Source organism: Hippopotamus amphibius, chromosome 8, assembly GCF_030028045.1.
Source record: "Hippopotamus amphibius kiboko isolate mHipAmp2 chromosome 8, mHipAmp2.hap2, whole genome shotgun sequence".
Taxonomy (NCBI): Eukaryota; Metazoa; Chordata; class Mammalia; order Artiodactyla; family Hippopotamidae; genus Hippopotamus; species Hippopotamus amphibius.
Genome location: NC_080193.1, coordinates 72,161,672 through 72,305,850, shown reverse-complemented (window position 1 = coordinate 72,305,850; position 144,179 = coordinate 72,161,672). Strand labels below are relative to the sequence as shown.

The window sequence follows — 144,179 nt, the reverse complement described above, 5'->3', positions numbered from 1 at the left end:
ATATGACAGAATAGGTACTGTTAACCCTATTTTGCAGATTTGGAAACTGAGGCCCAGAAAATATGTGTGTTGCCCATACATTGAGTGAAGAGACACCAGACAGTCTGGCACCAGAACTACACACTTAGGTAGCTGATTCAACTGCTTCTTAGTTTCTTCAACTGTAAAAGTATCCCCATTTCACAAATGGGGAAACTGAGGCACAGAGAAGTTAAGTAAATGAAGCCATTATAGCTATTTTCAAATTTTTCTACACGTTGTCGCTTTTCTCTGTACTTTTGATATATTTCAGTGCTGCACTGTCTGCGTTTAGAGTAAATTTCCAAGAAATCTTTTAATTCTTCTCTGTAGAATTAAAGTTTAAAAAATGAGTTCCATTTTTATATTTTTCATAGAAACATGTGATACATAGATTTCTCTTAACTAACATCTCATAAGGAAAATAAAATGAATGTCAGAATATTTTTACCTAAAAATTGACCAAGTCAATCAGATGTTTTTCCTACAGTTGTAATGATTCCAGAGGAATCTAAATTAAAAAATGCAAATGTGAATCAAGGCAAAGGGCAGTGAGTTCTGCTCTTGTTTCTGGTTGGAAAGGCATTGGCCATATGTCCACACGTAACTTTAAGGGTCATTGGGAAGCAGAGTTTTGGTGTGTGTCCAAAGAAGAGGAGACTGGGATTTGCTGAACAGCTTACAAGCTCTATTGAATGTTCTTCCACTAAAATGTAAGCTACTTGGAAATGGCAACTTTGTTTTGTTCACGGTTATGTTCACAAAGGCTAGAACAACGCCTAGAACATAGCAGACATTCAATAAATTCATTTTAAATGTAGGAAAAATATGAACATAAGCGAATGTGATTTGAATGTAACCTGAGAAGGCCTGGGCTACAGTCCAGGGCGTATTCAAGAACAAACTCCCCAAGACTTACACCCCTGTTTATTTTCCCACGTGTACTTCCCACAGATAATTAAATTCAGAGCTAAGGAGATTTGAAAGCCCCAAAGTTGCCCAAGTTGGGCAATTTCCTTTAGTGGGCCTGGTGAATAAAAATCACGATTACCGAAAATTTCTGGCATTAAAGATTTACAAATGTATACCCCAAAAATAAAAGAGAAAGGAACCTTAGCAATATTTTAAGTACAGAGGTCACTAGAAAACTCTCCAGCTTAGCTAAGAGTGTCTTAAGATTTTTCCATCAATTTCCAGCATTCACCCCCATTTTTCCTGATCTTCCATGCACTCTGGGAATGAATTCAACTGATGAGTAGTTACACACACACACACACACACACACACACACAGACCCCATAGGAAATATGCCTTTTTCAGTCCACATCCAGGGCAATGTGTCAACAGAGACTCGTGTTACTATTTCTGACCAGAAGAAAACAACATCATGTTGAAGCGTTGACCAATGGATGGTTCTTCCCAATTTCCACCTTGTTTTGTCTCCCCCATTTCACATCAGACGTGCAGAAATTTAATGCCCATGTTGCCGGCTGTGAGGACTAGTAGCTGCACCACGTCAGGTTGTGCATGGGAAGAAATGATTCTGACCAGCGATCCTATACTCAGAGAGCAACGGCAGCTCTGTGATATTACCTCTGGATGCAATGGCTCTGTGTGTGCGTGTATATGTGCGTGTATGTACATGCATGTATACTAGGCAACCAAGCAGTGGACTCTAGCCTAGACTGGACAACTAGCTTAGCCTCACTTTTCTAGAAATTTCCATCTCCTGTTATCCACCCAGTCAATCATATTAGGAATGGATAAGTCGGTAGGTCCTCAACCCAAACTGGACAGCTAAGCCAATTACTCTTTCCCTAGAAGCTGAAATGGCAAAGTCGGGTAGCTGAGTAGTGATGTTTTCTGATGCAGGAAAAGCAAGTGGTGTGTTAGGAGGTCCCAGAAAGTGGAGAGGAAGAAATCGATTAGTTATATGGTCTTGTGGGAGTTAAATGATGTTGGGGGAAAACTCACACATAAAGAGTCTTTCATCATAATGATGACTATCTTTTTTACTGAAAATACACAAGAATTCTGGGAAGTAGATATTATTAATATCTCTAGTTTGCACATTAAAAAAAAACTGGCTCTGAGAAGTCAAACTAACCCAAATGTGCTAGTTTTCTGTTGCTGCTATAACAAGTACCTAAATGTGGTAGCTTAAACCAACATAACTTTATCATTTCAGTTTTGGAAGTCAGAAGTCAGAAATGGATCTCACTATGTGATAATCAACGTGTGGGCAGGGCTGGGTTCCTTCCTGGGATCTTGAGGAGAGAGCCTGTCTCCTTGCCCTTTCCTTCTTTAGAGGATGCTAGCATTCCCTGGCTCATGGCCTCTTCTCCCCATTCAAAGACAGCCACACAGTATCTCTCTGACCTTGTCTCCATTATCACATCTCACTCTCTGACTCTGATCTCCAGTCTCCCTCTTCCACTTTTAAGGACAGTTGTGATTATATTGGGCCCACCTGGATAATCCAAAATAATCTCCCTATCTGCTGTTTAGCAAACTTAGTTCCATCTACAACCTCAATTCCCCTTTGCCACATAGTGGAACATATTCATGGTTTCCAGGAATTAGCACATGGACATCTTTGGGGGTCCATCATTCCATCTGCATCAAAGTTGCATAGCTAACAAGTAGCAGAGTTTGCATTCAAACACAAGTCCAGTTACAAAACTCATATAGTCATAACCATTACAATCTCCAGCCTCTCTTCTGATTACTATGCAGCTCTTTTTGCCCAGTGAATGACTTCTTCGGACACTTCAAGCCTGCATCCAAAATGTCTTCATTCTTCAAAGCTCAGCTTGACTTTCATCTCTGCCGTGGAGCATTTCCTGAGTAAACTCTCCCAGTGAGCATCAAAGCCATGGTCAAACCCCTATCTGTAATCTTCTCTTCCAAGTGTTTGCAGAGTCTGGAATAACTGGAACCCAGCCTTATGCAGCCCACTTCATCTTCTACCATCTACCCATCTGGTTTTAAACCTTAGGAGTGAAAAGGACGAGAATAATCTTTCTTCTATAGGAAAGCTTTTCACATATTTGCAGGAAATAGCCAATGACCTCTCACTCCACATTTTCCCTTTGCCACATAGAAGAGCTCTGTTTTCTTCAAGGCCAGGAACTGGTACCACCTCAACACTGTGGGCATTCTCTCCTGCACACACAAGTTTACCAATGGGCTCCTTATGGAGTAGCAATTACTTTGGTGTGGTCTAACCAGATCTCCACCTAGATACCATACATAGTTCTATAAACTCGTGTGAGATCAAACCAGCTCTTCAGTGGGTATTTCACAGTGCTTACTCAGATTTAACTGATATTAACACTGATTAAAGTCGTTCAGATATTTGCAACATGCTGCTACTAAAATATTATTCCTTCATCTTGTGTTGAATGTAGTTTATTTGTGGGACTTGGGTGAACAGACCCAAATAGATGTATTCACATTTATGCCTATTAAAGTGGATTTTTGCAGATTCAGCCCACTTCAATCAAGGTCTCCCTCCCAGTTTCACACTTTCTATAAATGTGAAAATAGTGACTTCTGTGTTTCCATCCAGGGCACTGATAAAAATGCTGAGCAGTCTAGAATTGGAGACAGAGTTCTACAACACAAAGACCAAAAACCTTTGGGTGACTCAGTCAGCAGTTCCTTTGGGCACCATTAGCCAGCTAGTCTCTCACCTCATTATCCCAGGCTCCACCCCGTATTTCTCCAGCGTGTCCACAAGGAGATCATAAAAATCTGGTCAAATGTCTTGATGAGGAAGAGATGAGTCACTATGCTGACCACATTTACCAGCTAAACTCTTATGAAAGAAAGAAATGAGATCTGGGTAGTGGCCACTGCACATGAAGTAGTTATTTTCCCCAGATCTTCCAGTGAATGAAATGCTAGTGGTAGGAATATTTTCAAACCAGTCACCTTACACAAAATTACAAGTATCTTCCTTAATACTGTGGACTGTAGAATCGAAGAGCAGAGGCATATAACCAGGTCTCCCTTCGATGCCTTTGGACGTGTCAGTGTTCTGTCCATGAAACAAATGTAGTATCTGCTCTGCCTGTCTCCCTGGGCTATGGTATCAATTTTGCCAAGATGACGAACTTGCACTGGGAAAGCCACAGCACTATGCATTTAAGGTGAGCTTGACATCATCCAAGAACACCTTTCATGGCCCTGCCTCAATATCCTCGACCAGCTCAGGAATGCCATACATGTGGGTGCAAACCTCAGGGGAGTTGGAATAGCAAAAAGTTCCTTAAAAATGCACCTACTATGTATGGACAGTTAAAGACAATTTCTGTATTTTATTTTTTATTATATGAATTTCTCTTAACTTCCAAACTGTTCATACATAGTGGGTGCATTTTTCAGGAATTTATTGAAACTAGAACTACTGTATATAAAATTGATAAGCAACATGGATCTACTGTATAGCACAGGGAACTATATTCAAAATCTTGTAATAACCTAAATGGAAAAGAATTTGAAAAAGTATATATGTATATGTATGTGTGTATATATATATATATATATATATATATATATATATATATAACTAAATCCCTTTGCTGTACACTTGAAACTAACACAACATTGAAAATCAACTATACTTCAATTAAAAAATATTCATATAGCTGAGAACTTTCATAGTACTAATTCCAAGAGAAAGGTAACCCTTTTAATAGAACAATTTCATACTCTACAACCTAATAACCTAATTTGTATTTATGAAAATGCTTAAGCCATAGTTGTGGCATCCTTGGGATGGTTTGCCCAAAGAAAAGAATTAGCCAATCACATTGAACGGATACCTTTCATGCATGTGTGGTCACACCTGCTAGTTAGTGCCATTCAATAACCAGAGAGATGACCAACACAGAGGATGAGTGTGTGTTTTCTCCAGCTCCCATCTGAACACACAGAGTAGTGACCTGGAGGTGTGTTAAATGTGGTGAAACAAACATAATAGGCAAAAGAACAGCACTCTTCATTCACCAAGTTTGTAACCTTGACCCAGCCACTCCAAGTCTCAGAACTTAATTTCCTCATCTGTAAAATGGGTTCATTGTATGCTCTCCACAATTGCACCCTGTTTATAGAGTTGTGAGGGTTAGATGAAATAATGTATATGAAATTGCCAACTCCAAAGCCAGGCTAGACCACAGGATTTTCCATGACTAATATGGCAACAAATGCTTTCCTTGAGATGAATCATAGCTAATTCCTACAAGACCAGCTTCCACAGACGACTGAACATTGCCTTTGATCTCAAGCTTAACGTTCATTGTAGTGTCAGAACTTTCAGTCAATATACTACAATCCCAGCAGATCCACTTTGGGCTAAAATAAAACCTTATATAATGTACAAGCACTTCCAGAAAAGCTGACCTTGTCTGCATTTGCAGTAACAAAATCCCAAACTTAAGAAGTGACTTAAAAGTAGGGGCACTGAGACCATTCACTCTAAACTAAGATATGAAATAACAGAAATGCAAAGTAGCTTCCAACTTTAATGGTAATATTTACAATATATTTTTTAGTTTTATTAATTTATTTACTTATTTGTTTTTTTAAAATTTTTTATTGGGGTAGAGTTGATCTACAATGTTGTGTTAGTTTCAGGAGTATAGCAAAGTGAATCAGTTATACATATACATGTTTCCACTCTTTTTTGGATTCTCTTTCCATATAGGTCATTACAGAGTATATTGAGTAGAATTCCCTGTGCTATACAGCAGGTTCTTATTAGTTATCTATTTCATATATAGTACTGTGTATAATACCTTTTGATAACAAAGAAAAATAGTGCTTTGTAGTAGAATAGTAAATACTAAAGATTTGAAACAAAAAATATATATTGACCTGTGCAGTTTACTAAGAATCTTCCACACACATTAGCTCAGTGAACCCCTTCTGCAGATGAGAAAACTGAAAATTAGAGAGGTTAAGCAGCTTCCTCGGTGCTACACAGATGTTCAGTGCCCAAGCCAAGATTCAAATCCAACCTGTTCCACTGCAAAGTGCCTTTCCTCTCTGACCGCAGACTCTTTCCAGTACAATAGGCTGCCTCCAAGCTCTTAACTCACCTCTTGCCACTTTCTTCCCTATTACCTGATAAAAGAAATGTTCACATATTGAGGTCTGGGGAAATTGTTCTGGCTTATACATAAGTTAACTAGGGTTTCATGCTAACTAAAGCAGCCTATCAAACATACATTGTACGTCTGCTTTAATCATTAAAGACAAGGGCACACTGACCAGAAGTAAAGCATGTCCATGATAAAAATAAAGATTAAATTCCTCCCTTCCTGGGATGCTGATGCTGATCCCCCTTTGATGATAAGACTCCCTTCTCAGGTGCCAAGACCATGTTGACTCACTGTGTACGTGCTGGTCTGTTTTTTTTTTTTTTTTTTGAAACCTTGAAGAATGTATCCCTGATTTTTTTTTCTCTCTCTCTTTTTTTTTCATGTTCTTTTCCATTGTGGTTTATTACAGGATATTGGATATAGTTCCCTGTGCTGTACAGTAGGACCTTGTTGTTTATCCATCCTATATACTAGTTTGCATCTGCTAATCCCAAACTCCCAGTCCATCCTTCCCCTAACCCCTTTCCCTTGGCAACCACAAATCTGTTCTCTATGTCTGTGACTCTGTTTCATATATAAGTTCATTTGTGTCATATTTTAGATTCCACATACAAGTGATATCATATGGTATTTGTTTTTCTCTTTCTGGCTTAGTATGATAATCTCTAGGTCTATCCGTGAGCTGCAAATGACATTATTTCATTTCTTTTTATGGCTAAATGGTATTCCATTGTGTGTGTATATATATATATACACACATATATATGTATATATATCATGTCTTCTTTATCCATTCATCTGTCGATGGACATTTAGGTGGTTCCCTGACTTGTTTGATGTTCTTTGTTCTGACAAGATATAAGACTGTGCTGGAAACCCTGCTTCTCCAGAGCAGTTCCCCAGAATTACCTGAAGGCTGGCTTTTGGGCTGTGGGCTTCAGCTTGGCTCAAATAAAACACAGTCTTATTTTTATTATAGATGGTTTCTTGATTATTTTCACTACTGAAAATGCCTCCCTGAGCTCACACCACTGATGTTTCCCTTTCGTTATGATCAGGAGGACTTGGGCACAAGACATGCTGTAGATGAGGATACAAGTCTCATAGGCTGTGGAGTTGGGGGTGGGGTGGGGAATTGGATGTGGCTGGGGGAAGTCATGAAGCCCCATGGTTTGTGTCCAAATGGGAAAAATGCATTCAGACGTATCTGAGCAGATGAGGCTACCAAGGAAGAGCCACCAGGTTGGTCCCCACGTGGATCAGCTCATATCCCAAACAGGAGGATCTCAAGCTCCTTGGACACCTGGCTCAGGTCAACACCTAGTACTCCTGGAGGAAGCAGGAGTTGGACAGGAATCAAGACCTCAGCCAAGGCTGGGGCTGAGGCTGAACTCCAGACCCAGGGTGAATGGTGACATCATGCAGAGAAGCAAGGGGCTGGGGAAGTAGGCACTGGATTCCAGGCAGAAGAATAAGTCAGAATCCTGCCAGATTATGAGCCAAGGATGCTGACACAGCCCCTGCCCTGCCAGAACTCGCCCAGGAAGGATGAGAACTGATACACCCAAGGGTGGATGTCAAAGTGAGCCCAGCTGGGAAGGGACAAGAAAGAAGGAACTCAGAGCTCATCCAGCCCCCATCACCCTCTTCACCTCTGCCCCGTGACCATGATGTCTTATTGCTCTTGTTGTTATATAAATAATATTACTATTATTAAAGAATTATATGCCCATTGATTAATAAAGATTCATTGAGTTCCTACAACAAGCTAAGGGATGTACCAGGTAGTGTTTATACAACAGTAAAGGAAGTAGTCTGGTCTCTGCCACCCCAGAGATGTACAGCCCATGAAAGGACATTGGTGATGGGTAAAGGGATATGTCAGCATCCTTGGCTGACATAGGGAGGGTGGGATCAGGGTGGGGCAAGTAAGTCACTCACTTTGGTCACAAAATTTAAGGGGGCACCAAAAACCTCAGCAATCAAGATAAATAATATTGTAATGAAATATTTTTAAAACAAAATAAATACAAAATCCATAATGAACAATACATAAAAATATTAAATAAAACAGAATCTTCCTGTCACTTATATGTGGAATCTAAAATACAACACAAATCAACATATCTACAAAACAAAAACATACTCACAGACACAGAGAACAAACTTGTGGTTGCCAAGGGGGAGGAAAGGGACAGGGTGGGGGAGGATTGGGAGTTGTGGATTAGCAGAGACAAACTATTATGTATAGGATGGATAAACAAGGTCCTACCATATAGCACGGGGAACTATATTCAACTTCCTGTAACAAACCGTAATGGAAAAGAGTATGAGAAAGAATATATGTATACATTAATGTATAACTGAGTCACCTTGCTGTACAGAATAAATTAACACAACCCGAAAAATCAACTGTACTTGGTTTAATGCATATATGTGGAATTTAGAAAAATGGTGCAGATGAATCTATTTGCAAAGCAGAAACAGAGACACAGATGTAGACTACAAATGTATGGATACCAACATGGGGAGGGGTGGGTGGGATGGATTTGGAGATTGGGATTGATGTATGTGCACTGTTATGTATGAAGTAGATGGCTGGTGAGTGCCTACTGTATAACACAGGGGGAGAAAAGGTACAATCTGTTTGCAGAACATATATTAAGTTAACCTTAAAAATGTCTTCCTGGGGCGGGGAGGGTGGGGGGGACTCGAGGGGGGGGGAGTCAAGGAAGGGAGGGAATACAGGGATATGTGTATAAAAACAGATGATTGAACTTGGTGTACCCCCCCCCAAAAAAAAAATGTCTTCCTATAGGAGAATGGTTCAAGATGGCAGAGTAGGAGGACGTGTGCTCATTCCCTCTTCCAAAAGCACCAGAATTACAACTAACTGCTGAACAATCATTGACAGAAAGATACTGGAACTCACCAAAAAAGACACCCCACATCCAGAGACAAAGGAGAAGCCACAAATGAGATGGTAGGAGGGGCACAATCGCATTAAAATCAAATCCTATAAATGCTGGGTGGGTGACTCACAAACTGGAGAACGGTTATACCACAGAAGTCTACCCATTAAAGTGAGGGTTCTGAGCCCCATGGCAGGCTTCCCAACCTGGGGATCCAGCAACAGGAGGAGGAATTCCCAGAGAATCAGACTTTGAAAGCCAGTGGGATTTGATTGCAGGACCTCTACAGGACTGGGGGGAAACAAGACTCCACTCTTGGAGGGCACACAAAAAATAGTGTGTGCACCAAGACCCAGGGGGAAGGAGCAGTGACCCCATAGGAGACTGAACCAGACCTACCTGCTGATGTTGGAGGGTTGCCTGCAGAAGTGGGGGGCAGCTGTGGCTCACCGAGGGGACAGGGACACTGGTTGCAGGGGTTCTGGGAAGTGCTCATTGGAGTGAGCCCTCCCAGAGTCCACCATTAGCCCTACCAAAGAGCCTGTAAGTGCCATTGCTAGGTAGCCTCAGGCCAAACAACCAACAAGGTGGGAACACAGCCCCACCCATTGGCAGACAAGCATATTAAAGTGTCACTGAGCTCCACCCATCCAGCCCAACCCACCATCAGTCTTTCCCATCAAGAAGCACCCACAAGCCTCCTAGACAGCTTCCTCCACAGGAGGACAGACAGCAGTACCAAGCAGTATCAGCAGTATTTCATTCTGTGGAACTGAAAACCACAGCCACAGAAAGACAGAGAAAATGAAAAGGCAGAGGACTTTGTACCAGAGGAAGGGACAAGATAAAACCCCAGAAAAACAACTAAATGAAGAGGAGATAGGCACCCTTCCAGAAAAAGAATTCAGAATAATGATGGGGAAGATGATCCAGGACTTTGAAAAAAGACTGAACGCAAAGATCGAAAAGTTGCAAGAAAAGTTTACCAAAGACCTAAAAGAACTAAAGAACAAACAGAGATATGCAACACAAATAACTGAAACGAAAAATACACTAGAAGGAACCAATAGCAGATTAACTGAGGCAGAAGGGCGACTAAGTGACCTGGAAGACAGAATGGTGATAATCACCGATACAGAAAAGAATAAAGAAGAAAGAATGAAAAGAACTGAAGACAGCCTAAGAGACCTCTGGGACAATGTTAAATGCACCAACATTCGCATTATAGGGGTCGCAGAAGGAGAAGAGAGAGATAAAGGACCCGAGAAAGTATTGGAAGAGATTACAGTTGAAAACTTCCCTAACATGGGAAAGAAAATAGCCACCCAAGTTCAGGAAGCGCAGAGAGTCCCAGGCAGGATAAATCCAAGGAGAAACACGCCAAGACACATATTAGTCAAATTGACAAAAATTAAAGACAGAGAAAAATTATTAAAAGCAACAAGAGAAAAATGACAAATAACATACAAGGGAACTCTCATAAGGTTAACAGCTGATTTCTCAGCAGAAATTCTGCAAGCCAGAAGGGAGTGGCATGATATATTTAAAGTGATGAAAGGGAAGAACCTACAACCAAGAATACTCTACCCAGCAAGGATCTCATTCAAATTCGATGGAGATATCAAAAGCTTTCCAGACAAGCAACAGCTAAGAGAATTCAGCACCACCAAACCCTACAGCAAATGCTAAAGGAACTTTTCTAAGCAGGAACATAAGAAAAGAAAAGGACCTACAAAAACAAAAATGTCTTCCTATATACATTAGGTGCAGAAAAATACTGTTTGATTCCACTTATATGAGGTACCTAGAATAGTCAGATTCATAGAGTCAGAAAGTACATTGGTAGATGCCAGGGGCTGGGGCAGGGTGGGGGAGTGGGGAGGGGGAATGGGGAGTTAGTGTTTAATGGGGACAGAGTTTCAGTTTAGGAAGGTGAAAAATTTGGGAGATGGATGATGGTGAGAGTTGCACAACAATGTGAATGTACTTAGGGCCACTGAACTGTACAGTTAAATATGGTGAAAATAGTATGTTTTATATTGTGTGACTTTTATGACCACCACAACAACAACAACAAAAATTTAAAAAAAAGAAAATCAACTATACTTCAATAAAATTTTTTAAAAATTAAAAAAAAACAAAACAAAAAAACAAAAACAAAAATCTTCCAAGAGAAACACAGAGGGAAGAAGTGAAAATCCCCTACTTGCCTGTAACACAAAGCTCTTCCTTCATGCTTTTAAGTATGTATATTTGCATTTTCTGAATGTACAACAGGAGTGACCACTCTACCCTTAATTTGATCCTTCAAGGATGCATTTTAATCAGCATTTGCCACTGGAAAATGTTCTCAGTTTCATAATTTTATAGTTGGGCTTAAGTAACAATTGATAATTCCAATGCTGCAAATTTACTACTACCACCGTACTTCCTACTCAAGCAATGTGTCCACCCACAGAGCACTACTTACCCTAGCCCTTGGGGTCTAGGCTGATGGAGGCCCATGTTGTATTTACTTTCTCAATTGTGGAGGCAGGAAAAAGGAGTTGGGCCATCGTGCCATCTTCCAACTTCTGCCTCAAAGTGAGCTTGCCAATTCCACCCACATTATCGTTGGCCAAAGCCAATGACCTGGCCACACCTACAGGGGTTAAAGAAGGGCAACTCTATCACAGCTTGTGATGCGCCTTGGTGACATCACAGCGACCCTCTGGCCAACCAGGAGAGTGAGAAGTTCTTGCCCCTTTGGCCACTGTGGAGGAAGGTGGGTACAAGATTTGTTGTTCCAACAACAAAGAAAGAGATGACTGTCTGGAGAGCAGAGAATGCTGGGCAGTCAACAAACAACACCATGCACTGTAGTAAGCTGTTCAGCTACCCAATGCCCATGCACCCCTGACATGGGCCTTCTCCAAAGAACACACCCCCAGTTAATGTTTTCCTATTAGGACGTCATTTGGTTTGGGGTTTGGGGTTTTCTGTTTGTTTTTTTTTTAATTAGTAGACTTTCTTTTTTGGAGCAGTTTTAGGTTTATGAAAAAATTGAGCAGAAAATTTTGGGGAGAATTCCCATATATCCCTTCCCCAACACAAACATACACACACACACACACACACACACACACACACACTTCCCCTATTATTAACATGTTGTGTTAGTATGGTGCATTTGTTATAATCAATTAACTCAGTTGATTAAGGTTCTTAGCCGGGAAGGAGCCTTAATTTTCTTGCCTAAGGAGTCTGCGTCCTTGGTGGTCCTGCCTCCATGGAACTGCAATCATTTTCAATTGACCTTAATCACTGTGCTTGGTGGTTCAGGGAGGCATAGCAGAGCATCCTGCGGGCTACATGCATACTCCTCTCCACCCAATTTTTAGCAAACAGCTTTTTAGCCTTGAGGGTCAGGATTAATCACGCAGGCACTATAACCCTTCTTTGCTTTAATCCAGTAACATGAGGAGCCCTGAATGGCCACATAGCAGCACTATTTCCTACTCAGTGGATGTACCATTGTTGTAAGACTAGAAATCTTACTCAGTCCTTCCTAGTGTACTAAAATCTCTAACCCAGAGTATCCCAGAGTCATGGTAACATAAAGGAAAAAAATACAGTCAGGTCATCGAGGATGCTTGTGGGAAATTGCACATCCCTTTTCACATCATCGTTCTTAGACTCATGTTTAATAACTGCAAAAAATCACAAGCCAGCACAGATCTGATTTTCAGTAAGCCATTTGTTTTAATCATTAGGATAATCGCATATATTCTGGTTCTCCTTTCCTTCCAGAAACCTAGTAGAAAGGTCCTTCCTCATGCCCTGGAACCCAAGTTTTGCCATGTAACTTCATTTGACCAATGACATATAAGGGAAAGTGATAACTCATGCCAGGGTGTGAGTTGCCATATCCTTTTTTTTTTTTCCCTACCTCAGTAACTATACAATCATTTGTCAAGGTGAAGCCTCTATCAGCCTAAGTCCAGGCTGCATTGAACCTGAAATGTGAGAAATGAACCATTGTTGTGTTTGGGCTTGTTGATTATGTCACCATAACCCATCCTAACTGACTCACCATTTCTTCTCTAAGAGCCAGTTGTTATGGGCCATGGGGTACATGATGAAAGTAGTGAAACTTCATTTGCTATCAGAGATTCTCTTCATTTTATTATTATTATTATTATTATTATTATTACTATCATTTTGGCCATGCTGCGTGGCTTGTGGCATCTTAGTTCCCCAACCAGGGATCAAACCCATGCCCCTGCAGTGGAAGCAAGAGGCCCTAACCACAGGACCACCAGGGAATTCCCAAAAGATTCCCTTTAGAAGCAAGGTTGTGTGGCATCCTGTGACAGTGAATAAGGCATCTGACAAGCCCATGGATGGTGGTGCTGGAAGAGAACGGTAACCAAGAAAAGCAAACTCAAATTCAGAATAAGTGTCTGTTCCTAGTAGGACAAATCACTGTTCCCTCATGGTGCAGTGAGACCAGCACTATCAACCCTCCATGGAGTTGTCGCTTGGTCCCTTGAGATTCCACTTGGGGAGATCAGGGTCAGTCTTCATTTGCTAGCAAGTAGACCACACAATGGCAGCAACGGCCAGGCTTGATGAAGTGGAGCCCACACCATGGGTTCCACACATAGGCTTTATCCCAAGCTCCAGGGCCACTTGGTTTTCTCAGCCATTGATCATTAGAGGAAAGAAGCTAAAGAAGATCCCCAGGTGAGTCATCCCATCGCCTGATGACAAAGAGAACCCCTGTAGCGGAGGTCTGGGTGGGCTTTCAGACAGGATGTGAATATTCTCAGCTTCCAGGCTCATCTCAAAAACCTCGCTGTCTCTACCCCCCCAAGGCTGGCTCGTTTTGAGTCCCTGACTCACACCATGGTCCATGAGCCAGTGTAGAGCCTCATCTCTTGCCATTTCTTCCCCAGGTTACCACAAAAGAAGTACATGTGAGGAGGACATGGCACCCAGCACACAACAGCTGGTTGTTATCTTCCTCCCTGTTAGGGTGACTTCACGCTAAGTGGGTAAGGTAACAGAACAGGGAAGAGCCAGATCCGACTCTGTTACCAAGTCCAAGCTCGCTCTGCTTGCCACACAACAGGCCAATGAATCAGAGACAAGGTGTTGAGGCAAGAAATACGACTTTATTCAGAAAGCCAGCAAACTGAGAAGATGGCAGCCTAATGTCTCCTAAAAAACCATCTTATTGGGGTCTGGATGCCAGTTTGTTTTATAGAATCAGAGAGGGAGAGGCTATGAGGAAGTAAAGATAAAGGGCCATCAGTCTTACAAAAGATCTCCGGAAATAACCAGGCTCCGGTGAGGGGATATGTTAATTTCAGCCAATCACACAGGTGGGCAGGGCAGATTGTCTGCCTGTGAGCTGAACAGAGGCACTTTAGTTCAGCATTCAGGCAGAGGGGCAGTGTTCCCTGAGGCAGGCCGTCATGTATGATTACAGTAACAAAAGCAACAAAAAGCAAAGGTTGAAGTCAAAGAAACAGATCTATCATGGAGTCAGATTTAGCTCTATACAGCAACAGCTCCACCTTGGATCTGTTTCTTTCACTTTAACCTTTGCTTCTGGTTGCTTTTGTTCACTGAAAGGATACTGTCTATACATAATGGTCTGCCTCAGGGAACCCTGCCCCTCTGCCTGAATGTTAACAAAGTGCCTTTGTTCAGGGAAGCCTCCTGACCCTGTGCACCTGTGGATGGCTGCAAGAAAGAAGAAATGAACACATTCCCTGCCTGAGGCTGGCCATTCCAGAGGACATTTGCAAAACTTATGGCCTTTTTACTTTACTTCCTCATCTCCTCCCCCTCTCTGTGCTATAAAAGAAACTGGCATCCAAACCTCTATAAGATGGTTACTTTGAGACACTAGTCTGCCATCTTCTGGGTCTGCCAGCTTTCCAAATAAAGTTGTATTCCTTGCCTCAACACCTTGTCTCCGATGTATTGGCCTGTTGTGCAGCAAGCAGAGTGAGCTCAGACTCGGTAACAGTAATGGCTCGGAGTTCTGCCTTCAGGAAGCTTTCCCTTCTCGGCTGAGGACCCCAAATAAGAGCTTAACACAGCATCCCTCCACTGTCACATGGCATAGATATATCTTGCAGAAACATCTATACATCGTGTTCCATTTTTCTTCCCTGTAAACTGTTAGTGTGGGTTGAAGAGGTGGTAGCATTGCGACACAAGTAGGAATGTGAGCTACTTGCTCATGCCAAGGTCCAGTGTCTGCAGACCCTGCTCACGCTGACCCGAATCTTCCACTGAATGATGGAGTGATGCTGAGCACATCTGACTAGGTGTGTGGCTGGGTGGGCTGGGAAACATCTGGTTCACGGCTGGGAACCTAGGTGGCAATGTCATCTTGCACTTACCACTATGACAGGAGCTGTTTCCAAAGGAGAGTCTTTACATTGTCAGGGCATGTGGACAGCTCCAAACTCCATGGGAACTCTGCGGTAACTCCACCCACTGGGGGCTTGTTGCTGGTCCTCACAGCTCCCTCATGTCCATGGAGAGTTTGGGGAGGACTGGCTGTGTTGGATCAAAGACACACCATAAGGGCCTCACAGCTGGTCCTGACATGCTGGTTCCATGCATGTCGGGACCAGCTGTCTGTCTTATGATAAACTCAAAAGGCTTTAAAGAAAATAAGTGAATATCAGTAAAAATAAATTTAAAAGATCCAGTACCTGAAGTTTACAAAGTTAATTTTGGAAGAAACAAAAAGAGTAAAAATGGCACTGATGAACCTAGTGGCAGGGCAAGAATAGAGGTGTGGACATAGAGAACAGACAGAGGATACCGGGTGGGGGGGAGGATGGGAAGGGGAAGCTGGGATGTAACGAGAGAGTAGCATTGGCATATACACACTATCGAATACAAAACAGATAGCGAATGGGAAGCTGCTACAGAGCTCAGGGAGATCAGCTTGATGTTTTGTGAAGACCTAACGGGTGGGACAGGGAGGTTGGGAGGAAAGCTCAAGAGCTCAAGAGGGAAGGGATATGGGGATCTATGTATACATATAGCTGATTCACTTTGTTGTACAGCAGAAACTAACACAATACTGTAAAGCAATTATACTCCAAAAAAGATAAAAAAATTAAAAAATAAAAAGAGTAAATAAACAACCTAAAAAGTTTTTACATTTGAAAAGGAAAAATGAAATAGCATAAGCTGAGATGATGAACAACCAAGGTGATGTTAAAAAGGATTAAAAGATGACACAACGTTTTAAAATGATTCAAGAGGAATAAAATAAAAATAATTGAAAGATGAATGATTAGGGAATAAAGCTGAAAAGAGCAGAAAGACAGGAATGAAATAAGATGGCAGCTGGAACTCCAATGCTTTACTTGACAAAGATGAACCCATTGAAGGACCCTTCAAATGGTCTATATGGACCCACCGACATCCAGTTTAGAGCGGAGAACGGGAAATGTCCCCAAGTCGACATCCAGTCAAACACTTGGCTCCCTGCCTTTGAATAAGCAAGGGTTTGGAAGCTGGAAGCCTTGGTGGTTGAGGCAATTTTGCCCTCAGTGGGACATTGGCACATGGCCACATGTGTCCCAAGAGATGTCCTAACAGCATTCACTGCCAAGCAGGCAAAATCCATTCTCCATTCCAGGCATGTGTGTTGAGTAAGAGGTCCCATGGGTCATGAGGGACACACACACATGATCTAATCCAAATCCTCACTCCTGAAGACTCATGGAATAACGAGGGATAAAAGCTAAACACAAAAATTACTGAAGCCCAAATGTCTGTTTTATTCACCCCACTCACCTCCGACCTTAATATTTTCCCATCTGCATGGTATGACTTTGCTTTGGGTCCATGCCAACTTTGAACTGATGTCCTTGTTTTATAGTTTTACTCAAATTTGGGGGCTCACAGGAGGCAATGTATTACATATAGAGCATTTCACTGAAAAAGTCCTCACCAGACATCTACGCACCCGACCTCTTTCCTGGTACCTGGCCACGGGGTGCTTCCTAACTGCCACAGGTCAGGAGCACCAAACCAGTATCTGAGATGGAGATTTGCATGCAAAAATGTTATTTATCGGGACATGCTTTGGGGGTCAACTCTGCCATCTCTGAGAATGGTCACAGCTATTGGGATGGAGGAGACTGCAGTGAAGACAGTGAAAAAGAGGTAGGCAGATGACAGCAGTCAGGTGGAAGGGAGGAGTTCTTGTGAGGTTGGGGTAGGGGCAGGGCAGTAACAGCTCTGGGAGGTGGTGATGGGGAGCAGATGGCAAACCCATCCTCCAGCACCGGCACTGATGGGATTCGAAGAAAAACCCTTGAGAAGATGGAGGCAGACAGCATTCCCCAGAGTAGAAAACCAGTTTTCAAGTAAGCCAAATAGGAGAAAAAAAATCACTCTGAAAAATGTATTGACGATGCAAGAGGAGTTTGCTGATGATGGAGGTGATTCAGAAGGCTCAGGGGAAAGGTTTGGGAAGCAGGGAAGAAGTGGAGGATAAAGAGGCTAATTGGACGATGTGAAGAGCATGTGGGAGGAGACTGCAGGCAGTGATGAAAGGGAAAACCTCTCAAGAACAAGCCAGCAGATAGGCCCACACTAGCCAGTCCAGAGCTTCTGCAGAAGGGCTTCTGGACTGCTTGTGAAACTTACAAGCAGCCTAATCCAGTGCTCCTCACCCTGCATGTTTCAACCAAATAAGTCATTCTTTCAGACCCTACCAGAAGGAAAAGGAACTGAAACTCTGGAGTGTTAGAATCAAGAAACAGAAGATGGAAGAGGCACCAATGGCCACTTCTGCCATGCCCTGCATTAAGGAAAGAGGAAGATGTGCCTCCGGTCTGGGCATCCTGCCAGGAGAGGGGCGAGGCTAGGGACAGGTGCCACATGATGCCATGGTGTTACTGCTACTGTGCCCCCGTTTTCAGAGGCCACTTTTTCTCCACGTGTAGGCCACTTAAAGCTGGGGTCAGCCACTTGCTTCTTGGGCCCAAGGATGACCTGAGATGCTGAGCAACTTGAGGCCTCCATTCACTACCCCTGGGGTTTCCCTGGCTACAGAACTTGGTAAGCTGCCTCTCCGTTTCAGTTTGTGATACCCATGATGTCTATGCCATGGCCTGACATCTCTGATCCAGCCCCTCTTAGGCCCTGACTGTCTCATGTGACAATCAAAACTCACTTTGCTTCTACTGATTAACAGTTGATCTGGGGATTTTGCCCTTTGCTGTGGATCCTTGAGTGAGACATGGCTTCTGACCCTGGGTTGGGGGGATCAGGTCATGGAGCACTTGTCATAGAGGGGCCCAGGGCCTGCGCAGAAGGCCAAGCAGCATTTAACACATGTTTCTTTAACCTGGAAATGGAGATAGCATTTAGAAGAATGATAGCAGAGATGAAGTTTATAAAGGGAAAAAAAATCAACAGATATGAGTTCAGAAAAATATAAAGTCTCATAAATAAAAGGAAAATATTAAGTACTTTAAAAATGTGCAGTATTTGTGAAAGTCATTTCATAAGTAAAGAAATCTTTCAAATAGAACAATAAATAGGCCAAAAGAAAAACTGACAATAAGGAAAAGCTGTCCAGACAGCCTTTCAGACCATGTTGAATTCAGAAGCCAACAGCTGTGTGGCTCGGGGTGATCACAAAAACTCTCTGAGCCTCCATTGTCCTGCCTACCAAATGAAGAGCTGTTAATAGGCTGTTTTCCTACCGCCCTGCTCCCCTGGATATACACCTAACAGTTCACAACAATAGGACATGGGAGGAGATTGTCCAGTTGTACTGAGATACAACCATGTCATTTCCCTGCTTCCATCTGAGTCAATGCCCCTTTGCCTTCACTGTATTAAACACACACTCTTTTGAGTGATAAACAGGGCCCTTGAAGACCTACTCTTTGGCTCTCAAACCAGCCTCATCTCTACCACCTCAGGAAGGTCCAGTAATAATAAAGGTCATGTCCCCAAACACTTGCTCCTCTCCAAAACCATCAAGTGCTTGCACCTGCTCAGAAACACACAGCACTCTTACCTCCATTCTAACAACTGTCTTGTATTTCCTTGTATGTACATTGGTCTCTAAATTCTACTTAAGAGCCAGGGCCAAGATGGTTCATTTTCTCGTCCCACTGGGCCCGGATGGCAGCAGTGTCTCCACTGTGTGTGTGACTTTATCAAAGCTCTTGCCATATTGCACTGCAATTATTTTTTTTAATTTTTATTGAAGTATAGTTGATTGACAATGTTGTGTTAGTTTCAGGTATATAGCAAAGTGAATCAGTTATATATATATGCTCTTTTTTAGGTTGTTTTCCCATATAGGCCATTATACAAAGTATTGAGTAGAGTTCCCTGTGCTATATGGTAGGTCCTTATTTGCTATCTATTTTATATACAGTAGTGTATGTATGTCATTCCCAATCTTCCAATTTTTCGCTCCCCTCCCTTAGCCCCTGATAACCATAAGTTTATTTTCTACATCTGTGACTCTTCTTCTGTTTTGTAGATAAGTTGATTTGCACTGCAGTTATCACGGGCACGTCTGTCTCCCCTGCTGGACCAGACAGAGGGTGACTCCAGCATTTTCACTGCTATCAGCACAGAGTCCAGATGAGAGACGCACACACAGCCCCAGCCCCGGCGCCTGGCACCACACACCAAAAGAGTAGCTAGACTCACACATACGCCCACTTGCACCAGCATGACTCTTCTTAGAGCTGTTTGGATTTTGTAATCACCAGATATGATGATGGCCAGAAGGGGCCAAATTCCCAAAGCTGGAGTGAGAAGGAGGAGCTGGTCTGAGCTTCCCTTCCTGAAGCTTCTTCCTCCAGGCTCTTTGTTTATGATAACGCCTTGAGCGTTTGGCTCACATGACAGGCCGACCTCCTCTTTCCTTGCAACCCTGAATGCCCAGCACATCCAGGACTCTCTCTGCACTGTCTCACGTACTCTGTTTACTCTCTGTGAAAACAGCCCTGCTGAACATAACCAATCTGCAGGCAACTCTGGCAACCCTCACAGCCAGGCACACATTTACCTTTAGACCTGCACAACTTGTCACCTGCTCTGTGCTTCTGCTGGGGTCACATCCACAAGCTGGGGTGTACTTCCAGGCCACAGCTCAAAGTTTTGCACAGTCGTATACAGCACACCAGACACAGCAACAATGAATTTTAACTCAGCGCCTCTAAACCAGAGATTGCAAACTGGAAGCCCGAGGGCCAGGTTTGCCTGGAGAACGTTGGCCTGGTAGCAGCGTATTCAACCTTTAAACCTAAATGCCCATCAGATGGACATTCCCCCCTCTACACCTCAAGCCCTAGCAGTCCCTCCCCTGGCCTTGCTCATCTATGAAAGCTGTCAGGCCCTTGAAGGATTTGGGCCTTGAGGCCACCCACCCCACATACTGAATGAGCTCCAAACAGGCATGGCGGCTAAGACTGGGGGTGGGTCTCGGGTGCAGCCGCCTTGTCTGCTCAGGCTGCTCACACCTTTCCTCCGCACTGTCCCATTCTGTCTGCTTTGAAGGGTGGGGACCCCAGGGTCCAGGAGCCTAGGCAGGCATGAGCCTCACCATCAGGGCAATTGCAAGAGGGCATGGCCTGAGAGCCCCATGCTGGTGGAGCTCCTCTCTGAAAACCAAAAATTAATTTGGGGTGGGGTTGGGGTAGCAACTTCTGCCAAACAAGGGAATCACAGAGTCCCAGCAAAACCCAGCAGCGGTTCCTATATTTTCACAGCAGATGAGAGCAGCTGTCGCATCAGAGCCTGCTGCACCCTGCCGACTATTTTTAGCCTCCTCTCCGCCACGCTGGCGAGGCTGTGCCGCCACATAGCAGGCAATGGGATCCGTGTGTGCAGACTGGACTGCTTCCAGGGGCTGAGTGTTCCCTTACAAGGCATGAGAATGTCAAATCCGATGGCTACAGGGACAGGAGCATGGACCCCAAGCGGACAGCGAATTTCCATCCTAGAGAGCTCTTTGGGGACAAGGAAACTGACAAGAGTCTGCGTGTGAGCTTCCTTTCAGTGGAAATGGTTTTTATTTTGAAACTCAAACAAGGACGAGGGTTTGAGTTGGTATACATTGCATTCTGGTCGTCTGAGGAAAGACTATCCCTGTGTGATTCATTTGTGGCAGGGACTTGAGAGCCGCTCATATAAATTCCCTTCAGACGTTTACTTTACAAATCAAAGCTGTTTGGCCATTTGGTTAGAGTTTGATGCTAAACAGACCCAGTCTCAGCTTAAGCCTTTCCCAGGGCAATCCCACAGAAGCAAACAGTTTTCTGAATATATTCTAAAATGAATGGAATAAAATGAACAGAATAAAATAGAATAGAATGGAATGGAATGGAATGGAATAGAATAGAACAGAACAGAACAGAACAGAACAGAATAGAATAGAATAGAATAGAATAGAATAGAATAGAATAGAATAGAATTAGAATACATTCTAATTTGGGACCTTTATTCTGAATAGTATAAAGCATGTATAAGTTCTTATTTCTGGAAATGATTAATCCTTATTTTTATTATCCTGAAGTTGTGTCTTATCATGAGTAGTATAAATTCCCTAGATAGGTAGGAAATTTAACAAACTATTTATTGTATATAAATAAGGGCCAAGCACTCTAACAATGAATCCCTCTTTTACCCACTAAAGTACAGAGAAACAAAGATGCAGAAATTTTTGAAGTCTTTTTTCACCTACTGTTTTCTAAGCATTGCCATGGGTCCCAAGCATTAGGTCCGGCCCAGGGATGCGTGAAGGCCACCAGGAAAATCAAGAAGCTGGGGAGTAGGGTGAGGGCTGGAGTGTCAGGCATGGACCACCGACATTCAAGTTGAGAGATGCCACAGAGCAGCTGCCTCACTGGTGCAGTTAAGCTCACAGTCATGACTTTCCCTGGACCACAGTGAGGGAAACATAATAGACAGGAAATGTCAGTAAGCCCCATTAGTTCAAGCGTTTTCTTTAAGAAAAACTATATAGCTTTGCTTCTGTTGCTCTGTTTTGCTTCGGAAGATATGGAGAGTTAATTTAGAAGAATAAAGGTTACAGCAGTGGGAGAAGTACACATGGTTTGTTAAACGGAACATGTCACATGCACACACACAACCCTCTGCACCCACAGCAATGGATACAGTCAGCCCTCATCCCCCTGACTAGAACCCCACTGACCTTCACATCCTCGACCTGAAGGGAGGTGGGCTTGTTTGTCTGAGAGTCATGTCAGTCATCTTGCAAGTGCTTGGCTCAGGAAAGGCCACCTGAGCCAATTCTAAACACTGGAATTCCGGGGGGGTCTGCCAAGAAGCTGTTGTGAAACATGCTGACACTCCCAAGAGAGTTGCAGAAATCCATGGTCTTCCTTTTCTGTTAAATATTGCTGTGTCCGAGTGAGACCATCTTGTTACCCATCTGAGGATGGAGCCCACACTGAAAATAGCACAGAGAGATGAAAAGAACTTGGTCTTTGATGACATCATTCAACCATCTAATTGACTGACCCTGCAGCCCGTGCTCTGGATTTCCTGTGAGGTGGGGAGAAAAAAATATCTTCACAGGCAAAGCTAATATGAGATGGGGTTTCTGTTCCTGGCTGCTGAGGGCACCTAATACACCTGTCAACATCCTCAGGAATCTTCTTGAGATTTCCCTGCTCTCATTTCAGCAGCACTGAACACAGCTGAACATGCTTATTTTCTTGAAATAATTTCTTTTCTTACTTTCCAAGATACCATTCTCTCCTGGTTCTCTCCTAATTGCTCCAGCTGCTCCTTCTCAGACTCTTTGGCTGGACCCATCTCCTCTGCTCAACCTCTCACCATCAGTGTGCTGAGAGGTCTATAACTTCCCTTCCCTTCTCTATCTACACTCACAAACTGGCTTATCTTATTTGGACTCTTGGCTTAAAATATCATATGTTCTCCCCAAGTGCCAGACCTATACCCCTAGCCCCAGACACTGCCCTGAACTTCAGCTGCCTTCCTGACATTGGTGACTAGAAGGTTCAACAGGCATCCCAAATTACAACGCACATGAGGGAACTCTTGATTTTACCACCCATGTCTAAAAAGAAGCAAACGGCACACCAAGAACAAAATTTCTCCCTCATTTTTCCTCATCGCAGGAAAAGGCATCGAATCAACCATTTAACTCCTTTTTCTTCCCCATGTGTCTAATTCATAAGCAAGTCTTATTGACTCTGCTCCCAAAATAAGTTCACACCCACCCTCTCTTCTCCATGTCCTCCATCTTCCCCAACCAGGGCTGTAATCCCTAACCACCCCCACCCATGTGCTCCAGCCCCAGCAGCCACCTCGCTCTTTCTCCAACTTGCCAGACTCAGCGTGTCAGACTCAGAAGACCCAGCTCTACTCCAAACCTGGAATCCTCCTCCCTCAGGTCTCCCCATGCCTGGCTCCCACTTGCCTTTGGGGTTTTAACTTATACATCAACTCCTCAGAAAGACTTGCCTTAACCACCAAGCAGCTCATCAGGTCCTCTCCCTCTGCTGGTGCTTCCTCATTTATTGTGAGGTCTGCCCACACCCCCTGCCACATAAGGTCCACATGGGCGGGGCACGTGTACTGTTCACCCCTGTATCCCAATGCCTTGTACAATAGCTGGCACATTAGGTGCTCAACAAACATTTGCTGAATAAGTGACTGAATGAAGGAATGTGTACCAGTCCAGTTCTAGGTGGCAAGCAACAGAAACTTAGTCTGGTTAACATACCCAGAAGACTATGCTATTGGGAGGATGCTGAGTAGATTTATCACAACAACTGGAAGACTGGAAAACCAGATTTGGTTTCAAAAGTGGACAGGACCCCAGGAGCTGAGTAGTCAGAGGCACAGCCAAAATTTACATCACAGACAGGTCATAGGCACCATGCCTCTCTCTGGAGCCCCGGACCGCTGGACACCGGGTGGTCCTTTACCAAAGCAGGTTGCCAACCCCCATCTGCTGGGCATACAGCGGACTTATGGTAAGAGCTCACAATATCTGTTCAGTCCGTGAACTTTCCCCTTTCTCTGCACTAGAGTAACCAGATGTGCAGTGCCTGTTATAGTCCTCTCTAGATAACCCTCCCTCCTCAGCTTGACTTTATGTCTGCACCTCAGTGCCTATGGGTTCATGTCCAAACGGGCAGGTAGCCAGGGCTGTTTATGCCACACTCTGCAGCCCACCTCTGAGTTCACAGGCAGCCACATGGTAGGTTGCAGTTGTGCTGACAGCTCTCCGCCTCAAGGGCCAACTTCTCCCAGTCCCTTGGATTGAGGATGTTCTCTAAGGAGAGTGTGGAAAGGCAGCCTGGAAGTGCTGGAACCTCACACCCCTACATAGGAGAGCCAGGAGGTAAGCACCAGCCTCGTCTTCTCCGTCACATTCTCCCTGGTTGCTGCCTGGCCCCAGCGGAATGCAACCCCATCATTCCCCACCAATGCAACTAGAGCCGTAACCTGCTCACAATTAACGCACCTTGTGATGACTTTTCCCTATCTTGCTTCTCAAGTGCCTCATCTGTGTTTCCCACCTACCTTCCCAAACAAAGTACCTTCAACCAAAACCTAGTCAGGTCTGTGTTTAGAGGAACCCAAACCAGGACTGGCACACAAATGATCCAGCATGTCCTTGAACCAGAACTCCCATCCAATGCAACTTCTCTAATTTGAGTCTTTAAAAACAGAAAACTTTTTTTTCTTGAATATATAGAGGCTCCACCAATTTTTCGGCATTGTCTCACTATTTCTGTTTCTAACATCTCCTGGAAAATTCGTGCGGAGCCTGGAATTTCAGCATTCCTCCTGAATTCAAACATGCTTGGCTGGTTCACTCTGCAGCTGCCCGAATCCCTTCCACTAGATGACTTCTTGTACCAGTGGCCTGAAGGTTTTCACAGACACCTCTGACTTAAGTCAGGAAAATCTTAACTACTTTCCAGGTTGAGTCTTACTTGGAAGATGTCCCCCTATGCACAGAGGCCCTTTCTTCTTTGTTTGTTTCCCATTACCCGCTACCAAGTGTCTTTGGGCTGGAAAAACTGGATTTTTAGATACTCCTTCTTCAGTGTTTCACTCTAGGGCAATTTTATGCCCACCATGTGGGTCGCAGAATCAGGAATGGTGTGGAAAGGCATCTCGGGACTGCTCCCATGTTGGGCCTCAGAATCTCTGAAGGACTCTTCAACTCTGAAGTCCTGGCTCCAAACAAAGAGGAAGACCCCCTGGGAATCCAATGGCACTAAGAACAACACTTCAGCTCCAATGGGAGTCAGGAGGCACATGCAGCATCAAAGGTCAGACCCCTGAACTAAAATCGGAGAAGGAGCAGACCCCTGGGCAGTCCCTGGACTGGGGCCCAGTGGCTCAGCACCATCAGCAGACCCCAGCTTCTCCGGAAGCCACGCCTAATGGCTGGACTCAGAGATCCTCACTCCTGACGAATGGCCAGGTCCAGCTGGAAATCTGACAATGAGGGAAATTTGGCAGTGAAATCTGAACCATTCCCTAAAAATGAATCACCATTGGGGGAGAAATTTCAAATTGATCTTGAGGGTTCAGGATATTGGCTTCCTACAGAAAGACTGGTGCCCATTCATACTCCATGTGATCTTTTTTTTTTAATTATGTAGAAAGTTGTAAAGGGGGTCGGGGTGTGGCGGAGGAGTAGAAGGCACTTATATTAACAAATCCAGCAAAGTTGATGAAGGGGTCGAAATGTGCTAATAGTACAGTCCAAACAGATGTCTCAATGACCCGGCCTCAGAGAACCAGGCACAAGTCCAGAGTAGCCAGCTTCTCTGAGTCCTCCCCTGAGCCAGAGCAGCTCCTGATAATGGAAAAGAGATGGGAAAACTGTTGTTAAAGGAAAAGGAAAGTATAGAGAGACTTTCTGTCTGCTGAGAGTTACAGAAGGTCTTGGAAAGAGCTCTAGGTAGGGCATGCTTTATGCTAGAAGAAAATATGGAACCTACCTAAGGAGGTAAAAGACCTGTACTCAGAAAACTATAAGACACTGATGAAATAAATCAAAGATGACACAAACAGATGGAGAGATACACCATGTTCTTGGATTGGAAGAATAAATATTGTGAAAATGGATATACTACCCAAAGCAATCTACAGATTCAATGCAATCCCTATCAAATTACCAATGGCATTTTTTACAGAACTAGAACAAAAAATCTTAAAATTTGTATGGAGACACAAAAGACCCTGAAGAGCCAAAGCAATCTTGAGGGGGAAAAAAATGGAGCTGAAGGAATCAGATTCCCTGATTTCACACTATACTACAAAGCTACAGTAATCAAGGCAATATGGTACTGGCACAAAAACAGAAATATAGGTCAATGGAACAGGATAGAAAGTTCAGAGATAAACCCAGGCACCTGTGGGTTTATCTCTGGGCAACTAATCTATGACAAAGGAGGCAAGAATACACAAGGGAGAAAAAGGCAATCTCTTCAATAAGTGGTGCTTGAAAAACTGGACAGCTACATGTAAACAAATGAAATTAGAACACTCCCTAACACCATACACAAAAATAGACTCAAAATGGATTAAAGATCTAAATTTGAGACTGGACACTATAAAACACTTAAAGGAAAACATAGGAAGAACACTCTTTGACATAAATCACAGCAAGATCTTTTCTGACCCCCCCTTAGAGTAATGGAAATAAAAACAAAAATAAACAAATGGGACCTAATGAAACTTAAAAGCTTTTTCACAGCAAAGGAAACTACAAATAAAATGAAAAGACAACCCTCAGAATGGGAGAAAATATTTGCAAACAGATCAATGGACAAAGGATTAATCTCCAAAATATAAAAGCAGTTCGTGCAGCTCAATATCAAAACAACAAACAACCCAATTTAAAAATGGGTGGAAGACCTGAATAGACATTTCTCCAAAGAAGACATACAGATGGCCAAGAGGCACATGAAAATGTGCTCAGCATCACTAATTTTTAGAGAAATGCAAATCAAAACTACAATGAGGTGTCACCTCACACTGGTTACAATGAGCATCTCTAGAAAGGAAAGGGTGTGGAGGAAAGGGAACCCTCTTGCACTGTTGGTGGGAATGTAAATTGATACAGCCACTATGGAGAACAGTATGGGGGTTCCTTAAAAATCTAAAAATAGAATTACCATATGACCCAGCAATCCTACTACTGCACATATACTCTGAGAAAACCATAATTCAAAAAGATACATGCACTCCAATGTTCACTGCAGCACTGTTTACAATAGCCAAGATATGGAAGCAACCTAAATATCCATTGACAGAGGAATGGATAAAGAAGATGTGGTACACAACTAGGAGGGGGGTGGCTACTGACATCTAGTGGGTAAAGCCCACCCCCCCCTCAAGAAAGAATTTTCCAGCCCCAAATATCAAAAATTTCCTGGTTGAGAATGCCTGATGTGGACTGTAACATTCCTGAGGGCAGACACTTACTCAGCATCGTATTCCCACACCTAACATGTCATGTAGCCTGTAGTATTTGCTCACTTGATGGTCATTGAATGGAATCACTTGAAAAAAAAAAAGATGTGGTACATATACACAATGGAATATTACTCAGCCATAAAAAGGAACTAAAGGGTCATTTGTGGAGACGTGGATGGACCTAGAGACTGTCATACAGAGTAAAGTAAGTCAGAAAGAGAAAAACAAATATCGTATATTAACGCATATATGTGGAACCTAGAAAAATGGTGAGGATGAACCGGTTTGCCAGGAAGAAGTGGAGACACAGATGTAGGGAACAAATATGTGGACACCAGGAGGGGAAAGCAGGAAGGGGGAAGAATTGGAAGATTGGGATTGACATATATATACTTATATGTATAAAATAGATGACTAGTAAGAAGAAATATCAAATTGTACACTTTAAATATATGCAGTTTATTGTATGTCAATTATATCTCAATAAAGTTCTTTTTAAAAGAAAAAAAAAGGATATGGAGCCACAGCTTAGATACGTCTTCCAGGGAAATAGTCCAGAGAACAACATCGAGGGTACCACAGGAGCCAGTACATCTTTGGGAGAGCTTCTGGGTCATGATGACTTTCTCAGATACAGCCTCCTTTAGGTCATAGCTGGGTGAACTGGACCACTCTGACCCTCTGTTTCATCATGTAGAGAACTAGTATAATGACCACTACCAGGCAGCACTGCCTGAGATAATGTGTGTGAAGCAGCTAGTACATGCATGACACACAACCACTACTGGATAGAGGTAAATTGTGTTCATTGATTACACTTTCTTCTAGAATGGCCCAAAACCTCAATGCATTTCCTCGGTGGAAGTTTAGTTCTTGCTCACAAAATTCAAAACAGGTGTTCTATTCTGGCAAGCCACCTCCAACCACACAGCCAGGCTGGAAGTTGTCCGAGGCAGCCCCAGAAAGCACTGGGTGGACACTCAGGTCAGGGGCATGCTATGTCTCGGGCAAGGATGTGGAGACTGTGGCACAGTCTGGCAAAGAACGGGTCTCGGAAGGAGGTCCACAGCTGTCTTGGGTCAGGAGTCTTGCAGCTCAGACCACACTTTGCTGAATGCAAAGTCAGGACAGATGATCTAACATGGAGTTTGGTTTTAGTTCCTTTGTGGAAATAATGTGTGAAAAACTGTACACAGACATTACATCAGTTCTTGCATATTTTAGATCAAAAATACCCAGAATCCACACTTCATTTCCTCTGCTGTTGCTCTGGTCTTGATCACCATGGCCTCTCACCTGAATTTCTGCCACAGCCTCATCATGGATGTTACCACTCCATCACTGGTGTCACCACCTCTTTGTTCTGATGTCTTGTTCGCACAGAGTAGCCAGTGGATCCTGTAGAGTTCAAGGGTGTTCCTGTCGGTGCCTTGATGGAGCTGTTGAACGATGGCTCTGTGTTACTGAGCAAAAGCCAGCAGGCTTATCTGGGCCACTGGTGGGCCCCTTCCCTTCACTCAACACAGCCCAGCCCACGGCCTTCTCCTCCATCTGATGAGCACGCCTTGCTCTAGGGGCCCTGTCTGCCCTGAATTCTCTTCTCAGTTATCCCCTTGGCTCCTTCCTCACCACCTTCAGGTGTTTTTCAAAGTCTCCTTCTCAGTGAGGCCCATGGTGTTCACCCTGCTGAAACGTGGTGGCCATCCCAGCATAGCACTGCCTGCCGCTGACCCACAGCCTGGTCACCTCCTCCAAAAGCACGTCCACCATTTGCTTCTTTTTTAAAAAATTTTTATTGGAGTATAGTTGATTTACAATGTTGTGTCAGTTTCAGGTGTGCAGCAAAGTTATACATATACATGTATCCACTCTTTATTAGATTCTTTTCACATATAGGTAATTACAGAGTAGGTCCTTATTAGTTATCTATTTTATATAAAGTAGTGTATATATGTCAATCCCAATCTCCCAATTTATCCCTCCCCCACATTTTCCCCCTGGTAACCAGATGTTTTTTACATCTGTGACTCTATTTCTGTTTTTTAGATAATTTCACTTATCATTTTTTTTTAGATTCCACATATACTTCTTCGTCATGGTCCTTGCATTTTGTCTGTCTCCCACCAGGAGAATGTAAACCTCTTGGGGTCAGGGATCCTGTCTTGTATGTTCACTACTTTATCTTAAAAGCCCAGAGGAACACATAGGATGTGCTCAGATGTCAAATGAATTAGTATAACCAATTGTCTCTATTGAACAAGGCTGAATTACATGGAAATGGGATCTTCGTGTGAGATTGAAAATTTGGGGTGGCTGAACCCATTAACGACTCTTCCACTCTATTCTATAACTATCATTGGGGTAAAATGCAACTTCAAGATTAGGGTCTAGACATTGGGGAGGGAAAGTGCTGTAGCTGGGTAGGGAATGCATCTGATGGCCGAATGGGGTTTCTAGGACCACAGCCCTCTCTCCAGTGGTGTCTGACTCTACAGGTCTGAGCATCCCTGGGTGTGGATGTAAGGTGTGACCACAGGTGACGTGAGTGCCCTCAAGCTCTCCTAAATCCAGGTTTTCTGTTTCTGGGGACCACTACATGCTAACTGCATAAGAGCAGGATAAGAAACTGAGGGAACTGGAAAGGCGGCCGTGGTTATTTTTCTCCTCAGCTCTTTTTACCTTCTCACATTTTATAAATGCATTTGTGTTATCTGGTCCCCCCAATAGGTCAGTTCCAGCAGAAATGCATTTCCAGTGCCTAGACCTGGATCTAACACTTGTTAAATATTCAATAAATATTTGTGGAACAAAGGAATGAATGAATAAAGGATGAGTGGTTAAGTACATCCACGCAACACAGATTATAAAACAAGTAAAATTTACAAATAGTGCAATTCATATATAAAAATATCTTCAAATTTAAAATAACTGTTTGATAAAGGTAATACACATTTATTTTAGAAAACAAATTTAAGTGTAGAAACATTTAAAGAACATTTAAATCACCACAACAAAAAAAACTACTCTTAAATTGTGTTGTATTTGCTTTTACTACTTTTTCTTTGCAAAAGAGAAATATATGTGTGCATGTACACCTGTACCTGAAACTATCATATTAAATACACAGATTTGTATTTTTTTTAACATTGTATCATATGCATCAACTGATTAATTGCAGGGACCATTTACCAGCATTGTGACATATTTAATGGCTATCTTTTTCATTTGTTGGTGAAACGGGATATATTTAAGCATCCTTTTCTTGTTGGCCATTTTGAGGATTGCTAATTCATTCTTGTCGTTACAAATAAAGCCATATCCTTGAACATAAATTTTTGTGCATCTCCAATTGTTTCCTTAGGATAAATTTCTACATGTGAATTTACTGGCAGAAAAGTCACGGTAACCTTAAACATTGTTTATTTACACACACTGCCGGATGGGATTCTGGGAATGATGACCATCGTGAGTGTGGTGAGGGTTATATGAGTATATTCATTTGTTAAAACTAATCAAAAAACACACAGAAGTGGATGCATTTTATTGTATGTAAAGTTGACTTTTTTTTTAATGCAATGGGTTGAACCGACCCCATGTAACAGTGCAGGAAGCAAGATGTCCACCATTCTGCCATCTCTTGGGCTTTGGTTTTCCGAAAGTGCCCCTGCCAAGGGGAAGACCTGGAAACTGCTGCGAGGAGGGAGGGTATTTTAAGCAGCAGGGGCAGGGAAGAGGAGGGTTGCTTTTGGGGGAGAGGGCATTTGGGGCTGAGATGGCTTATTAAAGGGCCTGTGTATGAAGTCAAACCATGGATGTGTGACAAGCCTTCTCCCCCACCCCCTCAAGGAGGCTTCAGTCACTAACATGCTGTGAGGCAGACTCACACACCAGTGGGGTCCTTGGGGTGCCGAGGCTTCCTTCTAGGAAACCGAGGGGCAGGAGGGAAAGCAGTGATCAGCCTGTCAGTAGAGCGCTGGGGCTCAGAGCTCTCCACTCATCACATCCCTGCAAGAGGCTGGTGTTGGGCGCCTGGTGGGTCCTGTTTTCCCAAAGATGATGGCCAAGGGCCCCAGCGCAGAGCACACTGCAGAGTAACCAGAGTCATGCTGAGGTAGAAGAGGGCCAGGGGAGAGGTCACGGGGGCCTTTTGAGGGCAACAAAGTGCTTATGAAGATGCCACGCTCTTCCCTCACCTCCTGACAGGTAGAGGGGAAGGGACTTACTCCCTGCAGTAGCAGGAAGGGGCGTCCACCGGACCCCGTCCCCGAAGACAAAGCCATAAGAGAAACACTTGGAGCTGGAGATGATGGTATGAATCGTTCCTTCCCATCACCCGCCAAGTCAGGAGCTGGGGACCAGTTTTCAACTGACCATGTTCCTGACCCCTGGGCCCACAGGACCCCTGACCCCTGGTTGAGTGGAAAGAGGGATGTGGCTACTTTTGGTGTGGCTAGGTCATGAGTGTTTCCTATGGATTAAATGATCCAAGAAGATGTCCAGACTTGAGCTGACTGGCTTACACTGCTCTCCAAGAGGATGCTCTCCTGGACAAAGACACCAGCACCAAGGGTCTGTGAGGAGGATGACACCCAGTAGGGCACTGGGAGGGGAGGAAGAGGTTCACAGAACTGACAGGCTAGGGTCCCCAGATTCCTTCAGAGAACCAACATGTGCCTCAAGAGAGAGTCAGCATGGGACCCTGCCACAGAAGGCAGCCCAGGGAGGGGCTGGTGAGAGAGAACAGAAGCCAACACAAAGTCAGCTCCAAGTTCACCTCCGGAGCACAGGAAGGAGCTCCAGCCCAGAACTCCACAGGCCTGGGGAGTAAAAAGGAAGGTGGGAGGGAACAAGCCATGGGCTTCTCCACTGTAATCCATCCAGTACCAGGAGACCAGCCTGCACTGGGTCCACAGGGAAAAGACTCTGAACAGCATCTGGGATGTAAGTTTTGAAATGAATGGGACCCAGCCTGAAGATCCAGTAGTGACGGTTTCAATAACCAACACTGACATGGAAGTGACAGAATTCAGCTGAAATCTCTTGACTACAGCTGTACCTTGCTTTTAGCAGTGGATCGACAGAGCAGAGTTGGGAGCAGATATTGGAAACGCTAAACTGTGTTATGGTTTGAACTGTGTCCTCCACAAAAAAGATATGCTGAAGTCTTAACCCGCAGGACCTCAGGATGTGACATTATTCAGAAATAGTGTCATTGTAGATATAATTGGTTAAGATGAGATTACACTAGAGTAGGGTGGGCCCCTAATCCAGTGTGACTGGTATCCTTATAATAAGAGGACCATGTGAAGACAGAGACAGAGATTGTACTCACATGCCTACAAGGCAAGGAATCACCAGAAAGAAGGAAGAAGGAAGGAAGGGTTGCCCTACGGGCTTCTGAGGCAGCACAGCCCTGCCAACACCTTGATTTTGGACTTCCAGCCTCCCGTGCTATGAGACAATCAATGTCTGTTGTTTCAAGCCCCCTGCTTTGTAGCACTTGGTTACGGCAGCCCCAGGAAGTGCGCACAGACGGTCCCATCCACTACACCAGTGAGGCCCCCTCTCCCAATCCCCACTATAAATGTTTCTTTGCTCCAGTGGGATGGGATGCACCTGGCCTGACCACACGCAGGCCTGTTTCTGTGGAAGGGGGCTGTTCTGGTGGGGCTGGAGAGAAAATCAATGAGAAAGTCACAGAAGGCACATTTCCCACCCAGGGTGAAGATCCATTTGAAAGGAATTCGTGGCCATCACGGAGCTCTTGGTAGTTCTATTGGTTTGGCCTTGTGCTAAAAAGGGGGCCCTTCGAAGATGGGGAGGTGGTCAGCAGGACATAGAGGGCAGAGATGGTCCAGAGGCCCCCTGACTGTGAGAGCTTCTCAGGAGTCCTCAAAGCTTTGCAACCTCCCCCCCGAGCTGCCCTGATGTTCAGCCAGGCTCTCTCCATCCCGACAACGTGCAGGTAAACTAAAACCCCCAATGTCATGGGTTGGAAAGTGCTGAGTCCTCCCCCAGATTCCTGAAGATTCCAGCAGAGGTCTCCCCTGCCCTCATCACCCTTCCTTCCATCTCTGCCTTTTGTCTACATTCTCTGTCACATTGACTCTAGTACAAAGCTCAGTTCTTCCTCCAGTTGCTATGCAGATGTGCTCACTTTGAGTGCATTTGTGAATTTAGATATTCCACCCAAAGATCTGGTGGAAATCACAGGTAGTGGTCTTTGTGACCACCCAGCCTCTCACCACCCATCTCCATGGCTCTACACACATTCTCTCTCCTCCTCTCTCCCCCCAATCAATAGATTAACTGACAGATCCATCCCCAATCTTACATGAAACAGTTCTGTTCACACCCAAGGTTCCTAGAGCTCAGCGAGAAGCACTTGTCAGAGTAGATGTGTTTTATCAACCAAATTCATTTTCCTTCCCAAGTGGAATTCGGGTACCGCCTAAGTATGTATTTATATGTTTTTCATGTTATTTCTGAAGACAGGAGGAAAGAAAAGGTCTTTAAAGAAAAAAGAAACTTTATGCTTCGTCTTTGAGACTCCAGAAACGGCACTGGAGAGTCCTAGGCCAATGTCATCCCACCTCGCAGCCACAACAGCTGAGAGCAAAGGGAGCTCCTTGGAAACAATTATCTTAAAGAGTCAGGGAAACAGGCCACATCTCTGGGCCCCAACTAGAAGTCAAAGGAAAGCATGATAGCCAGCCTGGTTCTTAAGACCAGAAAGCCCCAGGGGCCCTAAGCAAGGAATATGACCCACCTGACCATGGAGAGCTGGATCTACTGGTCTCGCACTGTCTGATAGAGCACCCTTGCCCCATCACTGGAAATCAAAGGGTGGTACCCAAGACCACGGGCCTGAGCAGGGCCCAATTCCCCTGACCTAGAGGTGATTCTGACAACAGGTGCTATGGAAACAACACAGCCAAGAACACCAAACCCACAACACTTTCAATATACTTTATTAAAAAGTTTCTTTGTATAAATTTCCTAAAAATTTTAAAATTAAAATTAACCCCCCCCCCAAAAAAATAAAACACACACATGACATTAGAGGAATGCCAAAAAAATCTTCTCTACTATGATTTTCTTTTCATTCTTTAATTAAGGCATTTGTCCCACAACAGTGCACAAAGATTAAGGGATTTTGTTTCCTTCTAACTAGATTGTTTGTTAGAAGCTTTAGAAAAAAAGAAATTAGCTCGAAACTGAATCCAGGAAATTGGGGGGAAAATGAAAAAGTTGGATTCTTGTTTTTTCTCCATGCACAGGCTTTCCATCTAAAGTCATGCTTAATTAAGAGGGAAAAAAATGAACGAAGCAGAAGTATACAGAGTAGCTGTGAAATTGGGGGTTATTTTCTAGACCTTACACGTGCCTGAAACAGGCATAATGTGAAACTCCAGAGGGAATTTGAATTTATAGGAATGTTCACATAAACACCAGCAGTGGATAACTATTACACAATGTTCAAAATATACGATGTAATTGCCCGGAGACAAAGAGGGTTGGGTCCACAGACACATTTAGCACCATATTGATAGGTCATGCGGCAGACATTTCCTCCCAAGTTCGAGGGTAAATCAAAGCATGAAATGGTACAGTGCAAGGGAATCTATACCCAGAGCTTCTACAAAGATGACTGGCGATGGCTGACTCCTTCTTCTTCAAGAGGTATGTGTCACTGGTCAGCCATGCTTAGGTCCCAATCGCAGCGATAACTCCGGGCTTGATGAGCACTGAGCATGGATGGAGGGGCGGGGGGTGAGGGTGGAAGGGAAGAGGAGGGGAAAAGGCACATTACTGACCCAAAAGGACACCGTATTGCTCATGAAGATGATCCACGGCCTCTGGGTTTTATCACCAGTCTCACTTTCCAGTTCATTTCCTTCAACGGCTGCCCTGAAGCTTCTCAGCCTAGGGTCTGGGGCTCTCTGTGCCATCTGAGCCCTTTCTCTCTCCTGGCATCACCCGCCTGACCTTTAAGCAAACCCAGTGTCCCATTCGGCACTGGCCCCAGGCTCTCTGTGTAGCTGTTCTGATTTTATTCCCAATCACGTTGCCCAATGTAATGGAGAGATGCCGTTGGCACGATCGTTTAGAGGAAGCAAGATTATTTAAAGACAACTAGACTATACAGGGGTTATTATTCATTCTTCATTATATTATTTTCTGTTTCAGTATTTTATGAGTAACAGAAACTTAGTAGCATTTCTTAAGGGTGAGGAGCAGTTCGTCGTATGTTTCCTCGTTGGCAAAAATACAAGTATACAAGTATGTTTTTAGGAAATAATACTAACTCAGAAAATTAATTCCATGTGTTTTATCTGTATACCTTCCTCATCCGAAAATCTAATTTATCTTCTTTTTCAAATCTATCACCATCATTATCATTCAAACATCTTTAAAAGGTGACATTGGCCTGGATCTCTAATCTGCAAAAACCACCAACACAAAAGAAAAATCACTTACCAGGAGGGCAAACCTTTTCACATTCATCCTGCGAATCAAATCTGTTTTCGTTTCCACCGCAACCTCCATACCAGAATCTGGCACAGCTTTCAGTCACCAAATCGTAGTACCATTTTAATTTAAAGTCCCTGCAAGTTCCTCCTTCTTTTGGCAACTTACATATATCTTGAAGAACGAGATGGGGAAAGAGGATTAATGAGAATAGGTAAGTTTCTGTGCTCCCAGCACGAGGGACTGGAGGTCTAATCACAGTGTTGTCAGAGAGAGAAAAGAGAAGAGTTTCCAGGAAGAAAACTTCCTTTACCTCCCAAAGCCTCCGTTTCCTTACTGTCAAGTGGACGTAGTAATCACTTACAGCCCTGAGACCAATAAATGCAATCCCATCGATGAAAGGACTTCATAAACTACACTTGGAATCCCAAATGTTGGCAATTATTATTGGATAATTTCAGATGAAATGAACTGGGTTTTCCCCTTTCCAATCACTGGGTCAGTTCGTCTCCAATTCTATCAACACGCAACCCTCAGAGAAGAAACCTAATTTTAAAACCTTGGAGTTTTCAACTTCTTGGCAAAATAGCAATTAAGTTCTGACATGTTGTTCAAAAACAAGACTCTCCATTTCACTACAAGCCAAGTAGATTAAAACAAAAGTTAAAGTGGAAAGAGAAAATCCTTTATGAATGTGTGTATATGCATACGTGGTGTGTGTGTGTGTGTGTGTGTGTGTAGCTACTACTTTTGTGACCAGCCAAATTTAACAAGCCAAAAGAAGTGCTAACACTGATGTGAAATTCACGGCGGCAAAAACGTCACATTGCAAAGCTATTTTGAAGACAGAGAAGCATTCTTTTTCCAGTTAAGGAAGTTTATGTTTTAAATGCATGCTTCTGATGCAGCCCAGCTGCAGAGTAAAAGCTACATTCTCCACCATGCCTGGAAAGAAACGTTTACAGTTCACACACAGTAAAACTTCTATTTACAGAGTTTCTGGCAAACTCTAGATCGGGCTAGAAAAGAGAAACATTAATCTGAACTGTTATCTGAAAAGTCTGAAAAACGTAAAACAAACCCCCTGGAGTGGAAAACGCTCCATGTTTACATGAATAACTATAACACACGTGAATCACGGGTCCTCCCCACGCAGGGCTGGCATCTCCGGGGGCCTTTCCCCCAGCCTCTCGGGTGGCAGGAGTGTTGAACATCTGCAGTGCTGGTGAGGACCAAGAAGTGAAAAGAATATCTAGGGCTTCAGGTAGAAAACCAAAGCTCAGGTCAACCATAATGGACCAGACTTACAGGCACAGGATTGAGGCTCAGAATTGGTCTAAGATGCTGCCTGGTGACTTTGAGGAGGCTGTCACCCCTGCAGAAGGAAGGTGGCCCCACAACTACAGCATCTCTGAGCTGCAGACCCTTTCAGAGACCCAGGAGGCCAGCAGCACTACCAAGAGCTTTTGAAGACCCAGTGAGGCCAGGATAAAATGATATCAACTTATAAAAACAATTTTCCTCCTCTCAGATGTGCCAACGCTGGAGGCAAAGGCCTGGTTTTAAGGAATGAGGGGACTGAGCAAGGCAAGATCATTGAACCACCAACACACATCCCTTGTTTACCGGCGGGTCCCCTGTTAGCATGGGAACCTGGCCAAATGGTCGCCTCTTGCCCTCCCCTTTCTTCTCCAGAGCAGCCCCCAGTGGCCCAGTTTGGTTCCACTTTACTTGTTCCAAATGCACCCAGTCCTGGCCATCTATGTTTAGCTCTTTGGGTCCTACTCCCCTGTGCTCTCCTGAAGCAGACAGAAGTCTTCCCAGACTCAAGGATGCCCAGCCTGGAGGCAGTGCTGCAGCAGGACACTGCTACCTGACCTATTGGCTTTTCCAATTTCCTTTGATTTTCACCTTCACTCTCTAGTACGAAACTACGGCTCTTGCATTCTATTGTACATCCTTTATTCCAGCAGCAGTCACTGCCAAGACCTGTAAAGTTTACCAATGAAATATCAGGACACTCTTACTCTGGACACGTAGATACTTGGAGAACCAAGAGAAATATATTAGTGCGGGCCTCAACACTAGTCAAAGACAAAAACCTGGGATTCCCCATTTTTAAGGCATCAAAATCAGAGGTTTTATGTTCTTAAGAAGACTCAGAGTTTTAAACTCCCATCGTTTTGATTTGTGAAACCCACGTAGGCTGGACTCGCCTAAGCTATGTCTACATATGCTAAAACAATTGTTTCAAAGTCCCCAAAATTAAAATGTCCTGTAGTTCAAAGAGGGATGGTTAGACCTCACTGAGTTTTTCTCTAGAACAAGTCTTTGGACATGACAACTATTTATGTTTCCCTCCAGAATGAGTTTTCCCCTTGGCGCCCCACCCTGGGGGAGCCTGGGGTCCTTGATGCAAGAGAAGTGTCTGGCTACACATTCATTGAATTTCTCCTCCTGATACTGAGAATCCAACCGGAGCCTCAGAGACCCTGGGGAGTGACAATTATCAACAACATTTCCTGATTCTCTTTTCCCTAGAATAACAATGTAAATAAGTTTCATTTTAAAAGAAAGACTTGAAGGGCTGCCAGATTCAGATCCCCATCTGGTGAAACTTCCTGGTGAAATAGTGACCAGTCACTGGGCTTCAGTGAGCACCCAAATACGAGAGGAAACTGATGTATGCCTGATGTCTGGAAAACCCTGTCCAGGGAATCCCATGTTCGCGGAAGCCACAGGAGCCAACTTACAATGTCCTACAACAACAGCCATGGGACGGAAGGCACACAAAGAAACACAGCCCATTTCTATGATAAACAGGTGTGTGCATGAATGCGTGTGCCCACATGGAATATCCATGGGAAAATACAAGGAGGATATTAATGGTGGGTCATCAATGGTGGTCATCGATGGCCATCAAAGCTGTGACTATGGGAATCATATTTTACTTATATTTTCTGTATGTTCTGAATTCTACACAATGCACATCTGTTATTTTACTACTAGAAAAAGTATTTGAAACCAAAAACATGTTGAATTGGAAAATCTTCCCATTTTTATCAGTTCAGATTTGTACAGTGTCTAAAAACAGCATTTTTAAAGGCATCAACTTTGACATTCTACAAACCAGCAAGCTATCAGTATTTAAGTGCTTTCTTAAGCAAAATGGTGGGGGCTGAGAGAAGGGGAAAGTGTTTACACTGTAGTTGTAAATATGTGTAAATATGTTCCTCATTAGTTTAATGGTTTCAAGACAAGAAGAAGGTTTAATTGCCTTCAGATCAGACATTGTTGACATGATATAAAGTGCTTCCAAAGCTCCAAAGCAGATACAATTGGCAGGAATAAATAAAATTTTCCTGTGTCTACATTTTGAGTGTTGATTGGCTCAAAAGTTACCAAGGAAACTTTCTTTTTACTTTTAACTTTAAGTGTAGTTGTAGTTGTATTTTAAATGTAGTTTCAGGTCTTGACCAATAGAGTTTTATTTCATAAGACTTTTATACTTCATAATAAAAAAAGCCAAATGCCTTTGGAGACCCATTAACCCAAACATGGTAGCTAACTTAGCTACATTCTCACCCAGCAACAAACACACAGCCGTGAAGATGGCTATGTCTCCTCCACAAAGTAGAGAAAATATCTGTTGCCATTTAATGAACCTCAACTCATGGGGTTAAGTTACTTTTTTAAATTATTATCAACATAAAGTCATATATTTTCCCCATCACATCATCTTTACAGCAGCCACACGCTATAGATTCATAGTGGACACAGCCAAGCAAATACTGGATTTCATCAAATCTAAGATAGCTTAATGTTATGATGCGCTATTGCTTTATAATCTACTAAGTAAGAGAAAATGTTGTCAGTAAGCCATGACATGTCATCAACTTCAAGTCACATTTCAGTTGCAGAAGTATGCAATGGGAAAAATTGTACATCTTAGAAGCAATAAAGTAAGCAAAACTTTGATGAACTTATTTCCTTCAGAGCTGTGTCATTGACCCAGGAATGCCTGCTCAGACAAAAATGTGGTCATTTCTACAGATTGCTAATTTCCAGAGTAAGTAAAAAAGAATGTTACACATTGTGTTAGTTATTTTGATTCTCTTATGCATTGAAACATTTCTTCACACATGGGTGAGCCAATAATTTAGGATTCATTCTGTAACGCTGTACTCGTAAAAAGCACATTTTCTGAGTTAGAAATTTTTTGCTGTTTAAAAACTTCAGAGTCTTAGCTCTACTAATCATATGCATATAAAATAGTCATCCAAGCCTTCTTTAGCCAAAAATGAGAAGCAGGAGGAAAGAGATGGTGACAAACACCTAAAACCAACATCAGCAACAATACTGCAGCCTCAAAACCAGCAGCAACAAAGCATGCTGCAAAAATGCCTAGCACAGTCAGTGCTTTTTCAAGACTGTGATAATCACTGAAAGATTTAATTGCTGCTAACTGCCATTTTCAGGCAGTAAATGTATCCCAGAAAAGTGGGTGTGATTCTTTTAGGTGTTGAGGAAAGCAAAAAGTAGGGTGGGATTTTTCTTTCTGCAGCGCTTGTTTTATTGAGGAAAACACAAGTATGAACCATTTAAAATGGAATCATATAGTATTGCGAAATCTGGAATCCTGAATGGTTAGTGATGATGCTACTGGTCTGCTGTTGTAATCAACCTTCATCTCAAGCTGAGGCCTTACTGCCACACCTCACACTTCATGCCACACAGGGCCAGGCCTCATGTGGGGCACAAAGGATCCCCTCACTAGGCTGTCCTCCCATTTTGTGCCTGTGTCAAATTCCTGACAAAGAAGGATCTGTTAAATGTGAAATTCAAAAGGGTCGAGCATTAACATATGAAAACTCAAGTATGAGGACTGCTCAGTCTTCTCCCCAACTAGATGCCATGGACCAGAGACATTTTCATTTCACAGAGCTTTTGTCCACAGATTCCTGCATAGATTCAAACACTGGTCACCATGTTTCCTAAATCCCAAGTGGTAAACTATGACAAAATTCAGTTCCTAAAGATAGACTCAAGGGCTCCCCAGGCAGAGCAACTAAGCCTGTGCACCAAAACTACTGAGCCTGAGTGCCGCAACTACTGAAGCCCGCACACCTAGAGCCCGTGCTCCGCAACAAGAGAAGCCACCACAATGAGAAGCCCACTGCAATGAAGGGTAGCCCCCGACCGCCACAACTAGAGAAAGCCCGTGAGCAGCAACGAAGACCCAATGCAGCCAAAAATAAAATTAATTAATAATAAAATAAATCTTAAAAAAATGTTTAAAAATATAGACTCAAAACCTGGTAAATCTTTTATTCATAGAGGTAAAAAAGCAAAGTGCCTAGCATTTAATATTAAGAGAGGAACACATCTCTGCAGGCACAAACCGTATTTCTAATGAACTGGTGCTGAAGAAAATAAGAGGAATCAAACCATGTTCATGTCCACATATAAAAGCTACTTTCAAAACTTATTTTTGCCTGGGACTTCTGTGGTGGTGCAGTGGTTAAGAATCCGCCTGCCAATGCAGGGAACATGGGTTCAATCCCTGGTCCGGGAGGATCCCACATGCCTTGGAGTAACTACTGAGCCTGCGCTCTAGAGCCCTCGAGCCACAACTACTGAGCCCTCGTGCCGCAACCACTGAAGCCTGAGAGCCTCGAGCCCATGCTCTGCAACAAGAGAAGCCACTGCACTGAGAAGAGTAGCCCCTGCAATGAAGAGTAGCTCCTGCTCGCCAAACTAGAGAAAGCCCAAGACAGCAACGAAGACCCAAAACAGCCATAAATAAATAAATAAATTTATAAAAAATTAAAAAATTAAAAAATAGAACTTATTTTTGCCTGAATTGTCTAGAAAATTCGTCTTTGGAGAAATAATGCATATTGTGGCAATTGATATTTAGATGTGAAATATACATGCAACTACTGAGGAAGAATACAGTTAGTATATTTTTTAAAAGTTATTTATAAACAATGATTGGTTGTCACTCCTTTTTCTAGCTGCAAAAAAAATATGAATATTATTAAAATGTTTTACCCCCTGAGGAAAATTTCTAAAATGCCTTAATTATAGCGGGGAGGGGGAGGGAGGAAAACAAGTTTCCATCTCCTAATCTGTTTACCCATTTTGAATGTATACATTTCAAAGTAAATATTCAATTAATTTAATTCAAGAAGAGCTTTCAAAATGGGGTGTGTGTGTGTGTGTGTGTGTGTGTGAACCTACATATGTTCATTGAGCAAATGTTTATTAAGTGACTTCTCCAGGGAAAGGGCTGTTTTGTTACTTGCAGGCTAGAGATCAATTATGCAGAAACGTGTTCTTAAGAAGAACAAGTAATTTATATTTTCAGACTGACTTGAATCAGTAGGGGGAAAATACACACACATGTGAAAGGGTGAAAGAACATTCAAGGCCTGGGTTTGAGGCTTCTGTAACAACCAAAAGGAAGGAGAAAGGTTTGGATTCATCTGTACCTAATGACCACTTGGCACCTTGAGAGACACACAAGCCCCAGTTTCAAAATCTCTTTTCTCTCTGTCACATGAAGAGGAGAGACTTAAGTGTTGGAGGTCTGGATTGAAAACACCTTCCTACGTCTGAATCTGTGACTCAGTCTTAAAAAACAAGACAGCCCAGCCAGATTCTTGTTTAAGATTGTATTGTTTATGTTAACTCAACACTGTTTATATATTCTTACCCCTTCTGGACCACACATAAGAGAACCAAAAGCATCCCCAAATCTCACTGAGTAATTTATTGCTAATCATTTTCTCTCAATGAAGCACTGAATTTGCTAGAAGTTTTACATTTCCCATACTCTCCAAGGGGTGAAGTTAGCAACGAGTGGCAAACACCATGCACAGATTTCAGGGACTCTGAAGCCAGAATGGCATCTGGCCGGATCCATATCTTTAGTGAAACCCTAGTGGGTCTGTTGCGGCTTCCCTGAGCTCAAGCATCGTGTCGGGAGGGGACTCAGGAAGGGAACTGGGGTGGGCTCGGGCCTGCTGGGGACCCCCAGAGCAGGGGACAAAGGCTGACCCATTGTCCCTTGATTATGAGCGGAAATCAAAGAGCTTGAGAAAACTCTAATTCAAAAATATACGGGCACCCTAATTTTCACAGCAGTGCTATTCACAATAGCCGAGACATGGAAGCAACCCAAGTGCCTGTCAACAGAGGAATGGATAAAGAAGATGTGGTATATATAGACAATGGAATACTACTCAACCATAAAAAAGAATGAAATAATGTGATTTGCAGCAACATGGAAGAACCTAGAGATTATCATACTAAGTGAAGTAAGTCAGAGAAATACAAATACCGTATGACATCACTTACATGTGAAATCTAAAATATGACACAAACGAACTTATTTACAAAACTGAAACAGACTCACAGACAGACATAGAAAACAAACCTATGGGTACCAAAGGGGAAAACAGGCAGGGGAGGGATAAATTAGGAGCTTGGGATTAGCAGATACAAACTACTATATATAAAGTCGATAAACAACAAAGTCCTTCTGTATAGTGCAGGGAACTATATTCAATATCCTGTAATAACCCATAATGGAAAAGAATATGAAAAAGAACATATATGTATGTATAATTGAGTCACTTTGTTTTACACCAGAAGCTAGCACAACATTGTAAACCAACTATACTTTAATTTAAAAAATAAGAAAAAAAGAAATCAAAAGGGCTGAGATTTCAGTTTTTTTCTCCATCCCAAACCATCACGCCACATCCTTACTGCCATTTTTTTAGTTAGAGATAAAAATCACAGCATTAAAGGTTTTTATAAAACCTTTTTATACAACTCTTAAGAAGTTGAAGCTTAATTATCCAATCTACCGTGAATTCCTGAATTGTTCCCATAAATTTATATCAAGAGGAGAGAATTTCTTTTTTTTCCATCAATCTTTCCATTGGAAAGGCCAAAAGAGTCTGAAAAACACATGGCTGTCTCTAACATAGACCAATCCCTAAACTTGTTTCCAAAAGTAAACTATTTTAAAACATTTTGCAGCTCTATAAGTAGTTGGTTTATTGACACATCTGTGTATGTGATAGTTTCATAATTCCTGCAGTGACTTCATCACCTTCTGTCTAGTAACTCCTGATGTCACCTGTCAGTATGGGTTATGGCTGAACTAAGGGATGATAGATAGATGATAGATAGATAGATGATAGATAGATAGATAGGTAGATAGATAGATAGATAGATATAGATAGATAGATAAATGATAGGTAGATAGATAGGTAGATGATAGATGATAGATAGATTATAGTAGATGATAGATAAATGATAGATGATAGATGATAGATAGATAGATAGATGATAGATAGATAGATAGATAGATAGATAGATAGATAGATAGATAGATAGATAGATAGAGGTAGATGATAGGTAGGTAGGTAGGTAGATAGATAGATGATAGATAGATAGATAGATAGATAGATAGATAGATAGATAGATAGATAGATAGATGATAGATAGATAGATAGATAGATAGATAGATAGATGATAGTAGATGATAGATAAATGTAGATGTACAGATGTAGATATACACACATATACATGGACACAGGGAAAGTCCATCAATGGAATAAAACAGTATTCTAATAACAGAGAAGATTCCCTCTAGCAACAACTAAAAGAATCAAAAGCCCTCTACTTCCAAGTGGCCCCAAAGAGATGGATGTCTGGAGTCAAAAACCACCAAATTTCACGTAAACACAGATGAGTTACAATGCAGACTCTACAAAAAGGATGAGGTGGAGAAACAAGGATCATTTGAAAACTTAAACTGGAGAGAGTAAAGTGGGAAATCCTTGCTGACAGCTCAAAAAAATAACATGTTGCTGCTTCTGGCAATGCAGGGCATATTGAGAAAGTACAGCTGCTTTTAAACCTAGAACCGTATGAAAGCAGCTAGGCAACCAATAAACGCCTTTCATCACAATCCATTATAGAAATTAAGATTGCAGAGAAATACACCTTCCTTCTCCTGTGGCCAATATATCAAAAACTAATGAACTGTCCCCATAATTAGAGGAAACCCTTTGCTTTGGGGTCTGTAAACCAATAAGATATCTAAATACTTGACTGTGGAATTAGCATCAATATCTTTTGCAGAATACTCTTAAGCAAAGTACTGGCTATTTCAATAACCGGTTCCCCACGGATGAACAACTTCAGCTCATGCTCCCCTGAATGAGAGGTTGTGGGTCCCCAGAGCTCCACTGCCCAGGAACAAAAGCAAGTCACAGCTGTCACTTCCAAAAACATGCCTAGCCCGTTACGGATTTCACATGAAGTGTGCATGTGCCCGGGCTCAGGCCCACAGAGGATGGCAGGCTAGACTAAGCCAGGGTGTGTGCTTAGGAACTTGGGACCAGAACATCGATCTCATGGGTCACTTCCAAACCCGTGGATTTCATGGATTCCAATCTGATTTGTCTTGTGTTTTTCTAAGCAGTTTTTTATTAGATTAAATCACCGAGTGGATGAACCCTACGCTTTGCTTCATCATGAACCACAAATCAACTTGAGTCCCAAGACAAAGTACCGGGAAATGACTAAGGGACACATGAGTTCCTGGCTACAGCCCCCATTCAACTTGTTCTAAGAGCCTGGGGACAGGCAACTTGGAATTCACAGAATAAGACCAGGAAGGGCCACACAGAGCCACTTTGGAACTTTCCCCATACAAGTCACTCCTGGTCTGAGAATTAGAACCCCAGCAGATTAAACCGTTTAGAAGAATGCTTTCTCCGTGCTGCAATGGACATGAGAGTTTCACAGCTCACCTGTTTTACTGCCCGCCAGCCGTTCCGTGCTCACCATTAGATTGATGGTTGAACTAGAAACTGACCTCGCCATTTGCGGAGGTGGAGGTTGAATTTTCTCTATAAAAGAAAAAGATACACCTCTAGTAGGTAATTCAGAAAATGAAAGACTTAGGAACCCTATGGGACTGAGGTGGGCTTGGCTTTCTAGATCATGTCTTATGTGAGGGTGGGCCACTGAAACATAGAGACCCAAGAAGTCTCTGCATACACTGCTGATGTCTGTTGTCTGCACGTTTGACTTATCTCAACAAGCACACAGAGGAAATCTCTGAGCTTGGACCAGATCCTTCCACTTTTCCACATAACCCCTTCTGCTTCCGTCCAAGGAAACAGAGCCCTGGGGTTGAAGGGTCTTAGGACTCATACCTTCATGGGTTGTGTGGTAACTGATGGGAATTGCCTTTCCTCAATCATAGCTCTTTGATGTCAGCAACGCTGGCCTCCCCCTCCACGTCCCATGAGCAGCAGGGGTCGAGAAGGGTCCAGGGTGGGGTGGGGGTCCAGGAGAACTTGGGGGGCAGCATGAATAATTAACAGAGACTGGGGAATCATGCGCAGGCAGGCCTTGGGACAGCAAAGGAGCCCGGGGCCAACACAGCAGAGGGCAGAGCCTGAGCACAGTGAGACCAGGGGAGGGATGCACTGGCGCCCTTTCTACCGTGGCTGTGGATGTCCCATGGCCCCTGGATGGTGCGACTTCATGGGCTCCTCGGTTACTCCCTAAGGAGCCGTGACTCAGTGGTGTTTTCAGTTCACTGAACATGGGTACATGCTTCTGACACAGGGACATGGTGGGCAGCCAAGACCCAGCCAGGTTCCACGGGCAGAGTTCTTCCCCCCTGGGAAGGGGCTGCTCTCAGGCCACACGGATCCGGTTTCCTTCATCGAGTAGCCCAGGACCCCAAAGGCAGGGCAACAGTTCGCAAGGAACCCCATTCTCCATTTTGCTAATTTATCAAGTTGGGTGCCACTGAGACACACAGGATTTCGTTTTAACCTTGTTGCTGTTTCAGAACAAGTTCAATGAATAAGAATGGTTCCCTTTATGGCCCATTTGATAGCCCACGCAGAGACAGGTACCAGCTTTTCCAGAACCGACTGTGCACTTACTTGTACTGAAACTGCCTTGGTAGATGGCTCTGACCTGAGACCTCAGGTAACAGATCACCATGACGTGGTACGTCTGCCCAGGAAGCAGGCCCCCGATGACGCGGTCCGTGACCGTGAGGTTCTGCTTCAGAACCAGGGACTGATCGTGGGCTGAGGTGACGGTGAGGTTGTATAAATAAGGGCTGGGCGGCTCAGGCCTCTCCCAGTGGAGTCTGGCGCTGTTCTCTGTGACCTCAGACACGTGGACTTCCCGGGACGCCTTAACTGCAAGAGCAAGTACAGAAAGCATGAGGTAAAAAACAAAACCCTAATGATAGTAACACACAGGCCAGAGGTGAGCTCTGAAAGAGATGTACCCATAGACGGTCGATCTGAAATTTAGGTGAGGAAGAGAACCCATTTCTCATTCAAGCTCCTGAACCCAGCAGCCTCTGTGAAACGTGAAATTCACAGTAATCAAAAATCTCCTTGTTCATCGGCCAGGTACATAACTACCTTTTTTTCTGCTGAAAATCTCTCTTATTAAAGAGATACTGTGAAAATGCACAGTCCAGTGTATTCATTCAGAAGTATTCAAGACAGAATGAGCCCCTAACTTAAAATATATTAAATATACATGGTGGAACTTTAGGGCATGACATGAAATTCTTTTAAGGAATCCCTGCTTTCTCTCTGTTCATAAGATGAAGACAATCTCCATTTTTTCAGGAGCACATACATCCTGCCTTCACTTTTCTATGCAGTTTGTGACTCTACAGGAACTTCTAGGATCTTCTTTGTGGGAAAAATAAAATAACACAGTCTGAGTCCCATTAAGCCCACCTACCCACCCTATCTAACCCAGCCTGGAATGTATTCTTCTCAGGGGCAGTTCCAGCACGTAGCTCAATCTGTGGGGACAGACTGATCATCTGGGCTCTAATTTTTCAGTTTGCTAAACAAAACACCCCGATGTTGCCGCGACACGAGGCTTGGGCCTCTTTTCCGTGGCTATGTGCTTCACAGCGGGCACCAGGCTTGCAATTGCAAAGCTCCACCCAGACCTTCCTGAGTCATATTCTAAGGGAGGGGGTGTGGCTCCAGAACTAAAGCACAGAAACATGCACTTCACCACCTAAGAGCCGACAACTCTTTCTCTCTCTCTCTCTCTCACTCCCTTGATGGGGTCGAAAACCCTAGTCTACATAGAACTCATCCCTGCAGCCAAAGACAAGTGCACTTCCAGGAGAGGTGGGTGGCGGCTGCCCGCTGACACCCCTGAGAGGATGAGCGTACCCATGCTTGCCCCGGTGCGTGTTGCGGCTGGGGTGGTGAGTGGGCAAATGGGCAGCAGAGGTGGTGGCGGGGGGTGGGTTATTTCACTTGCTCTTTGCATGGAACTCATCAGCCTCACAGGGGGAAGAGAAAGATTGCTTTCTAATACGGGGGGAAAAAAGCCATGTTTTGGTAATTTCATGCTCAAACCAGCACCTTTCAAAATACATCATCTAGATGTCAAGTCCCAGATCAAGGACTGTGTCTAGATTTCTTTGTAAACAGGCTTCGCGGGACAAGCCGTAGACACAGTAAATGAGACATCACCAGTTGGTGGCTTTCTTACCCATGGCGGGCCTGGCGGCAGCCGGTTTCCCTGCCTGAGGCCTTGGGGCTTCAGGCTTTGCAGCCATGGGTTTGGCAACAGCAGGAGGCCTGGCAGGGGCCGGCTTTGTTGCTGCAGACCTTGCGGCCACCGCGGGTCTGACTGTGGCCATCTTCGCAGCCTCAGACTTGGTGGCCACAAGCTTGGTGGCCACAGGCTTGGCAACCTCAGGCTTGGTGGCCTCTGTCTTGGTGGCCATGGGCTTGGTGACCTCGGGCTTCATGGCCTCAGTCTTGGTGACCACAGGCTTGGTGGCTTCATTCTTGGTGGCCACGGGCTTGGCGACCTCGGGTTTGGTGGCCTCAGTCTTAGTGGCCATGGACTTGGCAGCCTCGGGCTTGGTGGCTATGGGTCTCCCAGCCATGGGTCTCTCGGCCACAGGTCTCACGGCAGCTAGCTTTGAGGCCGGCAGGTTTACCACTGTTATTGGCTGGGTGGTGGTGTTCACTGGCTTTGTTGTGGTCACTGGTTTGGATGTAGGACTTGAAGTAACGTTATTCGGAACATTTCTGTTAAAACATATTAAATATTACTTCAACTCTTACATACTTTCTCCTGCTATCTAAAATAGACAAAGACTAAAATTAAATTAAATTAAATTAAATTAAAATAAAATAGACAAAGACATAACTCCATGAGCTATGAAAAATTTGCTATCTCACCAAAACACATGCAGTAGCTTTTATATATTACATATAGTATTGCATGCACTAAATTCCTTCCTTTTAGGATCTGTGCCACAGAAAAGACATTGGACAGCATATAAAAAAATAGAATTATTAAAAATGAAGCCTCTATTGTACTATAAATACACTTGACATCTTATTTTCAACTGATAAAAATAGGGAGAGAGGAAAGAAACAAAAATAAATGTTGTCATAATAATAATACTTATCGTTAATAATAAATAGTAAAAGTAAAATATTTAAATAATGCTCTAATTGTAAAAATTGACTAACTGAAACACATACACAAAAAACTAAGATCAGTTAATAGCTACTCTCGTTATAAGAAAGTATCCACTCAAGATGCTGTGTTAAATGAAGCTATCTACAAAACAGAAACAGACTCACAGACATAGAGAGCAGTCTTGTGGTTGCCAAGGGGGGAGGCGGTTGGGGGAAGAGTGGAGTGGGAGATTGGGGTTAGTAGATATAAGCTGTTAAATGTAGGATGGATACACAAGGTCCTACTATATAGCACAGAGAACCACAGTCAATAACCTGTAATAAACCATAATGGACAAGAATACAACAAAAAGAATGTATGTATATGTATAACTGAATGACTGTGCTGTACAGCAGAAATTAACACAACATTGTAAATCAACTGTACCTCTATTAAAAATTTAAATAAAAAAATAAACAAGATGCTGTGTTGAACTGGGAGATCATCAAGTCATCTATATTTTCATTCCTAAGGCTTATTGTGTATTTTTGTTTGCATTAATTTTTATGTATGTGGTTGTTTTTCTCACAATTTCTTGATTTATTATGAATCCCTAAAGAGAACAGCAACATACAGCAGACACGGTAGCACAGACTCAATTTTGTTCATTTCTTGCCCTGAGGTGAACATTCATTATTTTATAGAAATGTCATGCTATACGGCACAGGCAGTATATTTTCAAGTTGATATCATAAAAGTTCAAATACTAGGTGTCTTCGTTCATTCTGTTTTCCCTAAAGATAAAGTTGAGCCAACTTGATGGAATGTTCGAGGGAAACTCTACAGATAGTAAAAGGCTAGTAAAACAGAACCTGTGAACCTAGATCAAGCAGGACGAGCATCATTGCCCCAGAGAAGGATCACAGCTGCCTTGGGAATAATTTTCAATGCTAGGCTGAGATGTGAAGTGTTCCCTCTGAGGACAAAGGCAAAAGCTGAAGGAGTTGAGGGGTGTAGGGAGACGTATGGGCGGTAGGAAGAGGTCACCCTGGGGCTCAGCCAGGAGTGAGCCAGGTAGTCACTTTGCAAGGGTAATTCAAATCTGCACCTCATCTGGATGTAACAGTCAAAGTCTCCCCTGCCCAAAGCATGACACTCGGTGGCCTTCTCTTGAGAGGAAACAAATTGCTGGTACACTGCCTGACCTCAGTTCCTGCCACCATGTCCCCCTGTCATACTGCCTGCCTCTCTGCTCCTGGAGTTGGTAGCAAAGACAGATCTGGACGTAAGGCCCCAGAGCATGTGCTGAGCGGCCTGCATCACCATGGACACTGCAGCCCCACCCAGGCCCAACCCTCTCATCAGTCTTCCTAGGAGACCATGCATGTCACCTCCTCTTGCTACCACCATCACCTGTGCTGTTACCACATTAATCATTTTGAGAAGACAAGGAGTCCATTTTTTGCTCCACATGTCCCATCCATACAAAATCAGTGCACACCACTTAGAGCAGACTGTTGGGACACATGGCCCCAGTGGCCCACCCTCTCTGGACCCATGCCCTGTCCAATGTGATGTGGCAGGGCCCCCCAAGAAGTCCAGCTCCCCACTCTTGAATCTAGCGAGGCTGGCTTTGGACGCGCTTTGGCCAATAGAATGGAGCACAGGTGAGAGTGTGCCAGCTCCAGTCTAGACCTCAGCAAGCCGTTCTCACTTCCACCTTCTCTCACGGAACCTCTTCGTCTCCTTGTGCACAAACTCAGGCTTGCCACATAGAGCAGAGATAAACCACACCCGCCCCCCGTGAGACCACCCTAGATGACCAGTCCCCCGCTGACCAGCAGCTGACCACAAAATGGACATGAGCCCCATAGAGGCCAGAAGAACTGCCCAGCTGAGCCCAAGCACAACCCGCCACCCCACAGAACTGTATATTAAGCGAATAGTTATTTTAAGCCACTAAGTTTCAGGTAGCTTGTTACACAGCATAAGTTAATGGATACAGCAGACTCTTCCCCCAAAATGCCCCATGTGACCTTCGGGAAGTCACGTTTTCTGGATTTCAACACCCTCACCCCATAAAGTTAGCTGTTGGCTGAAGGACCGCTGCTTTGCCCCTAGCACTCTCACTCCTGAGACAGTTATTATAATCACTTACATTTGTTTGTAACCAAACTGCACAAGACTCTTTGCCGGTTGGTCCCCTTGGAACCAATCACACTGTTTCCTGATATCTGGGGACAGGTAAAAAGCATTTTTACCTGGAGAAGAAGAGAAGAAAAAATATTTCAGTGCATGTGAACCACCTGCAAATTAAAATTAATCAGCTAAGGAGTTACATGGATCACATAGTGGGTAGTCTGCAAATATTTGTTGAATTCATTCATTCTTCCAGACAATCTAAACACAGTGATTTGAAACATGGCGCATAATGGTACTTGATCCACAAAGCAGCTTAAGCCAGCATCTCCTGTTTGGCAATATTTGGGCAATTAGGTTAAATGTAACATTTACTCAAGGTGAGGGAAGACAGGAATAGAAGAAAAATCAGGTGCAGAGCTTAACAAGTTCCAAGCTCTAGAACATCACATTATAATAAAATTGTTTCGAACATTTTCTCAATGCTGTTTAAGAAAACTTCTGTTTTTAACCTTCTAAAGACAGTAATAGTGGCCCCTGGGTGAACTTGCTGGCCTACCTTTGCTCCACATTTTTCCTCTAAAACTTTGGGGGGGAAAGTTTTAAATAAACTTTATAAATCTCCCTCATTTGTTAGATGCTTTCTTGTGCTGACTCTGGAGAAAGCAGTGGTGAGTGATACACCTCCTCCAGGATGTGTGGTCAATGGGAACCACAGACTCATAAATGAACGACCAACAGGCCATGTAATAGATGCGGTAAGGAATGCATCCAGCCTTGGGAGTGGGGACCATCCCAGTGAGCAGGGGCTCTGGAGATAATTTTTGAAGATGAATGCAGGTTTGTTGCTGAAGCAGGGGTGGAGAGCACTGTCGGGAGGGAGAGCCACATCGGCAAAGGCTCAGAGGTATCCAAGTGGGGGGTTGGGGGCTAAGCCCAGATCAATGCTGCTCCTTCTAGAAGCTTCCCTGATCCCCATCAGGACACACTCCAATGTGACATACAAGAGTATAGTCATGCCTAATAAACGTGCATTTCACCCCTTCGCCCACCTAGACTATAATATAAACTCCCAGGGACACAGTCTGTGGCTGGGAGGGGTTTGGTTGAATAAATGAGTGAACAAGGGCAGGATTCCCGTCCATGTCCATTGCCAACCCCAGCTCCTAACAGTGTGTCCGGGATGCGATAGGTACCACAGCCACTTATATACTTGTTGAATGAATGGACAGGTCAACATGGGCACACTGCTATCATTCCCACGCCCACGGCCCCATTCCTAGGAGCCAAATGCACTCAGGACTTACTGCTGATGAAGGACGGTAACAGCCTCCCAAAGCGCAACAGAGGTTCCTCGTTGAGCTCAGTCGACTTGTCCACAAGTTTGAAGAAGACGTCATTTGGCTCGCTGGCAAAGCTGTACAGCTCCTTGACATTCACCTTCCTACCAATGCCCAGGATCACAAAGAAGTAGCCCTTGCATTTGGCCTGCAGGATGGCTCTCTGGGCTGCCTCTAGCTGCTGCTTCTGTACCTCACCCGTCAGCATCAGGACCACAAGCTTCAGGTCCCGGGGGTTGGGTGCACTTTCAAAGATGTTCTCAATGGTGTAGTCGATGGCGCTGCCCAAGGCCCTGGTCCCCTGCAGCTGTGTCATCCTGCTGCCAAGGAAGGCTACCAGCTTCTCCTTGGAACCGTAGTCAGTTAGGGAGAATTCCACCTTCACAGGCGGCACACTGGCATTGCCCACGGACTCATAGGGTGCGTGCTGCACGACCGCCACTCTGGTGAAGTGCTGGGAGGCCTTGGGGTCCGGGCTCACGTCCAGCTGTCGGACCAGGTACTCTATGTACTTCCTCATCTCGTTGAACTGGAACAGAGTGGTGGACTCGGAGCTATCTAAGATGAAAGCCATGTCGATGTCCACGTTGCTGTCCGCTGCTCGCCGGTCCCTGAAGGAAGGCCTCCAGCTGCCAAATCCACAGGATGGGTCGATGTTGCAGATGTCTAGAAAGAAGCATGGCAGCTCGTTTATTCTCTGACCCTCCCAACGAGATACAGCATATCAGTCTGCAGGGAGTCTGGGGTCATTAGAAATGGCACAGAATGTAGAAACCTATGTAAACCTTGCTGACATTATTGTGGCCAGATTTCAGTTTTCATCACCTAACATTTACTAGAGGAAACAAATCAGTAAGCTGAAATCCTTGTTAACATTGGCATAACAGAAGAAAGGGAAGGGAAGGGAAGGGAAAAGGTAAGTGAGGTAAGAAAAACACCTTACTTCTTTACCACTCTTTGACGAAATGTGTTCCAGAAAGTCACAAAACCAGATAATTAAATGCTGGACTCCAAGGTTAAAATGTAAGTAGAGCCCACTTCCTCCTTTATTACCTATAGACTTCATTGTTCTCCTAATAAAGAGAGGCTCTGTTTTGGGGGAGTCAGCTTCAAGTATGGGAACTACTTATGCAGCACTTACACTGGTAAATACAAGGCTATCTGATCTTCATTTAACTCAAGCTCTTTGTACAGATGATAATTATTCACTCAAATGTCCCTCTGTGGATAGTGTGTTTCACAATTGCAGCTGGACAGACTTTCCTCTTAGAGAAGCCCCTTACCCAAGCAAACGTGACAAGTCAGAACATTCTTCAAGAAGTCTGTGAGGTCTCTGTCAGTAGGTAGGACAAGGGCATGACCCACCGCTGTGTTATTGATCTGGTTTAAACAAAAGGAAATGCTTAGTAGGAGTACACAGGGTAAGTTACCATTTGAAAATGTAGCTGAAGAATACATTAGAGTCACAGCAATTAAATAAACCCCCTAATAGATCAATATCTCCTCTTCCTTGGGAAGCGGGGTTAGGAAGGAAGGCACTGATTGTAAGAGGAAAACATAAGTTTTCTTCCAATGAGATAAGCTGGAGTTCAAACCCCACTCCTGCACTTTCTGCCGGACCTGAAGCAATGGTATTTAACTTCTTTGGAATTCAGTTTCCTCAGCTGCAATATGGAGATAATGGTAAATTTCCACAAAGTTATTTGGAGGGTTAAATTAGGTAACATACGTAAAGTGCCTGCTACAGCCTCTAGCAAATAGCAGGGACCTAAATGTTAACGTTCTTTCTAGCAATAATATTAGCAACTAGCAAATGTTCGCTCCGGCCCTCTCCCGTGGGCCCAGGTCTAGAAGTGGATTTAACAACAGAGCAAGTCATGAAGTCATTTCCAGAAGATTCAAAAAGTCTTGCACACCACAGGCGCTGGCACACTGTCACTGATTACTCATTTTGTGAATGAGTAAATTGAATGAATGAATGATTGACTCTTTGAACTTGCTGAGACTGTGCTTTTAAGAAACGTGAATGGTTCTGGATCCCTTGGCCCTCACAAGGGGAGATGTTCATATGTGAGCACCTAATAGGAACATACGGCTGGTAGCCCAAGCCGGAGTCCCAAACCCAATACTTTGTGCCCAAACTGGCCTGAAGTTTGGCAGGATACACCCTGAGAGATGGTGCCAGTGACCCAACTGTGTCTTGCTGACGTGGTAGGGATAAAACCATAGAATATCCAGTTTGGAAGGGAAGATGCCCCCCTGCATCTGTTACAGGTGAGACATCTGAGACACAGAGAGGGTAAGTGACAGTCCCATGTTACTTTCAGTGACTTAAACCAAGAAAGTGGTTGGACTAAAACTAGAACCAAGGCCTCCTCACTACTGGTCCTGGTCCTGCTGTGTCCCTTCCTACCTGTCATCCACCCGTCCTGGACTGCACAACAGAATCAGCATTGAGTAAATATTAATTGATTAATCAATCAATTATTATATATTATTTTAACAATTATATAAATTATTTAATCAAACAAGGAAGCACTTAGCTGCTTCACAGGCTGAACCTATGGGCTTCCTTGTCCTTTGCTTAAATGACTTAATTGTTAGATGCCAGCCTGGCTGAGAAATGCTCGAACAGGGATGCAGCTTGGGTGCTGGGCTCACTGGTGTCTGAAGAACCTCCCTAGGAGACTGTAGGCCTCCAGGGCCAGCCTGAGTCTCCTCCAAGATGCGAGGAGGGATCTTTTGGGAATAAGTCGCGGGCATTTGGATGTCCACCTAGTGCCAGAGCCGTCAGGCTGTTCTGGAAATCTCACAAGCGAGACCAGCCTCATCTAGAAGCTTTGAGAAACAACAGGGCACGAATCCATCAGGCAGGGCACAGGTGCACTCGAGCACCTTCTCAGAGCCCGAGACGCCCAGAGCACAGACCTGCAGGGCGTTGACCAGCTGCCCGTCCTCCTGGCTCGTGAGGAACAAGGGTGTGATCCCGGCATCTGAGAGCTTGAGCACGGCCTCCCTGAGCTGCGGGGACGCCCTCGTGGGTTTATTGCTGAAGAAAACGGCCACCTTCCGCATCAGGAATCCATTCCGCACCCGCTTAAACGTGTTTCTGGCCACAAAGGACATGGCAGTTTCCAGACTCTGCTGCTTGGACGTCAGAGCCACCTGGAGGTTCTTGATCTTGTCCTGGAGGACAGACTTCTTCTTGGAGTCAGCAAAGCGGATCTCCGTGGTGACCTCGTTGTTGTAGGTGACCACGGCCACACGGGCCCCCCGCGGGCAGTTGCTCTCGGCGATGGTCAGGTCGTCCACGATCTTCAGGACCACATCCCTCATCCGGCTGAACGTGTCCTGGGTCACCCCCTCAGAGGTGTCCAAGGCAAAAGCCAGCTCCGTCGGGAAGACCGGGCACTCCAGGGGCCCTGTGGGAAGTGGGGAGTTTTCACAGACAAACTACTTACTGGAAAAGGGATCTTCTGCTTTCCTCAGAAGGAAGTCCAGTTACCAAAATGACTTACCATAGCAGCAAGCTAGAAAAAAGCAAAGAGGAGAGTGAAAACTAGGTCCACCGGGTGCAAATTTCACAGTTAAGAATAAAGATGCAGCACAGACGGCAGAAAATCGTATACTTACGACATTTATCTTTGATGCTCTGGACCAGGGCACATTGCTGGAAAAGGAAAGGAGAGAAGATGTAACAGAGCAGATAGAAGGCTCACAGGGCAAGGGCTCGCGCAGCACACATGCAACTTACGTCCATCGAGTCTCCTCTGCTGCCTTTGTAACCCTGCAAAACAAGGACAGGAGTCTGAGGTCTCGCACACGTGTGAGGTGTGGAGCTTCCCAAAAGGCACGGCCCGGGGGCGACAAATGCACAACAGAGGAAGTGACACTGGCCCTGGCTGGCCTTGATGGTTTATAGGCTCTCTCTATAAATTTGACTTAACTGCTCAAAGAGCAAAGGAGAGACTCTGAGGACAGGGGCGTTTCCCCTGTAAGGTAAATAGCTCCTGGCCCTGGAAACCAGGATGCTCGTCGCAAACCAACGTAAGTCACACATTGGAGCTTGAGTCCAAACGCCGCTTCTCCCAAAAGAAGAGCTGCCTTTCTCCTTCTGGCTTCCTACATCCTGTCGCAGGAGGGACACCCAGGAGTCACTTAGCTACCCTGAGGCTCCAGGTCTTAGCATCCCAGCTGGATTCCACCCCAGGGATACACCCACAGCTGCCCTCGGCATCTCATCCCAATGTGTGGCCGGTGAGGGTCAACTGTCATCTCGTGGGCTGGCCAGCATCTTTCCATCCGGCTTCCCACTGCAGCTGGACTAACCATCTCCCGTTAATGGCTCCTCCCCAGATTAAACACCTGACTCTGCCTTCTTCTCCTGGGTTCGACCAGTCCAACCCTTTAACCTTTTCTTCTAGGGATGATTTTTTTCCACTTCCTGAGTTATCTTTTCCATTCTTCAGTGAAACTCATCAATTTCAATGTCAGGAGACAGTACAGAAAGAAATCCAAGCAAGGAAACAAAGACATTCACAATGAAGGGTGTAAAAAGTCTGGAGAAGGGTGCCCTCCTGGCTCCAGGTCACTAGTGGGGTTTCAACCACCAATCAATAGCTCCCTCGGGGATTTTATAGACCACAGGAAATCTTCCCCAAACCAAGGTCTACACTATACTCCTTCAACTAGATGCAATCACGAGGTATCCAAATGTATTCTCTTTTGTTTGTTCTCTACACAAACTTCAAACAAACCTACACCAGGAAATTGTAAAGGCAAATTACAATACACCTTAGATTACAGAGTTCCACATGAAACTTGCTTTAAAACTTTCTTGGTACTCTAAAACTCAAAAGCTCTTTTCTCCATGTAGTATCAGAAGGGAAGTGGTTAAAAAACAAACAAACAATAACAGCAAAAAAATAAATAAATAAATAACAGCTCTTTTGTGAGGGAAGGAGACAGCGGAAAGTTTTCAAGGACCATGTGTAAAGCACCCAGCCCTCGGGTAGCTTGATTGGAAGTGGGTAGGTACTTACAGATGGTCCTGGGTAACCAGGGTCTCCCTTCTGTCCAGCTATCCCTGGAGGTCCTGAATTTCCCTAGGAGCAGAACAAACATTGCTCAGTTGTGGCAGAAGATGGAGAATTCTCAGCTCCTGCAGTTGGAAGGGCTGGTGGAGGTGATCTCGTCCAATGTCCCCCATCACCACGAGGAATCTCTCACTTTAAGAGACCTTAAGTGTCTCCAAAATTCAAATATAGGTTCAAGTGGCCCTAACAAAACTGATGTGCATCTCCCACAACTCTGTTCCCTGGCAGGTCAAGGTGAGATGGATGTTTGCCTGAGAACCTTTAATAAGGCCACTATGGATGCATAAGAAACTGACAATTCATTCGCTCACACTTCAGTGTGAGAACAAACCCAGTGTTTTAAAACTCTACCATTTAATAAATGATCTAGTTTGAATGTCCTCACTGAGAAAATTAACAGGATAATTACGATGAATTTAACTATATTTTAAGCTAAAAATAACTGTTAGAAGCCTTTACCTGTTTCTAGGCCACAAGCTGCTAAATGAAGACTCAGTGCAATCTTAAGAAGATGAGTAAATATCCACTAAGGAGGATAATCCAGAATGAAAAGCAGCTTAAGAAAGAGGAGTCTTATCATGGCGGGGAGGCAAGAGCAGACACAGTCTCAGCCCGGCTTGCCCCTGAGCCTCTAACCCTGGTAAGCACTTCATGCAGCTAATAAAATCCTGTCTCCTCACCACCTGGTGGGCATGACCAAATGTGCCTGCACAGACTTTTGGTGTCATTCATTGTGAGACTTGAGTTCCCCAGCACCATGTGAAGCGCAGACCGTGGGCTAGTGACCCTCAAGATGTATCAGAGGAGGGGGCCCTCCAGACCGCCCTCCAAGGGGAGCATGACCAAAGGAGACAGCACAGACACAACTGCAGGGGGTCCTGAGGACATCCACCTAAGGCTTAGGATTCCTTTACTTCCACCCCACACCATCTCCGGCCAGGTTGCAAGTGAAGAAGGGTAATTTTCAAAGAAGCGACGGATTCTTCAGTGTTCAGACCACTGCCAGGACGGGTCTCGTTCTCCACCTGCAGCCGAGGTGCTGGAAAACTCACCCTTCGACCTCTGATGCCTTTGGGTCCCAGTGCTCCGTCTGTCCCCGGCTCACCAGGATTGCCCTGGGAAGAGAGCCAGGAAGCGGCACATTAAACTCTGGAGAGGCGGGTCTAGCTGGGGGCCCCTGGGGGCCTCTTGACCGCACTTCCCAGGGCAGCCAAATGACTGACTTTGCTTGACTTTTCCACTGAGTTACCAGTGCAGCTGGCATTTGCAGACTCAGTCTAAGCTTATTAAACTTAGACTTAGAACTTACATGAATGATAACATCATACAGATTATATTAGCATATTAAGGTTTATAAAGTATCTTATTGAAGTGCAACTTCATTTAATCTTCACGAGCACCATGACAAGGGCATATTGTCATCTCCATCTGACTGATGAGGGAGTGACTTGGAGAGAGTGGGCCTTTCCCAGGGTCATTTGGTTAGTGTCTGACCCAAAACTAGACTCAAGATATGGTGACCTTCAGTCCATGGTCACATCAGACTCATCCTAAAACAGTGATGCTGTTTACCCACTAGGGGGATATTTACCTTTGGACCTGGGTATCCAGGGAATCCTCTTTCTCCCTATAAAAGATCAATAAATGACTTAACATTTGGTCCCAACTTAAAGTTATCGAACATAAATTATTCTTGAGCAGAAAAAAATATATCTGTAGCTTCACCAAGAGAAAAAATTCACTATATTACAATTCAACTTTGAGAGAGAATTCTTTAAAAATACAACATGTCAGAAGATCAAGAATCCTCAGCCCACACGTACTTTCTTGCCTCTGAGTCCTTCACTGCCAACTCCATCTCGCCCGTCGTCTCCCTAAGAGTGGAAAGACATCATTACTGCAGGTGCCCATGTCGGGCACACCACGACCTTCTTTGTCTAAACCCCACAGCAGTGGGACTTTGAGTCCCTGGAATGTTCCCAGATCAAGGTACAGCTCAAGGAAGAGTTCCTAGTTTCAACCCACCCTCCAGTGCAAACAAGACCTGTAGGTGTGTGAGCTTCGTGGACTGAAGAACTACTACGAGCTATTGGTAAAGATGCTGTTTGGATGTAAAATCAAAGACTCATGGAACCAGGGAATCGTAGAGTTGATAGGACTCTTGAAGGCCACTGTGATCTACACATCTATGAGTCTTTGATTCGACTTCAAAGCAAGAACACAGGATTCAATCTTACAGGCTCCTGAGTCCTCCAACTCAGCCCTTATTCCCCACTCCCCAGTGCCCCTTGCCTGCCTTCCAGGTCATGGTTCTAGATTGCCTTCCTTCCCCAAACTCTCTTCCCTGTGCTTGGACATCTGTCCCTATCACTCTCTCCGGGGGTCGGGGGGTGGGGGGGGGCTTTCCCAGCTGGACACTGTTGATAATTTCAAGAGAATCAGAAGAATTTGCATGAAATATACATTAATATCTCTAAAACATGCACAGAACATGCTCCTTAGTTAATTTACAGTTTTAAATAGCGAAAGAGCTGTTGCCCCAAATTTATAGAAACAGAATCGGGAAGAGATTTCAATGGTTTGAGTAGATTTTAAAGTCTGATGTTTTTTTCCCCTCTGCTTCTAAGACTAAGTAATAGCAGTAGATTTTTAAACATCAATTTGCTCTAGAGAAATTACAAACACAAGAAAAGTATTTTCGAGCTTTGGGATTACGAGTCAGATCAACCTGGTCCACTGATGTAGTTTTTAGGCATAATGATTCATTTTAGCAAAATTCCCAACGTACTGGAGATTTCTTTTTCCTGAATAGAAATGCATGTTGCAACATTATTCTAAGTGAGCAGTTAGAGTGTTTTTAAATAACCTTCTAAAATGAATTCTCAAAGTAAGAATTTCTATTGCTGGGATGTCTCATTCAGAACAAATTGTTTCAATCTGAATTGAGATTTTAGCAAAGTCCATTCCGTTTTAAAAAACGGACATTTATTTCTTTGCAGAAAAGCTCCAACTAGTCGGGCTCAAAAAGCATTTGCAAGACCTGAAGTGAATGTAGTTCAAGGGTCAGTAAATCACCACCACATTCACTTCTCAGAAAAAAATCAAGAAAAAATACCTTTATTCATTCCCCCTCCAGTGAAATAAAAAGTATTTTGAAACTTATAAGCAGCAGGTTTCCCTATTTTCAATCACATCCCCAGTAATATAAGAAGCAGCTGTCAAGTTGTCTCTATGTGGAGCCAAACCAAGTGGCAATGACAAAGACCAGCCCAGCACAAGGCCCCATCTCCCTGCTTCCCAAGCATCCCAGCAGAGTCCGAGCAGCCAGGCCCGCACACATGGTCATCTTACCGTCTCCCCACGAGGGCCCCGGTTCCCGATGCTTCCCTTAGGGCCTGGTTCTCCAGGATCACCCTAGAGACGAGAAACAGGGCTGAGAACGCCTGTGGGGCTGGGACAGTTGAAAAGGTGACTCCAAGCCCTGCACTTGATGTCATTGGTAGGGTTGCCTCAAGCTGCTAACTTCACCTTTCAGATTCTGATGTTAATGATTTTTTAAATTGCACTGTTCTTGTGTGGCCTCCTGGGAGAGAATCCAGGAAGCCTTGTGTTTTTTCATCATTGGGGCATGGGAAGGAGACAGAGACAGGAAGAAGGAAGGCCTGGTGTCAGCAGTGAAGCCCAGTGGTCCCATGGGGGGCAGAGAGGCTGGAGTCACATGACACACTGCTCTCCCTGAGAAAATGCTGCCTCTCAGGCTGGTTATAACAAATCGTCATTCTCAAGGCTCATCGAAAGGCAGCTTGCCTAAAACAAGCTGTTGTTACCCAAAGCAGCCGGGCTCTGGGGCCCATGGGTTAGTTGCATGTGGCCAGTGCGACTGCTGTGCACACCACCAGTTCAGTGCAGTCCAGAAGTGGTCCTAGTGCCACTGATGTGCTCCAAGGGCCCTGAGGACACTGAACTCTCCTCACAAGCCTGGGCTCTAAAAGATTGGGCAGTTCAGCAGGGCCTGGTGGTTCTGGCTACAAGAATGCATGCCAACCCACTGCGCACAGCCCGTCTGTGCCCTCGAGGCAGGGACAGTGATTCCACTGGCCGAGCTGCTGTCAACAGGGGAGGCCTGGTGGAAAAGATCAGAGGAGAGGAGAAGGGATGCACGCATCAAGCGGCTAGACAGACTGACAAACAAGGGAGTGGTGACACGGGGTCTGGCCTGGCCCTGGCCTCAGGAAACATGCACCACCTCTGTCCAGACAAACCTTTCTTCCCAGGGGCCCGGTTCTGCCACGTTCTCCAGGAGCACCTGCGGTCCCCCCGCTTCCCTGGAGCACAAGGAGAGGAGAGAAGCAGTGAGACGTTCACCCTCCAAGCCAAAGTGTCCAAATCCCGCCCCCCACAAGCCCCCACCCCACCCCTGCATGGAGGTCAGATCCTGTAGCTCTCTGCCACTCTCGGCCCTGGAGACCCCAGCACAAACGTGCATGGAGATGGCTTGTGCAAATCAAAATATGAGTGTGACAGTTTTCACAGGTGTGCACACGTCTCACTAATTAACGTTCACCTCCTAAGTTACCAACTAGGAGACAGATATCCAGATTTATATGGCTTTACCTCCCCCCACACTCCACACCTCCACAACCAACACTTGACTTTACAGGTGTGGAAACCTATACACACTCAACAAAGGGACAAATCTCTTAAAATGCAGTGCAGCCTACGGAGCCCAGCAATGACCCAGATGGGGCAGCTATTTGCACTGTTAACTATTTGAAGAGCTCTACCTCACCCCTGCACCATCTTAAATTCTTAACTAATCAGAGCTTAAATAAACGTTTAACACAAAAACTTTAAAAATAGGTGTTTATCAGATTTCAAACTTGGGAAGGACTTTCCAAGCAAATAATGGCTCTCACAAAGTTCCTGCTTCCACTGTAAAACATTTTTAGGCATTTATGTAGCCTCGGGCCAGTTCACTGGCAGATTATTAGTCATTACTAATTTCTGTAACAAATCATAGGATGGCCCCCTCAATATCACAGCAGACCCAAGGGACCCCAGAGTATGGATTCCCACGGCACCCAGTCCCAGCTCAGCTGCCCCATGTTTCTGTTCAACATCACTAACAGCCAAGATAGATGCTGCTATTTGCAGGGAAAGCAAGTTTAAGGAACATCTTCCATGTCGAACTTGAGGATGGGGAACTCCTTCTGTAAATACCAAACCACAGGGGCAATTTCCAGGGACCAAATAGGAAACAATACAGCATAATCTGAGAATTTTGATAGATTATGAGAACCTCATTTCCTGCAGATCCACCCTAAGACTTCTGCAATGAGGCCCATCCTCCCTTTGCTCACCACCCCTCTGGCCTGCGTCTGGAAGAAGCAGCATTGGCACTTAGCCCCTAGAGCACCAAGAAAAACGTCCCCTAACTTCCTCGGGGTGAACGAGCCAGTTGCTGTGAGGACTGAGGTTGGTCCCAGGTCTGTGTTGCCAAAAAGTCGGGCTGAGGGGTCTGTCTACTGTCCCACCCTCCATGAAACATGTAACTCTCAGCCCACTGGGACAACGTGCTATCCATTTAGCTAGAGAGAAGGCTGGCATCAAGAAGGACTTACCCGAGGTCCAGGAATGCCTTGTTCACCAATCAGGCCTGGAGGACCGGTGGGACCAGCAGGACCCTGAAGAAGGAAAATGCCGACCTGAGTGCTGTGTGGAGGTGATGCGCTGTGACCAACACAGATATCCACACGACGGGATATTATTCCGCAGGGAAAGGAACAAAGCACTGACACAGCTACAACACGGATAAACCTCAAAAACATGACACTAAGTGAAAGAAGCCAGATGCAAAAGGCTACCGATTAAATGATTCCATTCGTATGAAAGGTCCAGAATATGCAAAAGACAGAAAAGAACTTAGTGGTTGCCAGGAGCCAGAGGGAGGGGGCATGACTGCTCAATGGGTGCAGGGTCTCCTCGGGGGACAATGAAAATGTTCTGAAACTAGACAGAGATGACTGTCGTGAAACACTGAGGATGTACTCAATGCCACTTTAAGAGATTAATTTTGTGTTCAATTTTGTAACGTTGACTGTCACCTCAATTGAAAAAAAAACGGTAGAGCATCTGGGAACATGTCCCCAGGCACGCAACCACACCGGGGGTACTGACCTGTGCACCTCTGGTCCCCTGTTCTCCCACAGAGCCTGGCTGGCCGGGACCGCCCTTGTTGCCCTTTGAAACAAGAGAAGATGCAGGGAGGGGTCAGCCATCTGTTCTACAGTCACATCTGGACGAGGGTGCAGGGAGACAATCACAGCTGTACCAGGGGTCAGAAGTGATAGCACGGTAACTCCAGGGAGAAACATTTAGCGCATGGAGCCACTTTGCTCTCCTAGGATCGATTCTCACCCTTGCCTCACCTTTTCCTCAAGATGACTTCATGACATGAAGCTATTTTGGACCCAAACCTACCTTGCACAGGTGAGAGGACAGAGCCATCAAGACGTGTGAGTAGCTGATGACCAGATAAGGGGGCACATTGCGCGTGAGAGGTGCCCAGGACACTGCCTCTTCCATTTTCTCCCTTCCCTTCTCCCCATCCCCACTGTCACTTTCATTTTGATAAGCATTTTCACTGTCATCCTCATTTTCGCAAGTCTTTGTAGAAAAGTCTAAATTTAAGGAGATGGTAGAAAAGAAGGTAGCTGCTGTTGGAGCTACAAGCCTTGATGGCGAAGGAGAGAGTAATTTTTAATTTGTGGGCGGGATGGGGGACCATCTCCCGAGAGCACACGGTGACTCTCACTACGATGACAGCAAAGAGGCAGTGACTTAGAGGCTTACCTTAGCTCCTGCTGGTCCCCTTCGGCCAAAGCCACCCTGAGGAAGAAGTCACACAAACTGTGAAAAGGAGGCAGGGAGGCTGAGGGAGGCTGGGCTCTCTGGGACTTAACCGGCACCTTCAAGACACCCACTGGACCCCAGATGCTGTGCCTGTCCAGCCCAGAGGAAACCCTCATGAAGAGACACCTTTTCTCCTGCCCTCCCCTTGGCAAAGTTTTTCTTCCACGCTGCCCTCATCAATCATCCAAATGGAAGTTTTGAGGATGACTTCAGACCTGCCAACCAAAATAAGGACTCCTCGGGCTGCACGGCCCCAGCCAGTTTCAAGTACGGAATGTAAAACAGGAATGTCGACCTGTCTGTTTTTCTCCCATTCTCCTAACTGGAGGGAGAGGTAAGATGTTAATTATAATGGAAAGGAGTCCCAGACTCTCCACACTGTCCCAGCCAAATATAACACACAGTCGGTTAAGTAAAGTATCCAGAGTGCGTGTACATGAACCTAAAAGCCTGGCTGTGCTTGGTTTGGGCTCATGACTTGGCAGCATCTTCCCCGATGCTCCAGAAGTGAACCTTAGTTCAAATAAACATGGGCTCGCTCATAAGTAACCCATTAATTCCCATCTCATGATTGCTTCCTCTTCGGTGGAAAGCTTTGGGATGGGATTCCATCCTGGGTATATCTTTGCAAGGTTAGGGCTTGAATTCTGGAGCCTATGACAAACCAGCCTGTTACAGTCTTGGCCCATCTGCTGCATCAACCCGAGAACCACCTTCTCTGCCTCCAGTGGACCAGCCCAGTGATCTTCTGGGGCCACCATTCTGCCATGATTCACTATAATGGCAGCTTCTTTATTGAAAGACCTTAGCCTCCTTGCAGGGATGACACATGGACGAGAGGGGGAGGGGTGCAGCCAGGCCCCTCCTCCACAGAGTAGCAATCTGCTGGCCCCTCGCAAAGGGGACATCCCAGAGTATGACCACAGGTGTGTTTGGGCCACGTGAGCAGTGAGGCAGCCCAGGGGAGGGATGGCTTTAATCTGGCTTAGCGAGGTCCTACGGGAAGACAGTCCAAGCCTGACTGCATTGAATTCAAACCCAGGTTTCTACCCTGTGCGTAGAGTTAACACAAATTGTATGCTTGACTGTATTTTGTCTCTTCCTGGAAACAGGTTTTGGCTCTGCTCATGGGCTAAGTTGTACAGCACATTGTAACAACAGAGTATCTCCTCACTTTTTTTTTCACTGTAGAGATCAACAGCATTATTCTTAAAACTTTTAAGATAGCATTTTCAAAGGTTAAGTTTTCTTCGGAATTTTAAAAGCAAGGTTATGCCCGTAGCGTATCATTTGCCTATGGGCGAGAGTGGTTTGTTTCAAGAGCCCTCGTCAGCACAAGCCCTCTGATCATCCAGCTGCAGATCCCTCACCGTGTGACTGCCAGGAGGAAGAGGCTGAGGAGCCCCCGATCTTGTGCCCCCATCCCCAGCCAGATGCTGAGCAGACACACGTCTCAGGCACCCACCAGTGCCCTGAGAATTTACAAACTTCCGGACCATCTTCTCCCAGCTAGGAGGTCCAAGCTCTGTGTACCCCTGCGCTCTGGAAGCATTCAAACAGCTTCCCAAAGATCATTCATCTCCCTTTGGCTTCAGCAATTCTTCAGCAAGACTCAAAGACGAGCCATGCAGTGAGCGGTCTGCAACAGGCATTTCTGCAATGTCTTGAAAAAGCAATGGCGAGATGCACTTCACTAGAAAACTGATTCTGGTTTCACTGCTTGAGTTACAGCAGCACAAGAAAAATAAACAATTATCAGACAAAGCAAATATACACCCCATCAGCCTCCCCGCCCCTCATCCCCTCACTCCCTCCGTATTTGTGTTTCTGTTTGGATTTTTTAAACATTCAGTGGGATAAAGCCTGGCCAAATATTCAAAAGTAGCAAAGATATTACTTTAAAAAGTGTCTGTTCAGTCTGTTTTTGGAAGGGGAGGGAAGCAGGCTCGGGGGAGCCCAGAGTAAATGATAAGGATGAAAGGTCTGCAGAAGCAGCAACACATGGTGATAGTGGTTTCCGAAATCATCTTAAATTCCCTAAATAAAAACTTGCTGAGTAGCTCTGCCCCAAAGAGTGTCTGGCAGAGTTAAGTAAATATCACCGCAGAGCCCCCCCAAACCCCAAGAGGCACTCACACTCTTCCCGGCTTCTCCAGGCCCGCCAGACACCCCATCTCTCCCAGGGAGACCCTGGTGTGGGAAAGAAAATTGATGTAAGATTCTCATCTGCAAAGAAGAATGTGGAACTCAAGTATCACACGAGACACCGGGGAAAAGGATGGATACACAGAGGGCTGGTCGCACACTCTGGGGGTGCCTTAGACACAGGTGCACTCTGTCCCCCACAAGGCTGTGGCTTGACAAGCCTTTCTGGAAATATTTATGGGGCACAAGCTCTGCCAAGAGGAGGCCCCTCTTGGGAGAGGCTGTCTCTGTTCCCCATGGAGACCTCTTCATGGGTGCGCACACTGGCTTCCCAGGACTCTCTGCTCCCAGCCTTGACCTTGTACATCCACAGCCGTAAAGAGTGAACCAGCGTGAGTACAGTTTCTCGGGCCCTCAGCACAAGGAAAGTCTACGAACGCAGAACACCGTACCATGGGGCCGATGTCTCCGATTTCTCCTTTGGGTCCTCTCTGCTGGCTGTCCTGTCCTGAGTTACCCTGAAAAGAGCACAGGTCAGGGAATAAGCCACATGTGCAGGGAAAGGCACTAGGGCTGGGTCAGTGGCCAGGAAAATATTAGTGATGGTCTGAACGCCAGTCACTTCAGCCACGTCCCATCCAGATAATGCCCATCCCACCCTGACAGAGCCTGCTAATCACTCTGAGCCCCAAACAGGGGGGTGATGGCTCTTCCTCCCTGGGGGGGTGGAGGGGACAGTGACCAGGCTCACTCTTGCCTCACCCTGGTCTGGACCCAAAGAGGCTGGCCCAGTGATGGTCACTTGTTGACAGGTTTTATAGACCCACAAAACAAGAAAAGCTGCAAACTCTTCCCTTTTCCTGAAACAAACTTAAAGAGTCTTGAGACCACATTTTAGGGAAATTTCTTGGGTCTTCGTATAAAAGGCTTGGCAAAGACTCATCTTTGCAGTGAGAGAGCAAAGACGTCTCCAGTCATCCCAAAATTCTAAGAAAAAGACAAACTACATATTTTGCCAACACCCTTTAAAGCAATATCAAGAGTAAAATTCTTCCTTTCAACCCACTTCTCCCCACAAACCCCTTCCCCAGATTCAAGTCTCAAGTCAGTGATGAGGAATTCCCCTTACCGGGTCACCTCTGATCCCAACATCCCCTCTTTCTCCTTTGTCTCCTTTGGGTCCTTTGTCACCCTAAATAAAAAACACAAGCAGACACTGAGAATGAGATACAGTTTCATATTTTTATCTCACCCTTAAAATTGCGTTCTTCCAATCACAAATCTTAAATAAACAACGTTTCAGCATTTACCATTTACTTATTTGCCATGAAGGTAAAATTATTTCCAAATATTTCTGGCACCCCACAAGTATTTATTGGGGACCCACTCTGTGCCAGGCGCTGCAGATTTATTTCAACAAAACACACACACACACACATAAACCACACTCGGTCCCTGCCCAATGGGACATATTCTTCAAACAGGAAAATATAACGTAAATATATCATAGCTGACAGGGGACATAGGAGACACCAAGGATGCACCCCAAGAGGAGGTCAGGGAAGGCTGCCTGGAAGAAGCAGTCTTAACATACACAAGTAAAGGAAATAACCCCTAAGTGAAACGTTCATAGTTTCTCCATGACAGTAACACTATAGCAATATACATACCCTTCTTCCTGGACTCCCTTTGTCTCCAGAAATACCAGGCAATCCTTTGTCTCCCTGCCAAAGACAATGATAAAATGTCATTCTTGGCACTAGTTCTCCCACACACTGACATATTAGTCACTGGAATCTTCAGGACCAAAAGCAGTTTGGACTTAGAGTGTAAAATCACTTACATCTTCGCCATCAAGACCGTCCAGTCCGATTTCTCCTAATTCACCCTGTGAGAGGACAAGACACACAGGTGAGTGTAAAATCTGGCAAAACCCTGGGGAAGTTTTAAATATAAAAAGAAAAGCAAGATTAAGTACCTTCTCTCCTGGGAATCCACGAGAGCCCTAAAAGGGAAAGGAAAGGGGAAATATTAGCCCCTTCCCGCAGGCTGAATAGAATAGGTTAGAATAGGCTAAGGGCTGCCGCCTCCCCGTCCCTGGCTTGAAAGCCAGTTTCTGAAAATTCAGTGTTAGAGATTCATCTGTTTGGCTAGCTCTCTCTCCATCATGAAGGGATCACAAAGCTAACTTGCCTGGACCTGAGCACTTGTGTGGCCTTGGCTCTCTGGGCAGGAAGGGTCTGCCCTGAAGGCCAGAGACAGGGGCTCTGAGAAGGCCCCTTTATAACATTGCAGTGTGGTGGCCTGTCCTTCTAACACCTGCCCTCAAACTGCAGCAAATGGAGAAGAAAGTTCATCAGCCCATGACTCCAAATATTTCACACACACAACCTTCCAGTATGAGTCCTCTGTCTCTCCCTCTCTGTCTCCCTCTCTCTCTCCACCACCACTTCCCTCACTCCTCCCAGGGTCCAGGGGCTCAAGCCACCAGGCACCAGCCTTCTCTCCGCCCTAGCCCACATTCTGTCTGTCCTCAGCGATGTGTCCAGGCTGCTTCACGTTGCCATAGGAAACTGTTTCTCCAACCTCAGGCTCCCTTCCCGGCGTGGCCTGTGCTCCTGACCCCGCTAGACCCTGGGCTGCCTCCCGTGGGAGGCCACTGACTGCCCAACGCTGAGCAGAGAAGCCGGGGCGGGCATCTTCCTCCCTAGGAGGCACTTGGAGAAAGAGTCGCTCTTCTGCACACGTCACTCACCAGCCTCTCCCCTCTGGGGCCAGTGCGGCGGCCCCCTCCCCACACCCGGGGTCACCCACACTGTACCTTTACTCCTCTCTGCCCAGGGCAGCCCTGGAAACCTTGAGTTCCGTTCACGCCAGGCGGGCCGCGCTCACCCTGTCAGGAGAAACAAAGGCATTTTGCAGGTTGAAGCTTCTTGTCATGTAACTCCACTGAGTAGGGAGCCCTGCGATGGGCATGTATCAAGAAGCAATCCGCTGGCTGGGGGCAGATGTGCCAGGCGGGGCCTCCAGCATCCCCAGCCCCACCCCTGCCCCCCACAGGCCAACCTCTGCACTGGGCCTTGAACCTGCAGTTCCCCCCCACCGGAGGGAGTGGGGTCTGGGAGGGTCTGCAACACAGAGGGCATCTCCTGGTGGGCAGAGGATGTGCGGGCCTCAGGGTACTGGGTCTAGGTGGGTGCCGGGCCCCGTGGAGAATCCTCAGGCTGGCTGCTCCTCAACGTAGTCCCTGCTTCCCAGATCTCCAATAGGGTCCGGGCCCAGCCCTGATACCCGGCACTGCTGGATGGGACCTTGGTGGCTTCAACTCCTCCCCATGGGGCCCTCTATCCCATCTCAGAGCTAAGCCTTGTTCTAGTGTCTCAAAACCTCTCAAACCACATCTGTGCAGGATTCTACCTCCCGAAGGCCCTGCTGCAGGCTCTACCCACCCTTAACTGGAACCCTTGGTGACTGATAACCCAAATCAGCAACCTGCCTCTGGGAGGCTCCCCTCAAAGGGCGTCACCCCTGAAATCCTGACTAGGTTTCCCCTGCGCCCCAGCTCCAGCTCTCTCTCATCTCTGCCTGGATGTCTGAATTTGGTAGACACTGGGTTTGCCATCCTCAGTGGTCCTCTGTCTCAGAAGCAATTTAGTCCACCTCCTGAGATGGAACTAGTGAACACCTGCACTTCACACCCATGTGTGTCATCCTCAGATCCTCAGACCAGCTTCCATAGTGTAGAAATCTGAGTCAAGTTGTTAAGAAAGTTAGAAATTAATTTTTTCCTGATGGAAAAGGCTGGAAATGGAACAGATGAGGAACCCCACCCCAACATGTAAAGAACAAGGAGCGAATAAAGATGTAAGGAGTAAAACAACTGTTACTTACGGGTCCACCCTCATCACCAGGATAACCTCGATAGCCATCTTCTCCAGGAATACCCTAGAACAAAGTAAATTTGCTCTCTGGTTAAATGCTGTGGTTTTCTTTGTTTGGTATTTCAGCATCTCTTTACCCCCTTCATTCGGTAGAGTGGTGCCTTATGTGTCCCTGGAACACGACGGTTTCCTACTCATTATTTCAGTTCAATTATTCTATCACACTCTTTAAGGCTCTTGATCTACCAAGAAACCCTGTGCATTTCCTATAACTTAGAGGCAAATGCGAAGAATCCCTGCTGACCATCCTAGTGAGGCCACCCGTCAGTGATGCCACTGGTCTTAACATAATTTTATAAAATGAAGAACCAATGCATAACAGAACCCAATGGAAAGGAGGAGCCAGCAGACACGGGGACAGGGTCTGCACCTCAGATCCCGTTCCACAGCACAGCTAGTTCCTCCTCCATCTCCCCGCCGTGATGGTGGGGAAATTTCCCAAAGTAATGACAGCTCTGAAGTCTAGTCTCAGGTGTAAGAAAAGGATAAGACCACCATACCTTTGGCCCGATGCTGCCAATGGGCCCTCGGTCTCCCCTTTGTCCAGAGCATTTGCAGGGAACCCCACAGCAGGCTTTCTCGGCAATGTTGTCCTACCAGGACAGAAAACAAAGTTCAAATCTCAATAACTGCCTGGGAAAAAAAGCATAAAAATGCCGTCTGAGGAATGTGGAATTCACAGTGAGAGATGAAGTCACCCTCGCATGCATTCCCTCAAAGGCAAGCCATCCATCAGTGGGCGATGGGTGTCACAAATGGAGTCTGAAGAGCCACCAAAGATAATACATCTTATTCATAATGTCACCTCAGGCTGGGCCTTATTTCTAGAAGTTTCCAACATAGATTCTCAAGCTTCAGATGTTAAGTATAACTTACCTATTTTTATGCTCCAAAAAGCAAAGCTTAACAAACCATTGCACACAGGCAGGATGGAAGGTGATTTCAGAGCAGAGACCATGTGTCCTTGCCCAGAACCCCGGGCAGAGTCACGGAACATGACGCCAACCTGGAGGGACCCTGGGAGCAGCCGTGAGACGGGGTCCCTGCCTCTGAACCACGAGTACCCACACCTCCGGTCACCAATGCCTCCCACACCCATCAGACACCCTGGACATTCCCTCCCATCCCAGTCCCTGGCCTTATGTGGGGAAGTGCACGCCCAGGATGCATTTCCACCTGCTAACCTCATGACGGTCAATGCATTTTCTTGCAGTGAATTTCCTAGAGTTTTCACTTCTCCCATGTCCCAGGTTTGTCAATTGACTCAACTTCCTTCCACCCAATAAAAAAGCCCTAATACCAGCCCTGGGAAGAAGGCAGGAGGGAAGGGACAGGTAGAGTCAGTTCACCCCATATTTCACCGCTGCCTCGGCCAAAGAACATCTGAGTTGAACACTCAGCCCCCACACCTCGCAAAAGCCCCCAGCCTCACCCCCAAGTCCAGGAGTTAAACCCACCAGCCGAGAGGCTGAACTCAGGAGGCTTAGGAAGCCTCGTGGGGTGCCTTCATTTGCTCCAAAGGAAATCAGAGGAGAAGGCAACAGAAGCCCTTTTCCACCCAGAAATGACCTTTCTTTTCCTGTATATTCTTGTTCTCCCTGTTTCCTGTTTGCGGAGGGGAGGGTCAATGTCAATGTTATAGCTTCTCAGCAATCTTATAAATGAAAGAAAAGAAGTCTCATTAAAGAGAACAGAGGAAACTCTAAGGTGACAGCCTCAGCTGCCTAGAGACCCATTTCCCAGATGGCTGTCTTTCCAGTCCTCAGATAGCTCCATCTCCAGGACTCATGTTATGGCAACGAAGTAGCTCCCAAGTGAATTACATGAATTAAATGGCCCACCCAGAGGTCCCTCCTCCATTTGCCTGTTCATAATGGACTGTGTTATCTTGAGATGTCCAAAACTGTGGTATCTAAACCCATTTGCGTGTAGATACACAAAACACTCACAAGTTGCTCTGCTAGTTCGTAGTCTAAGTCCAGCAAGTTCAGCCTCAGGGGCCGGTTGTACATGAATCCTCGCCCGAACTCCAGCTGCATCAGCTGCTCCAAGTTGGCGACACGTTCAAGGCCCACCAGGATCAGAGCTCGGACACCTGGGGGGATAGGTACACTTAAGAAGGCTCACCTAGGCAGTCAAGAGCCACAACGCTTTTCCTCTTGACTCTCTTTTATTTTTTAAAGAAAACTTCAGTATAAAATTTGGCCTTTAACTGAAACATGTTTAATCACACTAGCTAGGGGCTCTGAAGAGTTGAAATACTAGAACTTTAGACTCCTCTGAGCAATTGTTTCCAGTTTGCCAATAAGTAAATGGATTAATGTAACTCTAGGAAATGACACCATGAAGTTTATTTATACATAAATTCTCAAGCTCTGGTCCTACATAACACGGGTATGCTGTGGGCAGAATTGAAATCCCACATCTCCAAAATCAGATGATAGCGATCTCCTCTCCATTGTTCTGGGAAAGCAAGCTAATAAATAGAACATTTCTATGATAAATTATCTTCTGCAAATTCTTCTTAAACCTCTGGTGTTGGCGTCCACTTTTTTGATAGTCATTTATTTATTCCATAATAAATGAACAGTCAGATACTATATCCGGTAACATGCCATTGCTAATAAGTCACCTTAAATTTGGAAAGTATGTTTTCATTATCTTATGTTAAAATGTGTCTTTTCTTAACATTGTCGTATTTTTGAGCTGTGATAACTACAAATGGAAAATACAGCAAGATTTTTTGCTTTAAAATCAATTCCTAGTTTATGTGATGCAGCCAAATGAATCAAAACTTCATGCTCTTTTGCAAAAGCACCATGCGTTCTAGATATTCTACCACATGAATAAGCCTGAGACCCCATGGGGTCTGTGCCAGGACTTGGTAATAGAGCTGCCCTTGTAAGTATGGGATCCTTGCTGCCCCACCCCGTAGCCCCAGGCAGTCAGCAGAGGGCCAAGATGCTGGAGGAGGTGTCCTCCAAGAGAAGCCACTCCTCCAGAGGATCCCTTAGTGAAGTCATTCCTCTCCAGCCCCGCAGTGTGCCTGCCTCACCCACATTTACTTCTCCCCATTCAGAAAGCACCAACACCCACCTTCTTGTCGGAGTCCCTCTGATGCTCTTTGTAAATCATCCAGGTCTCCATCCACCCCATCAGTAAAATGAATAACCACCTGAAGATAAAAGATACGTCAAGCCCCAGCCAAAATGAAAAAGAAACATCATAGACCCTTGTGAGAAGGATTAGCCAGTTCAAAGCCTCTGCCTTACAGCAGAGGAAACTGGGGTAAACAATCGCCCCATGTTCATAGTTCCTTGACACTGTGCAATAAATGAGGTATAATAGTGTAGGGCTTGATTTATGAAAAAGCACAAGCACCAGTGGAAATAAAAAGTCTATCTTATGCTCTTATTTAGGGGATGTAGTTTCTAGAAATCATGTGTGCATGTGCGTGCGTGCGCGTGCATCTGCATGCGTACATGCGTGTGGTTGTGCATGTGTGCATGTGTGTGTGTGTGCGTGCATGCATGTGAGTGCGCGCACATGCACGCACACCTGCTATAGGCTCCAAAATTCATATTTTGAAGCCCTAACCCTCAGTGCCTCAGAGCGTGACTATGTTTGGCAGTAGGGCTTTCAAAGAGGCAATTAAGTTAAATGAGGTCATTAGAGTGGGCCTTCATCCAATACGACTGTTGTCCTTCTAAGAAGAGGCAATTAGGACACAGACACACACAGAGGGAAAAACCACACAGAGACAGAAGCAGAAGATGCCATGTCCAAGCCAAGTTGAGAGACCTTCAAAAAACCAACCCTGATGCCACTCTGATCTTAGACTTGCAGCCTCCAGGACTGTGAGAGAATAAATTTCTGTTGTTTAAGCCATTCAACCTGTGGAACTTTGTTATGGCAGCCCTAACGAACTGACGTGTGTGTGTGTGTGTGTGTGTGTGTGTGTGTACACAAACAGAGAGAAAGAGAGATAAAAATATATACAAATAGAGAACATAATGTATTTAACAGGCAGGACTATGATTAAACATAAATTAGTTACAAATTCAACTCATTCAAGCTTAATTACCAATTTCCAAGATTTTTTTAGAGCTTTAGTAAAACTAGTAAAACAAAGAAGATATTCCATTTCACTGAGCTGATAATAAAGGACTCTTACATACAGACACCACCAGCTCCATTAAACATGAAGAGCATCTATAGAAGAACTGTTAGGGGGCTTCTGAGCATTAAGGTATGCCCCTGACCAGTAAAACCCAGAGATGGCACAGGAAGCAGAAATGAGGCAGCTGTCCTCACCTTCACGCTGTCCGGCAAGGCCTGCCGGAACTTGTTCTGGTAGAGCTTCAGCGTGTCTGCGGTGAGGACATAGGGGTGCTGCGTGCGCATGTTCTGGAACTTCTCAAACAACTCTGGCTGGTACTCGGCAAAGTCAAAGGCCTCCACGGGGCCTGAGGGCGTGTTGCCCACCACGGACACCCGCACCGTGGGCAGCTGGCTGCCACTGCAGCTGATTCTTTGTATCTGGCTGATTCTATTCAGGATGATATCCACCTTGGACTCCAAGCCCCTCTGAGCCACAAATACATTCTGATCTCTTGAACCATCAAAGCCCAGAATCACATCCAGGTTACAGGCTACAAAGGGAAAAGAAGGTCATGAGCTCAGAGTCGAGATGTCGAGATATGCTCAACCTACAGGCACAGCCCAGCGTGTGGACCAGGACACCACACTCGCTCAAGGGCAAAATTCGACCTTCAGTGTATGAGCTCTGAGAAGCAATTAGATCTTCCTCTCTCACTGGGAGAGCTCATGCTGACTCTTAGGAGCCAAAATTTTTGGCCATTTTAGTAGGTTTGCTTTGCTGATATTAATCAACTTTGGTATGGTATACAGTCAGTGTCTATCTAAATGCATCTCAAGTTTGTACTTTAGATTAAGTACACTTGAGAACTCAAAGACTCTGATCTCAAAGACTTGATCTAATAAACGTACAAACAGAAACAGGCATCAATCAGTCTAAATTATTTAGGGGATTAAAGAGTGGGGGTGGGGATAAATCTGGTAAGAGCAAGAAAAGGCAGACTCCTATCCTGGAAACACATCTGATCACAGTGGTAGGTGACACCTAGGACTCAACCCACGTGCATGTAAGTCAATGCCTGACACACCAGATGCTACAGGAGCCCAGAGGCCAGCGCTGGGGATCTGGGTAACCAGATCACTCGCCAACATCAACAGGACAAGATTGAAACCATGCAGCTAAAGGGCATTACCTTTGGAAACATCAGTCACACCCGGACATAAGGTTTCATGCATCGCATCATGTAGAGTTTCCAAAACCTGCTCGCTCAATTCCGACAGCTCCTGGACGTTCCCCACGCGGAACGCCGTGGCACTGTTGGACGCTATCTTCCCAACCTCCTCTGAGTCAATGTTCCTCACTCCCACTGCGAACACTTTGACGCCTCTCTGGGTAAGTGCCAGGCTCGCCTCCTGAGCATCCTCCGCCGACTTTCCTCCCGTGATCACAAAGGCGATCTGCGGGACCCTCTGATCCAGGCGGCTGCCCGCATCTGGCACGAAGTGATTCAGCCGCAGGTGCTCCAGGCCCACCTTGGTGTTCGCATGCCTCCCCCCTTTGTAGACCACCTTGTTGATGGCGTCGATAATCTGCTGCTTGGTGGAAAAGTCCTTCAGGAAGAATTCGTCAGTGGGGTCAGAGTTGTACTGGACCACTCCCACTTGGATGGAATCGCCACCTTCATAAACCGTGTCCACGATTTCAGACACGAAACGGAGCACTTCCTGGAAACTGTCCCTCCGGAAATTGATGGAACCATCCAACAGGAACACGATATCTGCTTTCTTTTTCTCTAAAGATGATTACAATGAAAAAAAGGAGAAATTTGGTTTCTATATCCAGAACAAAAACACAAAATGTAAAATAATTAAAATAAGGCATTCCTATAATTCATTCACAGTGAACACCTGAACCCTATTCCATGCCTCTCTAGTTCCCGAATTCACAGTCCTCAAAATATCATGCCAAAACCAAGAAGGTAAATGATAAATGATCTAAATGAAAGGAAAGGAGATGTGAGAACTCAGCGGAGTCCCAGTTATCCCGTGCAAAATGGGATTATGCCATGGATTCAATAGTCCATGGTATCAGGGGTTTAGGAACTGCCACTAAACACTGTCCTCCTGGTCAAAAATAAATGATAGGGACTTTCCTGGTGGCTTAGTGGTTAAGAGCCCGCCTGCCAATGCAGGAGACACAGGTTTGAGCCCTTGCACAGGAAGATCCCACATGCCGCAAAGCCCATGCACAGCAACTACTTAGCCTATGCTCTACAGCCCTTGAGCCACAACTACTGAGCCTGAGTGCCACAACTACTGAAGCCCACGTGCCTAGAACCCATGCTCCACAACAAGAGAAGCCACTGTAATGAGAAGCCCAGTCACCACAACGAAGAGCAGCCCCCACTTGCCACAACTACAGAAAGCCCATGGGCAGCAACAAAGACCCAACGCAGCCAAAAATAAATAAACAAATAAATAATAAATGAATATTTTAAATAATAAATAAATAAATAAAAATGATAGTGTCTGGAAGGAGTTGGGAGAGATGTGCTAGAGGCAGGGAAAGGGAGGGCTGGGAGAAACGGATTGGAAAATGGGAAGCAGGCTCCATGCACCTATGGAGATCACCTGCCAGCATGCCAAGAACTTTGTTGGAGGCTGCGATTCAATGGCATTTGTAGATAATTCCCTAATTCCAATCAAGAGATCAAGACTGGAGTAGAGAGAAGGGGAATCCGGAGCAGTGTGAGATGTGCCACCACCAACACAGAAGGAGGATGTGAAAGAGCAGAGTGGAAGGCAGATGTCCCATGGAAAACCAGCCCTAATCATTTGCCCCAGATGCCTGAGGGGCTGTCACCTGGGGGAGGAGCCAAGAAAGACCCAGGTTGGTGGAGGGACTCAATTTGCTCTTGGCAACCCCAAAGGTCAGACCCAGGAGCAAGAGGGCAAAACTATAGGTGGACAGCTCTAAATTCCTGACCACACCAGTCCAAGGAAGGAATGTTGGCTGGACCATCGGGGGCACCCCACCTAGGACAAAGGCTGACTTCCAGTCATGTTTGGAGGGGCATGGATTGAACAACTTCAGTGATGCCATTTTATTCAGAGAGCCAGTGAGTCTGTGGTTAACCCTCAATGCACTTGTACAGAACCTTTCAATTGGGCTATAATGAGCCTCATGGAAACTCATGGAAGAATCAATGACTGTATGTTTTCTCAGACGTGTTTCCTTCTATTCCTCCTATAATTTCAACTGAATTACTTTTCCTGTATTTAATTTCTAATAGTATCTGCAGCCACCACCCTAAGAGAAGAAAATTATTAAAATTAATGCTAATTGCTTTTTTTCAATTAAAAAATAACTGGTGTCCCACTCTGTAGTCCCGGGTCCCACAGCTCATACCTGGCCGTGGGGGAGAGGGTGTTTCCACTCCCGGAGGTGCAGGGGTGACCCCTGAGGGTCCAAAGGAGTTCATGACCCTTTCTTCTATGTTGGGGAGGTCTCTGAACTCCCGCACCGTGAAGACCAGTTTGGGGTCGGTGGTGATGGTCTGCAGCTCCTTTCTATCGATGTTTCGGTCTCCTACCCCTAGACTCACAATCCCTGAGGAGCTTATCACCTGGGAATACCTGGAGACATCGTCTTGGGATTTTCCACCCAGAAACAGAACCAGGTGTTGGGGCACCCCGTCTTCTATCCGGCTCCCAGCAGACTTGACAAAGAAATTCCTTGCCACGAATTCCAGAGCTTTGCCGGTGTTCAGTGGAGAACCCCCTTTGAACCTCAGGCGACGTATGGCATCTAGCACGCTGGCTTGGGATTTATAGGTCTTCAGGTAAAATTCTGGAAAGACATCATTGCTGAACTGCGCGACCCCAATTCTCACTTTACTGGGGCCAATGTTGAGTCTCCGCACGATCTTGCTGACAAAGTCCCGGATGTGCGCAGTGCCATCCGGCTTCACGCTGTCAGAGCTGTCGATTAGGAAGACGATGTCCGAAGCATCACTCTCCACAGCTGCGGATGGAAAGTAAACAAAAAAACTCAGCACAAGCGTGGCTCGCATCTGGTTTCATTTCTGAACTTTGCACTATATTGCACCATAATATTAATTAACATGAAAATTATAAGCCCATGTGCATGTGTTTCTCTCTTGGGCATTTTTTAATCAAACATTACGAATTGGGCCTTTTGCATCAAAACAATTTCTGCTTCTTGAAATATTTTAAGTTTTCCAAAACTTTCTCTTTCTGAGTTTACTCAATTTTAATTTTGGCTGTGGGGTCTGGGTTACAACTCATTTCAAAAATGTAAGGAGCACTTAGAAACGAATCCTGGGTTACCATACTCTATGAATCATGAACTGTTACTACCCGAAGGGATTGAGATCATCAGGACCAACATCTTTGTTGTGCAAGAAAAGAAAGACAGCTGAGGACAAAAGTCCTCACTTCACCCAAGGCCACCACTTAGCTAGTGACAGCCCGGAGAATACCAACTCTCTCCCAGCGGGTCACACCATTGCCCCCAGTGTTTGATTCACAGTATTTTTTTTCTCACATATCTCTAGCATTTGTTCAAAGTTTTTATTTTCACTATTATGTCCCTATTTCCTTTGCATGAATCCATTTTTAACTATAAAATTAATCAAAAATCCTAGGAAAGATAAACCTTGGCTTCCTATTAATTAGAATTCTAGGTACTTTTGGATGCCATTTATTAAATACCTCATATCTTGCCTCTTAACAAATTCAATCTTTCACATCACTGGCTACTTATGCAAAAGCTGAGCAGGTCATGGAATTGAACCATTTATCTAGAAAAAGAGAAAAGCTGGCCCGGCACACACAGCCAGGCCTTGGATTCTCCAGTAGAACATAAACAATTTCACAGAAAATCAACATCAGAGACAGCCATGCTCTAATCATATCTGAACACTGACCTAAAAAAAAAAAAAAATGCAAATAACCAAACACTCCTTATCCCGGATCATAGGAATGACCACTGCTTCTTTACCCACTACAGCTTTAGCCTTGAGATTTGGCAAGATACCCAATCGTAGAATTACGCCCACTTCTCAACAACATTCAATCTGGGGCAAAGTCCCATTTCTTCAAGTCTTCTGCAAAATCATCTATGACGAGTTCAAATCCTATCGTGAGCCCTTCCTGACACCCTCTTGCTGAGATTCCCTGTGGTTCACCGGCGTGTGCGTCCTTCCTCCCTGCCACAAGCAATAGACCCAGCTGGTTCAATCACAGGTGTCCCGTTATTTTAATTTTACTTGTGACTGCAATGGCCTTTGAGCTCGTTATTTCTTATATTTTTTGAGAGGACACAACAAAGAACAACAACCAATGCCCAGTCCTACCTGGAGGGGGGTAGCGTGTGCTGGCCAGGAGCTGCTGCACCTGCTCTGAGGTTAGGGTAGTGATGGGTGTCAGCAGCTTCTGCTCCAGGCTAGGCAGCTCCCGGAAGGTGCTCACTGAGAACACGTACTCGGGGCTCAGGGAGATCTTCACCAGCTGCTCTTGGTCTGCATTTCTCGCGATCGTCAGCGGCGCCACACCAAACTGCTTGAGCTCCACTGCCGAATCATCTACCTCGTCGTCAGAGTTCCCGGAAGAAATGAGGACCAGGAACTGAGGGACGCCCTCCTCAATCCGGCTCCCCAGGGGCCTCTTGAAGATATTCTTTGCTACGTACTCCAGGGCGCCCCCAATGTTGATCTGCCTCCCGCCTTTGGGCCGCAGCCGCCTCACCGCGTTCTGCACCTCGTCCTTGCTGGAGTGGGCGTTCAGCAGGAACTCCACCCTGGGGTCCTCGCTGAACTGGATGACTGCCACCCGGGTCGTGTCGAAGCCCACATCCAGGGAGTCAACCAGCCTCTCGATGAGGGTACGGATGTACTGAAACTCAGGGCCAGCGCTTTGGGACCCATCGATGAGAAAGACTACGTCCTTCTTGCCACCAACATCTGTGAAATCAAACATTATAAGAGGGCTTCACTTTTGTTAGCACCAAATTCTTAGTGTTAATGAACCACCTCCCAGTTTGTCACAGAATTGTCACCTGACAGGTAAGGTATCCTAATTCAGACTATTTGAGCTAGTCCCAGGAGAAAGTCCTGGGCATTTCAGTGATCACAGGTCAGAGAGAAGAGGAGGAACCAGCAAAGGGCAAGGAAGAGTAAGTCTGCGGGAGGAAGGACCTAGACACACAGGAGCCATGTCTAGACTGAGTGGGGATGCTGTTTTGGGAAGGAGGAGATCGCAACTGTGACAGATGACACTCACAGGTCAAGTGGGACAGCGCCTGACAACTGTCCACTGGGATTTGCCAGATGGAGGGACCTTGATCAGAGCACTTTCTGTGGAGCAGGGAGAGCAAACAACAGGTTAGGGTGTGTTCAGAAAGGAATTATAGACAGTAACATTTTATAAAGGCGCCTGGGGTGCCCCTGCAACAGGGAGCAGGGCATCAGGGAGTTTTTAACAAGAGAAGAAAAGTCATTGCGTTTGTATTGTGAAAGGAATCACCCAGTGCATCGGAGAATTAATGATTCAGGAGAGAGAGGAGAATTGCAGGTGACACCCTTGAGCAGGGAAGCAGCGAGGCTGCCCGAGGAAACAGGGACAGTTCATCCAAGTAACAGGAACAAAGCCAAGACCTGGACACTGATGCTGGGACAGACTGAGTGTGGCTTCTGGAAGTTCTTTTATGATTTACTCATATTTCCTCGGTGAAATGGGAATCAAGATCACGGGCTCAAAGTAAGCTGAAGGAGGAGAGGTGTAGAAGAAGCAGGATAAGGAGAACGTAGGAAACAGTCCTTTTGAAGAGCAGGTGAGCCGATGGACCAGGAGTCATACTGTTGTAGAAACGTATGCTTGTGGGTAAAGAAGCTGCACACACACAATGAGAGCATTTCCAAAGTGCCTCCTCAGGAGCACCAGTACCTCAAATGCACCATAAAAAAGGTAGAAGGGGGGGTAAATTGGGAGTTTGGGATTGACATATACACACTACTATATTTAAAACAGACCTATTGTATAGCACAGGGAACTCTACTCAATATTCTGTAATAACCTCAATGGGAAAAGAATTTTTTAAAGGATAGATACATGTATATGTATAACTGAACCACTTTGCTATACACCTGAAACTAACACAACACTGGAAATCAACTATACTTCAACATAAAATAAAAACCAGAAAGGAAAAAAAGAACTCCTGCAACCAAACAAGTTTTGGAAATGTGTTTTCTTATCGTATTGGGGATACACAAAACACATCAATTAGGGCAAAACCAAAACCAAAAAAACCCTCACTGCATTTATCCCACTGTTTCCCCAAATTTATTGGATGGCGAGCCCTTTAGAACATTCCAGGGAAGGTTCGCAGGGCGTGCTGCGCTCTGCAGGGACACCAGCGAGGGGAAGCGACCCCTCTCCGCTGCACACCAGTCACCCTCCCTCCCTCAGCCTCCCAAAGGACAGTGTCTCACTTTGACTTTTCTCCCACTTGCTTTTACTCTTCCCCCCTCCTCCAGCCTTTCCTGTTTCCCTTCCCCATCCTCGATGCAGATGGTTCTATAGGATGTGAACCACACAGGCGTGAGGACGCATGTGCCTATTCACCATTGTGCCCAGGGAGGACCAGCCCTCCATGGGCATTTTTGGAGGGGTGGGTCTATCTGAGCTCCCTTCCTTCTGAGCAACCAAGGTTCCCACCAATTTCCAGTTCATTGTATCAGGCCCAGGAAAGGGGAACAGGAAGGAGGAAATAGAATAAGCCGAGGTCATGAGAGCCAGGCAGCCTTCTTGCCCATTAAGACACTTAATTTTCTGCACCAAGCAAATGCAAAAGCAAGCTTCACACTTTGGCTCTGGAAATACCAATATTTCAGAGATTGTGCCCCAGCTTGACAGAGTACCTGTGGTCAAACTCCCTCCCTGATCACAGAAGGCTGCCAGCTGGACCGACCGGGGGCAGCCTGGACCAGGCACTGAACTGGAGCTATCAGTTAGATGGCCCCTCTCTTCGGTTCTCTACACAGAAGGTTTTATGCAGAGTTAGGGGTCTGAGCTGTAAGCCAAACCTACACCCCTCTTTGAGGCTTGAATTTGGCCAAAAACATGAATCTTAGTATCTCCCCAAGCCGTTTCCGGCCACCGATGCCACATGGTTCCTAATTCTTCACGTAACTCTAGTTTTCACTCCCCACAGCTGAGGAAACAAAACTGAGAATACTTTGCAACCCACAGTTCAAACAAGTAGCCCCCAATATTTCAAGGAATGAAGAGCCAGAGAATCCGCTTCTTACCCTGGCTCGTTAGAGGGACCACAGATGCCTGCAGCCTGCTCAGCTCCTCCCGGCTGAGCCGAGTCACCCTCTCGGAGATGACCGGTTGGACGGTCCCCAGCTGCCGGAAGGTGGGAATGGCCACAGCGAAGTCCGGGATGAGGGAGATGGTCTGCATCTCGGTGATGTCAGCATTCCCGATACCGATGCCAATGGGCACGGCCCCTCCCCTCTTCAGGACCACAGAGGGGCCCCTCACGTCGTCCGCAGACCTGTCGGCCGTGAGGACGATCAGGAGCTGGGGGACCCCTTCCGCTATGCGGCTCCCAGAGGAGCCAACCAGGACGTTCCTCAGCACGAATTCCAGGGCGGCCCCAGTGTTAGGGGTCGGCCCACCCAGCAGGGTCAGCCCGCGGATGGCACCGACGACACTCTGCTGGTCCATGTAGGAATTCAGGTAGAACTCGGGCCTGGTCCGGTCGCTGTACTGCACCACGGCCACGCGCACCCGGTCGGGGCCCACATCCAGGCTCTCCACCACTCTCTGGACAAACTCTTTCAACAGCGGGAAGCCGCTCCTGACCGCCTCAGAGCCATCAATCAGAAACACCACGTCCTTTTCACCTGAAACTGGAAGACAGCCTCCGTGACTCACACAGGACACAACAGGGACAATTTCATAGCAATTGTGGTGGACTGAGTAACAGCCCCCAAAGATATCCAACTCCTAATCCCTGGAATTTTTGTGGAAGAAAATCTGCAGATGTGATTAAATTAAGGGTTAGAGGAATGGGGAGATTGTCCTGGGTTATCCAGATGGAGCCAGTGTAATCCATCACGTGTCCTTATCAAAGGGAGAGAAGAGGATTAGAGTTAGAGGGAGAAGACGTACGGATGGAAACAGAGGTCAGAGACAAGAGAAGATGCTACCTTGCTGGCTTTGAAGATGGAGCAAGGGGCCATGGACCAGGAATGCAGGTGGCCCCTAGACGCTGGGAAAAAAAGGAAATGGGAACTCAGCCAGAACCTCCAGAAGGAACACAAGCATGTTGACATCTTGAATTTAGCCTAGTAAAACGGGTTTAGATATCTGATCTCTAAAACTTAAGATAGTAAATTCACTTTGTTTTAAGCCACTAAATTTGTCATAACTTATTAAAGCAGCACTAGGAAACTGATGCACCAATACATATAGATAGCCCTTTTATTTTAGAGCTTTTCCATGTTTGAGCAGTATTGTTAACTTTCAACGTTGTACTCCAGCAGAAGTGTTGGGGGTGGGGAGAGACAGGGGTTGGCAGGGTCTGCACAACCATTAGCACTTTACAGATGAGAGGATTCAAGTGATTTTCTGCAAGTCACAGCAGATCAGTGGGGGAAAGTGTAAACCAGATGTCCAGTTTACAACCCAAAACCAACAGTGACCATGCCCAGTAGTCAATATAGAGAAGCTCTAGATTCTCTGTTTTCAATCAAAGGGATTATATGTGAAATTAATTGCTCTTTTTACTGCAGTTTTATCACCAAGTGGAAAGTAGTTAAACATAAAGTCATGGTAATGAAGATTAGTACTGAAAAAAAAAATTTTTTTTAATGTTTTGTGATCCATTTTATTTTTTTTTATTTTATTTTATTTTTTTTAGGATCTCAAAGGATAAAAGTACTGAAAATTTTTAATTCTGCGTTTATAACAGGAATGTGCCTGCCTCTCTTCATGCTTTATGTTTTTCGTGAATGAAGAGAATGATACCCACTTAAAACTAGAAATTGGGGAAATATATAAAGATGAAGACTGTTTTAGCTCTAATGTAACCATGTTGTATGGCTTTTATTATATGTATAGTAAAAATAGCGATTTTTTTTAAAAAGGATTATTTATAACCACTGATATGTCTAAATCTTTACAATGTAGCTTATGAAATATTCTAATGTCCTTAAAAACAATGACTCTGATTCTCCTGTTTTGCCCAAGAGAGCAGTTTTAGAGAGTCAACTCAGGGAAAGAAAAGTCATATTCCATTTTTCCTGCAGAAATCACCTATCTCTCTTGGAAACCCATGGAGGGCTTCTACCTGAGGACCTGGAGCCAGCAGCCTACCATCATCATGCTCGGGAGAACCGGGCTGCAGAAGCAGCCAGAAGTTCTGTGGCTTACCGGGAGTTGGTGCCCCATCTTGCACTGATTTTAAGAGGCTCACGATCTGGGGCTGAAGGTCTCCAATCTTGGGAAGTGACTCCGCAGCCAGGATAAAGGCGGGGGACAGCACGATCAGCTCCAGCTCAGCAGGGTCTGCATTCTTGGCCTGGAGGATGAAGGGCACCACCCCGCTCTGTTTCAGGTTGGCCGCCACACTGTCCACACGATCGGAGGACCTTCCCGCCACCAGCAGCACCAGCAGCTGAAGCACTCCCTCCTCGATCCGGCTTCCGGCAGACGTCACGAAGATGTACTTCTGTGCATAGTCCAGGGCATAGCCCAGGTTCAGGGCTTTGCCCGTCTTGATCTTCATTCGCTTCACGAGATTCAGGATCTCAGGCTTATTCTGGTGCTCACCAAATCCAGACTCCACCCTGACATCATCGCTGTACTGAGCCACCGCAATCCGGGTCCCGTCGGGTTTCACATCCAGCTCATCGATGACCTTGTAGAGAAAGTCGCGGACGGCAGGGAACTGGCCCACGAGATTGGCTGAGCCATCAAAGAGGAACAGGATGTCTCGCTTGCTCTCTACAAGGAAAGTGAGTCAGGACACAGTGAGGGGCGAGAACACAGCGGGTGGACACAGTGAGGGGCGAGAACACAGCAGGTGTCTCTACAACAAAAGTGAGTCGGGACACAGTGAGGGGCAAGAACACAGTGGGCGCCAAACTGACCTGAGCCCAGCACCACCAGCTCTTGGTAATGGGAGTTCACGAAATTCATCTGATGACCACTGTACCAGCGAGGGAAGAGAAAACCCACACCAGTTGTCATCCAAATGCCCCCTTTCAAAGCTATGCCTCTTTGCACAGGACTAGGACAGCTAGCCTGGTTGGCCCAGCCTAGTATCATGCTTCCTCAACAAAGCAGGCCAAAGAAAAGCCCAGAGGGTTCTGTTCCTGCATCAGGTGGCAATCACTCTAGGAGAACAGTGTTTTCATATTGTGATAAATAGAGTTATTGAAAATATGGTTCTATCGTCCTTCTGCTTAAAAATTGGTCTGTCTCTCGTGACAAAGGTGGATGTCAGTTACCCACCCAACACATAGGCATGTGTCACAGATGCTCTATTTGGATTCTCTTTTCATTAAATTTGAGGTTATGGGTCAGAATGCAAAATAGTGTCCATTATCGCTCTGTGGGTCAGAATCTCTGTTGGTGATTTCCAATCTGCTGGGATCAGACAATAGAAAACATGGACAACAGCCCATAGGGGGCTACACCATGTCATGAGAACATTATTTTCAGTTCAAACAACAGTTCTTAGAACTATTTTGATTAGGTTTCAATGGGCTCAGTCTTGCTACCCATCTGTGTACTGTCAGCAACTGGTCTAAAGCATCTGTATCTCACCACCCTATTAATTTGTAATCATCCTCATCACCTTCCAGACTTCCTCTGGAAATCATTTTATCATCACATAAAGATACAGCCTTCACTGGGTTTATAACAAATAATTTTTTAGATATAGCAGATTTGGAACATAAAAATATCATATCAAGAAAATCCTTTCCATTTTTAAATTCTCCCAGTGCATACTCATGTGTGAAACAGAATCCATCTCTCTCTCTCTCTCTGCTCTTCTCCCATTTCCACTTGGATTTGCACGCCAGAATCTTCAGAGGCATTGGGGCAAAAAAATAAATAAGTAAAGCTTCTGAATCAAGGGTGGGATAACCTGGGCAGAACATAAGATGGATTTTCTAGACTTTCTTCCATGAACAAATATCCCTAGAGCATCTAAGCTTGCTGGTACAGTGTCTCAAGCCCCCCTTCAAGAGACTTCAACCAAAGGGAGCCCATGGTCTTTCTACAGCTCATCGCCGCACTCTGGAGTTCAGATCGGGCCACCTGCCTGCCAAGGAGGTGTTCGGGGTGAGGGAGAGGGAACCCCGAGCAGTCGGAGAGCGTTACCTGGCTGGGCGAGTGGCACTTCCTCCACACCTCCACTAACATATGTGGTTAGGGGCTGAATCAGCTGCTGAGGCAAAGCTGGCAGAGAGCTGAAATCATCCATGAGATACACCAGGCTGGGGTTAAAAGCAATCTGCTCAAGCTCTGCCTTATTGGCCTGGCTAGCGCCCACACAGAAAGTCAGGATGCCCGCACGCGCTAGGGCATTGGCAGCTTGCAAATAGGAGTCCTCAGACTGCCCGGCTGTGAACAGGAGCAGGAGCTGTGGCACGTGGTCCCGGATCCTGCTGCCGCCAGCTTCGGTGAAGTGGTTGGCATGGACATAGCTTAGGGCGGCCCCCGTGTTCAGGCCCGAACCCCCCTTGAGCTGCAGCTGCCTCAGGTGAGCTAGCAAATCTGACTTGGTCTGGTAGGTGTTTAGGGAGAACTCCGTCACCGGAGTGTCACTATATTGCACTAAACCAACACGAATATTGTCGCTTCCAACATCAAGGCTGTTAACTACGTTCATGACAAAGTCCCGCACATAAGGGAAATTGGTCTTTCCAACGTTGAGCGATCCATCCAAAAGAAAGATGATATCCCTTTTGTTTACGTGAACTGCAGTGGAGCACAGAAAACAAAGTGAGACATAAACAACCTCGGGGGGCTTTCTCATGTGTGCCCGCAGCCTGGGCACGCATGCCAACATGTAGAACACAGAGAACATCAGTGAGGCCAAGCACATCCATCTCGTAAAATATGGCACAAGGCTGCATATTTTCCTCCAGTGGGGTTGGTGTTTGTGAGATGTATTGATAGCCGAGGTTATGAAACCAAGTTGGCTCACAGAGAGGTACAGTGCCAAAAGCGAGACGATTTGCAACCAACAAAAGTGATCAGAATCCTGGAAACAGAACATTCCTTCCCTGGAAATGAATTCCTCAAGGGTGCTGTTCCCTTCTGCCTCACTCAGCTTACGACCACGGTCAGAGCCAGGTTTACCTGGGTGAGACTGGGTCCCCTGGGGTTTCCCTCTACACACGTACAGAGAAATTTCCACTTACAGATACATTAGAAGTGTAGCCCAAGTTAACCTGAGAACATGAGTTCCCTAAGGCTAAAAAAAAAAAACCAATAAAATCAGGCTGTTCTCATCTTGACACATTCCCAGGGAGGCCCATTTGTCATTTTCTACTGAGACTCTTCTGTGGAGGGGTCACGGCACTGCCAGGCAATAATCCAACAAGTGCCCACAGGGATTCCTCCTGAGTGAGATCCCAGGATCACGGAAACACATTCAAATGCAAGAGACGCTTTGCTATGCTTGGCTGAGGTCGTACTCATGAAGAAGCAAAAGTACAGTTCTCAAATCAGAGTGTTTTCCCCACCACATGCCTCTAAAAAACCAAATTCTTCCCCATCCCCTCCCTCACATTTCACTAAAATTGAAGCCTAAAGACGACTCTTACCCTATATTCTATCAAACTGAACTTTGGCTATGAAAGTGTGGATGAGAAGTTTTAAGGAAATGAGAGAGGGAGGGAGGGAGAGAGAGAGAGAGAGGCTTTTAGAAGACCAGAGAGCTCGAGGAGAAAGCATGCATCCATGCACCGTGGGTCATGCACCGAACATTCTTCCAGTGGGAAAGTTTGTGAGGCGGAAAAGCTTGTTTCCGTGATATCCATCTTCGTTGAGGACGGTGAATTGCACTGATTCAATTCGTAAATTCACTGACCGTTAGCGTGTCATTAAAAATAACTGTTCACTAAGAACCGTAATCAATGAGGGGTTGGGAGAATCACTGGGTTTTTATCCCCTCGCTGTGCTTCCCCGTTGAAGGAAGTCCATTAAAGAGAGGGCACAGAGGGTGAAGGCTCTATTGCTGGTCAGGTCTGGGCCTTTTAGAGCAGACTGTCTGCTCGGGAAAGGAAGAGCCAGGCTACATCTCGGTGGTGGGAGGAGGGGGCGGGACAGGAGTCACCATGGAGACAGGACACTGGGGCCTCAAGAGGGATCAGAGCAGAGAGCTGATCTCCTCGACCAGAAGCTTCAAAGATGGATGGCCCCTGGTCCTACAGTTTGTCACACGATTCTTATTTTATGACATTTTAAGGCATACCGTTGTATCACATGGCGTTTTAAGTCACACACTTCCCAAGTCAGGGTAAAAGGAAACTGGAAATAAATCTTGTTTGTTGCTATGGTTCCCATCATTTAAGAGGTGTCTCAACTGAATACGAATAAAACTTGAGGTTTTTTTTCCCCAAAGGCTCTACCTAGAGACCGCCCTATTACGCATCTAATGCCCTCCCCCCGCCCCGTACCTTCAGTGGTTCCAGAGAGGGTCCTGAGAGGCGCCAGCAAACCAGGCAGCACACCTTGCAAAGGTGCAGCTCGGAACTCAGCGGGAATGAACACCAGGGAGGAATCGAAAGCGACCTCTTCCAGCTCAGCCTGGTCGGCCACCTTGTTCCCGACGGCAAAGGCCATGATGCCGCTTCTCTTCAGCTCCTGGGCAGGCTGGCTGACTTCATCTGAGGACTTACCGCCTGTAATCAGCACCAAAAGCTTAGGAACCCCCTCGGTGGCCCGATAGCCGGCCGCCTCCGTGAACATGTTGTTCCGAACGAAGTCCAGAGCGGAGCCTGTGTACAAGGCCGAGCCTTCCAAGGGCTTCATTTTCCGGACGGCGGCCGTGACCTCCCTCTTGGTGGGGTAGGAATTGAAATAAAACTCTGGCTTCACCGTGTCTGCATACTGAACCACCGCCACTTGGATATAATCCTGTCCGATCTCCAGCCTCTGGATGACCTTGGCAATGAAGTCGCGGATCGCATTGAAGTTGACCAGTCCCAGTGCGGAAGAGCCATCCACCAGGAAAACTATGTCCCTCTTGTTGATTTCAATGACTGTAGGTAGCAACGTGACAAGGTGAGTAGAATGGCCTTACCCATCACATGCAATATGACTCTCCATACAGCTAACTCCACCCAAGGGGAGCTCCCTTTGCTCTGGCCAATGTCGAGTCCATGGGAGCCCCTGAGGAATTAGTTACAGCCATGGCCTTCCCTACGGCTGGCGGGCGGGGCTCCCCAACCCCCCACCCTCCCTTAGTACTTTTTACAAAATTGTTGCACAAAAATCAGTGTAGGTTTATTCACCACTTGTTTACCATGTTGTCACTAAAAATGTCAGAAAGCTCTTTTCTGCCATAGATCCATAGCTTGGGTTTTAGACGTCGGAATGAAGCCATAGCTCAAATAATTAAAGAAGCAATCAGTGTCTTCTCGGAGGGCCCTGTGTTTCATAACCTTGATTTTACATACACCTATCTCCAAGTGCAAAACTTGAAAGAGCATAAACACCCCTATTCCCTTCAGCTTGTCCATGCCTTGATTTTTTTCAGGCAAGGAAAAAAATAAACACACCAATTATTTGCCATCATAAACTTATAAAAAGGAAACCGATGTCAAAACTAGCAAGTGGCCCCAAAATATTTTTATTTAAAAGATTTGCATTGTGAAGGTCCCACGTTATGTGTTAAAGTTATAATAATTCAAAGACAAATCACAGAACAAAAAATGCCTCAACAAGATCACGGCTTCAAAGTGACTATGAACTTGTGTCCACCTGCTGTATCGACACTTGGGCAGCCCGCCTGAATCTCGGAAACTGAGGCTCGTATCAGACTACAGCACCAGATCCAGAAACCAGAGAAGACTTCCAAGACTCATAGGATCATAAATGGTTCAAGCAGAGGCAGGAGTGTTTGCCGTTTATTAAATGATTAGTGAGGAGGCCTCATTACTCCCTGCAGTCAGATAGATGGTAGGTAGCACTTCAGTTCACTTGACGTTTGATCATATTGCCAGTATTGGTCCACCCTCTCCTCTTTAAGAGAAAGCATATTAATGCACCACAGACACAAAGCACCCAGGGACAGGCACGTGGGAACCACTGTTTTGGCATCAAGTTGTGATGTAAACCGTGAATTCCAAGTCCTCCAGCTCTCCATTGAGGCCTGTAGACAGGTGGGTTCTCCCTACACGTGGGGGCTGAAAGACCCAGGGAGCTACACCCCCTGCCTCCTCCCTTTCCCTCTCTCCATGTACACATAAAAGCTGTACATACAGCTAACCACATGTATGCTTTCTAGACACAGACAGGGACAGTGAGCACGGCTGGAAATACTCACTCCCACACATGCCCCTTCCATTCCATAGATGTAGGCATTGAAACCATAAACGCAGAGCTTCCTGTGTTCAATAAGATGTATGAAGCACATGGATAGATGAAGAGAAAGGCAGATCCCTTTCATCCCCTGGTCACCGGGCTGACTCACCCCATCTCCTCCCTTCCCCCCCACCTGCAATAAGAGTCTTCCTCTTCCTGCTGTGAGATGCCATCCCCAACAGAGCTGCCTCCCCTCTTCCACACAGTTCTGCTGGGGCTGCGTGTGAAACTCCCTTGCCAAGGTGACCCTGAAGGCCCTGTAACCAGTTGGCTTCAGCTCTCACCTCCCTGTTGACCCACAGGATGCTGAGTCCCCTGCAGCCCTGGCAAGCCCAGGACGGGTGGTGGTCCTCACTCTCCCACACTCCTGTTCCCAAGCAAAGTCTCCTCCAGCAAACGTCCAGACCCGATCGCCCTTCCTTGGTGCTGTCTTCCTCTGCACCCTCCTCTTAGGGTGACTCAAGACTACTCTTAGATGACTCTTCTCAGTGACTCGGGGACCATGACCTCCAATAAAGTCCCCTCGGCTTCATTGAAAAAATAGAAGCCACTGGAGGACCTCAGCCAAGTTGGTGATGCTCACCCACTAAACCTGAGGCAACCAGGCATCAGTGACATCCAGCCCCACCTCCCCCCAATGGTTCTGGGAGGGGCCGGGCTCCCTCATGTTGCAGGACTGACTGCCACACCTGGTACCTTGTTGCCCCTGCTCCTCATCTGCTTCTCTCTGGCAGCTTCTCCAATCGGCCTCCCCGGACACTCAACCTACAGCTCTCTTGCCCCCTTCTTTCCAAGACAGCCCCCTTTGGTGTCCTCATCTGTCACACTCTGAGAGTAGTTTCTGATCGTTGGCTTGCATTTTTGTGCTCTATCTCCCCACTATACTGTAAGGAGCCAGCGGCCACATCAGCCTGGTCCACCAGCACTGGGTCTCCAATGCTTGGCATGGTGTCTGACACATACCTGATAGCCAGGAATATGTGTTGAATATTTACAAATGAATCACAAAGATTAAAGGTGGTTTTGTAAGTGAGGAGTGAAAGTTAGCTAGGGAAAGCTGAAATAAGGGCCTGGACTGCCATGGATAAAAAGGAACTTGAAACTTCTCCTGGAACAGAAATATCCTTTCATCCTTTGTCATCAATTCAAAAAAACTGGAGCCTGCAGAGGCTGTGTGGCCTGCCCAGGAGCACACAGCTGGTTAACATAAGACCCTGGACCAAAGGCCCACTCTCCTGAGTGTGACCATGGCGCTTCCTGAGTGTCGACAAACCTACGGAAGTCGTTCGTTTGTTTCCAAAAGCATGCAAGCCTGGAAACCTTAACAGATTGTATTCCATCAGAGGGAGGTCTGGAAATATCAAGAGAATTTTCTGGATGTAATTTCGCATCAATTCTTAACTAAAGCCACCCAGCAATATGCCTAACACCGTTAGCAATAAAATCTCTGACGGACAGGTGAGATCACCAGTGATGTAACTTGGTACACCTGTATCTGCCAGATTTTACCTGCCACAGCGTCAAGCACCACTGGACTCTTACTTAAAATTTGAAATATACTTCCTACCTCCCATATTTGTGAAATGTACTTTCTTATGTGACTTGACTAGTTTTATGTTTTTTCAAATGACTCCAATCGGGCTCTTTTGTCAGAGGCCCCCCATCTGAGTGTACAATCTCTCCATCAGCAGAACTACTCTTCAACTCAACAAGCCCAGGGAAAAAAAGGTTTTCATAAATATCCCTCCAAGTGAGTGCTTTGTTATTTCTTACCTCCAGAAGTGCCTCTCCTGCTACCCAGCACAAAAATGACTTCGGGGGGGACAGTTCTCACATGTCAGCACCCTCTGATGGGCTGACTTTTAGAGCTCAATGTCACTATCCTGGAGTAATTTTCTCAGAGCTGTAATGATCCCCAAGATCCATTTTTAGGCTGGCTGCGTTATAAGTAAATCATATGATGATGTTTAATAACCTCAAAGTAACAGGTTTGTTGAATTAGCCTTAAAAGCACACTTTCTGGACAACTCCGGCTCTAACAAGAGCTTCCCAAGCACTCACAGGTTTTTGGTTTTCTTGGAACACTGCAGCCGTCAGAGACCCCACATCCAAAAATTAGTTCATCTTGGAAGGACTTGACTGTGGGTACTTACAGCTTCTCCCGAGGCGAATCATTCTGCAAGGTGCCCGCCTGACTCCTACAAAACCACACACAGAACACCCCGCTACCACACAGAAGGTGAGAAAAGCATACGTACCTTGGGTGACAATGGTTGGCGGTTGCAAGACAATGTGCCTTTGGGCCACGCCAACAATGTACGGCAGTAATTGCTCCTGGACGTCCCCAAAGCTACGGAATTCCGGGACAGTAAACACCAAGTTGTCATTGGTAGCTATGTGCTGAAGCTCTGCCTTGGAGGCGGCCTGGGCTCCGAGGCCAAACGAGAAAACGCTAGCCTGCTTCAGTGCTACGACCCCGTCTCGGATCTCATCACTAGAAGGCCCGGCACTTATGAGGACCAGCACCTGGGGAACCCCTTCCTCCACTCGGCTGCCGCCTGCCCGGGTGAAGTGATTCTCCACCACAAAATCAAGGGCAAGGCCAACATTGGCCAACTCCCCCCCAATGAACCCCAGGGCTTTCACTGCATCCAGAACCTCAGCCTTGGTGGAGTAGCTGTTTAAGGAGAACATGGTTCTGGGCTCATCGCTATACTGGACCACCCCTACTCGGATCTGCTGAGTTCCAATTGAGAGTCTCTCAAGGAGATTTACAAGGAAGTCGCGAATGACTGCGAAATTGACACTTCCGGTGTTGTTTGATCCATCAATAAGGAAAATAATGTCAGCAGAGTCTTGTGCTTTAAAAGAGAGAAATGCAAAAAATGTGAAAGCGTTAGAACAAGTGACCACATGCATCAGTGTTCTGACATGTTTCTTGGGAAACCAATAAGAAACACGAAATATGGACAAACAAAACACATGTTGATTAAGGAACATGAAATTCTCTTTTAGTTCTGCATTCTGAATGGATACGAGGCAACTTCTTAACAGAAATGATGGTGTTAAGTAAGGGAATTTAATAATAAATTTTCCTCTGTGCCCTCTTTGTAGTTATATTTCAAAGCATCATATTTACTTTTCTGGGGGAAACTTTGCGTATATTCTGGAAACTTCTACTAAATTTGGAGGGAACTGTACTTGTATGGAATTGAAATACCTACAGAAGAAAATAAAGGGGTATATTAACAAAGGTCCAAAGATGATTTCTAATTTGGGGACATTTCTCTTATAATCCTCAAGAGATTATAAGAATTTTCTTTGTCCAAATCCACAGCACAAAACAGAATCTCAGATTGAGGGTTTGGTGACTCATCATCCCAGTATGTTAAATACTTGATTCCTTGAGCTACTGTTGTTTCTTCTTTTTTTGTCTTTCAAAACCAAAATGGCTGTGTACCTACCACTTTGGGAATATGAGAAAAGAACTCAAACTACATTTACAGTTTTGATTCAAAACTACTCTGATAAATTTTAGGTTGATTTTCCTTTCTCAAATTATGTTTAGTTGCATGAAATTCAAATGCAAGTCTGGGATTCAGCTAAATGCTCTCTTCACTTATTTTTGCCGTTGCCTCTATATTCAATCACATAATGCAGAACAATGTTAAGCAGAGTGATATGAAACCAGTCATGACATAATTATCCAACCTTATTTTTATGACATCCTAGACCAAGTGCCTGGCAGGACCACAGGCATCTAGTAAACCCTGAATCAAAACTGGCTCTGGGGTTATACGAACGGACATAAAAAGGCTGACCAAGATCTCTTTTCTCCCCACAATGGCAAACAGGAAACTTCCATTCCATTACTGAGAATGGTGGCTTCACAGCAGCACTGAGCAAGGATCCGTAAACTACCAACCTGGGTGGAATATTTCAAAGGCTCAGCTAGAACGTCTAAACCAGGCTGATTTAAGTGATAGGAAAAGCAAAATTATTCTAGCAAGTGTTTTTTAGTAACTTACATGTGTGTTAGGAATAGGAAGAGATTTTATGTGAGTATATATGATATTTATATTCTGGATTTTAAGAAGCTATATTTGGAGCATCACTGCAACATTATATGTAAAATCATTCATTCTGATATTTTTAATGACAGTGAACATTTTATATGTAAAATTAATTTTTCCTGCTACCAACAAAATTGCTTTTATTTCCACAGTGGAAACAGGATACAAATCTTGTCTCATGAAATTAAGGAATTTTGCTATAGTGAAATGATGTTCTTACCCAAGCTCTCTCCTTGGGTAAACTGAGCCAGGGGTGGCTGGAATTGGGATTACTGGGATCAGAACTGCTCTCTTTCTCCTCTTACATACATGAAACCCTTAACAACAATTTTGCAGAGGAATTCCTTATGTAGGGAAAGATATGAATGTGGAAATATCTTGTAAGTTCTTATAAGATATTAACTTAGCCCTTGCTAAGAATTCCAAAACATTCACTACTCTAGCCAAACCATAAGTTTCCCAAAGGATCTTTGGGAGGGTACAGTGCCAGCAGTGTGAATTTCACCGCAGGCCATAGAAATGGCTCCCATCCGGCCAGGAGCTCCAGGCTCGGCCAACCACACCGCAAAATTCCTCAACATTCCCCAGGCCTAAACCTATGGCCCCGAGGGACGAAGGAAGATTTGCCCCTTACTCAGGAAACCAAGACCTTTAAAAGAAGGACTAACTCTGAGCTTAGGATCCATAAAAGAAGAATGATCCCTAAATCACAGGATGACTCATTCCTTATTAATTTATTACTACTTTTGATTGCAGTTCACAATAGAATAAATAAGATAAACAAATACTGAGGGGAAACCCTTAATTATTGCTCTTCTAAAAAGCTGCACAGCAGCAGGTCATAGAAAAATGTTGGATAATTTGTCATCACTGAAAAAAACCCCATTGTCATCTTATGCACAAAGTGATGGGACACGCAGGGCATGCTGTTATCCAGGAGAGCCTAAGCCTCAAATAGACACAAGAGACATGGGTTCTTGTGCGCAGCAAGGCGAACCAGAGATCAACATCAACTCTAAGAGGAAACAGATCTTTCTACATTTTAAAATATGAGGTTGTCTGGTTTTCTGCTTTTGTGGCTCATGTATCACACCCTCTGTGGCATTTTCTATGGAAAAGTTTCGAAACATCCATGGAAAAATCATAGGCACCTTCAACATCGCTGGAAACACTACTTTCCTGAGCACATGGGTGTGGGCACAATGCCTTCCTTAGCTCATGGGATGCTTCCTTTTTTCAAGCAAAATTTAAAAGATCACATTTGTATTTCCTGTGCAAACATAAAACTGCAGATAGGTTTTGAGAGTTTTCTAAATCTTTATATTTTGCAAAGAAAAGACAGTTCATCCTCATTGAATATAGGTCACCTTTAGCTTTTGTTTTAGTAAAGCTTTTGTATCATATCCATTTATAACAGGGATTTTAAAAAACAACTTTCAGAGATGGCTTGAGTAGAGTTCATTTAGAACAATGGTGATTATTAACATTTTATACATACATATTGGTGGGGAAAATTACCTACCTAGTAGACAGGAAATGGAAAGAAATGGCCCTAACATATTAGCAATCTCCGTAATGTCTTCCTGACTACCTTTCCCAAAAAATATAAGCAGAGAATTATTATTTTATTTTTTTGCTGTGGAACATGCAGTGGGACGTGATATGGGAGGAATTGCAGAGTGAAGTTAATTAGAAAAGACAACATAAAGGGATTAATATTCCACCCTGGTGCTGCTAGTGGCTTGAACACTAGAAGACAGAGATGCTTTCTTGGCATAAAAACAAAGGTTTTTGTCATCTGTGTGGAAACAGTCTATGTTGACAGGCTCATTTAGCGCTCATATGGTAATCTAATTGTTTATCCATTTACATAATGGTTAAATATAAAGGCAAACTCGTACACTCTTTTTTATGAATTTGCCAAAACACCAATAAAGAGAAGATGTTCCGTTTCTTGCCTGATCCTTTTCATTGTTTTTGACATGGATGAGTTGATATCCCTATATTCAGAAAAGCAATGGTTAGTGAATTACTGATGCTGAGAACATTGTAGCGAATGGAAAAGGTTGTTAGAATCGCCATCTTGTAATCTCCTTGTAACCTAAAGTGTTTGGTTTGGGGTGCTCTCGGGGTCCATCTTCTTTTCCTGTAATCTGGCAAGATCGACTGTAGTGTCATAATGCAGAGGTAAGACACAGCATTTGAAGCAGGGAATGCTTTCAGGTTTAATGCAAATAATCCAGGCTGTGCCTCACTCCTCTCTGTTAGAAGTAGACCCACTGGTAGGGGCATGAGCCCGCCTTCCCCTAACAAAGCTGAAATCATGGGTAACCATTGGGGAAACCATTTTATGAACAATCTCCTGAAACACCTTGGGGTTGGTCCATTTTGAAAACTTTCTCCTAACCAAGCTCTACCTGCCCTGCTCCTTTCTCTTGATGTCTACTCATCTTGCTGCCCACCCCTTGTTTTCTCAATCTCTCTTATGAAAAACTGGTGTCTAGTACTATTTGCCTACAATTCCCCCACTATTCTGATCACAATCCAGAAAAACTTTCTCTGGACTCCTCCTGCCCCTCTGTCCTTCTACAAGTCCCTCCCATGTGGCTTTTTCAATTGGTTGATTTATGCTTCAAAATCCAGCTCTTCCTTCTTCCTGTTCCATCTACCATCTTGAATGCACAAGAAACTGACTTTCTCCCTGTCACCTCACTCATCTCTCACCTCCTGTCTCTGAAACCCTCTCAGTGGCAACCACTTTCAAAAGCTTAGGAGAAATGCAAGCTTCTAAATCTTGCTCCTGTGATGACTTCCTCTGTGTGTGCCTACGTAGGCTGGCTTACTCATTCACTCTTTTTTCAGTCAAAGAATTTATCCACCTCCTTGTTGTGGCTATGAGTACCAAAAGGGATGCTCCAACCTTCCTAAATGATTTCAGGTACACCACACTCAGCCTGTGTCCACACCACACACCATGTGGTCACCTCCAGAGACTTTAACATCTACGTGGACAGCCATCCTGAGCACCAGCCCCTCGGGTCTCCAGTTTCCTCACCCCTGTGGTCCTCGATCTATTGCACCCTAAGCACATGAAGACCACACCCACACGACCTGCCCTCCAAAGTCACCCTCCCTACACACTAGCTGTGTCCCCTGGTTACATGATCAGCTGCCTCTAGGTCTCTTCCCCCTCATCCTGGCCCCTCCTCTCAATTTCCAGAAGCCTCCCAGCCCCTTCCAGCTCTCATCTGCTTCCCTGCCCAGCCAGGACCCCAGGGCAGGCTGTTTCAGGAACTTATCAGCTACCATCTTAGCAATGGTAAATTTCCTTCCCAAGATCTTCTTGCCTCGCTAATCATCCTCTCTTTGCAAGATCCAACCCTGGTAACTTTTTTCTTCTGAGAGTGCCCGAGACACCTACAGAACACCAGGGAGCCACACTCATGGAGAAGACCCCAGGCTGTGGTCTCTGCCAACAATTGAACATCATAGTAAGTCAGCAGTGTCTTCTTGAATGTTCTATGACCCCTTCATCACAGCCCTGCTGCAGCTGTTCAAAAATAACTCCTATTTCTCTGAGCTCCCAAGCACCACTGTCTTTCTTCCTCTGTCATGTGAATGTTCTCAACTTCTCCCCTTTCCACCTCCAAATCTTAAAAGCATGACCCCTTTCTCCTTCTTTCCCTTCATCTTGGGGGACACATGTCTCTCCTTCTGGAGCTCATCTCTCCCTTGAGGCCCTTGATTCCACCCTAACTTTCTGCCCTTTCTCCTAGAATTATCTGCTACCCACTGTCAGTTGGGGACATGGGCTCATTCTGTGACAAAGGGTGGTCCCTCCACCCTGCCTGTCACTGATGAGGAAGCCTAGCCCTGGGCATTGGTCAGAATTGCTGGCGTGCAACACATTTGAAATTTACCTGTGGAATTCCCTCCCTATCAGTCTTTAGTCACTTAGCACTGGCAAGAGAGCCCATGGATGTGACCTGCTAAATAAGCTTCCAGACAATTAGTTCCATGTATGTCACTGTGCACGAACACATCCGTGTAAAACCCCTCATCATCAGCACTTCCAGAGTGGCGCTAATGAGGACCATTGGAATCAGAAGCATCTCTGCAGGCACAGCCATGGTGACAGCTTGGAGGAGAAGTGAGAAAACCCACTCCAGAGCCAACATGTAGGGCCTCCAGCTCTAAAACTCAATTTCTTCAAAATGGATTTGGACTGGATCATCTCTAAGGCATCTCACAATTCTAATTCCATCAAGTCTCTAAAATAAATTCCATAGAGTCGAAGAGAGGGGCTCTACGTGTTGCTCCACTGGACCCAAAAGTGGATGCTCCCTTCCCCCTCCACTCAAGCTCTTTCAGACACAGAGCTTTCTTTAAAGGAAACAGGCTCTCTATCCCAGGAGCAAATGATAGGATTTTTGTTAGATGCCTGCCCAGCCACACTGAGGCTTTCTTGTTCAAGGAAGGTAGAAGCAACCTCTTGTGGGACCATAATATCAGGATGTGTTTTTTTAGAGTTAGAATATTAACTGTTTCGAAGACAAAGAACTCCTCTTGGAGGCAGGCGAATGCTCTGTTTTGGAAGGAGACTACAGAGAATATTCAAACCTTTGTTTTTAAACCTGTGAATAGGCATCTCTTCCCTAATCCACCCACCGTCTTTTAGCCATAATAATGCCTTAATGCCAGCGGTTGCCAAGCTTATCTCCGAAGAAGAGCGAGGCAGGCAGCAGCTTGGCGATGCGGCCATTACCTGTGATGTCTTTAAGGGTCTCTGTGCCTCCAGCCCTTTCTGGAGTCATGGATGAATGCACACAGGCCACTAAGTTTCCTACTATGTCATGAAGTGAGGTAAAATTCTCTAGGTTGAAAACATGCATATTGAGCGGTTCACTTGCTATTTCTTTTAACGCTCCTTCATCTGCATCCTCAACTCCAATTGCAAACACGTTAACATCAGCAGACTTAAGTTCCGCTGAGGGCAGAGCGAGGCCGTCCTTCGAGTGTCCATCAGTTAACACTACGATAACCTGAGGGACTCCATCACGGGCCCGGCTTCCGGCAGCCTCAGTGAGGTGATTTTGCATTACGTATTCTAATCCTTTTCCGGTCTGATTGCTTCCCCCAATATAAGACATGTTGGAAACATGGGAGAGGACTTCTTGTTTAGAACGATATGTATTTAACAGGAACTCGGTATGTGGGTTGCCGTTGAACTGGACCAGAGCAAAACGGAAATCATTTTCTCCCACAGCTAAAGATTTTATAACATCATATAGAAACTCTCGAACAAGTTGGAAATGTTCCTTTCCAATGCTCCAAGAGGAATCCACTAGAAATATTATATCGGCAGCGGCACCATTTTTGACATCTTTAAAAAAAGACATTGGTTTAGATGTTTCTGCTGTTCAAGAAATGACTTCCCATCAGTGCAAAGCCTTCCTCAACTCATTCAGTTTCCACTGTGCTGTTGCTAAATAACTTACACTTCACGTGAGACAGGAAGGGATGCTGACTTACCTGAGAAATGGGGACCTGGACACATGGACTCAACAGCTGCTGTGCCCAGTCATTGGCCCAAGCTCCATATACAATGACACCATACATGAACCAGTAGCAGGCTCCAGAATGGGGAAAAACATTCCCTGGGGTGTCCTTTAACTCTAGATGATTCCTTGTGGCAATTTAAACCCCAAGACCCACCTGATCAGACAGGAAGGATATCCTATCACAGAAATTCATTCCTCAGCTTTGGGTCTGAAACTGGACCTTGACAAGATGGAATACTGAAATCTACTACTGCTTTACCTCCCATGCTTTGGGTAATTTGCAAGAAAAACAAATGTCATAAATATGTCTTAAGTGAAGAGGACTTGTATAGCTGTAGTGAGGGCAAAGTCTCATTTTTTTCAGACTTTTTAGCATGAAGAAAGGTACCCTAACTCGTCACTACATTTTCAGAGCCATCTAAGCCTTCTTAGATGTTGAACAGTATTCATCTCTTTCAAAGATGAATCCAGTTCTCTCTGGAAAGTAGGAGCAGGAGGCTCCAGGCACCAGGCTGTGGTGGCTGGGGAGTGCCCTTCTGCATTGGACCAGGCTTACTGGGAACAGCAGGCCCCAGGACTCTACTTACCTGGGGCTGACCCAATGCCCCAACCACGCTCCCCTGGCATTGAGGTGGTCCTCACCATCCCGCCATCTAAGAACTACCAGGTCTGGAGGGAGAATCCTCATCAGAAGCTCAGCTCTCCAAGCGAAGGAGAGGGACCCAAGCCAGGCCTTCCCAGCTCATAGTACATGAACATTTCTCATTTTCCTAAAACTCTGCAAGTAACTTCTTAATAGGATCAGTTAAGATCTATTTTTAAGTAGTTTTGGGAAACTGATTTTTTAAAGATTTGATGATTGAAGATGAAAAATGTCTTTCTGTGTCCAGAGTGAGAGAGAAAGGGTGATATTTATTTTTGTTTTTGTTTTCAGGGAAAAAAATTTTTACTCTCAATCGTTGTCTTCTCCAGATTTTATGTGTTCAAACACCAACCAGTGCCAGAAATGTGGAAAAGCTCTTCAGACAGTAAAATATTTTCGATACAAACTTTCTGCTCACACCCAATGTAAAAACAAACCACTTGCAGACCACCGCCAAGATATTAAACCCAAGTTTCAGTAAAAAGAAGCTCTCTCTCACTGGATAAAGAGGAGCTGAAAAATCTATAAATAAATGAACATCCTGTAGTCAATGTCTTGGCTATCTAAGCTCTATATCAAGCTCCTGATGTCTAAGATCTAAAATCAGAGAACACCGTTTCTTTTAATAAAATGAAGAGACGTCTCTGGATCTTACCTGCTTGTTGTTGAGCATGCGTAAAGGAAAAGCCTGAGAAAAAGAGGCAAAAGATGGCCACTAAGGGCAAATGCCGATGTTTCCTCATTTTGATTTTGTCTAAGCACCAAGTGAGAACCTACAAGAGAAAACAGAGCAGAGGAGAATGATCAGCCACTCCAATTACTAACGAATGAATCAAGGATTTATCCCTTTTATGAAAAATAGTTTTGACTAAACATAGACAGGAGAATCTTTGAATCTAGTGATTATAGGACTTTGGCCATAGCTAAAAACTGTGTAGTTCAACATTTTTTCCTCTCAAATTGAGGCAGGCAACAATAGTATACCGCGAAACAAATGGCAGAATGGAAAAGGGTCAGGAGGAAAGGCACTCCAAGGCACAAAGGGCAGGTTGGTAACGCCTAGTTTAACTGTCAGTCCTGTCTAAAGGAATCCCACAGGGAAGCTTCTGTTCAGGGAGAGAACGGGCTTTGTCCAAATGGCAGCGTGTGCAAACACAACCCCAGCAGCTGAGACCATTTTGAATCTTGCCCTTATTCTCTGTTAATATTTAGCACTTTTCCTCCGACAAAAACCTGCTGTTTGCCCAACTCCAATTGCAGAATGTGGCACTCCCAGGGATACTGTATTAGCGAGACTGAAGCCAGTCCTGAAGGCTGACAGCCTCGGAGCATGGTCTCCCCTGCAAACTTGACTTCCAGCCAGCTGGGCTCATGTCTGGATGGGCGTAGTAGCCTGTCCCTTTTCCCTGCAAGCAAACACCACCTTCTCCCCACCCCACACCTGAAAGCACCACCACGTGCACCAAACCATCAGGTTAGGTCAACATCTTCACCCTCCAATCTCCAATGAGACCAGCTTGAGGGTCTTGGCTCTTCGTTATGACCCTCCAAAGAGCCAGCGTAGGTCATCTCCATCTGGGCTTAAGTCTCCTTGTAGGACATCACCTCTTCTCTCTTCCCCTTAACCATCATAATTTACAGTTCATTGTTAGGGTTTGAAAATCAAGAAGGCAACCTTGTGAATTACAGCATGAAAAGGTAATCATCATCAGTATGAATAAAAATCAAAGACCTCTCTCTCTGGGGCATTTTTTGGTAGAAATAGAAAAAGTACTAAAATTCACATGGAATTTCAAAGGACCCAGAAGAGCCATAGTAATCTTGAGAAAGAAAAAATAGAGCTGGAGACCTCATATTTCCAGATTTCAAGTCATATTACAAAGCTACAGTAATCAAAACAGCATGGGACTGGAATAAAGACAGACATATCAACCAATGGAATAAAATAAAGATTCCAGAAATAAACCCTGAAGCATATCGTCAAATAAGCTTCTATAAGGGTGCCAAGGCTACACAATGGAGACAGCATAGCCTCTAAAAAACTGTATATCCACATGCAAAAAATGAAGTTGGACTCATCTTACACGACTTACAAAGAACTAACAGAAAATGGATTAAAAATCTAAATGTAAGAGCTGAAACTATTGAAATTTTAGAAGAAAATATAGGAGAAAGTCTTCATAATACTGGATTTGGCAATGATTTCTTCTATACGACACCAAAAGCACAGACAACAAAAGCACAAAGGAAGCAATCAACAGAGAAGAGGTGACCTACAGAATGGGAGAAAATATTCACAAACCATATGTCTGATGAGGATTTCATATTAGAATACTTAAAGAGCTCCCACAATTTTACAGCAACAACAAAATCTGATTTAAAAATAGGTAAAGGATTTGAATAGACATTTCTCCAAAGAAGACATATAAATGGCCAATAAGCACATGAAAAAACAATGTCAGAGAAATGAAAATCAAAACTACAATGAGATGTTACCTCACACCCATTAAGATGGCCACTATCAAAAAAAAAAAAAAGGGAAACAAGAAGTGTTGATGAGGATGTAGAAATATTGGAATTCTTAGGCACTGTTGGTGTGAATGTAAAATGCTGCAGCCACTGTAGAAAACTCTATGGAGTTTCCTCAAAAACTTAAAAATAGAATTATCATATAATCCAGCAGTCCCACTTCTGGGTATATACCCAAAATAATCAAAAACAAGGTTTTGAAGAGATACATGCACACCCAAGTTAAATGCAGCATTATTCACTATAGCCAAGAGATGGAAATAACATAAATGCACATCAATAGATGAATGGATGGAGAAAATGTGGTATATACAGACAATGGAATATTATTCAGCCTTAAATGAAAGAAGGAAACCCTGTCACATGCTATAACATGGATGAACCTTGAGGATATTATGACAAGTGAAATAAGCCAGTCACAAAAAGACACAGATTCCACTTACATGGGGTATCCGAAATAGTCAGACTATTAGAAACAGAAAATAGAATGGTGATTGCTAGGGGGTGGGGCAGGGGGGAGGGGTGGGGAATTAGTGTCCAATAGGTACAGAGTTTCTGTTTTATGGGATGAAAAAGTGCTAGAGATCAGTTATGTAGCAAGGTACATGTAGATAATACTACTGTACTGTTCAGTTAAAATGGTTAAGATTGTAAATTTTATGTCATGTGTTTTACTACAATTGTTAAAAAGACAGGAAAAGTTATTTGTGATTTTTAAAAGTATGGGTAACTCTGTACCCCTAAAATGTAGCCATCAATTTAACAGGAATAGTATAAATGTGGCATCTCTTTGTTGAGATGTGGTAGTCTTTAAGAGCTGAAACAGGAAAATGATACAATTACACACATCTTAAAGCACGTGTATGGGCCCCTATAATTAAATAACACAACATTTGTCCTTGCTCCTAAATAATATTTGTAAAGGAAGAAGAAAAGTAGTATTGGCAGCAAAATATTAAGGTGTGGGGAAGAAGACTTCAGTCCCAGGAAAGTGAAAAAAAAATCTGATATAAACACTGAGATGTGGTACAAACGTTATTTCTGCCCCAATTAGTGTCATCAGAGCTACAAAATCAGGTCCACCTAGGCTTTTGCACCTGCTTGACCTTCCTCTTATCATAGGTGCTCCATGGGCCCAGTGATTCTATTTGTGGTTCTCCACTGTATATGTAATTCAGGAATCCCATTTTCCCCACATTGCTAATGAAGCCGATGTTAAGGCTGGTCTAAGGTTCTCAACCTTGCCATCTAGAGCAACACAAGTAATGACAACAGAGGAAAGTCTGTCTGGCTAATTAGCAACGTGGCCCTGGCAGGGGGTTAGTGTCTAGGTGGACTACTTAGCAAGATGCACTGAGGGCCAAGGAGAGCAAAGGGGCAGCTCCTTACTGAGGATCTCACCCAAGGACGTGGATGAAGTGGGCTCAATCCCATGATTTTTCCTGCCAGAGATCAGACCCAGAGGGAGGAGCTGGGGTCCAAATACTATGGCACAGCTGTGAGGAATAGCAAGACACAGAGTGTAGGCCCCAGGCCAGCCCAGTGAGCCAAATTGGTGGGATAGAAAAAGACAAAACCATAAACAAGAGAATGGATTCCGAGACCCACTGTTGCTTTGGATTTCCCAGGGAAATTAACCAAAAGTATATCACCTGTGATAAACAAATTTACCCTGTAATTCAAATTCTGAGAGCTTGATGATACAACCCCAGCAGCTAATACAAAACCACCTGTCAATACAATTTTCTCTTGGAAATGTATCAACAGTGAGAAGGAAAGGTTGTTCTGGTGACGATCAGAGGCCAGTCGTGAAGAGAACGTATTTCTTTCTACAATGAAATGACAGCCAGTAGTGATAATGGTGACATTCCCAATCTTCTTGGCTTGAAATAGTCAACAGATGTGAGGCACGGATCGGTGCAATATAGGAGGGCAGTCCTCAGCCCGCAGCGCTTTGGTTCCACAGCATCCCCACGTCCTCGTCAAGTCCTGGTCAGTACTCAGGGCAGTCCCCACAGGCAGTGCAGAGACCCACACTTGGCTCCCTGGTCTGTTTTCTTCACTGAGGATGGACGCCCAAGCCACTGCCCCAATGTTGGCCCATTGCTGTCTAGAAATCCCACAGGCCCACGCTCTACTCTGGGAATCGTTCAGGCCTTTCCAACCAGTCATACTCTTCTTCCCCACACTCTGCTAGGACTATTCCTGAGTTTGTCTTTTGGAAAAAAAAAAAAAGGCGCGTGCAATATTTGTGGTCTTTGTAAGTTTTCTTAATTGAAGATATACACTTTAGAACAATGTAAAAGTACATCATACATATGCTATTCTTGATTCCTTCCATTAAAATTGAACATTAGGGTTCTTTACCAGCCATAAGCATTCTACTAGAAAACGATTCTATGGGAAAATTGTCCATCCACATTATTTAAATGTTACTGGATTGTTTCCAGAAATATAGCCTGTTCTTTCCAAGAAAAACTGTAATATTCTAATTAATTGAGAACTTTTTTTATGGGATCCACAGATTTTTTTTTTTAATATGGGATCCACAGATTTCAAAGGATTTGTCAACCTCCCCCAGATGTGTACAACATTGTATCTGTGTATGTGGGGGTCTCTGGGGATAGGATCCAAGTTCACATGTGATTCTAACTGCACCTATTTTAACTCCCCACTGAAGTTCAAGCACCACTGCTTCGAGAAAAAGGTTTGGTGCAACTCTTCCGGGAGGTCCAGTTCAATTATCTTAAATATTTGATCCATGCACAAGCTGCAGGATTTTAAGTACTATTTTTGTTTTGAAACGAGGGCAAAAAAATAGTATAGGACCTCACTGCAAAGCATTGGACAATGTAATCCATGTGGAAAAAAATAGGACATGAGTTGAGACCTGTCCAACCACTGCTGAATGTGGTATGGGACTAGCTTCAGGCTTCTCTGCAGAAAACCTTGAAAGAGAACGTAGGTGGATTGTGCGCTGAGTAGGATTGCTGTTTGTTTGTTTGTTTTGTTTTGTTTACTATCCCTATATCTTACCCAGGATCAGATCTGGCTTCCAGGAATCCATGAATTCTATCATATCTTAAACACTGGGTGGGGTCTCTACTGACAAATTCCAAAATAATTGTCTAGACTTTGGCAGAGCTCAGAAAATTCAAAGTCGTGATAGAATGAAGTCTTAGTGTATCTCTGAGCTATTAATTGCTTACTGCAACTATTCTCTAAGGAAAATGAATTTTAAATTGGTTGAAAATTATATATAAAGATTTTTATTTCCAAGATCTTAATCTTTGAAATAGTAGACTCCTAAATGAAGTGCTTCCCATTGGGACACAAAATAATGAAAAAATATTCAGTGCACTGGAATTATCTTCTCTAAAACCTATCCAGATGTTGAGGAAAGGGAAAGAGGGGGGAGGAGAGGAGGGGGAGGGGAGAAGAGGGCAGAGGAGGGCAGAGGAGAGCAGCACTTCCAAGTCTGAAAGTGAAGGACAGAAGATGATGTTTACTGGATGATGAGTTATCCAGGCTCCGCTGATGATTAATGAACTCACATGTTCTCTTGAGCTGAATTCCCAGGTGGGAAAAATGCCTTCAGCTCCACACACTTTTCCTGCCACAGCACTTAGGAGCCAGTCATGTGGCTCAAGCATTCCTAGCCCAGCTGTTGAATATTTGTTAATGTTTTGGTTGCAATTAAATCTCTCATGTTGTTTATCATGTCATGGCACCCTACTTTTTAAAACTGCAGTTCCTGGCAACAAAGATTGGAGAATTTTTTTCATTTAGATTATTAAAAGATGTCAAACATCATCTCCCCAAATGATCACCCAGCCTGGCCATTTTAATAAAAGGGAACAAGGTAGCACCCCCCCACCCCCACCCCCGTTACCATTCCTTAACTCTCCCTCCCACCCCCAAGAAACAGAAACAAGAGAGCAACAAGGCATATTTGCTGGGCCCCTATCTCGTGGGTGCGGTTTCATGGTCTCCTCCCAACAGCTCAATGGCTGTGTTTACAGCTGGGAAACTGAAACCAGGTAAGGCAAAGTGTTTTGCCCACTGCCACAGTAAACAAACAAACATACAAAACAAACAAACAAACATAGAACCAGAATCCTAAGGAAAGTTGTGTTTCCAAAGCCTGAGGGAAGAACCCCAAGAAACCCTAAGAGACTATGCCGGATTCAACCCCCCCATCTCAAGGAAACTCCCCACGTCTTTGGGGGAAAAAGTAAATTTCCTTGGTGGTGACAAACCACAGATTCTGCATCCACAGAATCTATTTATCTGCTGCTGTTCTTTCAAATATGAAAAAAGTCACAATTGGCTGCTTGAGACCCTTGGGTTGGGTGGGGTGTCATGCTGCTTTGTGTCCAAGAGTCTATGTCCTAAAGGCAATAGATTCAGCTGGAGAACTTCATTAAATTCTCATCTCTCTACTGAGCATTTGTCACTCGTTGTTTTACTCAGCCTCATTCTAAAAAGAATTTGAGGTGCCTTTTTCCTTCCTGTATCTGTCTACTTGAAACTTAAAAAAGACACCTCTTATGATGAAGATTGCTCTACACGTCCCTTCAACTCAAAATTGTATTCAGTCAGGGTCCAGTGACATTCCCAAGCTATTTTGCAATTCCATGAAATTAGTTTTCATTAAGTCTACTCAAAAGCTTTTTCATTTTCCATGTCTGGAAATCTTTTTTAAGAAAGAGACACACACATGCACACAAGGAAATCATTTTCAAACAAAGACTTAAATACATCCAGAGCTCCCATTTTGAAGTTATTTATTTGGTCTTATCCAAATTGGTTTTTAGAAGCAGCCTGGTCTTCCTATCAAGTTCTAGCATTTATTTTAACTCCTAACTTTCCCATTTTGAGTGAGAACTGCAGAAACAGTGGAAGAGCATGGCAAGAGAGCCATGCCCACGTGCTGTGAGATGAAAAGTCACATTTCAGGAAACCCTACGGGTCTCCAGCTTGCAGCTATCCTAGTTCTCTCTCTTTTTCTTACTCTCCTTTTCTTTCTTGCCTGAATCCTGGGAAAGAGTCCCCACTCTTATCCATGGGGAGGAAGCTAAGAGAGGATTCATTCCCCTCCGGTTAGGGAAGGAGGAAAGTGGAGTTTAACATTGCCACCTGAAAGAGCTTTGGGGGACTCCTCAAAAGCAAACAATTTGGAACAACTCTAAGAAGATCCCTCCAAAGAAATGCATCGGAAGCTGCTTTTTTATGGTTTATTTTACAACTTGAATCTCACATTTCCATTCTATGAAATTGTGTTAGAGAAGAAAATATCAGTCATGCAAACATATCTGTAAACAATTATTTACTTGACTCAGGCTCTGAAGGTATGTCCTATGATAGAAAACCTTAATTTTTCTGATCCTGTGTGTCGACTTGGCCTCACTGCTACCTACGGGTGTCCTTAACAGACACTGAGTATCAGACTCAAGATCTTTGGCTTTTCTGGGTAATGTCAAGTAAAACAATGTCTGTTCGCATCTTGGCTATTAGAAATAGTGCTGCTATGAACACTGGATGAGTGTATCTTTTCAAATTAGTTTTCATCTCTTCCAGATGTGTGCCCAGGAGTGGGATTGCTGGGTCATATGGTAGTTTTATTTTTAGTCTTTTAAGGACCCTCCACACTGTTCCCCATAGTGGCTGTACCAATTTATATTCCCACCAACAGTATAGGAGGGTTCCCTTTTCTCCACACCTTCTCCAGAATTTATTATTTGTAGACTTTTGGTGTCCATCAACAGATGAATGGATAAAGAAGTTGTGGTATATATATACAATGGAATACTACTCAGTCATTAAAAAGAATGAAATAATGCCTTTTGCAGCAACATGAATGGACTTAGAGATGATCATGCTAAGTGAAGTAAGTCAGACAAAGAAAGACAAATACCGTATGATATTACCTATATGTGGAATCTAAAAAAAAATGATACAAATGAACTTATTTAGAAAACAGAAACAGACTCACAGACATAAAAAACAAATTTATGGGTACCAAAGGGAACGGGATAAATTAGGAACTGGGGATTAACAGATACACATCACTATATATAAAATAGATAAACAGGATTAACTGTATAGCACAGGGAACTATACTCAATCGCTTGTAATAACTTATAACATAAAAGAATCTAAAAAAGAATATATATATGTATATGTATAACTGAATGACTTTGCTGTACACCTGAAATTAACACAACACTGTACATCAACTATACTTCAACTTTTTAAAGTGTCTAACTTAAAAAGCAATGTCTGTTCAGCAGCTCATGCATTAGAACAGAGCAATCCAGAAAGGGAGGGTTTGCTGTGCCCTGGCAAGTAGCCTCCTCCAGGAATGAGGGCACGTAAGGATGTGCCGAGCACCATCCGGGGTTAGCTTCCTTCTTCCCATAAAGGCAACTTGACAAACCTCCAGACTAACTGCCTGGATATTTGGAAATTTATTTAAAGACATATTCCTAGGGTCTAAGATAATAAACATGAGGCAGAAAGTCTAGTTGGAAAAGCTAAATGCCACAATGCACATGTAAAAAACATTTAACCCTCTTAACTATAAGGCAGCCAGAAAAAGCACTTCCTCCATTTTTCCTGCTGATTATAAACATTAAGCAGAGATTAGTTCGGATTTAACGTTAGGGCAGAGAATGCCTTAGAAGATGCTTCAAAAGGAATTGCACAAACGCCCATTCCATTCCTGCCCCGTGACACACGGTGCTATCGGCTCCAAGATAGATCCCAGCACCATTCTCCCTTCCTTCCTTAGTCATGGACTTTGGGGCTACTGGCCTCTCCAAAACTATGGTGTTCCATTGTAGAACTGTTCAAACAAAGTGGCTAAAATGTCCTCCTATGTAAGGAAAAAATTAAACATTTCTGTTTTCTAGTCTGCTTCATGATTAGGTCTAGAAGAGAAAATTATTTAAAATAGACTTTTTAAAATATTAAATTGAAGCATCTGATCACCCACACTGGACTTAGTGTAATAGCCTGGAAAAATTCTACTTCGTTCCTGTCCCTATCAGTAAAGGCCCGTTAGTCTCTCCCAGCCTCACTAATTTTATGTGTAAAATGAGGCTGATTGCCTGATCCTCTAACCGGCAGTTGTTCTGTGAGCGCTTTCTTCCATCTGTTACCCTAGGCTCTGACCGCTGGTGGGTTTCCTGCTGTCCCCACCAGAAACGGAGAGCTCCGCAGTGCACGGCGGGGTTAGTCTGTGGGCTTAGCTGAGCTGGCTCTGGGTGCTGGCACTGGGCTCCTGGATCAACTGATGAGGATTCCAGAAGAGAAGGACCAGTTTCCTGGAATGGATTCTCCTGAGACCTGAGTCATCTCCAGCTGCTGTTCAATTCTTAATTTTGAAATTAAACCAACCCACAAGTGCTTCCATCCAGTGGCAAATTTTCAGTGCTCTGGGTCCACGAAAACTGAGGGTATGGGTCAAACCAGGGGGATTCAATAGAAATATTTGCCGTTGTACCTTTCCTTAGCCACTCCTACCTCACAAATGTTTCTCTGTACTTCATGAATCTTAAGATTCAGGAGAACAGCAGGATTACGCTATGCAAAATGCAGCCAGACCCCTACGAAAAACTAACAATTTGCCTTTGGGAGAGGGTTTGGCAGAACTTTTCATATTTGTCCTATTTTTCTGCTTTCCTTTCTCTTTCCAGATTTTTTGAAACAACAATTACCTCTCTGCTAAATAAACTTAAAATACGCTACTCTATAAAAGACTGGTCGATGGCAAAAAAGCGCCTTTCTTCACATGAAACTTCAGAATATACTCTTGAAGACTTGTAATCCCTTGATATTTCTGGCCCTAGACACCCACTTGTGAGAACACATGAGCACGTGCAGGAGCACCCAGGAAATGCTGATTTTGCTTTACTTATAGCACTGGGGCCTCAGACCAGCAATTCACTTCCCTGCGTTCCATTTCTTCATCTGAGGGGTCAAGGGTGTGGGGAGAGCATTCACCAAGGTAGCAATTTGGGGATATTTCAAGTAGCCGAACGGAAGTCATGTATTTGCCAACCAGAGGGCAGGGCCCAGTCTTAGTCATTTTCGTCCCCTCCCTCAACTCAAAACTCCATGCCCTGGAGCACAATGGGGTTTATTAGGCTTAAAGGAAGAAATAAGAGGCACATAGACTAGGGGCAGGTAACGAATAGTTTGGGAGTTACTGGATTAGTTCATCTTAACATCCCTTCTGGTTCTGAAATTCAGACATCCTACATGGATACAGCAAGCCACGAACAGGCAGCCTTGCTCTGGTTCTGAAACACCTTTGTGTTCATTTAATTTAAACTTGTTTCTAAGTAGATATCGGTAAAATCTTTCCTTTAAAAGTTCTTATTTGGAGGACTTCCCTGGTGGTCCAGTGGGTAAGACACTGCACTCCCAATGCAGGGGGCCCGTGTTGGATCCCTGATCAGGGAACTAGATCCCACACGCATGCTGCAACTAAGCAGTCTGCATGCCGCAACTAAAGACCCCGTGTGCTGCAACTAAGACCTGGTGCAGCCTAAATAAATAAATAATTTTTTTTAAGTTCTTATTTGGTTAATGCCCTTGTCATGAAGGTATTTTAGAATGCAGAATGCTTCCTTGCAAGCAGAAGTTCACCCTACATGCATCCCTGAGCATAGGGAAAAAATAAAATTCTAAATGTACATTTACTTCAGATATTATAGTCACTTTTTTTAAAATTATGTACTGAAACAGTCTCTAGGTGAGTTCCAAAGTGCCCCACAAGCTCTGTTGAGACGTGTATCAACAGATTCCCTGCAACCCCGGAAACCCCACCCGGGGGGAATCCCTGCAATGCACAGAGATTTTTCTCTGGCGCTTAGAGGGGCGCATCGCCCTCTAGAGGAGAGAAATCAGACTGCACATTCAGGAAGGAGGGTGCTACTTCACAACTTCGTCTCCTTCCTGAAGTAGTCCGGTGAGACCAGTAGGTACTAAAATTATGTTTTCAAATTTTAATATAATGAATTCCTGAAACGAACCCCTCTTAGTAAATCAGGGTTCTGCAGGTACTCCCCGTTTGAGACGGTCATCACCCACGGTTTAGAGGGGACATGCAACGTCTATTCTTAAAAGGATAGGGTTATCTCCTAAGTTTTTGGAAAGAGGGAATCCATGTCTAGAAATGGGGATGAAGAGAACCTTTCCTTGTCCCGCTGAAGGCTGTCTGAAGAAGCAGGAGCTTTTTAAAGCTTCCCAGCTTGAAAACCTGAATCATTTTGAGCTTTCGTTTCCTTAGTGAGAGCTACTAATAGGATTTTTTTTAAATGCCAGGTCACTCCCCAAATCGTCAACTATTTATGTAGCAGTGGTGTGGTTTTTACAGCCTGCTTTCCACAGCTAAGACACCATGAAAAGTTTGCTCCTGTGGGTTTCCGTAGAAAGGCTGCCCAGGACATAAAGTCCCGTTCAGATGGGAACCTCCCTACGATTCTTCGCCAAGAGATAACAAGTCCTCAGTTTCTTCCAAAAGAACAGTGCCAAGAACTAATTTTCACATAGAACTTTTGCCCAAAGTGATTAGCATACCTGCAAGACAGTCTCATGCAACAGAATTCATGAACTGCCGGTGGATTTTAAATCCTAAGTGTGGAATTTCACATAAAAGTGGGTAATGACAAAGACCGCTGTAACCAGTTGTCTAAATACTCTGAGTAAGAACACAGATGACGCCTCCAGGGCAAAAGTCTACTGACTTTCAAAAGGGAAGGAGGTCTGACTTCTAGCTGGTTTTAAGCAGTGGCATCTGTAACCTCCTAACCCAAAACCAAGGTCAGAGGCGGAGCCTCCTTTGAGCCCCAAATCCATCATCAATCATCAGTTGAAGAGAGGGGTTTCTTCCTACTACATCATCAGTGTTGTATTAGGTTCTAATCACAGAAGGCACTTGTAATGACAGAATGAGATGCAATGAAACCTCAACACTTTGAAAATAAAGGGAGGTGCGGAAATAAAAAAACAATTCCTATTCAGAAAGATGCTTCTCTTACATCAAATTCTCCTTAAGACCCCAAGTTTGGACATTCCCCATGCATCCTGTCACCTAAGGACCACAAGCATGGTGAGGTGGGGCACACACACACCCAAGTGCTAGAAGAGCCCGGGCCAAAGGGCTAACATTCTAGAGGCTTCTCTGGCTGCCTCCCAGGAAGGTGGGCGTGGCCACACCCTCCAATACCCCCACTGGAAAAAGGCAAGACAGCCACTCTCACCACCCAAGTCCTCCTCTCCACTCAATATCTTCTTAATGGTTTTCTCACTGCTGTGAGGGGGGGAAAGAGAAAAATAAACCTTATGGTAATGGAAAACCCTTGCCTTAACAAAGACGAGATCAAGGCCATGTGATCATTCCTATATCTTGAATTGCTACAAAACCCCTCACCTCTCCACCCTTCTGCCTTCACGCTCAGCAAAGCCCACACAAGAATGAAGCAAAATGCAGGTGCCATCCCTCCGGGCCCCCATCCCCAGAGGTGGCCTGAATGAGGGACACCTGCTCAGCTGCTCTGGTCACAGAGCTGATGTCAGTCCCTGGGGACCAGCTCGCTACTCTGGCACTTCTTTCCCCGTTAGCTGGTAGAGCCCTGTGAAGCATAAATCAATTTCTCCATCACTTTTAACAGAGTATGATAGGAGCACGCTATCTTCTGGGAGAAGAGATCAAACAGCACGTTCCAAATCTAGATGTAAATTACTTCAGGATCCTCCGCTGCTGGGCCATCTGCTTTCCTGAAATGGTAAAGATTTTAGCGCCCTCTGAGCCACCTACCGGTGCTGTGGCCTCGGCAAGCAATTGAACATCACAGAGCCCCTGAGCCTTCATTTTAAAGCCAGGGAACCACACCTTGGTGCTTCCAACTAAGAATCTTTATCTTTAGCCATTATTTTTAGCCTCGCAAAGAACACAGACATTCCAATAATGTCCAACAGCCAACTGGTTTTCAATATCATTTTGCTTAGGAGCTAAAAACACCTGATTTTAAAGCCACTTCTATTCAGTGTTCTGAAGTTATAAAAATAGGTCCCTTGGGAAGTTGGGAGACCCCAGTGTGAGAACAGTCTATCCCTATGAGCTCTGGGCACCTCTGCAGCTCTAGGACCCCACAATTCTTGTGTGCAGTCAGCTGTGTGCGGGGCAAGAAGCTGGATGACACGGGCCAGCGCCTCTGAGTCCCCACTGGGTAGAGGACACTCCCCTGTGCGGAGAGCAATTTGTTCTTGGGATCCAGACCAGCCTTTCAATTCGCTCCTTGAAATGCTGATTTCTGTACTCTTTCAGGCCCCTCCAGGGACCCCACCCCTGCTTCAATCCCAGTCAATTTTCAAACACAGTAGCCCCTGAAACAGGTCCCCAAAGTAGGCTGGCAGCTGTCAGAGAACACCTTCCATCCTGGGTCAGTGGACCAGAGCCCGACCCTCCCGGCTGGGGAACAGGCCCCGGGCTTTGCGCTTAGCACACACTCCACATCTGGGCACCACAGGCAGGCCTGTGGCCCCAGGGGCCCTGCTTTATCCACTGGGCGTGCTGCCCACACACCAAGTTCCTTCTCCTCCTCTGACCCCTGCAGCTCCTTTCAGCACCCCCAGAGGACTAAGGCTTCAGCAGTAAATTCAGATTCCTGAAAAGATGGAGCTCTGATGGTAATAGCTGAGTAACTCTCAACTTGGCCCTGTTCCTGGACACAAAGTCAGCCCAGTCCCCCCGGAGGGGACAGATGCACTCAACCAACCCCCGCCCCAGCGACCTGGGAGAACTCAGAGAGTCTCCCCAAGGTAGCTCTTGAATCCTGAATCCTCGCAAAGACACTTCTGCGAACAGACCAGATTCTCAGATTCCCGCTGAGCTTCAGAAGGAGGGGACAACGTCTAATAAATAAATCGCGAGCCGAAAAGCACCGCAGTCAGGAGAGCAAGGGAGGATGGAGGGGGCGGGGAGCACTGCAGGACTTGTGGGCAACCCAGGGCCTCAGCCCAGCTCAGGAAACCCAGGTGGCACAAACTGAGAAAGAAAAATCAGGGGGATCTTCCAGAGACCAGAAGCTCGTACAGAAAACAGACCCTGAGGGCGCGAACCTGAGAGCAATGGAGAAATGGTCAGTGGGGTTGAAAGCATTTCCCTCTGGCCGCAAACCAAAAACAGGGGGAACAGGGGCGAAGTGGCACTTACCCTGAGCAAACCTGGAGAAGCGCGTGTCCCTGGGCTTCAATATTCAATTATGTGCGAATCTGACGCATGTTTTTCCCACCGGCTGCGGCTCCTTTTCCTTCTGCAGGAGAGGGGACCCCGAGCGGGTGGAAAACTCCCCTTGTGGTCCTCGCAGGAGGCTGGCGCGGGAGAACTGAGCAGCCTTTGGTGGAGGACTGAGCTCCAAACTGGACCGGGTCCAGGGATACAGTCAAGGCTCCCTCCAGCTCCTCCTTCTCCTCCTCCTCCCTCCCCCAACCCCTCCTCTCCCCCTCCCCACGTAGGCCTGCCCCACACTGTAAATGAAAACCAGACTCTTGCTCTGTTGCTTCTGGCCCGGCCGTAAGCTGATGTCACCTCAGAAGGCTGTCTTCACCCTACCAGCCCGTAGCTGGATGCCTGCAAACCCCAACTCTAAAAAAAAAACTCACCCCTTCTACTCATCACCTTTGGGGCTGGGTCCATGGCAGCAAAGAGAATGAATTTTGGAACTTTTTTGTGAGTCTCCATGGTTTTCCTGCAATGTTTTCCAGCACCATCTGAAAGGAAAACAGGAAATGCAGTCTCCCCCCTCCACCCTCACCACGCCCTCCCATTTCTTCTTGAAGTTTCTGAACTGAGACTTCTTCTAATAACCTCCCCTTTCAAATATAAAAAAACAGCCATTAAAATCGGACAGCATTCTGCTAACCAAAGTTCTGTTTGCCAGTGAAAAGGCAAGAAAAAAAAGACTACATCTTGTGTGTGTGTGTGTGTGTGTGTGTGTGTGTGTGTGTGTGTGATTCTGTATCTAATGATTCTGATTGTGAAGCTAATGGTCCCAATTCCAGGACACAGATAAGGGGAACAAGAATGGTCATCATGCTCAGATTTACAGGAAAATTCTTGAGAAAGCACTTGTGTTCCTGCAAGGCTTTGTACATTTCACAGCACTCTGATAAGCGTTATCTCTTGCACCAAGAACAACTCCACCTTCTCAATAGATATATGTCATGTTTTCTTAAGTGAGATTATGGTCCCATTTTACAGATGAGGAGAACTTGGGTTCATAGCAGAGCTCAGATCAGAACCCTGACCATGGACACCCCCAAACTGCTCACTGCTCACCCATCACGTGGCCCCCCCAAAAAGTCGGTTCATGTGAGATATCAAGAAACAAACTTATGGTTACCTGGGGGAAAGGGGGGTATTGGGACTGACATATATACACTACTGTATGTAAAATAGATAACTAATAAGGACCTACTGTGTAGCACAGGGAACTCTTCCCAATACTCTGTAATAACCTGTGTGGGAAAAGAATCTAATAGAGTGGATATATGTATACGTATAACTGATTCACTTTGCTGTACAGCAGAAACTGACACAACATTGTAAATCAACTATACTCCAATAAATTTTTTTTAAAAAAAGAGAGACATCTGAAGGATGCTTTTGACTTGGAGATCCTTCCGAAGCCAGGTTTGGGATAAACATACCATCAATGCCTTTGCACAGACGATTTCCTTCCAGTTTAGGGAGGAAGAAGAGATGGTACAGGAGAGAGAGTGCCCACTCCCCTCCTGCAGCTCCGGGGCCCCTTTTCTTATACACAGGAAGACTCACCCCCTCTCTACACCCTGGGAGTTCAGCTCAAAGAATGTCAGGATGGGGATGGAGACCTGGATTGAGGCATTTTCCTGCCCATCGCCTGTAGAGGAAGAAGAAATGAGCAGAGGCTCTGAGTAAGAACCGCATTGCCCACGTGGGAAGCCTGTGCTCTCACGCAGCGGAGCCTGTCTTCCCCAGAATCCCTACTCCACGGGCAGGTGTGGACTTGGACCCGAGGATCTAGGACATGTTCCGCCACTTCCTCGATGGGCATCTGGAAGTTCAGCCCTGGGGAAAACCACTTCTCTGAGGCATGTCGCCTGCTGCAAATAAGGCAACATTTGATAACAACTTTCTGTCCCAAGCAGCTCCGCTCAGAGAGGTTAACAGAACAAGCGTGGCCTATGTGTTCCCATTCAGTGGTTCCTTTTTCCAAATACCAATACAACCATTTCTTTTCAAAATAGCTAAGAATATACATTCCTTGTTATCAGGAATTTCTATTATTTAAATGGCAAGGGTGATGCATGGTTTAGAACAACACTTAAAGAAATAAAAGCCCCTGCTTGATCAGGAAGAGTTCTCTGTAATATTTAACTGTAACTAATCATTGACAATTTAGACCCTTGCCAACACTGCCTGCGGCCTCAGAAACTTCTGGAAGCTGGCAGCCATTGGTGGAAAACCTCCCATCATCCTTTGTACTTACCAGAGAGAGCATTGTGTCTCCTATGGTTTTCTCACTTAATCACTGGGATTTGGGGTTCTCAGTGAAATAGCCAGTTCCTCCTGCCATCTGGTCCTGGCAGAAAACCATCTCAAAGGTCAGCACTGACCTCAACATTGAGGGTCCCAGGTCTGGGCCCAGCCACCCGAGGGACCATACAAAATCTCTCAGTCCAATTTCCCCTTAAATGCTGTGTTGAACCAGCCCTGGTACCTCTTCCCGTTTCCTTCTGCACAAGTTAGAAAGTTACAAACCCCGTTTCCCAGGCTATAGTCAGGGCTTCCCTGTGCACTGCTGTGACACAGGGAAGGGCAGGAGAGGCACTGACGATTTCTCTGCTACATTGGCTGGTCTTTTCCCTACCGGCAGGTGCAGTGTGCAGGTGCTGGGGAGCCCCTCCCAGACCCCTTCCAAGGCTGGGACACCCACTCCAGCTCCACGGCACCCTTTCTTGGAGGATCGCCCTTGCCTGCTGGAAGCTGCGTCTTCTGGAGACATTGGGATGTGTGTGGTAGGTCTAAGGGAGACCCCAGCTTCCCAGGTGCTGAGAGCAAGCTGGAGGGAAGTGTGAAGGCAGTAGGGCAGGCAGACCCCTCAGTCCAGCACCCAGGTGGTTGGGGAGTGCCCTCCCCCCATCTTCCTTCCCTTACTCCTGCATTGAGGCTGTGATCCTAAACTCAGGCTCTGCAGAGCAGCCCCTGCTTCCCCGCTCCCAGAATGGGCCAGAGGATCAGGCTGGGATGCCCTGGGAATTACTCCTGGAGGCCCCGCCGCAAGCTCACTCCTCTGGCCCTTTCTGATCATTCCTGGCGAAGAATCCCTTTCTGCTCAAAGTAGCGAGAGCGGTTTCTGTTTCCCACCTGAAACCCCGACTGGTACAGACATATTACATCAGCTCTAATGCTTCTTTCAGTTCCAACAGCTGTGCTTATATATTTTATATGACAGAACAAAACGGAAACAGCACTATGCCCAAATGGGACTGTAGAAGTAATAGTGTATTTAATTAGTCTCTGGCTCAGTCATACATAGATTATTCTGTAGCTGGTGGCCTCTCTGCCTTTGAGTCTCTTCCCTAGAAGACAGCCTTTAGGGACTTCTCTGGTGGTCCAGTGGTTTAGACACCACGCTTCCAATGCAAGTGGCGTGGGTTTGATCCCTGATCAGGGAACTAAGATCCTGCATGCTGCATGGTGTGGCCAAAAAAAAAAGGAAAAAAAAAAGAAGAAAGCCTTTATTATTCTTCTTGTACTTGTTTCTTGGTGCTTCTGCTGACAGATTTTTTCTGCCGTTTGCAGACTCATCACACTAACAAACACATAGAGTCAGCCCACACGGATGCAGACTCTTACAGTGAATGGCTGTGTCGCAGCTGTGCTGTCATACATGTGGAAGTCTACACTTGAATGGAATTTGAGTTCATTTTTAGAAGAAATGTAAAATGATTTCTTCTCAAGTGCCATCTCTTCCTCTTAATTCAGCATAGTAAGTCCACGTTGATGGAGAGGAGAATGTACATAACACAACTCGCATGACCTTCAAATTGTAACGGGCCTCTCCGTTGAGAAGGAGCCCCAGGGAGCTCGTGAGAATCTTAAGAAATGTCCCTGGCAGACGCCTTGGGAGCAAGGGGTCGAATGACTCACAACCAGCTCAGAGGAGTGAACGTCTGTAAGTGCCTGTGAGCTGAGCCCTTTCCCACTTTATATCTTTAATAACACCCCCTCAGATCAGTTCCCTACTGCTACCCCCACACCCCATTGCCATAACAACCAGCATCCCATAATTGGCACTGGTAGCATTAACAGAGTTGATGGGAGCTGGAAGCCCGCCATTGTGACCTTGGTCTCCAGTTCAGAGATATGTGATCCGGGGGCCCGGCCCTCGGAGCTCACAGTTCCTTGACGAATCGAGAGGTGCCTCACTGGCTTCCACACCAGAAAGGCCTGTTCTGGGTCACAGCCAGCACTCCCGACTCCTCAGCCCCCAGGGTGCTGCTCGAGACGAAAACGCTTTTCCCAACAGGCATCCATAGCTTTGTCAAATAAAAAGCAGACATGGAGACTACGGCATTGTGGGAAAAGAAGCATCCCAATTCTGCATAATTAGAGCCTGATCTTAAAAGATTGTAATCATCCCAAAATAAAAGGAAAAGCACATCACCACCAGTTGCATGTTAATTTTCACAAGGGCATTAACCAGAGGGGCAAATAGTCACATCTTCCTTCGGTGAGAGTGGGGAGGGGTAGGTCCGAAGGTCAGGGCACACATCAGAGCCTGTCCCATGACATTGGCCTGGAGTGTCCCTCACTTGGCTGATTTTGTACAGACAGTCCTGTGCATTAAATCCTGCACTCACTGATGCTTAGGAAACACTGAGCGGGGAAGAAAAGGAAAGCCAAAGCGCATTTCTGCCTTTAAGATAAAAGTCAAATTCCTAGAAGACCCTGAGCCTGGGGAGGAAAGGGGAGATTCTCAGGCATTCTGGGCCCACAGCAAGCACCGGCCTCTGCAGTTATGTTCATAGATTTGCTTGTTGTGGGGCTGGAGTTTCATTCCATTGGAGACGTGGGCTGCGAGATTCCAAAGGCAGCTTAAAGCAAATGTTCCAAAGAGTCAACTCCACTATTTCAAGAGAAGGACTGTGAGTCCAACCAATGGGGAGGATTTGAGGTTTCCCCTGACTCCACAGCTGAAGGGTGGCGGGGATTCCTCATTCCACCCCGTGCAGGTTTTTAGCCTCCATAAGCAGCATAGTGAAAAGTGAGCCGCAGGGCTAGGAACGGGGCCCTAGTCCTTCCCCACCACTCACAAACCACAGGTCTTGGATGGGGTGGCTCCTCTTCCTCATCCTCAGACTGAGCTTAGCTGTGCAGCGGGTGTCCAGGACAGTCCAGCATCACCCCCAGGGAGCTGAGGCTGGATCACCCACATTTGCCTCAGCCTGATTTCCAGCCCCTGCTTCCTCCCCTGCCTGGGGCTGCAAACTTAGACTCTCCACCTCCAGAATCAGCCCCACCCAACCCCAGTCTCAGGGGTAAGGATAGAAAATCCGCAGTGAGCTCCCTGCCCCTTTGCCCAGCTCCCCGTGCACTTGGTACCTGCGCAGTGATGCAGTCCTCCCACCGCTCTGATCTGCTTTTCAAATGATGCTGTTGCAGCAATTTTTGTGTCTAAAGCTAAATGACATCTCACCTCCAATTACTAAAGCATAGCAGGCCACAACGGAAAATACATGCGGGTAGTGGAGGGACATCTGTTTTGTCATTTGTCTGGACCAGCACTTCCCTTATTGTGGGAAAAGCCTTTCCCCTACTTTCACATGTACTTCAGCAGGGAGCCGCCATCTTCCAGCAGAACCCACCACTGGTGGATGCAGGGATGAGCATGTGACACAAGTGGTCCAAACAGCCCTTCCAGGGAGTTTCCAGCTCATTCCTAGAGCTGGCCCATCTGGGGATCCCAGGAGCTGCCACATTCCCTGCCATGAGGAGTAGGGAAGCCAGAGGGAAGGAAGCAGAGAGAAGGGAAGGGAACATACAGTCAGCTTCCTGTTTCCAGCTGCCCCAGGACTGCCTCTGACCCATAGTTTGGTCTCAATCTACCCATCTCAACTCTCCCTTTATGTGAGCCAAAACTTATTCATTTTCTTTTAAAGACTTTATTGAATTTGTTACAACATTGCCTCTGTTTTACTTGTTGGTTTTTTGGCCACAAAACATGTGGGATCTTAGCTCTCTGACCAGGAATTGAACCCTCACCCCTTGCACTGGAAGGTGAAGTCTCAACTACAGGACCACGAGAGAAGTCCCAAAACTTATTCATTTTTCACACCAATTTGAGTTAAGATATCAACATTTGCAACCAAAGGAATCCACCTGATGCACGAATAAAAACTCTTCACGGGGCAACTTTAACTGAAGTCCTAGGCTAGCAGATCAGTCAGACCATTGCAATAACAGACGTGGCAATTCCATGATGACAGTTGCAGCAATAAAAATTTACCCTGTCTTGATTTTCCTTGATTCTTCTTTTTTTTAAATTAAAGTATAGCTGATTTACAGTGTTCTATTAGTTTCAGGTTTACAGAAAAGTGATTCAGATATATATCTGAATATATACATATTCTTTTTCAGATTCTTTTCCATTAACTCTTTGATTTTTCTTAAATCCATTTTTCAAATCAAACATACAGGAATGCATTGTCACTGAGTGTCACATGGACTCAAAATTCTGCCATGGAAACTACACATTCAGTGGATTCTCCAAAGCATCCACCCAGCAAGACATGGGGGAGGGCTTTGCATCCTAAAGCAAGTTTTCAACTTCAAGTGCATGGGAAACACCTCGTAACAGTACACATTCTTGCAAAGAATTGCCTAACAAGAAGAATTTTACATCTATCTTGAGTAAGTAACTTTGGGGGTACATCTTAGCCCCCTCCGTTTGGGGGAATAGGAAGATGCATTGAACAGAGGTAATCTGCCAGCATTGAGCTGGCTCTAGGAAAATCTGTGTAAACTCGCCCAGATAAAATTATAGCATTCTTCCTAGAACTTTGTGAGCTATAAACCATGCTCGGGCGGTTCATTTTAAGGATGGCAAACCCAACTGTGAGAGTGGCCAAGAAACTTTTTGCAGTTGATTAGAATTCAAAAATTCTAGCAAGGAGATGTTTGGTTTTATAATTATCAGACTACACCAGTATTGACTCACTTTTTTTAACTTTGAGATATAAATTTCCATTCGTAAAGAATGGGCGGATTTGTTCTTTCTTTAACAATCTTAGCCTTAGGCATAAAGTCAAATGTCTCCTCATTTTAGCTTCTATGTTATCTCCGTTCCTTCATTTATTCAGCAAACATGTGCTGAGGGGCCTTGTGTGGAAAAGCACTGTGCTGGGACATGGAGATGAGCCGGGATGCATCAGACAGGAAGGCTTCCCTCCAGAATCTTACAGTCCAGGTGAGACCTGAAGGGAGCCCAGAGCAAATGCTTGGGGAGGCCAGGAGAGGGCGCCCTTGCCTCCGTCTGGGAGGGTTTGGAGATTCCTGGAAGCCGTGACCTCTGGCTGCGGGACTTGAGAACTGGACATTGGTGTGCAGAGACAGGTCTTTCAGGAACAAGAGGTTCCAGTTACTTTTCAAGAGTGAACTGAGGCTACTTGGGAGTCTGAGCGAGGAGGACACAGGCTCCATGTAGACATGTGCCCCATGAGGGTCACGCTTTCCACACCCCAAGAGGAACCAGGAGATTCATTCCAAGAACAAAGAACTCCAGGTCCAGGGGCACCAGGCACAGACTAGGGCAAGGGCGAGATCTTAAACCAGCATGGCACGGGGGTGGGGGGTGGGGGGATAAGTAAAGTTACAACAGCAGAGATGTATTCTCTCTCAGTTCTAGAGCCTGGAAGTGCAAAATCTAGGTGTCAGCAGGGCCACACTCCCTGCAAAGCCCCTGGGGAGGATCCCCCCCTTACTTCCTCCAGCTGCTGGTACCCAGGCATTTCTCCATCTAACCTCTGTCTCTGCCATCACACAGCTTCTCCCTGCCTGCCTCTATCTTCTTATAAGGACACCAGTCATATTGGATTAGTGTCCGCCTACCCCAGTGTGACCTCATCTTAACGAATGAATATCTGCAACAACCCTGCTTCAAATAAGGTCACATTGTGAAGCACTGAGATTAGGACTTGGACATCCCTTTTTTGGGAAACACAATTCAACCCATTACACTCTCCCAACAGAAAACCGGAAAGTTCCTCCATAAAGAAATTCACTGGACCAAGAGAAAAAGCTGAGAAGATGCTGATATACAGGGGGTCCTGCAGAAAAATAGGTAGGTCTTCACCCCACTCTGGAACCCATTATTCAACAAGCCCCATCCCTGAACACAGATTAATTAATTAAACTGAGAGGAAACAGAGACAATGTAGAAAGCAGAGAAAACTTTTCTACAGAATACTGATGAATATTCATAGAAATCCAAAAAGAGATATTGCATCCATGAAATGAGGAAAAGATGCTACTTTTAAATGAGAATATTTACTGGATAAGAAAGTGTTTAGTAGTTAAAAATACCATAGCAAATTTCACTTATATGCAGAGTCTAAAAATGTTGAACTCACAGAAGCAGAAAGTAGACTAGAAACTGGGGGTTGGGAGAAATGGGGAGATGTTGGGGAGATGTTGGTACAAGTTCAGTTATAAGTTGAATAAGTTCTGAGGATCTAATGTACAGCACGTGATAAGAGTTAATAAAACTGTATTGGACACTTGAAATTTGCTGAGAGAATAGATCTTGTGTTCTCACCACACACACAAAAATGGTAACTATGTGAGGCTATGGGTATGTTAATTAGCTTGAGTGTGGTAATATGGAAAAAAATATCATAGCAAAACCAAAAAATTCGATAGAAGTTTTTGGACAATGAACTAGAGGAAATCCCTCAGCTAGTATGACAAAAATCAGAGAGAGAAAATAAAACAGGAAAGACAAGCAAATTACAGGCCCATCTAGGAGGCCCAAAATCTGAGAAAAAGAGGTAGAGAATGAAAGAATAGAAAACAATAGGGAAGGACTTCCCTGGTGGTGCAGTGGTTAAGAATCCGCCTGCCAATTCAGGGGACATGGGTTCGAGCCCTGGTCCAGGAAGATTCCACATGCCGCCGAGCAACTAAGCCCATGTGCCACAACTATTGAGCCTGTGCTCTAGAGCCCTCGAGCCACAACTGTTGAACCCACGTGCTGCAACTACTGAAGCCCACGCGTCTAGAGCCCGTGCTCTGCAACAAGAGAAGCCACCGCAATGAGAAGCCCACAAACCACAAGAAAGAGTAGCCCCCACTCACCACAGTTAGAGAAAGCCTGTGAGCAGCAACACAGCCAATAAATAAATAAATAAATTTTTTTAGAAAAGAAAAGAATAGGGAGGAAATTATCAAATAAATAATACAAAAAAAAAAAAAATCCCAGATTGGAAGGTCTGAGTTTCCAGACAATGAATGAAACAATGAATGAAGAAAGAACCTTGCCAAGGCACATCTCACCAAACACTGACAATCAAGAGAAGATCCTGAAAACTTACAGAAAGTCAAAAAGGAAAAAAGATTGAGGGTTTATACAAAGGATTAGGAATCAGAAGACCTATCAGACATTCTCAAAAGTAATACCAGAAACACGGAGACAGTGGAGACATGCCTTCAAAAGTCTGGAAGAAAATAAATATTTCCATCCCGAAATGCCACACCCAATGAATCAAAGGTAAGAGCAGAGGAAAGGCAGCATTAGGTGAAATTTCAGAAAATTATTTTCCACTACCTTTTCTCAGGAGTCTACTAAAGAACGTGGAAAGAAAAATGGGAAGAGAGAAGCAAGGGCTCTGGGAGACAGAGATCTAACAGAAGAGGCAGGAAAGGGGCGTTTCCAGGTAGATGGTATAAAACAAGAGCTTGTACAACCAGCTTGGAAGTTAGCAGGCCAGGACCAGAACAAAAGGTGGGGTCCAAAAGGGAGGCTCCCAGGAACTTAGGAAACAGATTCGTGTTGTGTTCAATGATTACTGAAAGGAGTTTGGGGAAGAAATATGTAGATACAGAGACTAGCACAGCAAAGAAGAGCTTGCTACTAACTCTCCTAAAAATGTAAACAGGGAAGAAATGTTTAAGCAAAACACATGATAAAATTATCATTAAGGAGGGGGAATGGTGGACATAGGAAACCTGAGCACTCATTTCCATGGAAGGAAGTCAGAAGATATTTGTGGCTGAAAAAGCTGAGCAGAATAGTACAAGTATTTCATGTAAATGGAAACAAATATCAGAAGAAAGAAAAAAAAAGAGTTAATATGGTTTCAGGAAGGGTAGGACAGAGGGTTGCTGGGTTTTGCTTATTAAAAAAAAAAATGTTGTCCCTTTTTCAAAAAGAAAGAAACAAAATCAGGAAGAAAATCAAATAACTTAGCTTTGGGTTTAATACTTGGTTTCCAGAATTTCTGAAGATGATTATAGGGTAGAAGATTCTAAGCAGGGTCCCTAACAACAGCATCAAGTTTATATTCCCAAAGTACTATTTTTGATTTGGAGAAATGGATTTTTTTTGGCTTGAAGTTCAAAACTTCAAGGCATAAATTCATATATTCATTGCCATCACTCAAAAAAGGAAGCATTGACATGCTATCTTAAAATCCAAATCTCAACACCCTTCAAAAACAGCCTTAGCAGGTAATTATGAGTAATAACCTGAACATAACCAAAGAATATTTCACTGTCTTGAGGTCTCAGCTTCAAGGATTTGCCCTGTAGGAGGCTGAAGCAAGGCAAACCTTCATCTAAAATGCTTTTCTCTCATCTATGCTTCTTCAACGAAGTATCTGTCATGATTAAAACAGATTGTGTTTTGTGAAACAGAGTCCAACCTCATCACAAACCAATAGCAAACCTCTTCCTTGGTGATCTGAAGCGAATGTTTACGGTGTGGCGTGGGACACTGCATACAGAGCGTGGCTGCAGGCCAAAGAGAGCAGTGCTGTTTACAAGTCATGTCTGATATTTACATGGACTGAAACGTTTTAGCTTTGCCATGCCATTTTGCCTTCAAAAAGTGTTTTTAATCATTCTTGTAAGACAAAAGGCTTATTTAGGGAAGGCTTCCAAACCCTTCTAAACATTTCTATAAATATCTGGTTTTCATTAATTCTAAACTAACTGTCATTTCTGTGTTCCAAGGAGTTTTCCTTGCTCAGAAAAGAAGGCCAGAAGATAACCTTGAGAGCTTCTCCCCAAATGTACCTTGTTTTGTCAATGAAATTCACTACAGCTTCTGTGTTTCAAAATATTTGAAACAACACACATAAAACAGCTGCTAAAGAATGTGATATGTGATCATCTCAACTACATCTGTACTGTGTCATTCTTTAATTCAACAAACACTTAGTAAGCAATAGACACTGCATTAAATGCAAGGATTCCATCTAATGAACTGCCCACTCCACCATGTAAAGTCCATCTGAAATTCCCAGTATTCTCTGTGTTTCCCTTGTTTACAAGAAGGAGAAGAAAACATGCTGGATGTGGTAGAGTATGTTATTGTCCCCCTAATTGTCATCCTCTTCCCCAGTACAAGTGTATACATTCCCTCCAATGGTCATTGATTTATAGCATCTACCTTCATGCAGATTCTAATTCTCATCCCATTGTCAAGCTAGACCACATGACTAGCTTGGGCCAGTGGAGTGTGTGAGGACATGCTATAGAAGAAATATCTCACAGCTTTCTGCAGCCCTCTAACTCTGTCTTCATCTGCTACAAAACCAGTGTGTCCAAGACAGGAGCTGCTTCTCCAAGCTAGAGGATGCATGAAATAGAGCTGCTACAGCCAACCCACAGCCACTTTTATGCAACATGATGAAAAAAAATAAACATTTAGTGATGAAAGCCCTGAGATTTAGGGATTGTTTGTTATCACAGCAGAGCTGACTACTAGACTAGGATAGCAGTATGATTGCAACAGTTACGTACTGCAAAGATGGTGGAAGATAGTCTGTGCTTTCTCTTTTCTTTAAATATGTCCAATTTTGTGTCCCTGGGTCATCAGCATATGCTTAGCTCTCTGGGTCTCTGTTGGGAGGCCCAGTCTCTGAACAGTGGGGCTCAAGGTCAGAAAACCTCATCTGCCATAGGGTCTGAGCATCCTGTAGGGACATCTGCCACCCTCAAATGATGATGACCAGGATCGAGCAGACCCAATGCCAAGGGCATCACATGCTTTGCCTCCTCTGACCTCACCACAGCCCCACAATATGCCACTGTCATAATTGGCATCTACAGATGAGAAAACTGAGGCTTGGAGCACTTAAGACGTTTGCCTGAGTTCAAATTTCTAATAAATAGTAGGGCAGAAATCTGAATGCAAGCAGTTGGCCCCTATATGTTCTTCCAAGGGTGGTGATGAAGAAAGACATCAACTGGACCCAGAGTTTAGACCTAAAGGTGCTTGGGAGTCAGACAGGCTCAGACAGAGGGTCTCGCAACCCCAGCCCCTCATTTTGCTTTCTTCCTCCGTTCATAACTGGTTCTCAAAACTCCTTACTTCTCCTCCCTGATGTCTGCTGAGATTAGTTCTGTAACAGAGCTGGAAGAAAACCCAGCTTCCTCAATTCCCAGTATGCAAACAAATGCACTGCCAACCCAAACCACTTCTCCTCACAATTTAACTAGTTGCTGTCAGAGGGTATGGGGGACAAAGGCTGACTCTCAGCTCTCTCTTCAGTCTAATCCCATGAGGCTGTTCAAACCACTGGTGCAACAGAGAAAGGAAAACCTCACCTCATGTCAAAGTGTGTCAATCCACAAAATTAGGGGACTTGAGAATTGAAGGTCTCCTGAAAGAGCACCTACCATAAATTCTTCATTTTACAGGTGAGGAAACCGAGGCAGGAAAAGACTCGTCAGGCCACAGGAAGATCTGGCTGCAGAGCCAGCACCAGAACTCAGCCTCCCGGTTCCCCAGCCCTGCAAGCCACAGGGTCCCTCTTGATGACCTTCTCATTTTTCTGCCGTTCTCCCTGTGGGCTGCTACATTCTCTCACCATTAACCACAAACTTCCTGAAAAGAACACTGAGTTTTTCTCTATCCTGCCTATTTTCAGCCTCCAACTGTAGACAGCTTTTCACTATCTAAATCTTCATCTTCAGAGACACTGTGATGAGATTTTTCTTTCACAGAACAACTCAACCCCGGATTTTCCCTCATGTCATCCGCAACACCTAAGTGGCTCTGAGTCATGTGTCTGCAACCCTCATGGGGAAAGAAATGAGTTTTCTTTGCCTTTACTTGCTAGCGTTCTAGCCCTGGGTTTGTGTCCAAGAGTAAGACACATGAAGTTTTGATGCAGCTTTTAAGAAAATCATTTGTGGTCACAAGTCTCCCAGGTAATGAACATGTAGGTAGCCCAAGTTTAAAGTACAACAATTAAAGTCAGAATAAGTATAGGGTGGGGGGTAAAATTCTTTTCTTCCATTAGCCCCCAAATAAGCTTGAGTTTGTCCCAAACATGGCAAGAACTCTTAGCAATGCTGCTGAACAGAACCATGGGACTCTAGGGGTTGTCAGTACCCTTAATTCACCCACATCCCAGGAGGGAAGCACCCATCTTGGCCCCATGGCCCCTTTGGAGCCCATAACCTGGGACTGCTCTGCTCCATCACCTCTAGCCCTTGCTCCCCATTCCTCTGTTTCCATGGTACCTGGCTTTCTTAATGCTCTTTCAGCACCAGCCTGAGATTATCCCTTGGGCCTAAGAAGGCCAGGATGTCAAAAACTTGTATATTCATAAAGACAGGAAGAACATCAGAGAAGGGATGTATGTAAGTAAATCAAAATCTTATTTGTCTTCTTCTGAATGGATATAATAGATAACTGCTCAAAGTGGTAATTGAAACAACATATTAAGTGGTTACAGCCTATGGATGTGAAATAAATAACAGTAGTGTTATAAGGGACAGGTGGGAGGAATTGGGAATACTCTTGTAAGATATCTGCACTGTCTGTGAAACAGTACAGTGTTATTTGAGAGGGGACTCAGATTATTTGTAAATGTGTACGGTGAACTCTAGAACAACCAGTAAGTCTTTTTAAAAAGGTGTATAATTGATATCCTGAGGGAAGAAAGTAAATTAAATTATATAAAATTCTTAATTAAAACCAGAGAAGGCATAAACATGGCCAGGGCTGGGGGAGGAAAAACAGAGAACAAGAGCAATAGCCAGGAAACGGTTACAGCCGTGGTGGATATCAATCCAGCCACAGCAACAGTGACTTAAAGTGGGAGCAGTCTAAAGTTGTCACGTAAAGATAAAGACTGTCAGAGTGTATTTTTCAAAATGACCCAACGATATGTTTTCTATAAGAACCCCAATTTAAATGTAAAGTCTAAGGTAAATTGACTGAAATAGGAGAGAGAAAGATTTACCATGCTAGCATTTATCAAAAGAAAGTTGGGTTAGCTATATTAATTTCAGGCAAGGCAGACTTTAGAACAAGGAAAATGATTAGCAGTAGAGAGGGACATTACATGATGATAAAGCAGTCATTTCTCCAGGAAGGGAGGACAGTCCTTAGCAGGTATGTGCCCAACAACAGTGCATCAGAATATACCAGCAAAAACTGACAGAACTGCAGGGAGAAATAGACAACTTCTCTACTATAGTTGGAGACTTCAGTTCCCCTGTTTCAGTAATTAATTAATCAATCCAATAAGTAAAGATATAGGTTACCTGAATGTCACTATCCATAAACTTGTTCTAATTGACATTTTTAACATGCTCTATCAAATTACAGCAAAATAAACATTTTTCCCAAACTCACATGGAATATTTACAGAGATAGATCACACTTTGGGCCATAAAACACACCTTAGCAAATTTAAAAGAATAAAAATCATACAAAGTATAGAATTAAACTATAAACCAGTAACAGAAAAGTAACTAGAAAATCTCCAAATATTTAGAGATTCTACACACTTCCAAATAACACGTCAGAGAAGTATCAAAGGGAATTCAAAACATTTTAAACTAAATGAAAATAAAAGTATAATTTGTAAAATGTTGGGTAATGCAGTGCAAAGTAGTGCTTAGAGGAAGATTTGTATCATTAAATGCATATATTAAAAAAGAAGAAAGCTCCAAAATCAATAATCTAAATTTCCACCTTGGAAAATAGAGAAAGAAAAGCAATTTAATTTTCTTCTTAAGTAGGAAGGAAATAATAAAAATTAGAGCAGAAATTGATGAAATTGAAAAGAGGAAAAAATAGAGAAAATCAACAAAAAATTTAGTTCTTTGAAAAGATCGATAAAATTGATAAACTTCTAGCCAGCTGGAAACCAGAAAAAAAGAGAGAATACACAAATTACCACTATCAGAAATGAAAGAGGTATCACCAGTACTGATCCCATGGACATTAAAAGAATAATGAAAGAATACTTTGAACAACATCATGTCCACAAATTTGATAACTTAATGAAATGGACCAATTCCTTGAAAAACACATACAACCAAAACTTAAGGAGAAATAGCATCTGAATAGGCCTATATCTATTAAGGAAATGAAATCAATAGCTAATTACTTAACAGAAAAAGAAAACACCAGCCCCAAATGGTTTTACTGGTGAATTCTACCAAGCATTTAACGAGAAATGATACCAACTCTTTACAATCTCTTCCAGAAAAGCAAAGAGACTACTGCAGAACTATTTCTATTACGTCAATTCTATTGACCCTATTACCAAAACTAGAAAAAGACATTATAAGAAAGGAAAACCAGAGACCAATATCTCTCATGCACATATATGCAAATGTCCCCAACAAAATACTGTACTAGCAAATTTAATCCAACAATATATAAAAAGAATTATATCCCATAACCAAGCGAGATTTCTTTCAGGAATGCAAGTCTGTTCAACATTTGAAAATCCATAGGCTAAAAAAGAAAAATAATATGATCATATCAATTGATGCAGAAAAAGCATTCAATAAAATCCAGCACCTATTCATGAAGGAAAAAAAACTCCCAGCAAATTTGGAATAGAGGGAAACTACAGAAAATCTACTGTTATCATAATTAGTGATGAACAACTGGACATTTTGCCCTATAGAACAGCCAAAACCAAACAGCCAAAATAGAAAAAGTAATGCAAAGCTGGATGACTCACTCTTTCTGATTTTAAAACTTAGTACAAAGCAATAGTAAACAAGATGGTATGGGACTTGCATAAAGATAGACATATAGATAAATGGAATAGAATGGGGCCCAGAAATGTACCCTTACATGTATGTTCAACTGATTTTTAACAAAGGTGCCAAAACAATTCCAAGGGAAAAGAATAGTCTTTTCAATCATTGGTGTTAGGACAACTGGGTATCCACATCCAAAAGAATTAAATTTGACCCCTATCTCACATCATACACAAAAATTAACTCAAAGTTAATCTAAAAGCTAAAATTATAAAAACTCTTAGGGAAAAACTAGGGGTAAGTCTTCACGACCTTGGATTAGGTAGTATTTCCCTAGATATAACCAAAAAGAACAAGCAATAAAAGAAAAAAAAGATATAAATTGGACTCATCAAAATTTTAAATTATTGTGCTTCAAAAGACATCTTCGAGAAAGATACCCCATAGAATAGGAGAAGATATTTGCAAATCATATATATAATAAGGACTTTGTATCTAGAATATATAATGAACTCTTACAATTCAATAACAAAGAGACAATCTAATATTTTGAAATGGGCAAAGTATCTGAACAGGCATTTCTCCAAAGAAAATATACAAATGGCCAATAAGTACAGTATATAAAACGATACTCAACATCACAGCCTTCAGGGAAAACCAAATCAAAGACACAATGAGATACCACTTCACATCCACTGGGACAGCTTAGATGATAAGGACCGGTGAGAATATGGAGAAAGTGGAACCCTCACACACTGCTAGTAAGAATGTAAAAATCACCAATCTGGTGAACACTTGGGAAACAGGCTGGCAGTTCCTCAAAAGGTTAAACATAGAGTTACCATATGAGCCAGCAATCCCACTGCTAGGTACCTACAGAGAAAGAAAAACACACATCCATACCCAAAAAAACTTGCACAAAATGTTCTGAGTAGCATTATTCACACACTATCCAAAAAGTGGAAACAACCCAATTGTCCACTAACTGATGATGGATGAATAAAATGTAGCATATGAATACAATGGAATATTATTCAGCATTAAGAAGGAATGAAGTACTGAGACATTGTACAGCCTTTATTAACCTTGAAAACATTACACTGAGTGAAAGAAGCCAATCATAAAAGACCACATATTGTATGGTTCCACTTACACGCAATGTCCAAATAGGCAAGTCTATAGAAACAAGAATATTAGTGGTTGCTTAGAGCTGGTGGGAGGTGGGGAAGGAGACTAGAATAAAAGAGGATGGAATGGAATGGAATGGCGTGGTGTGGGATAGGATAGGATAGGATAGGATAGGATAGGATAGGATAGGATAGGATAGGATAGGATAGAAAACTGAAGAAGAATAGAATAGAAAATGAATAGAATAGACTAGAATAGACTAGAATAGACTAGAATAGACTAGACTAGACTAGAATAGAATAGAATAGAATAGAATAGAATAGAAGAATAGTAGAGAATGGAACAGAATAACACAGATCCTGTGTATCAACCAAGCAATCAGTAAGTGCAGGGCAGAGCGCAGGGACTTGGATCGTAGACACAGCTCTGCACTGACTGGCGATGGGACTTTGAGCCGGTTACTGCATCCGAGCTCCAGTTTTCTCTCTGGTAAAATGAGAATAGTTGTCCCATCTTTCTGGTCTCATGGGTTGTCATGGGGGTGGTTGAGAGGAGTAAGTGAAAGAGTTTCAAAGGCCACAGGATGTTCTAGCAGATGCAACAGGTAAGGAGATTTGCCATTTCATAGCCCCTCATACTGGTCTCTCTGCCTTTGATGATCACATCCTCTAGGCAGCTATCCTTGCACCCACTCCCACCCTGGGGCTGCCAGTGGGTCGGTGCTCAACTCCTGGCGTTGTCACTTCTGTTCCCTGGACATGGGCTCTCCCCTATCTTCATCCAGCACCCTGCTGACAGGCAGTACTGGGAGCAAGGAGTGCCCAGCACTTTGTGGGGAAGATGGATACAGAGGGGAAACCACGGGGAGGAAGATGGGCTCCTTGCCCCTGCGGAGGCTGTCGAAGGACCAGGAGAGGATCAGCAGGTGGGTGGGGACACCGGAAGATGACAGGGCAGTGAGTAAGTGCAGAAGCAAGCAAAGGAGCGCCAGCTCACCTCCTGCCTGCCCACCGCAGCCACAGACCGGGAGGGGCCGAGCACTGGGATGGGGTTGGTGAGACATCTGGAGCAGAGCAGACAGACTGCCAGGCAGCCATTCACAGGAGCTGGCACAGGCACACCCTTTTCAGTGGCCCCTCAGCCCTCCCTCCAGGGGCAGAATGAATGGGATACTCACTGAGGAAGCCGTTAGCAAGGGCGGCCACTGATTCATGGTTTATAGGCAACGGTGAAATCCTTTTTCCACTGGCTGTTACCGCCTGGATGCTGCAAACAGTAACTGTGACCATGCCCGTGGGTCTCCACCTCGCCCTCTCCTCAACTCACCCCTGCCAAGAGGACACAAAAGCTGCCCCATCACTCCTCACCCACACAGCAGCCCTGCATCCTAAGGAAACACACAGGGAACACTTGAAAAGACACACAAGTCGTATGTGGAATCTGCCAGCCAAGATCTGAGAAAGGGAGTGGGTGGGCTGCAGTCCTGCCCAGAGAGACTGAGGAGCGGCAGAAATTGAGACTCTCTCACCCCAGTGGCACGGCTGGAATCTGGTGGCAAAAAGGCTGGAGGAACCATTGCTTCAATCACTCATTCATTCACTCATTCTACCAAGCATTCCTGTAGGCTTGCACGTGGCAGGACCTGCCAGGGCTAGAGACACAAAACACACACAAGGTGGTCCTCAGCACAGAGGAAGAGCTTGAACAGTCTCAGGACATCCTTTTGTCACCTTCCAGCTCCCTCCAGGGAAGGATGCCTTCAGGTAGCAGTAGAGAGATGCCTGGTGATCAGACCAGATGGCTGCCACAGTCAAGATGATGGAGCCCAGGAAAAACCCCAGAAATGCACCCCTCTCAAGAATTGCGCTGGCCTGCCTTGGACCTGTTGGGATGGGTGACACTTCTGTGTAGTGCTTAGGGATAAGGGCTCCTACAGCCACACCTTGGGCTCTCTGCCCAGCCACTGGGATTCCTTCATCAGGTCAGGGGAGCCCATCTCCCAGCGGCTGCAGGTGTGGCTGAGAAAGGCTCTCTCTCCCCTGCAGCATACTCTACAAGACTGTGCTTGGTTAATGGGAACCACTGCCCCAGAAGTGCCAGGAAGTTGTGCCCCCCACCCTCGCTCCTGAGGGGAGGCCCAAAGGCAAAGACTTGACCAAGGCAGGGGTGTAAAATGGTACAGGACAGATTTGATGTGTGCTCCAGAGCTGTGGTGAGAGCCCGCATGGCTGCACGCCATGGAACCCCCCAAGGCTTCCCTTCCTCCCCATCCCCTGCTTCCATCCTCCCACCCTCTCGTGTGTCCCCTGGGGCACCCCTTGATCAGTCATTTGCAGGAGAATCCATCTCAGGCTCTGCTTCCAAGAAGCCAGACCCAAACCAGCTATAAGCCAGAATGTCTGCAGCAAATTCCAACTGCATGAGCCACCTGGGGCCAGGCTGGACCCTCTCCAAATCTGTTTCCTTGTCTGTAAAGTAGAGGTGAGGAATACGTGCCCACATGCGTGTCATGCAGATTACGTGTGTATGTTAACACACCTAAGGACGGGGACAGTCCCTGCCCATAGAAAGCCCTTGAGGGGTCCACTGTTGTTCACTCTGCATCACCTAGGCGGCGGGCTCTGAGCACATGGCAGACACCCAATGCCCATCCATTCACCTCCTGGAGACCATACAGTCAAACCAGCCAGGTACCAATTTTGCATGTCCCGCATTCTCATTTGGGGGTGTCTTATCCAGCATCTGAGGTTGAAAGTTCATTTCCAGGGAGAAAGTTTGGAGAACTGATGAGGTTTACCCAAAAAATAAGTATGTAAATACAAATGGTCTTTGTGGGCCACTTTGAGTAGAGCAGTGAGGGGCACCCTCCTGGCTGGCCCTCAGAATCATCTAGGAACTTATTAAAAAGACTAACTCCCCTCCAGTGCCACCTGCCACCCCCAATTCAGTCACTTCTCGGACCTGCATCCTTGACAAGCACCCAGGGTGGCAGGGTCATAAAGTCTTTCCTGGAGAAGGTGCCTGAACTGGGTCTGGGAGGATGTGTAGGAGTTTTCTGAACAGGGAGGCAGTGGGGAGAAGGGCATCGCAGGCAGAGGGGGCCTTGGAGCTGCGTGGGGGATGCAGAGGTCTGCGAGCATTTCTGTGCGGCAGGAGCGTGAGGGCAGAGGCTGGTCCCAGGATGAGCTGCACCTGGAGTAAGTGGTTCAGGTCACCCAGGACCGCTGTGCTTCTGTACTGGCCATGCCCAGAGGCTCTCACAGCCCCTGGGGATGCTCCCGGCCTGCCAGCTGTCCCTCATCCTTGTGTCACCGTCTGTCCCCACATCACCCAGGAGATAACGAAGCCCTGCAGGGGGACCAGGCCTCAAGAGTCGTCTCATCAGGCCCCTGGAACCTAACAGTGACTCCAGAGACCTCAAAGTGTCTTCTAGAAGCTTCCCTCCCCACCGTCCCTCAACCCGGTAGGACCCTGAGGGGCTGTGTCTGATGGACAAAGGTGGGAGCTGCTTCCCACCCAAGACCGCAGAAGATGGGTGTGTCCTGCCCTCCCCAGACCCTCAGAAGGAGTGTGGAGAGCTGGAACCTTCTCCAGACATCACAGCTGCTGAGATCGTTCACAGCTGGGACCCTTGAGAGGCGGGGTCCACGCGGGTGTATCAGAAGGCTGCGTCGTTAACCCTCAAGGGTTTCCCAGGCGTTTACTATCCGCCAGCGGAGGCTCAGAGCTGATGGCAGCCCCAGCCCTGGCAGAAATTAAAATACAACAAAACACAGGAAAAGGCTCCCCCCAAAAAGTGAGTCTACAATTTGGATTATTTTTGTCATACATCTCTGTTTTAAGTTAGTAATGTCTAAAATGATTGGAATTGATCTGCATAACAGAATGCTGCGGGTGTGTGATGGTGATATTTAAGTAAAAATACTACAGCAGCGTGAGGGGACAGAGAGAAGGAAAGAGGGCAGAAGAAGGGAGATGAGCAGCTCTTATCCAGGGAGAGCCCTCCAGCGCCCGCAGACCGGGGCTTTGCCCTTGACCACAGAGGAGCCGGACGTGCCAGCAGAAGGAAGAACTTTCAGCGTCAGCTCTTCTGCTGGTTGAACATTTCCTCGTCATCACAGTCTCCATGGTACAGAGAGCTTTCCCCCTGAAAAGCTCACAGCTCTCCCTTTGTGGAGTGATCCATCCTCCTCACCATCCTATTAGGAAATGCATCAGAAAGAAATATGGAGCCAAAACTGAACGAGGAGTACGGTGAAACCTTAACGTATGTTATTCCGTTAACTCTGCCATGAGTTACAGCAAAATGCGATGAAATGTACATGTTTTTAAAAATCACTTTCGCTATTCCAACCTGATAAAAGGAATTTACAGTGTCGTGATAAGCTATCCCCTCTTCCGATTCTTCAAGCCACCTGAGATCAGACGATTTTGGTGGCGCCCTCTGAGAGGTGACAGAATCTGTGGTTCTCCAGTCTGGAGGCCCCTCTTCACCTCACCCCAAGGGGCAGAAAGCCGCCTTCCTGGATGCCATCACCCTGGCCCCACCAAGAGCCTTCTTTGCCATACCCTCAGCATCTTCAGGGCCCAGCTATAAAAAGGCATCAGGAAGACCCTTTGCTACAGAATAACACTTCAAGAATTTTGTCTCAGAAGCCATGTGACTCGTTCCTTCTGTAATTTTCAAAACATTTTACCTCTCTTGATCTTTATCTTGTAACCCTTTTTTCCTGCTGATCTCACCTTTTCTCTTAATTTAAATGCTTTCTATAGAAGGATATGTATGTGCACACTAAGGATTCTCAATTGCTTTAGGAAAAAAGTCAGGATATAATTGATCAATTATTATATTATATATTATATATAATAACATACAATATAATATAAATATACTATATAACTTAATTATGGTATATATTATGTAATTATGATAGTTAAATATACTATATATTATTATGGTGGTTAAATATATTATATATTATTCATCAATTTATTGTTTAATTAAATATAGTATGTAGTTTCTCAGAAACCAGTTCTGTATGTTTCTCCCTGGAGCTGCTGATCAAGGTATCCGTAGCTTTCTGGAGCCCTGAAGGATTTCAGGCCAAGACCCAGCTGCTGGAGGCTGCCCATGTCCTTCCTTCCCCACAGGTTCCATCTAGCACATCAGGGGGATTAAGAAGATCAGCCTCAGCTCTTCTCACCTCTAAGAGGGTCCACACACCTGAGCCCAAGTTCCCAGGCTGGCTCCAGATATACCAGTTGTACCTGTAGGATAGATGATGGTAGAGGTAGATAGATAGATAGATAGATAGATAGATAGATAGATAGATAGATAGATAGATGATAGATAGATGATGATAGATAGATAGATGATAGATAGATAGATAGATAGATAGATAGATAGATAGATAGATAGATAGATAATAGATAGATAGACAGACACATATACAAACATGAATACACACATACGCTTGTGCAGCCGTATGAACATCCACATGCGTGTATAAACCTCCCAGCGACAAGTTTGGGTTCCTAGATGCTGGCCTCCTTCTCTCTGGCCCCACCCCTCTCCGGAATGCTCTCCTGCAACCCGTTTCTACAGTTCCACGTGGTTAAGGCAAGGTGGGAACCAGGGGACCCATGAACACCATCCTGCTGCCCTGCAAGGATGCCAGCCTGGCGCAGCCAGAACTTCTGGGTCTTCAGGAGAAGCTGGAGATCTCACTCTGTGTGACATCTAGAATTTTAGAGGTTGGGGCACATTTTCTTTGAAACAAAACATGTGCTGCAGGCCTGCGGTCGAGACCTCCGTCACAGAAGGGGAACTGCTGGGGTCCTGAGACCTGAGGCTGGGTCTCAGTTCTGTCCACAGCCGTCAGCGTGGAGCCCTTGTCTGGGCTCCTCACCAGTAATGCGGGGGTTGAGGGGGTTCTTCCAGTGCCCCCCGAGCTCCACGTTTCTGAGTCTTCCACTCCTCCCACCTCCCAAAAAAAATTTTCTAACAAATTTTCTCACTGCCTCTTGGTTTAATTTATTTGAGCATCAAATAAAGTACAAATGTGTCTATTCAAACAGGGCCTGGCCAGTGAAATTTCAACCAACTACCAGATTTCCAACCATTTTCCATTGACCCATATATTAAAATAGTAGAAGCCGTTGGTCTCATGAGGTTTCTGGACAAGCCTGAATCCAGCAGGAATTACGCCCCAGTTGTGGAATTTCACTAAGCAACAGGCCCCAAACAGAAAATGTCAGCACTTCTGAGGAATAATGTAGTGTTTCTGGTCCACTCTCCCCCACCCCTTTTCTTTATCCTGTTTTTGCTCTTTTATTTCTACCATTCCTTTTAAGTGTTCATGTATGTTTTTATTACTATAATATAAGGAGTACTTACCTCCTTAAAAAGACCCTTTCTGACTGACTCGGTTGCCTAAAATTGTCATGCTGGCCCCTTCTCTGAAGAAAAGTTCTGCTCTGTTGAAATGCCCACCTTGGAAGGGCAATGAACTCATGCTTCCTCACTGGGAGCTGAGTGTTCAAGGAGTGACCCGTGGGGATATTGAGGCATTGCTTAATGGCCAAACAACTGGTCAACCCCAGAGGAAGTCTAGCCCAGGAGGGAGCAAGGCCAATGTCAAGTTCCAGCCAAGGGTCTACAAGCCTGGAGAAGGACTCAGGCACCAGCATCACCCAAAGGGAGCCACAGAGGTACATCCAGGAGAAGCTGATCTGCCACTGTACCCTCTCTGTGTGCCACACAGAATGTAAACATCTGCTAAACGAATAGAAATTAAAAGATGCCCCTCCTTCACACTGTTTATTATACCTCCTTTTAGTGTCACAGAGCAGAGCAGCCCCCTGGAGATCCAAGTGGCTGTGTTCCTCGTCTTCCTCTGGAAGACTCTGCAGAGAACTCACTCTCCAGGAATTTAGGCTGGAAAAGGGGACGTGTTGGAAGTTTAGGGAGTGCACTGTGTTGAATGGTGGTTCCTCCGAAAGATATGTCCATGTCCTGATCCCCAGGACTTCAGAATGTGAACTTGTTTGGAAAAAGGCCTTTGCAGATGTAATGAAGGATTTTGAGATGAGAACATCCTGGATTCCCTGCATGAGCTCTAAATGCAATGAGCAGTGCCCTTACAAGGGATTAAAGAGAGACACGGAGAGAAGGAGGAGGAAATGGAGGCAGAGACCAGAGTGATGTGGCCACAAACATAAGAACACCTGGAGTCACCAGAAGCTGTAAGAGGCGAGGAAGTCTCCTCCCTTAGAGACTCTGGAAGGAGCACAGCCCTGCTGACACCTGATTTCAGTCTTCTGTCCTCTAGAACTGCAAGAAAATTAATTTCTGTTGTTTTAAGCCACCAAGTCTGTGATAGTCTGTCATAGCAGCTACAGGAAACCAATAGAGGGAGCTGCCCTTGAAAGAGATTTCATGGGCCTCCCTGGTCCAGCGAGGACGTGAGCTCATCTGGGGAGTGGGAAGGTCAGCTGCAGAGACCTATGGCGGGGGGAGGTCTCTAATCAAGATGCTGCTGACCTCCAGGTCACCCATACACAGCGACTTTCCAGCATTCTGAGCCCCCAAATTTAAATATGTGCCTGTAGAGAACACACATATGGACACCAAGTGGGGAAAGCAGGGAGGATTGGGGGCGGGGGATGAATTGGGAGATTGGGATACCAAATTGTACACTCTAAGTATATGCAGTTTATTGCATGTTAACTGTATCTCAATAAAAGTTCTTAAAAAAAAATTTGTGCTTGACATGAAAGTCAAAGACCAAGGAAAATCAACGAGTGTAGAAAACAAAAGGAAACAATAAAGAGAGCAGAATTAATCTTTAGAGAAACTGTATTTGAAACCTCCAAGAAATAAGATAAAATATCGTATTCTTAAAATAAGGAGACTATTTTTTAAAAATTTTAACAGAATAATAATGACCACTTGATAGTTAAAAATATAAGGATAAAAACCACAACAACAACAACAACAACAAAGATAGAAAACAAAGGTGAGGGAATTTCCAAGAACACAGAACAAAATAAAAAGGAATTTACAGTGAAGGAGCAAAGATAAGACTATTAAAGAATCAATCAGAAGTCACAAAACAGAGAAGGGAAATTGTGAAAGAAATAACACAAGAAAACACCACAGACTTGAAGGGGCCTGATTGAAGCCGCTTGGGGTGACTCTTGAACCCCATGTGGTGAGACATTGATGTGCTCATCCTCCCTCTGCCCCTTCTCTTCACCTCCCAACACCCCCACCCCATGTGAGAAACCATCACTCTTATTTTATTATTTAGAAAAACTGGTAACATTTACATTTGATATTTGTACATTAAGTTATCCCAAAATTAAATCTAAAAGTAAAACACATACACACAGTGTAATATTTTTCACTACACAACCGAGTGATGTGCTAAGATTATGTTTCTTCCTCTAGAAGGCGAACCATCCCATTGAAAAGAAACTCTCTCTGGACATGAGTCCTTTCCACACTCCACCAATTGCTGTACCACCTCTTTGAGACTCTCCAGAATCTCCACTGTTCCCTCCTCTGCCATCACCTCCCTCCCGGGAGACCTCCTCTGAGGACCTTTCCCTCCAGCCTGCACTCAGGGATGTTCCACCCAATTCTCCTTGGAGAGGGTGCCATGCCCTTGTGATTGAATGTACTGTCTCCTGGAATCTGATCTGCCTCTTTAAAAAAAATCATGTCAAGTTTTTTGGTTTTTTTAATTAATTTTTATTGGAGTATAGGTGATTTACAATGTTGGGCTAGTTTCTGCTGTATAGCAAAGTGAATCAGTTATACATATACATATATCCACTTTTTTTTTAGATTCTTTTCCCATATAGTTCATTACAGAGTATTGAGTAGGGTTCCTACACTATACAGTAGGCTTTTATTAGTTATCTATTTTATATATAGTAGTGTGTATATGTCAATCCCAGTCTCCCAATTTATCTCTCCCCCGCTTTGCCTCTTTCTTTAGCCTCTCCTTTGGGGTTTTGTCCTCCAATAACTTCCCATCAGAAAAGTGGAGGGGAGGTAAGCTTCCTGAGTTCTTAGACATGTGAAAACACCTTTGTGAGTCCCTCATTCTTCAGCCGTCATTGATCTGGGTGTAGAAGACTGGGATGAAGTCATTTCCCTGATAACTTTGAAGACTCTGCCCCACTGCCCCCCAGCATCTTACACTGCTGCCAACCTGATATTTACTTCTTTGCATGGCATTTTTCCTCTTTGAGACTATCTTCCCTCCATTTGCCCTGTTCTTATGTTCTGGCTTCCTGAGGTGGGGAGGACAAACTAAGAACAACCTGAGAAATGAGAGGCAGGATTCCAGGCGAGAGGTCAACAGTACCACCTGCGCTGCTGGTGGAGGAAGCTGAAGGACATGCCTCTCGGCGAGAACTGAATGTGGCAACCCCAGGACCACCCAGGCACAGGGACGTGGGACCACCACAGACCTCCCCACATTGAGACAGAGACAATGTGTGCCCTACAGATAGTGCCCTCCCAGAGGGAGAAAGGTGGGCTGCCCAGCCCAGTGACCCTCCCAAATTTACTATTCAGGAGAGTCACTGCAGTGAGGAGAGGAGAGGACAAAGGGAAGCAGGACACCACAGCAGCGGGTCCATCAGAAGCAGAAGGCGCTGCCCCCACAGTGGTCTCTGAAACTGCCAGTCAGACAATGGAGCTATGAGAATGATCATTTGTAGATCTCCCATAATCTGTTCCTTGTCTTTTGCACTATTTTCTGGGAGATTTCTTCTCATTCTAACACTTGAATTGAATGTTTTTCTATATTTTTAATCTTGCAGCACTTTTTCGCTGTGACTGTTCTATTCTCATAGCCCTGTGTTCCTGTTTCATGGATACATTATCTGTTTTGTAAAAAATTTATTGAAAATGTTAATGAATCTGGGTTTTGGTTTGAGTTTTATTTCTTTTTACTGTTTTTGTTTGCTGTTTTGTTTTGTGTTTTTTCTTTGAGTGTGTCAGTCGGGTCACCTGCAAACACATGAAGATGGAACTAGAAGGTACTGAGACTTGTTGGCAGTAAAGCCTGTGATAATGAACTGAAGAGGAGCAGGGGTGTTTCCA

General features: G+C 44.9%; 1 protein-coding gene across 6 annotated transcripts; it reads right to left on the bottom strand.

The window, feature by feature from the left end:
* Positions 1-34,485: 34,485 nt before the first annotated feature.
* Positions 34,486-117,071, bottom strand: COL6A3 (collagen type VI alpha 3 chain). 6 transcript variants are annotated; one of them, XM_057744216.1, is made up of 44 exons: positions 116,864-117,071; positions 102,764-102,881; positions 100,670-101,287; positions 94,090-94,692; positions 89,923-90,507; positions 87,617-88,216; positions 85,658-86,230; positions 83,524-84,132; positions 80,569-81,174; positions 78,600-79,214; positions 76,384-76,983; positions 75,407-75,744; positions 74,189-74,267; positions 73,042-73,187; positions 71,593-71,685; positions 71,043-71,096; positions 69,973-70,044; positions 69,130-69,156; positions 68,995-69,039; positions 68,822-68,875; positions 68,281-68,343; positions 67,604-67,669; positions 67,143-67,196; positions 64,947-64,982; positions 64,272-64,334; positions 63,716-63,778; positions 62,357-62,419; positions 61,446-61,508; positions 59,918-59,968; positions 59,686-59,721; positions 59,147-59,209; positions 58,041-58,103; positions 56,753-56,785; positions 56,632-56,668; positions 56,517-56,528; positions 55,927-56,420; positions 54,282-54,378; positions 52,966-53,664; positions 51,678-51,780; positions 48,593-49,140; positions 46,993-47,256; positions 45,841-45,939; positions 36,014-36,178; positions 34,486-35,280 (listed from the first exon to the last, which is right to left on the bottom strand). In XM_057744216.1, exons 2-44 carry the CDS (start codon positions 102,849-102,851, stop codon positions 35,240-35,242), a joined length of 9,681 nt encoding a protein of 3,226 aa, XP_057600199.1. In that variant the 5' UTR covers positions 102,852-102,881; positions 116,864-117,071; the 3' UTR covers positions 34,486-35,239. The 6 variants fall into 6 exon arrangements, with proteins under 6 accessions (XP_057600199.1, XP_057600202.1, XP_057600203.1 ...); XM_057744219.1 differs by lacking the exon at positions 87,617-88,216; XM_057744220.1 differs by lacking the exon at positions 100,670-101,287 and having other exon boundaries at positions 116,864-117,070.
* Between the last annotated feature and the right edge of the window lie 27,108 nt (positions 117,072-144,179).

Bases quoted from the DNA above. Each gene is read 5' to 3' on its own strand.
- COL6A3 (XM_057744216.1), bottom strand. From the start codon at position 102,851: ATGAGGAAACATCGGCATTTGCCCTTAGTGGCCATCTTTTGCCTCTTT. The intron at 79,215-80,568 runs GTAGGACTGGGC...TTCCATCCGCAG, and splicing joins CACACGCTACCCCCCTCCAG to CTGTGGAGAGTGATGCTTCG. The intron at 67,197-67,603 runs GTACGGTGTTCT...TTCCCACACCAG, and splicing joins TCGGAGACATCGGCCCCATG to GGTCTCCCTGGGAGAGATGG.